Source organism: Eutrigla gurnardus (genome assembly GCF_963514095.1).
Source record: "Eutrigla gurnardus genome assembly, chromosome: 6".
In the NCBI taxonomy this organism is placed as follows: domain Eukaryota; kingdom Metazoa; phylum Chordata; class Actinopteri; order Perciformes; family Triglidae; genus Eutrigla; species Eutrigla gurnardus.
This window is the reverse complement of record NC_139920.1, coordinates 21371487-21504362: the sequence shown is the minus strand read 5'-3', so window position 1 is coordinate 21504362 and position 132876 is coordinate 21371487. Positions and strand designations below refer to the sequence as shown.

Below are 132876 nucleotides of genomic sequence, written 5' to 3'. Positions count from 1 at the left end.
AATCTACTTGATAGATGTAAATTAATATACGTATATAGTGTTGAGGGTTAATCTCTTTGATTATGGATCACTTTGTTCTGACCCCAGTTTGCCAGGAGGAAGTGTGCCGCTCGGTCTTCAACTTAATGTTGTACTCCGTAATATTTCCCCCCATTGAAGTGGATGTTTGTTTGTCAGATTTAAGGAAGGCCGAGATGTGTCTTCACTGAGTCGTAGGAACAAAACATGACTCTCACAGTGTCAAAGCTTAAAGTTGTACTCCGTAACATTTTCATCTATTTAGTTGTCTTAGTTAATATCTATCAAAGAGTGACTTAAACAATGGTGATTTATCACATGACCCACTAATGAAAGTACTTGCTGCTTTGATCAGAAATAGGATCTCCGTGTCTGTGGCGACATTCCCGCGCAAAATTCAAAATGATTGAGTTTTTTTACGTCAGTCAGCAGTGGTTGGTCTGCGCAGTTGGAGTTACTCACGGAAACATGCTGCGTGTACTTGTAATCGGAAATCGGAAACTTCCAACTGCTGTGCATTGACCTTTTATGCTAAAAAAATGTCACTTCACTTTTGGTGTGAACGCACCTTTTTAAACGGAAAAAGCACCAAAACCATAACTTTTGTAAACCGAAATAACGATTTCTGCATTGCAGTTGTCTGCCGTCCTGCAACACCCTTCTCACAATAGACAGACATGTTCAAGACGAGATCTCCTGCAATCACCATGGAGAAACAACTCTATCCAAAAAACGCAAAACAGACTTGGAGTTGGCCCACGAAGGCAGACACATGAAAACACTCACAGAGCAATTTAACAGCAATCAGTCTGAGTCTTAGCGCTACAAATACAGATCAGAGAGAGGAGGAGGAGGAAGAAGATGAGGAATAGGCATGACATTGCTTGTGATGGTGCCAGACCCTAAATAAATCATCTAACATCCCTTACAATACTCTTGTTTTTGTTTGTCATTTTACTGTAAAATGTTCTTGTTTCCGTGAGTTAATAGTGACATATTGTGTTGATTTCTGCCCTTTGTGTTCATAGAAATGTGAGTCGATGTACCGGAACAATCTTTCCCAGAATCTTTTTTGTTTAAAGTGTAACTAAATTGTTTGTGTGTGCAGCATTTTTGAAAAAAGGATTGTTTTGGTTTTGATTTGAGTTTAATTTTGACAGGGAAGTGAGATGTTTGTCTCCGAGTGGTATTGTGTGTTATTTGGCTCGTGTGCAGTTTTGACACAATTCAATTCAATTGTGTAAGCAATTGCAAACCTGGTAAGAGAACAAATGTGAGGCAATCTGCAGGAAGTACGGGGAAACTGTCCAAAGTTATGTACGCAGCAAACATTTTGGCTGTATATGACAAGTTGTAGTTGAATGTGGATAAATCATAAGCTCTGCTAACTACAGTAGCTTGCTAACACATAGCTTACATTAGCACGCTACCAGCTAACATGTCCCACCATCGTTTAGGTTAGCTACTGCAACTCAGGTAGACAGTATAATCCTTTGCCATGCTGATATTTTACATTTTCAGCTAGGTACTTTTTAATTCTTAACAAATGAGGCGTTTTAAACAGTAAGGTTTCAGAAAAGATGAGAAGAAGTGAGAATACGACTTGTTTAATGAGATTTACGTGAGTCGTGTGAGAGTTTGTAAACAGATGTTTTGCTGCTGAATTCAAGGAAAAACGGGAATTTGCATTTTGTGGGTGAAGTGTTCCTTTAAATAATCTTTCCCAAAAGTGGAGAACCACTGGTGGGTTGCAGGAGATGTTTTTTTTTATTTTACATTTATAACTGCAGTTCACCTTTGAGGCACATGAGGGAGCCTGAATGTTTATTGTTCTGATAATTATAATAATCTGAAAGTCTAGGTTTGTTTAACTGCTTTTAACTCTAAATCTAATTTAAGTATTTAACACGTGTATATGTTTTCAAACACATGCATAGAAATAAATTGGGATTTATCAAACATTGAAACTTCAAAGATAATATAAGGTGGTGCAGAAATGTGAGTGAAAATGGTCGGAAACGCTCTTCTGACGAGTTGTAGATCGGACCGATTGTGGATTGGGTCACAATGGTTTGTTTTAAAAAACGGCAAAAAAGGGAAATGGCTTTAAAAAGGTGCTGGTCAGTCTGGCGGCGCATGACAACACAACATATTTTGTCTGCAATCAAGGGCAACAAACCCCAGTTAATTATAGTGCACGTGAAGAAAACAACTGAGGAGTTGTTTCCGGGTGGGGGGGTTTCTTGTGACTGTGGTTTGTTTGAGGAAAGTTAAAACACTTTTATTTTTAGCACTGACAGTGTGTTGTTTTCTGAATTCACATCCATATACATGTGTGTTTACTACATGTTATGACAAAATTTCAATAAGCTCAGACCTGCACACAGAAAAAGCAAGACACCAGTGTTTAGAATTTCAAATGTTGGTGGTTAGTGTGTAGCCTAATAGCTTTAAAAAAAGTGTCCAAGCAATCGGCAAAAACCCTAAACTCACTAGAGAAATGTGGCAGTGTTATTGTTTAGGGATAACTGGGCAACAGTGCCCTCTGCTGTACCAGACATGTAATTGCACCTCCGTTTTTCAGTAGGTCAGGCAATGAAATCAGCAGACATCTGCCACATGGCAAGACGTGTAATTCTAAAAAGAGTTGTAAGATGAGTTCCTCATGTCACAAATTGACATCTGAAACAAATCCAAGGCCACGCGGCAGGAACATTAATTTCCTCAAGAACGGACGGACAAGCTGAAGGCTTATACCAGAATAAGGGAAATACCTTCACAGACAGACACGACAACACAAACAATTAACCAACCAACCAACTAACTGACCAACCAACCACCCAACCGGTCAACCAATCACTCAACCAACCGACCACTCAACTCACCAACCAACCAACTGTGGAAGAAAAACTCTTCAGGTCCAATTCTGTGGCTGGTTCAGATGAGGTTTAATCACTGACAGTGGAAAAAGGAAGTCACAGCGTTGCCATAAAATCCTTTCTGACCAACGTGGGCTAGCCAGAGTTTTATACAGAGTTTACAGAGAACAAGGAGGAAGGTGTGATGAGTAGATTTGCATTGATTCAATACACGTCTCTTCCAAGAGGAAGAGGTTTCTCTACACAATGTCACAACAGGGGCCATTCATCAGGCCTTGATCAATCAATGTGAGATAAGGATGTTTCGGAGACGGTCCAGGAAGGGGAATCTTAATAACAAAAGTTAACCACAATCAAATATGAGCAGCAGGACATTTGATGAGTATAAGAGAAAGGAATATCAGTATGAGATAAAAATAAGAAATGTAAGGTAACGCATTTTCTTCTACACAACTGACCAACCAACCAACCAACCGACCAACCAACCAACCACAGTGGTATATAGGCCTATATAAACACAATACAATACAAAGTACTCACAATGTACAGCTCCACCCGAAATATCAACACATGATCTCACACATTTATGAGGGCATGAGGACCATTTGACTTTTTATTTTAATCTGAGGCTATACCTTCCACCACTAAGTGGTAGTAACGCTCCAACATCAGCTCCCCCTTAAAAACTCCTGCCAAAGTCAGAGACCAAAAAGAGGAAGAAGAGCTGCAGGCAGGATGTCACTTGTCACTCGATGGCGCGCCCTTAAACTTCACACCTTGCCATCCCGATGCTATGTGACATTTGGTATGTGAACAGAAATGAAGACGAGGGTCTTGTAGGGATTGTTGTCTACGCCAACGTCAACCTCGCTCTTTCTTTTCCTGTGTAGTCACATCAGAAAAGATTATCAAAGACAGGTTAATGAACACGGATACGTGCAGGCGGCGTTGCCGTGGAGGTGATAGATTGGCTTGTTAAGCTGTCAAGATGTCAATCCGCATGTCACTCGAGAGAAAACATTTGGAACCCTTAACCGGGTTCTGTCATTTAGACTGTCAGTTCTCCAATAACAAGCCCCCCCAAAAAAGTGAAGAAAAAACTGCATGCTTGCATTTCTGCATATTTAACACCCCAACCCCTCTCATAGACACACACACACAATGATTTGATAGATATGCTTGTTTCACTGACAGGCCCGAAGCAGCCTTATCTCATATACCTGTCATCCCCCTGAGCTATTAAAGGCTGCTTATATAAGCCCGTCGCTCACTCGTCTGACAGTCGAGATTGACTCCTGTGATACACAACAACAATTTAGCAGGGAAAAAAAATCAACCACTGTGGCATTTGGGTGTTCAGAGAGTAGACTCAAAATGAACGTGAAATCGAAAAACAGAAGCCGAGATGACTGCAATTAAAACACGATAAATAACGTTAATGCGATGGAAAAGGAAAATTGGGATGCGTCATTGCAGTTGCCTGAGGCCTGGGGGGGGGGGGGGGGGGGGGACTTTTTTATTCTTCTCGTTTTGTGTGGGTAGTGTCTGGAAGGGAAGTTGAGGTCTGGCAGCAGCCATATGCGATATGGAGTTCTGTTGAAGCCACGGGGCATACACTGTCAGTCCGACCTGGCAGTCGCCTGCAGCTGCTAACTGGATTGCAGGGAACTTCTTCCTCTAACAAAGACACACACACACACACACACACACACACACACACACACACACACACACACACACACAGAAAAAGCTTCCATGATATGTGTGTGATTGTGTGCAGCCTAGCAGTACATCTGTTTTGATGCAGTTGTTCATACATGTTCGGGTGCAGAGAGATTTTTGTTTTAGTAAGGTTATCTGCTGCAGCGTGTGTTGATTAATGACTGTGCTTGGGTTTTTTGACATGTTTTAATCTTCAAAAAGTGAATTGCCCTTTGGAAACATAAAACAACGTTGTGCATTGGTTTTGATGTGGGGTAATACATCGTTTGATTAATTGGAGAGAACCACTGTTAGCCTGCAAAAAGAAAACAACCCATATTTGTTCAGATATTCATTCGGGGTGGTAATTTATCTGAATTATGTCGATATCCCCACCAACCTGTCAGACAGTAGGACTAGTCATTCACTGAAACTGACATTTATTTATTGCTTTAGGTAACTATTCCTCGTATTCCAACTGTTTTACTTTACATTTAGCAGATGCTTTTGTCCAAAGCGGCTTACATAAGTGCATTGTTATTCCAACTGTTTATCCATTACTTTAACTATACCAACTGTTTATCCATTACTTTAACTAACTATACCAGTTGTTTATCCATTACTTTAACTGTTCCAACTGTTTATCCATTAATTTAACTAACTATTCCAACTGTTTATCCATTACTTTAACTAACAATTCCAACTGTATATGCATTACTTTAACTATACCAACTGTTTATCCATTACTTTAATGCTACCAACTGTTTATCCATTACTTTAACTGTTCCAACTGTTTATCCATTACTTTAGCTAACTATAACAGCTGTTTATTCATTACTTTAGCTAACTATTCCAACTGTTTATCCAGTACTTTAACTAACTATTCCAACTGTATAACCATTACTTTAACTTACTATACCAACTGTTTATCCAGTACTTTAACTAACTATTCCAACTGTATAACCATTACTTTAACTTACTATACCAACTGTTTATTCATTACTTTAGCTAACTATTCCAACTGTTTATCCATTACTTTAGCTAACTATTCCAACTGTTTATCCGTTACTTTAACTATTCCAACTGTTTATCCAGTACTTTAACTAACTATTCCAACTGTATATCCATTACTTTAGCTAACTATTCCAACTGTTTATCCGTTACTTTAGCTAACTATTCCAACTGTTTATCCATTATTTTAACTAACGATTCCAACTGTTTATCCATTGTTTTTAGCCAACTATACCAACTGTTACTCCTTTATTTTGCTGTCTATTACATTTTTTCTTGATGCTTTGACCTGCTTAAAGAAACTGGCATCCACTCGGTTTTCATCATCGCTGTCTCAGCACAGCACAAGACACCTCTTGCAAATGTGTTAACCCTTTCTCATTGGATTGACACATTTTCCCCACCCTTTTGCAGAACTGTTAACACGGATGTCATTCAAGCAGTCCAAACTCCATTGTTTTTGCTATGGTAACCAAACAGAAACCATCTGTTCCTAACTATTAGGAACTACCTACATCAGTATGAAATCACTGAAGCACCTGTGTGACACTCCTTCACACAAATCTTCAATTAGCAATCAGTCTGCAGGCCTTAAAAGGTGCAGCATCTGTGTTGTTCTTTGCTAACATGGATGGAAGAGGTCTAAGGCAGGTGAGAGTGAGAGTAAGAGGTAGAGGGGTCCGAGGAAGAGGAGTCTGAGTGCGAGGTGGAGGTATAGTTGGAAGGGCTCAGGTTTCAGATGAAATTCGGGCAACTGTTATTGATCACGTTATCAATCATGGCCTTTCACTTAGAGAGGCTGGACAAAGAGTCCAACCTGTGCTAAACAGAAACACTATCACATCCATTGTCAGAATTTTTCGACAGGAAAACAGGTAATGTTGCTGTACAGAATATACAGAAATATCTTCAGTGATATACTTTATGTAATTGTTTCCTCACTCCCATTACATGTATTCTTTATAGAATCCAAAGGCTACCATTCTCTGGTGGTAGAGGGAGAATTTTTAGTGCTGAGCAGGAGGCAGCCGTTGTGAACATGGTTGTGGCAAACAATGCCATAAGGCTGCGTGAAATCAGGGCAGCAGTGATCGCAGATCAGGGCATGTTTAGGAACATCAACAACGTGAGCGTGACAACCATTGACCGCATCCTAAGAAGGAACCACATGGCCATGAAGCAGTTCTATACAGTTCCATTTCAAAGGAACTCTGATGTTGTGAAGGAGGCTAGATGCCAATATGTGGAGTAAGGAAACATTACTACAGTATACTGTAATGCCTCGTCATATCATGCAGTTAAAGTCAACTGGAGTCACTTTTCATTGTTATTTTGCCTTTTTTTTACTTAGAGAATAATGGAGCTTGAAGCTGAGGGGGCACATCATGTCTTCATTTATGTTGATGAAGCCGGCATTCTGTAAAGTGAGGAGACGTGTAAGGAACCTCATTGGGAACAGGGCCAGTATCACAGTTCCAGGACAGAGGGGCGCCAACATAACCATGTGTGCTGCCATCTCCAATGATGGTGTCCTATGTCATATCCCCACTATTGGCCCATACAACACTGAGCGGCTCATAACATTCCTAAATGCACTTCATGAAAGGCTGATCCCACCTGAGGAGAGAGGGCTGTTGAGGCCTGGCATGCCACTCTTCATCATTATCTGGGATATTGTGGCGTTTCACCACTCTCGCCTTGTCAATGAGTGGTTTGCAGTACATCCTCGAATGATGATGCAGTTCCTTCCGGCATATTCCCCATTTTTTAATCCCATAGAGGAGTTCTTCAGTACTTGGAGGTGGAAGGTTTATGATCACCGTCCCTATGAGCATGCCCTTGCTGAATGCAATGACTGCTGCTGCCCAAGAAATAGGTGCAGAGGAATGCCAAGGTTGGATAAGGCATGCAAGGAGATTTTTCCCTCGGTGCATTGCAAGAGAGGATATTGAATGTGATGTGGATGAGGCCATGTGGCCCCATCGTCAACACAGAAGAGACTGAGAATCAATAGTGTATAAATAGAGTATAAATAGATTTTATTTTTATTTTCTTAAATCTTATACTCATATTTTATTTTGGTTTACATGTATTTCGTGTAATATTTACAGTATTTCAGTTTTCAGCCACAGTTTGAAAAAAAGAATCAATAAAATTAGCATCAAAGCATTTCTGATTCTGGATCCAATTCTTTGCAAGAAGGCAAATTTGACAACAAACGGCACTGGCATGAAAGCTACGTACAGTAATAGGCTACAATGACAAGCAATGGTGCACTGATTCGCACTGAGTGCTGTATTTTGTATTTTGTTGTCCACTGTGTAATGGTTGATTGGAAGAGCTCATACACTTGTTTGCAAGTTGTGTTGTTTGAAGGCAAAATTTGCTTTTGTTGCATATGTTTTGGCACGGTTAGAGCCTTTTGCAAACAAAATGTGTAATTTCGACCATGAGTGCCACTGTTTCGGCCTGTGTGTTAACTGTTTTAAAAATGTGGAGTTTGAGTTGACTGCTGTATCAAAACAATCAAGAAAAACTGTAACGCTCTATGACTAACTCTTTTTACTTTTTTTTTTTTTTTTTTACACATTCTAGGCACATGGTGTTCAGGTATTTCAGCCATCTGGGTTTTGTTTTTTAACTACAAACAACTGCAGAAGTCGCCTACCCTGTGGTGTACATATGCTGCTGGTTGGGAGTAATTAGTGAGGCAAGTCAAGGCAACTTTATGTGTACAGCATCTCTCTACACCAAGGCAATTCAAAGTGCTTCACGGAACAATGCAATTATAACAGTCAAGGTAAAACAATTTACAATTAAAGTGCAATAGAAATACACACAAGATTTAAAATAAACAGTGCAACAGTGAAAATACATCAAAATAGCAACAAAATATGAACAGATAAATAGCACAGTAAAATGTAGATCTCTTGAAACCTTTGGTTTACTGTATCAACAGTAAAAACTCTTAAGTGAATGCTGTATCCTGCATGTCCACAGGATGTGACGGAAGGATATTAGTAATCTTAAAATACTGATCTCAGATTCACCAACGGGGGGTTAACTGCGTAGTGCATGCAATGCATCCTATCATCACTAACATCAGATAAAGGAATCAGTGTTCCATCTTGCTCTCTGGAGCGTGAGGTGTGCAGTGCCGGCCACCCATCAATCAGTGCCTCGTAATCAGGTCGGTGACAGACTCAGAGGGGGGAAATTGACAATCAACAACATGCCTGGAATTCCTAACCAACCTAACCATTGCTCTCCAAGGAACATTTCTCATGACAGATTTAAGGTGTGTAATAAAAGAAAAAAACAAGCCTGATAGTCATTTTCCACATCTGCCAAGACACAGTTGAGTTGAAGTCATAATTTAGCCCACAGCTGACAGACATCCAAACCCACTAATCATTAGAAAGTCAAACAAATAATAAATAATGCGGTGTGGTTCAGAGGCATGTCATAAACCCAGATTTCTGTAGTGTAAACTCATGTGCTACCTCTGCACGAAGCACACATTAATTAATATCAGTGATGGTTTACACAACACAGTGGGATTGCTCCACTCCACATGACATCCCCGCAGTTTAGTTTTATGTTGTTATTGTGAAAAACGCAACACAACAATAGCAATTGGAATAGATCAAGATACTGTACCTCTTTTGTTGGGGGAAGGGGGAAAGAGGAAATGGATTGAGACAGTAAACAGAACAGGGAATTCTACCAGGCATAAAATCATAAATATTAAAATGCCGGAATTTATATTGTATCAGATGAACAGCAAAGATTAAATGTGTAATAAATAACATTACGTGACCTTTCAGGGATATATGGGAACAACGTAGTGATCATAAATCTAACAGAGTGAGATTAAAGTTGTTGTTTTTACAGGGTGTTTGCTTTTTTAGGAATGAAAAACATGGATGTGAGGAAATAGTTTTATCAAACCAGATGACTTGAAATTATTACATTTCAAAGATAATAATGGTAAAACGCTTGTTGATACACCACAATGAAAGCAAACATTAGTCAGTGGATTATTCTAATGAATTTCATGGCCCTCAGATTTCCCCACGGTACATCAACAGCAGCTTGTTTGCCAAAGTTAAGCGTGTCTTGAGAGGACGTTAATAAAATGACGCGACTGCAGCCAGACATTGTTAATGCAATGCAGCTATCTGCAGCTGCTATCAGGCCATGAACTGAATAATTCCTTCGCAACTGCCCTGTATATATTCACAACAACTGATTGCACAATTACCCATTATGTATTGAGTGAGGCAGGATGTGCTGCCTCACTGTTATTGTGTCTCATAGTCCTACAAGGGGCTGAAATCTGCAGAGCCTGATAAGAGGACCGGCTGGTCTGTCCATTCACAAATTTCTCATGAGGTCACTTAGCTGCTGGATATTAAAAGCCAGCAGGGTGCCTGCTGGAGTGCTGCAACCCTCAGGATGTTTTTCCTCTCTCAGTTGTGATAACACTGCTGGTTCCTTCCTTCGAAAAAAGGAATGTCCAGTTACAGTGACACACACAGCATATCAAGGAAAAAGACAGGTATCTATTTCGCTGTGGTGTCTTTGGTGAATAATTCATTCATTCAAGTGTTGTTGTGCCGGTCGAGCACAGCTGTGCAGGAAGGACACCCTCTCAGGTTATCACTGCTCTCACCGGACACTTGCGTCATTCCTCAGCTACACTGCAGATGTGTGTTTTCTGTTCTCGGATGGAACAGCAGCAGCAGTGAAACAAACAGGTTTTAAAATGTTAAAAACATGAAATTAACCTTTACTGTCTTCCTGCCTATCCTGTGTTCAGGAGCATTTAAATGTAACAACAACCATTTTAAACAGGCCTTCAGGGTTGCAGAAAGAGATCTGTTATTCGGCTTAATTGGTACATTAATGTGGTGAGCCATTAATGGCTGTGATTAACGGTGAGGACACGGTGGACATGGAAGCATCACAAAGTTTTCCACAGAGTTTATTTTCTGCAATGATCCAAAATTTGGAAATTTGTGTGTGATGCTAAGTGGAACTAAAACTGTGTGAGGAAGAGGAATCTTGATAAACGAATTGAGAACACTTAAATATCAGATCAAGGGTATTTCAATAAGCAAATGGTGAGAGAGTGCTCTTGGGGCATGATGACATGGGGGTGAGGGAGGAATTCATTAGGAGTCCTGATATAGGTCCCTTACAGCAGACATGTTTTAATGATGTCCATCCATCCATCCATTGTCTACCGCTTATCCTGTATTTAGGGTCACGGGGGGGCTGGAGCCGATCCCAGCTATCATTGGGCGAAGGCAGGGTACACCCTGGACAGGACGCCAGTCTATCACAGGGCCGACATGTAGAGACAGACTGTTTTAATGATGTCTCTGCTCTATTCAAGAGCCTTGGGCCGACTGAGCCTTATGAGGTGTAAATCCTGTCCTGGATTATTATTACTTATTAACGGTGCAACACGCATGAGATGATCTATGAAGTGGCGTTGCAGCTCAACGGGGAGAGAGGATGTAGTTCAGGTGACACACAGCTGGCATGCCATTAGCACGCTAGCCAAACAGTCAGCTGAATGTGTTTTACTGCAGGCTATGATCAGTTCATTTTCACTCCCCTCACCTGCTCCAACGCAGACATCACACAACCGACTGCACCCCATGCCATCACCTCCCCTGCCTCCAGCCAGACTCCCCACCTGCCCCGATGGTCTGTGAAGGGGATGTGTCGGCTCTTTCAGAGACAGGAAAATCAGGAAAGTGTCAGGTCCGGATGGCCGTTCTCAAAATCTGCAGCTGGGCCTCCCACCAATCCTCACGTGGATCTACAAAGATCAATGGAGCTGTGTTAAGTGCCCTCCTGCTTCAAGTGCTCCCCCATCATCCCGGTCACCCAAGAAACCCTCCATAACCTGTCGCCCGTCAGTGGTCATATCACTCAAGTCCTTCGAAAGACTGGTGTTGACCCACCTGAAGGACATCACAGGCTGGACCCCTTGCAGTTTGCCTACCGAGCAAACAGGTTCAGTGGTTTATTCAGACAACATGGGGCTACACTACATCCTGGATGTATGCAAGGATCCCGTTTGTGGACATCAGCCCCGAACTCCTCATCTTCAAACTCACCCAGCTCACTGTGCCCAGCTCCACCTTTCAGTGGATCACAAACCTCCTCACTGAGAGGAGGCGCCAGGTGAGGATGGGAAAAAAATCACACCCAGACAGTCAGCACTGGTGCCCCTCAGGGATGTGTGCTCTCTCCACTGCTCTTCTCCCTCTACACAACGGATTGCTGTGGACCCACAACCCCTGGATCGGGAGCTGGAATCGGGTACCAAACAGGACAGGAACAGACTACAACGGACAGTCAGGTCAGCATTAAAGATCGTAGGTGCAGACCTGCCCACCATCCAGGACCTGTAGACCTTCGGAGTCAGGAAACGGGCAGGAAAAGGCACCCCTCACACCCTGGACATCACCTGTTCACAACATCTCCCCTCTGGTAGGCGCTACAGAACCCTGTGCACCAAAACCATCAGACACAGGAGGAACATTGTCTTCAGTTAATATCCATAGTGTATCTAGGGCTGGGCAATAATTCAATCTCGATTCGGGATCGTGATAAAATTTTGATCGATTTCGATAATATGCTTGGGACATATTATTCGATATCACATGAAAAAGTAAGCGCAACAACAACAGTATCAGAGTCTGCCGGCTGCCGTATGCACGGTAACGTAACACGCCCACTTCCCAGCGTGGCTACAGTTGCAACCAGAGGGAGACTGAGAGAGAGGGAAAGAAGTTGGAAAAAGGAGAAAAAATGAGCGAAACTGAAGTCGAGGACAGCGAAAATAATGCGGAACGTGAAAGCGACATCACTACATCACCCGAGACCGAAGACATTGTTGAAGAAAAAGGTAACACAACGTCAATTGTGTGGACGTGGTTTGGATACGGCAAAAGCGACCAGTAGCAGGCGAAGCCGGTCTGCAAAATATGCCGGCGGTTGGTACAAGCCAGGACGGGAACACAACAAATCTTTTCCATCACCTGAGACGGCACCACCCCTGTAATTACACTGAGAGTGTGACTCTGCGGGCTCAAGCTGGCACGACACCACACACACAGCCAAGCAAGACCACTACGTCTCCCGGTAGCATCGTTAGCATCGCTAGCCGGAGCGGCTCTGCTAAAGAACAAACCATCCAGTCGTGCATTTCCAGCCATTGCCCCGTATGAAAAACAATCAAAGCGGAGCAAAAATATAACGAGCTGTATTACTTATTGCCTCGCTAAAGATAATAATAGATAATAATACTAGCTTCTACTGTAGAAGCTTGTATTATTGTGTAAAGGGAGATGACTCATGTTTGCAATTACAAATGATGTTCACAACCTTTAATTTTTGCATTTTTCAATACCTCCAAAAAATCTCTGGGAGGTAACCCAGTATAATAGTATTATAGTGGTTTAGTTTTTACATTTATTTTGTCTTTGTCACTTGAATGTGTCAGAGGGTGTGACCCACATGTTTACTTAGTTTGGTTTGTGCTGCCTCTACAAATATTTGAGATTATTATTATTGAATATTTAATTTTTTATGTTATTAAACTTTATTATAAAGTTTCAGTGAATCTCTTGTTTCTTCAAGCTTCAGGATGTCCCTCACACTGGCAGCATCTGCAAAAACTACATATTGTGATAAGAATCGAGATCGATCAATATGGAAAAACATATCGTGATAACATTTTTTTCCATATCGCCCAGCCCTAAGTGTATCCATAGCAACCTGTCAACCTGACTGCTAACTAGCCTGATGATGAAAGCACCATATCGTGACTCCGACTGCTCTCCCCTGTGATGCTGCTCATCATTGACTGCTTTCTGGTCTACATGTTAGGATAGAACCATCTAAACGTAAAATGAACCCAAGATCCTGGTCCGCTCCAGATTTCTGCCTAAAAGTCTGTGAAAAATGTCCTGAAATAATGTTTGTTGTTATGACACCATAAATAAAATTTAATTGAGTATTTATTCCAGCACCCTTTTCTACTCTACACCATTGTCCTATTGTCAGACTGTTTACACTGTAATTGTACTGTGCTTGTATACAGTATACACACTTATATGTATATCTGTACATAATAGTCAAATGTTTATCGTTGTTCATTTTGTTATCCTTGTTTTAGCTGTATATCTATTTCTGCAACAAAGTTCTCAACCAAAAAAAAACAAAAAAAAAACGGTGTGCCTCTCCAATGCTTTAATAAGCTCTAAATAAATGTAGCCTATTAAATGCATAATAATCATTACTTAGCCCTCTGAGACCCACATAGAGAACTTTCCGTTTTGTCATACTTTTGTGTTTTGCCCTATAAAATTGTCATTTTTTAGAGTATCATCAAGTTATACACATCCCCAGAATCAGCACAACCTCAGCTAACTATGTGCATCACTCAATAAATACTTATATACACTATAATAGGGGATTTAAAAATAAATAAAAAACGCACCTTAAATTTTTACACATTTTATTAAAAAAGCACTGCAAACCATTATAAGGAAAGAAAAGCTCAACATAGAAAGTTGCACACACTTGTTTGGATTATGCTAGAAGTTATTTGAAGCTTCTAGCTGCTTTTGTCTATGAAATATGGATATTCTTTTGGGTAGTGTCTATGGGCGTTTTTTTTGGCCAGGTATGATCCTTTCCTCTCCGTGCCCTAAATATGTGTGTATATAGTGTACTTCTTCTGTGCCATTTATGTATTTAACTTTCTCTATCACTACAGTAACTGTTTGACCATCCTTTTCTCTGCTCTGAACTCCTCCGTGTCTCCCGCTTGGGCAAACACAACAACTCACGGCCAAGCGTAAATCAGGCTTTCCGATTGGCTGTAAAAGCCACTACGGGAGCCAATAGGAGTGTCCGAGACATAAACGTAACTCTATACGTCACTAGCAAGATGGCGCATGAGAAGTGATCGATATACATAAACAAAACGGAGAAATGCGCCACGGAGACGAGGAGACATCTAGTCACATATTTTACTACTTTACGCATTTGTTTTGTTGTCAGAAATAAATTGCTCACATGGGCAAACAGGGTACCGTTGTTTAGCCCCGTTGCAAGTTGCTAGCGCAAACCATTACGGAGTTATGACGCTCTAAGACAACATGATATTGTGTAGCGTATACTCTACAATGGGTCTCAGAGGGTTAAAGGGAAACGTTTTTTGGTTGTAAACGCAGAAGTCTTGCACGTTTGGGCCAATTGTCCACATGGATCGTCTTGAAACCAGGTCCCAGGGTGAAAAAGAAAAAAACTGCTCCTCTGCCACTACGCTGAGCTAAAAAGAATTACGGACAGCCTGTATACAGTGCGCAAGCTTTATGCGCATGCTCCGTCTCTTCTTCTCCATTTTTGGTGTATTTTTGTCGCAGAAACAGCTCCACATATAGTTCTGGAATATGTACTACAGTGTGGTTTACATTAGGTGTGTTTGGACGCAGACTTTCTTGAAACAACACCAAGGAAAAACAGGGAAAAACGATTGTTTTGTTCGGTGTGAACATGGTCTAAGCTGTATTCCTCTAACACTAAGGCTTACCTAAGTAAAGAAATATTCTGTGTGGCATTTAAGAAAATACTCTTATTTGCTTTCTGGCAGAGACTCGGTTAGAATGTGAAAATGTTATTCACATCATGTTTTACTGACGGTCAGAGGAAGCGTGAATCTACATTGCTATCTGAATGATTTGGACGTAAGGCGACGAGAGAGAAAATGTGTGCGTATGGATGTTTATTTAGCTGTAAACAGGTCAGGTTGAAAGGGGGAAGGAAGACTGATATCCTTACTCTCAAAATAATGAATGCAGAAACAGGATGTTTGGTGTGTACTACACAAGGTGAAGAGATAACAGTATTGTGTCCAGCGTGGTCAGTGGGAAAAGACTTTCATCCTCTCGAGTCATTCAGGTCAAGTCTTGAAATGTGTAAAAAAAAAAAAATATGTAAAAAAAAAAATGGAAGGTTTTCTGAAATGTTTAGGAATTTGTTACACAATCAAGTGCATTTGTCATGAAGAAAGATAGAAAGCCAAGAGAATAAATTGTAATTTCTTATAGTGTTCAATTCTGATTCATCTCCTTTGACAAGAATCACTAAATCAGTTATTTCCTTTCCAGAAAAGTACATGTATTTGATCAGAAATGACTCTTCAATATTGATTTTTTTTAATAAAACTTGTGAATTAAGTAGTCATTTTGTGTTTGTTTCCAAAAATCTAAATTCACTAAATTAAAACAAAGTCAAGGAAATTCAAGTAAACAGAGGAGCTTACAAGACTTCCAAACCTCCTGTGGAATTTCAGGCAGCTTAAAGCGAATCCCTTGAATAACAAAATACTTTCCTCAGGGCATTCTAATAACACCACATAGGAACAAAAAACATTCGCTGATGAGACCCAAAATCCAGGTGACACAATCTCCACCAAACAAAAACAGTATTATGGTGCACTGCAGAAATTCCAACGTGAACCAGCAGATAAAAGAGTCGTTCTCTCACAGCTGTCAGTCATTTCCTCAGTCTGAAACTGGGACTGAGCTTTCCCGAACAGTTGAAGTTGGCCCCAAATCCCCCCTTCAATGATTGGAATGCCAATCCTCGACATAGACAACAAGTTTAAGACAATATCCTGTGGTGATAATGTTTATTAAATATAGGCTTCTTCGGAGGAACCACCAGTTACCAAAAGAGCGTCTTCACTGACTAACGACTGACTTGGTTAAATGTACAAATGTACTTTTAGTTTCGAACAGGACACTAACAGCAGTCTCCTGCACTGAGCTGCTTTACTTGGCTTCTCCTCCTTCCTCCCCACCCTACGTTCTCTGCCAATATACAAACCAAAGAATCTCTGTCTGCATGTCCTTCACATATCTCAAGAACCAAACTTTGATGGAACAAGCGATAGCACTCTGCGTCAGGACTTCAGGGCCGAGCGTCTGATCTGCAGTGGGCCTTTACAGACTGCAGCTCACTTTTGCTGCTGGATGTTGTTACAACCTAACTCTTCCTCACTTCTTCGAGTCAAGGAATGATAAGTGGTCCGCTTCCAACAGCACTTTTTGAGGTCCGAACCCACTCCTAACGGCATGTTCTCCAAATGCCCCCCCCCCATGAATAGGCATCCCAACAACGCTGAGCCAAGCAATCGTCCTGTCAGAAAGGTTCATGCCCCCCACCGCACTGGTGTATTTCATAGAAGACACCTCCAGTCCAGCATAAAAGACACAATTTTTCTTAGCAGACATGCATGTACTGATGGAGAAAGAAAATCCTCAGAATGACTGCATGTATTTCAGCAGAAACCAGTCCCCCCTCCCCCAAAATAAAAAAAATATGGTTAACTTGCTCACCTCAACTGTGTTAGTGGTGAAGTAAAGAGTAAAGAGGGGTTGAATATATATAAGGTGTGTGTGTGTGTGTATATATATATATATATATATATATATATATATATATATATATATATATATATATATATATATATATTAGGGCCGGGACTTTAACGCGTTAATTAAGATTAATTAATTACACAAACATTAACGCGTTAAAGAAATTGCCGCATTTTAATCGCATTTATTTTTGCACCGCGGAACATTTCTCACTGGATGAGTTTCAGGCGGACCAATTATACTGGAGCACCAACAATATATATATATATTAGTCCCGGCCCTAATATATATATATATATATATATATATATATATATATATATATATATATATATATAAAATCACTTATCTCACAGCATTGGAACAAGACAAACAGCCTCAGGCCTCGTTTTAAATGTCTTCATCTGCTTCGGCTACAAGCACCTCAGTGAAGACGAGGTGCTTGTGCGTGTGTCTGGTACATCCCACACCAGACAGGTAATTGCAGTCCTCACAATGACGTATCCTCAGTGATAAAAAAAAAGCAACTGTGTTGCACATGAGGGTGCCGACAATTTTTGTGCATTACAGAGAAAAACAAAACTATTACAGTCTTACTTTTTTATGACTTTTTATAGGCACCTTTCAGAGCCCTCAAGGACCCCCGTAGAGTGAAAAAAACAACCAAAAAAATAAAAAAGAAACAATTACTTAGAATAGACCGTTAACATTTGGACAGTTACAATTAGACCGTGCAATTTAAATCATAGAGAAAGTCAGTCTTAAAGAGATGGCTTTTGAGTGTGGATTTGAATGGTGGGAGTTAAGTGATATATCTGATCTAGTTGGCCTGGTTCAAAGGCCCTACAGCCATTTGCAATGAACTTTGGTCCAGATACCCAAGGTATATGAGCAAAATGTCTCAACCAATGTTGGCTGACTACAGGGTAGAATAGAAGAGTCTGTAGTTAGTATATCAAGCATCCAGCAGCAAAAATGAGCTGCAGTCAATGAGCCGCAGGTTCTAAAGGCCCGCTGTGGACAACAACTTTGTTGCTTATTTAAAGTTATTAAATCTGTGTTGAAATTGTATCAACTTTGACACGGCAACAGTGTGAATTAGTTTGGACGTGCAGACGTGTAATTATATAGTTAGATATAAATTAAATAAATGAGTTTCACTGCCTTTCAATTATCATAATTTCTGAATTATGCCTTGGGGTTATGAGCAGGAAGCTGCTCATGTGTATCATTTAAGCTCCCAGGTTTCCTCTCTCATTTACACCATATGTGCCGAGGTTGTTGTGGGACTATGAGCAACAGCTTGCTTGAACACAATCCAATGAACTCATCTGCCACTGGAACATATGGCAACATAAATGTATTATGTACATATGACACATGTTTATGGACCTATATTTAGTAGGCTAATCCGTCCAGAGATTTTAGATTTTGCTTTAGTCCCTAAATACCTTCCAGACACCCAGCATAAAGGAAACACATAAACACAGTTAAACTAATATAAAGTCAGACAACTGAATACTAATTCTTGAGGTGTAAAAAAAAAAAAAGTTTGGTCATATCGTCTTAAAACCGAGAGAGAGAAGAAAGAAAATGCACTTCTATGTTCTTACCTATAGCACTTTGATCATAGCACTGTTGTGCTTGCTGCACAGCTACTACTTTACTCAGATGAGAACCTAACACTTGTTTCTATTTTTTCACTCTTACTTTATCAGCGATGATAAGCGACAAGCGTCTGCTAAACGCCCTAAATGTAAATGTAGTCAACTTTCATAGTTGTTTGCAGTTCATTTTCAGTTTCAAGCTGCACAGTACAAATCCAGTTCATCAAGGATTCGTTTAAGGGATAGGGGAAGTCTTTATGACTGTATCATAACTGTAAGATTAAAATGAAAGGGATGTGACATTTATAACAACACAAAATGCATATTCCCTTTTTGTAATATGGACAGATATCCAACTCTCTGGTACAGAGAACATTAAAGTGTATGAAATATATCACCAGTAAGTGCAGCATGATACCGTACATAATGTCTCCCAAGTCACGATCAGACACGACAGTGGAGCGAACAATAGCTGAGATGGAATGAATGGCATGTTTGGCAGAGTCAACGCCGCTAAATGTCGAAGGCCTATTCACCGGCTTCAAGGCACCTGGAGATTAAAATGAACTCAATACCTTGCTTTTGTCATCCTTGCCAGCGCTAGTTAAATATTTGATGAGCAGACAGGTGATATCCTCGTGCCCAACGGAATGTTCCGGTACACAGAAAAAGGGCTCCGAGAAACACTTCCCAGGGAGGAGCTGGACCTAATGAGCAAAAGCAGAAAGAGAAGAGAGTTGATGAAATACTAAAGCCAGAGAGGGTGATTTATCGTACGTCAGCAACCATTATTATCCAAAGTGAACTCTGGAGAAATAACATTGTTATTTATGAAATATTGTCAATAAATCAAATGGGATGACAATAAGCCTACTCCTCTGACACTTTGGGCCTGAGAACCGTCAAAACAAATAAGCAGTACAATATATTGTATTGTATAACAGTGTGTTAGAAGTTATAACCCACATCTACATATATGGGCCAATCTAAAAACGGTTGCTATGGGGCCCTGATGGCATCAAGTCTGAGGTGAACAGGGACAGATTAATGATTGACTGAGGTAGACACACTGACGTAGCACTCACACATTCCTCCAAGCACTTTACATCCCTTAGAAGACTGATTAAACTTTCACATACAGTGTAATAGGCCTACGTCTTTCACATCTTTTAATATTTAAAATAAGATAGCATATTTCGGTGATGCACATTCATATTCCACTATAACGCCAGAAATTATAATATACTCAATTTGATACAGGTCATGGAAATATGCACGGCTGCATGTAAACCGGAATATTCATTTTCATTAGTCAGCCTATTGATTGATGCATCTAATATAGTCTACATATAAATGTTGTTCACATTTCAATGACCATAATGCAACTGCGAGAATGTCACAAGCCTTCTCTATATTTATAGAAGGTTCACAACTATCACAGAAAGCTTTATAGTGATTCATATCTCAACATACACACCTGGTTTATACACAGCCAAAATCACCATTACATTCATCATTGTACATAAACACATTACTACGGAAGCGTATTGTATTCACTTGAGTAATTTTTTTGGGGGGTTTGTTTTTTGGAGTAATTATTCCTGTTTTTCTGAGTAATTTATTTCTGTGGTCTGTTTTTCTGAGTAATTTTTTTTTGGTCTGTTTTTCTGAGTAATTTTTTTTTGTTTGGTTGTTTTTCTGACTAATTATTTTTCCTGATTTTCTGAGTAATTCTTTTTCTGTTTTTCGTGGTAATTTTTTTTCTGTTTTTCGGAGTAATTTTTTTTCTGAATTATCGCGATACTTCGAACTCCCGCGAGAACCTCCAACCTGCAAGTGACTCCCATGGACCTGTAGTGACTCCTGCATACACATGCGACGCAAAGTCCTCAGGTGCCTGCGTAAAGTGGATACACTTATGGTAATACCATCTATATGACTCAAAGACAGGACTATCTCCCAGTGTCTTAATCCCAGATCAAAGTAGAACTTGATCAAACTAAACAAGTCGGTCATGTTGGCCTCCATTATCGAGCTTTCACAAAGGAATGAATGCGTCTATTGTTTCAAATGCTGTCTAAACTCAGAAAAAAAATTATTCAGAAAATCAGAAATAAATTACTCTGAAAAACAGAAAAACAGACAAAAAAAATTTACTCCGAAAAACAGACCAAAAAAATTACTCCGAAAAACAGACCAAAAAATTAATTACTCAGAAAAACAGACCAAAAAATTAATTACTCAGAAAAACAGACCAAAGAAATAAATTACTCCGAAAAACAGACCAAAGAAATAAATTACTCAGAAAAACAGAAATAATTACTCCAAAAAACAAACCAAAAAAAAATTACTCAAGTGAATGCAATACGCTTCCGTACATTACCAATGTATTGATTTTATACTGAACTAAAAACTGTCTCTAAATCCACCCTTTCTCTTCACAATCGCCATAAAGTAAATAACAACAAAAGGCCTCACAGCTGATGTCAAGTCTAAACTAAAAGGCTGACGTAGCTAGCTAGCCAGCTACAGGCTAACCCTAGCGAGCTAACATCGCAAGCTAGGCTACCAATTAGCATGCTAAAAAAAGAGTAGTTATTCGCACAACTTAACTTAAGAACTTTAAAAAACACATTCCTCACGAATCATACTTGCCTGATAGTTGTTCAAATTATTCGTGAATCATTTTCAAACAGTTTAACGAGACGTATTTTAACTGTTTACCAACCCGAGAACCGCGACCGGAAGTCACTCGCGTTAGCGTCGTCACAGTCAAGTCCAATGCTAGCGTAGAGCTCCATCTACAGGTCGAACCACGCAATGGCATCCGCAGAAACGACTCAAATAACGTGGGATTTGTAAATAAATTAAATAACAACTTAAAATAAATTAGGCTAAATTAGTAGCAGGAGCGATGACGTACGCGCTGCTGGGGGGATGAAACCAACGGTCCCCTTTGACATCATCATCAAGTATTACGTTAAATATATCATACTGGAAGCAATTTGATACACCAGAACATTCTACCAGAACTTCAGAAGATTCATCATTGGCCATATTTATAAAAACATATTTAATTAAATTAAATTTATAATGCATTTATATATTATAACGGCAAAATGTCACGTTCATAAATGTAAATTCAGCAGAAAAAAAAGCCTAATTTTGTACTTTTTTTCCATGAGGTTGAAGATACATTTTATTTCAATAACAAAAAGGCTTTAAACGCTTTCAATTTATGGTCCTCTCTAAATATCCTTACATAATATAGGCTACCCCTGGCAATGTTGATGTTATCTGTATCCGTGCTGTATACTTTTGTATGATATTTTGTATGCTATGTGCTATGCAATAAAGAATTGTACTAAAAAAAAAAGACAACCGAAGTGGCTCGGCCATCCTGATGAGTTAACACAATTTACACTTAAAACAGTGCAATGTGTTGTTTCACTTCAACCAATGAAACCGAAGGAGACGATGTCTGTTCTCTTTGCACGCCGTGAGAAAACACTGTTACTGTTAAATGTTACAAATCATCCATCCATCCATCTATCCATCCATCAGTTGTCTACCGCTTATCCTGTAAACAAAGTATAAAAAAAGTTGTCCACAAGTTTGCTCAGTGTTTTCTATTTATTTATTATTATTTTTATAGTTACAACAGAGTCATGGCAGCCATCTGCTGGAGTCCTGAGCCCCCCTGCGTCCGAGTGACCCAACACCCAGCACCGGGAACAGAAGGCTCCCTCTCACCACATGAGGAAGTGCAGTGTACCTTAGATAAACTGATGCCACTCAACACCCACCTACACGCACCCACACCCTCACACATACACACCCTCACACATACACACACACACACATACACACACACACAGAGAGTCATGTTTTCATGACTTTTGGGGACATTACATTTACTGACATTCATTAACCCTAACCTCGAGCTCTGAAAAGTGTTTGAGCACGTGTTTCCTGCATCTTGAGCAAACATGGGAAGTGGTGGTGGTGACCCAAAAGAAACCCCCCCCCCCTCACCATATGCGGCACCCAACGTCGCCTTCCGACCCCGGCTACACATCGGTTAACTGTAAAAAGTGCACATGGGTAAAAAAAATTCACAGAGGACAAAGGCTGCATTCAGATTCAGAGCGGTCGGAGGGAATGTGTTCTGGTACACCAATCAACACGCGGCGCTATCTTCCGCTACATCGTAGCTCCCTTAGCTGCTGAGGAAAGACATTGAAGGAAGGTGATTCAACGGAGGCCCTGAAAGTGATTTTGATGGAAAAAAATTAAATAAATAAAAAAGATGTGTTTGTTTTATGTTCTTGAAATCTATATAAACGCTTACGATCTTCACCAGTTTCCTGTATCAAGTGCTTGTGCTTTTAAATATGCTGCCCCCCCCTGCTTGGTACAATCCTCCAAAAAGACTTACAATTGTCAGAATTGATTTCATTACTAAAGGACCTCGAATGTGGAAGTATTTCATTTTTGTAATTCACATTTTTATTGATTTTATTGATTCCAGGGACAAAAACACAGAACAAAACAGAAAATAAGTAAATAAATAAAATAATTTAATATTAAATAAATGTGGTAGGACATGGCATATGAGAGATAATAAATAAATAAATACAAATATTTCACTCATTGAAGGATCTCAGTCCAGATTCAGACCAGGGTCCTCCCCCACCTTTACATTTGTCCAAAAAACAGTCCCAGGAAGTAGTCCCATCCTTAGAATGTGGAAGTATTTGGAAATTATCCCTGCATATAATTCCTTGACTATGAAATCCCCCAAAACTGTCTTTTTAATTGTGTGATGATAGTGCGTTTTGTTTTGTACGAAAACCTTAAAGTATTTGTTTGTTTAATGCTGCTCCTCTTGTCCAGAGGTCTCCTTTGAAAAAAAGAGATTTGAAATCTTAATGAGACTTTTACCTGTTTAAATATGGTTTAATTTAAAAAAATGAAACAATCCTAAAGCAGAAAGAGTAATAATGCTCCTTCGAGGTTGTGAACCAGCCTCTCTGTCTCTTCTGCACCTTCAGCTTGAAAACAAACAGGAGGTGTTTCGCATGAAACTGCCAGATTTACCACAAACTGTGTTGGGAGGAGTGTGACATGCTTATCAAATTTACAACCACAGTGAGGGACCGCAGGGGGGGGGAGGGGGGGTTGAGCAATGGCAGCCAGCACATATTGACCTTGTTGCACACAAAACAACGCATGTTTTTCTCACTTTTATTCTCTCATGTTTTAAAATCACAAACATCGAGCCTCGGGTTGCACATTTTCCAGAAAGAATTGTCTAGAGATAAACGACTCTAGTATAAAATTAATAATGATCTATTATGCTCGCTCCAATAAGACCATTTCCATTCTAGGATACCACATGGAATATCAGAGATCAGCTATTGGCCCTGGAGGAAAACCGAAGCACTAAAAACAACAATGCGATCCACTGTTTGAATTGTATCTGGCTTTAAAGAGCCGACAGGTTAATCAGGGTTCACATATAAGTGTTGCATGAGGATGAAAGGAGCGACTGAAAATGCTTGTTCGTTGAGATGTTTGTCATATTTCGCTAAATATGAACTTGGTATGGGGTGGCCGCTGGCGCAGTGGTTAGGGCAGCCGCCCCATGTACAGAAGCTTAATGTCCTCGATGCGGTGTTCCTGGGTGCGACTCCCGCCTTGGGCGTGTTTTCTTTTTCTTGGGATTGGAAGTTGAATGTTCTTCTTTCTCTGCCTGTTGATCCTCCATTGTGAGTCAGCAGTAATGAAATGTACCTGGTCAAACACTTTAGACTAAAGGGAGTCTGACTCAGCAGTTGGAAGTTACCAATTTCAGATTACAATGAAAAGCAGCTAACTTCGATGAGTAGCTCCACCTGGGCTGTAGCTCCACCTGGGCCAAAACTCATTTTGAATTTTGCGCGAGAATGTCGCCACAGATCCTATTTCTGGGCAAAGCAGCAAGTACTTTCATTAGTGGGTCATGTGATCAATCACCATTGTTTTAGTTCACTCGTTGGTAGATAGTAACTTAAAAGACAAATAAATAGATGAAAATGTTACGGAGTACAACTTAAAGCTCTGACACTGCGACTGTTTTTCTCTACGACTTTGTGAAGACGCATCTCGGCCTTTCTCCCTTTAAAACTTCCTTAAATCTGACAAACAAACATCCACTTCAATGGTGGGATTTCCTGCTTTGTCTCTTATCAGTTAGATCCTGAAACAATGGACTCTGCCCACGCAAATTGGTCATCCTCGGCCCCCCCCCCCTCCGTCATGACCAGATGTCGCTTTCTGGGCCGGAGCCAAGGAGAGGTTTAAGGGGAGAGCAGGAAGAGTGACTATAACACAAACATCAGATAGCTCGTCATCCATTACTGTACTTCAACCTCCATTTCACAGCAAAGGATGATCTGAATTAGTTGTGACAACCGCCTCAGGGGGGGATTGACACACACACACACACACACCCACACACATGGTTGGTACTGTAATGGAAAAACATGAAAGTCTGTTTTTAACCCTTTTGAATCCCAACCCTGGTCTCTATTGTGCACCTTTATGCTGGAGCCTGGTCCACGTTTGAGGGACGACCAAGAAGAAGTTAAATACCTGAACTCCACCACCAGCCAGTAAGAACTGAACAAGCCTCTTGGGTGAGAAGAGAAATGTCTTTAAACTCTCATCTCTCAACATATGTTATCCTGGTGGGAGGGCAATTTGACACCAGCAGTTTAAACCTTCAGAAAATGATTATAATTAAAAGTGTAAACCAGGTTTATGCTTCAGGTGCTTCATGTTGCTTTGTTGACAACCTAAATAAGCCATTATATGAAACATAACCCCCTCCCTCCCCTTTATACATCCAGAATACATGTTATGTGACTATCAATACTACTAATACTGCAATACTATTAATACATATTATCATGTTAATTTAAATGTACTGTTTACCTATTATATTCAATTCAATTCAGTTTTATTTATAGTGTCATATCACAACAGAAGTCATCTCTTAACACAAATTGAGCAGGACTAGAATACGCTCAAAATTTCAATACAATTTCAAAGTCCCAACATCACCCAGGGGAAAGCATTACAGTGATATTATATAAGGAAAAGTCATTGAATATCAAGCAAATGAAAAATTATGTTAACCCTCTTGGTTAGAGACATTAAACATTAAATTTGGTCCAATTGACACCCGAAGATAACAGGAGGGTTAAAAACCTAAAGTGAGTCCACCTAGATTAATTTATATTCTTATTTATCTGATTTAATGTATTTTATCACCTTTTCTTCCTCTGTGTCTCCTTTAATCTTATTCTCATTGTGCAGCACTTTGTTACTTTATTAAGAAATGTGCTAGGCCTACATAAAGTTTATTGTGTATTAATTTATTATATGGTTTGTATGATTTCTGCTTTATTAAGTGATACATAGATAAAGTTTATTAATATATATTATTTTATTATACGCTTTGTATCTTAATTATTTAATGCTCAGAAATTATGACTGATCATATAATAAAAATATAATAATAAAAACTACCACGGTAACCAGCCAGCAGTGACTCATATATTTCCATTTTAAGGGAAATGTCTTACATTGCTCAGAGTTCAGACCACTTACCATCGCCATTGTATTGAGCATGTGCTACCATGTGATGACCCGTCCATAAACTAGTCTGTTCTTAGCCGAAGGCAGATGTTTAAATAGATTTCCGGGAAAAATGTTCACCGGCCATTTGACTTTGTCCCTCATTCTCCAGGAGTTTCTATCGGTGGAGAATGAGTCAAGTGTTGTCCAGGGTTAACAAGGAATCAATGGATAAAACACATCAGGGAAGATAACGTTAGATTTGTGAGCGTAGCTAAGTTACTAGCTATCTAGCGAGTGTCGGTGACGGAGATTTTGTGAGACGAGGGATGTAGTTTACTGAGCGGTTTCACATTAAACTTAATTATTCTTAACTTAATGACAAACTAACGACATATCGGAAAAAAATACGACAGAAGATAACGTTACATTTGTGATGGAATGAAGCTAAGCTAGCTAGCGAGTGTTGGTGACGAGCGATGTAGTTCACTGAGCTGTTTCACACTAAACTAAATGACATGACGATAAACATTGGAAAAAATATGAGGGGAGATAACTTTACATTTGTGATGGAACGTAGCTAAGGTAGCTAGCTAGCAAGTTTTGTTGACATACATTGTGTGAGACGAGAGATGTAGTTCGCTGACCAGTTTCACACTACTAAATGACACGATGACAAACTTATGACATATTGGTAAAAAACGCAGACTTTGTTGACTAGCGTACATATTCTTTTCCGATATGTCGTAACGTTGTCATCTCTCGTCTCACAAAACGTACCAACCTGGCCGTTAGCTTAGCTTGCTAGCTAGCTAACATAGCTGTCCAGTCACAAATGTAACGTAAGAATGCCAAAAAGAAAGTGAAAGAAGGAGTGAGATCTGTTGTTAGCATGAGTAATGTTACTTTCTTGAAGTGAAAAAATTATCTAATAGAATATATAAACATGCTTGTGGTCCACCGGAAAGGCTTGTGTTGCGTGTTGGACGTACCCCAAAAAAAGTTTCATTGTTAATTCAATATACACAATTTTTATTTACATTGACACGTGTATTAGCAACACATCAAATTTACACGGTAACACTAAAGCCTCAGGTTTTAATAAATATGTAGCAAAAAATGCAGGAGAAACTGTTAGAGGGGGAGCAATGAAATGAAAAATAATCTCTATTATTCTGCAACATGTCCTTCCTTGTGAATATCGATGATCAGATCCGACCATTCAGGGACAGAGAGAGAGTGAGAGAGAGTGAGAGAGACAGAGAGAGAGAGAGAGAGAGAGAGAGAGAGAGAGAGAGAGAGAGAGAGAGAGAGAGAGAGAGTTTTTGTTGAGGCAGTTGACAAGTGAACTGGCATTATTAACTGGTTGAAATGACTAATCAGCCAAAAAATTCATTTTTTTAAATGAATTAAATCATTAGCCAGAGTGAGTTAAGTTACCATGGTGACGGAGACACAAGCAGCTTTTCTTTTCTTTTTTTTGGTTTTCCAGTTGAACCTACGGTTGGAAATCTGTGCACACATAAGAAAAATACAGCATAATAAAACTCTGCATCAATGTACCACATCTTCATTGAGATAAACATCTTCAAAAAGCATCAACTTCTTTACAATATACGCACATTTATATTTACAAAAAAAAAAAGACAGAGCAATAAGACTGGGTTGTTGTTGTGTTTTTTTTATCGTAGCCTAAACGACTTGATTAATCTTTTTTTTATTAGTAGTGGCACCTCTTGACAGTAATTCTTCTGATTCTGCAATCGCACACACAGACACACACACACAATCACACACACACGAGGTTCATACACGCAAACAGGACACTTTTTTTTCCTGGTGCTCTTTACAGCCACGTCCACCGGGGGGGGGGGGGGGGTAATGGTCCGAGCCGATCCAGACTACTGGCTGAGAGGTGCTGAAAATCCCACGTGTGATGGAGGAAACAGCTGGATACAAAGAAGAGAAGGACTTCTGGGAGACACCGGCATCTGCTCGGAGAACAATGAAGACTTCGACAAGCCAAATAAGCAAAAAAAAAAAAAACGGCTCGGTCAACCGGGACCCTCGAGCTGGTTTCGAACGCTAACGTCTCTTCAAACTAAACTTCACAGGAAGTTAGGGGAAACGCCACGGTGACGACTTCAGTGCTTAAGTTAGTTGTAAGGACGCGGACGGCAATGTGCTGGGTTAAAGTCTTGTGTTTGTTCGCCCGCTGTGATCTCGCTCTTTATTAGGAGCTGCACAATATTAGAACAAAACGGACACACTGTGGAAATCTTTTAAATGAAATGCACCAATTTGATGCACTTTGAGAACGAAATTAAGAGGCTCGATCTACAAAGATATGTTGTGCTCTTAGTAATAAATGTATTCATAACCTCTCTGGTTGTATTGATATGAAACTAAAAGTGCCTTCCAGCCCTTCACTCCACGTCAGTCGCTCTAATAATTGCTGTGGCTGTGTTTCCATTGGCATCGGACGAAAGGCTAAGAACACCGACCGACCAATCACGTCTGTATTTTTGAAAAAAGTTGTTGCAAAACACAACAGCTACTTGTCACCTCACGGGAACCTTTTGCATTAACACCAGAACTAGAGGCAAAACACACACAGGGTTTCCCATCTCCTTTGTGAAGGGGAATATAAGGTGAAAAGAAAAGAAAAGAAAACACACATCTCAGAAATGGCAGTACCTGTCTGATGCTTGTAAACAAAGACCATCCACTGGATGCGGTGGGAGAGCGAAACCATATAAACCTGAACATTTATTTACACCTTTACAATAAGAACTCTCCCGCAGTACAGCTGTCAAAAAAAGTTAAACTATACATCTGCTTATGTAACAGAGCTAAAGACCGAGACTTCCTCGGGGCACCTTCTTCCCGTCTCATCGTATGGCGATGACTAATATCATCACCTACAGATGTACCGTGTCTACACCATATCTACACTGTATCTCTGAAGACAACCGAGTGTGTGTGTGTGTGTGTGTGTGTGTGTGTGTGTGTGTGTGTGTGTGTGTGTGTGTGTGTGTGTGTGTGTAAGCCCAGGCTCATCCATGTAATGTGTTTACAGATCCGGTTAGTTGCTCTCTAGGTGGCGACCTCCAACATAAATAGAGCAAAGAAATGTATTTCCTAATCGACTTGAAGCACTTATGGACTCTGAAGCATGACCAACCATGCCGTCTAATAGCTTATACACCAGTTTTCTCTCCCACACATCTATATTCATCTTCTATATATTGGCCCCCGAAAAAAAAGGTATCTCCTTCATATCAAACAGATCTGAACAGTTGGAAATAATACTGACAATAAAAGTGTAAAAAAAATAAAAAGAAAATAAAAGCTGCATTGTGGTAATGTATGTAACGACGTGAAGTTCAAGTGCCTCGAGTGCTTTTTTTCCCTCCGAACAAACGGCCAAACCGGAAAATAAAAATGTTGAAAAAAAGGACAACAAAATCACAAGACATAAAAAGAAAAGAAAGAAAAAAAATCTCTGATTGGACAGAGAGAAAACAAAACAACCTTTATGAAATGTGTAGGAAAAAAATGAAAATGCGACTGAAAATGTCATTATGAAGTGAAGAGTAGCGGTTGATGTCCCTTCGCTCTTCCCCCGGTGCCTTTGTAGTTCTATTGCTGTGAGCAGGGGGAGCATTAGTCCAACTGTCTTCCCTCTAATCACTAGGCAACAGTAGTGACAATGACGACGACAGCAGCCAGTCGTTCTTTTGTTGTTTTCCCAGTAATGGACAGCAATTAACCGTTCGTCTTGCGACGCGCCGCTGGAACCGGTGAAGCGGCAGACGGGCGGGCGAAGTGGTTGGGTGTTTTTTTTTTGTGGCGGGAAACATCACAGGCACTTTATGAGGCAGACAGACAGGTTTGGGTGGGTCCTCACACCCGTTGGGCTCTGAGGGTTGTCCCCTCAAGGAAGACCTCGTGCTGGACCAGTAAGGGCTGGGTCGGACTCAGGGAGCTGCTGTTACCGGCCGAGTTTGGGCGGTGGAGCGCAGGACTGGGCTCCTCCCTGGCTCTGGGTGTCGCAGGTAGCCTGGAGCTAAAGTTCAGGTAAATCTGAAGAAGGAAGAAAGAAAGAGAGAGAGAGAGAGAGAGAGAGAGAGAGAGAGAGAGAGAGAGAGAGAGAGAGAGGGAGAGAGAGAGAGAGAGAGAGAGAGAGAGAGAGAGAGAAAGAGAGAGAGAGAGGGGGGCAAGAGGGAGAGTCACTTCATATTCTTTTGGTTCTGAAAATTCAGATATTTTTAGACTGGGGGAAAATTAAGTTTAGTCCCTTTGTGAGTTAGGTATCATATATCTCCTTTAATTATGGAGGCAGAGCCTTGAGGAAGTTAGCTTAGCTTAGCATAAAGACTGGAGCCAGGAGGCAGATAGTTTAGCTTAGCATAAAGACTGGATTCAGGAGGCAGAAAACAGAGCTTAGCATAAAGACTGGAGCCAGGAGACAGATAGCTTAGCATAGCATAAAGACTGGAGCCAGGAGGCAGATAGCTTAGCATAGCATAAAGACTGGGGCCAGGAGTAAGATATCTTAGCATAGCATAAAGACTGGAGCCAGTTAGCTTAGTTTAGCATAAAGACAGGAGGCAGTTTAGCTTGGTTTAGCATACAGACTGGAGCCAGTTAGCTTGGTTTAGCATACAGACTGGAGCCAGTTAGCTTGGTTTAGCATACAGACTGGAGCCAGATAGCTTAGTTCAGAGACTGGAGCCAGGAGTCAGAAAGCTTAGTTCAACATAATTACTGGAGTCAGTTAGCTTAGCATAAAGACTGCCAGCAGAGAGAAACGAGTAGGCTGTCTCTGTCCAAAGAAAAACAGGACCTTTCCGATGAACCAACATTGGACCTTACTTTGTAATGAATATGTACGGTAGTCGATAGACAAATAGAGACAAATCATGTTTTGATCCTGTTTGAATTGTTCCATGAATATATTTGTCCCTTGCTGTTGACTACCTTAAGGGGGGGTGCTGTTGCGTTTTGGGCCAATGCATCCTGATGCCTACTGATGTGTCCAGAGATTAACCCGACACTGACATGAGGAACCATTGGCGTGAGAGAGGACGATCCTGAGGAACAACGGCGGCCCACAAACGTAGCGCGATTAAATCCGACGAGCTGTGAGTTCAAGCACATCTGCTGCTCATGCTGCAAGAGGCCCCTGACCTCAAACTGAATTATGTGTGAACAGAGGAGGAGGTGATTTTTAAAAACAGCTTTCCCACGAGAAGAGCGTGTCGGGGCCTAGCGGTGGAAATGTATTCAATCCAATCCAACTTCATTTTAAATCCATGAAGGCAAGGGGGAGTAGAAACAGACACACAAACACACACTCAGACCAACAAGCAAAGGTCTATATTAAATTAAAGTCATGATAATATAGCAAAAAGAGAAATGAATAAGGAAAATATGCATTGATGCATTTTACAAGAGTGTTTCATGTTTTTCATGTGGCAAGCTCGAGATATTTATAAAAAGTCAAAGACAAGCTTCAAGCTTTAATGTGAAATAAGCCTGATGTTTCCATTTAGCATTCAGGGCAATACCATTGCTCAATATTTATTGAAAACAATTTTTTGTGGAAGCTCAGCTTTCACAAGTTCAGGACCTTGACCTCTTAACCCTGCTGTCCCCCCTTCCAAAACTGTGAAAGTAAACAAAACCAAAAGAACCTACGTGCTTGGTGGCGTCCGACAGCTGCTGTTCGATCCTCTCCACGACCTTCCTGAAGGGGGGTCTGTTGAAGGGGTCTGGGTCCCAGCAGGACCTCATAATCTGATACCTGCACAGCGGCATAGAAACACACAAACACTTATAATTTGTGTCTCTCTCTCTGCTCTATTCCTTTTTTACATTTTTTTTTCTGTGTGTGTATAATGTGTTCTCGGTTCCATCAGAGAGGTTTTAGTTCTGCTTGTGAAAAGCCAAAATGCAGCAGGATGTTCAAATCTCCCACATTGCATTCTTTTATAGTCTCGCCTACCTCCGTCTACCGCCACCTCTCTCTCTCTCTCCTCTGATCTTTTTACACACTCACATTTCACTGGGCGCAAACTCTGGCGCATCCATCCTGTATCCTTCTTTTATCAGTTTGTAGAACTTGGCATCCACGGGCATGCCAGGATACGGGCTGTTTCCTACATGCAGGGGGAGATTCAGTTAGATTGTGCACACAAAAAAAACGCTCCAGGCAGAAAAAACACACAACACAATGGTTTAATAGATGGATGGATGGATGGATGGGGGGAGGGGGGCTTTACCTAGTGAGAAGATCTCCCAGAGCAAGATGCCGTAGGACCACACGTCACTCTCGAACGTATACACACACTCGAAGATGCTCTCCGGAGACATCCATTTCACCGGCAGACGAGCCTGAAAACAAAGAGCAGATATGTGAGCAGACGGAGTTTGTTATCTTTATTTTCTTTACTGCTGTTGGGGGGGGGCAAGACACACATTTGTGACTGAATGAACAGACTGCACCAATTGCCAGGTATGCACTCAACAGTCATCGCCTGAGGGTCTGAAATTACATATAAACACAGAGACACACCGCCCATATCGGACAGCTACAGGGGGGAAGCATATTTCAGCCGCGGTCACACGTCAGCCATACTAGCTGCTTGTCCCTGGAGCCATAGCAATGCTAACACATATAAAGTGATTTAATGCTGGTGTCTGCAGGGCTAACGATGAAGATTATATATTTAATTTGTAGCCAACAAACAGATTAAACGGAGGGAAATGTGTGGGAATGTGTTCCCGCGAGGTTGTTCACAGAAAAAATAATAAAATGGGTTTTATGACGTGATAGCTGCATGTATAAAACAAAACCTGCTTTTTCGTGAATTGATTGCAAAGTTTGTGCGTAAATATTTACTAAACAAGCATATACAATTAAAATCCTCCAAATTTTCTGAGATCAAAATGGGATTTTTACAGACGGACAAACCGGGAGAAAATGAATGTTCAAAACCTTTTTGTGAGGGACAAACTCTCGCGAGATCGGACAACTAACGTTGGTGAAAGTCCGAGCTAACTAATTTACATAATGCAAAATATGTGAGTTTGCTGTGAAAATATCTAACATGTAAATAAATTACTCAAATATAACTCAATCTGGTTTATCCAACACTTCCAAGTGAGGTGGAGAGGTGGACTAACGTTAGCTTTGTAGGCTAACGTTAGCTTTGTAGGCTACATATGTGACAGTTACACCCTGTTCTCAGTTGTATGTAAATATTTAGAGACAACTTGTCTCTAGTTTAGAACCATTTTGTGTGTTTTAATTTAGCGTTGTGTAAATCTTCACTTTGTTAACACTCAAGTTACAACTAGGTTACGTTTGAACTCACAAATAGCTTGAGTTAGGTTAGCCAAACATTCACGAGAGCATGTGTTGAAACGTGTGAAACTAGTAGATGTCACCAGGAGAACTTCCCCGGGTGATTACTGACATTGAGACAATATTTTTTTTGTATTGGAAGTTTTCTGAAATTTTGTTGTAATGTTCAAATATGCAAATGAGGCAATATCTAGAATGTTGTATAAATGAGGCTATGCTACAAGAACAAACGCCTTTGTAGTAGCCTTCAGAATATAGACAGAAAAACTTGGGGATATTTTAGGAGAAATCTTTTTTTAGATCTGTTTTCTTTCCACTAAATCTGAAATAAGACTTTGCCTGTAGTGTCTTGTTTATCAGCCATAAAGCTAAAAACAGCTTGTGAATTGGAACATCCCCTCGAGGAAGACGGTTTGCTTCCACAGTAACTCTGAGAAGTACATACATGACGGAGGAAGCAGGGCCCCGCCAACATATTTATTAATCGCTTCACAAACTTACTTTGACTCTTTGAAAACCACGGGAGCCCAAGTTTTGATTTAAGACCAGAACGGCATGTTGGAGGACTTTTTCACGATGTTCACAACGGGACGCTTCCTCAACCTAGAACTTCACCAAGCATCACATCTTGAGCACAGACTTACGTTGCCCTTGACTACGTAGTTGGAGTCCGTGTTGATGTCCCGGGCCAGGCCGAAATCACAGATCTTTGCTACTCTTCCTTGAGTCAGGAGGATATTTCTGGCAGCCAGGTCTCTGTGGATACACTGGAAAAAAACAAACACTACCTTTAATATCTAAATGATATGTGTCGTATACGTGACCGATCAATAATATCACATTAGACATGGATGAGGTTCTACTTCTAATGCAGTTTGGTGCCGGATTTCCACACTCAAGTCTGTAACACACAACCACCGACACCGATACGTGAGCTTTACTGGACACGGTGTCTTTCCGGCTAATAAATCTTTCAACAGCGCACTCCAAACATGCGATCCAGGCAAAATGAATATTTTTAACACATTTCCAATAAAAGGTTTGAATGTTTGTATCGTCTAAGCTGTAATATATAAGTTTTATATAGTGCTTTTCCAGGTGCTCAAAGACGCTTTACAAAAAAACAACTAAACGAAAACAAAAAAGAACAGAACAAAGCAAGCAAGCAGCAGAAAAACAAAACAACAGTAAAAAAACAAACAAGTTGAAACAAGTTTAAAGATTAAAAATCAAGAGAGAAAAGGTGTGTTTTGAGGGCTGTTTTGAATGATTGAAGAATGTTGACATTGTAGATATGGGTGGGAAGGGCATTCCAGAGGGAGGGGGCAGCTGCGCCAAAGGCTCTGTCGCCCGGGACCCTCTCGCTGTGAGGCGAAAGTGCTACCCACTACACCACCGTTCAGCCCCGTGAAAATGCGATATCATTATTAATATTTTTCAGAAGTAGGTACATTTTTGCAACCTGATTTCGCAGAAGTACATAAAATGACCACGCTCTCTTAACATCCCATTACGTTTTAGTGGCTTGAGATTTCGCGGAAACAATTTATCGCTTGGCTTAGGCAATGAATTGGAAAGATGTTAAGGTTGGGCTCAAAATAAGTATGTAAACTAAGCGAGATACAAAAGAACATCACAAACATTGTGTGTCCACAGCCATTAAGGACCCTAATTGACCCTGCGTTGGCGTTGTTTCTGTAATTTCAGGCACTTTTCACGTACTCACATAATTACATTGTATTAGTGATGATAAAGTATCTTGCTCACATTTTTGGCGGCTAAGAACTCCATGCCTTTAGCCACTTGGTGCGAGAAGCTGAGAAGGTCTTCGGTGTCCAGCGACAGACCGTCCTCGTCAAACATCTCGCTCTCGGTGTCGTCGGAGCCACCTGAGAGGACAAAAAAAGTCGTTCACTTCAACCGCTCTTCCTCACTATTCCGTGTATTTGTAGTGTGAGATGCTCTGTGAGCGGGCCGTCATGCTTACCTTTGCGTAGTGAGCGCCTCTTCTCGGAGGACGAGCCGAACGGCAGGTTGGCGTTGGCGGCGGCAATGGCAGAAGGCTTCATGGTCATGTAGCCGTTCAAGCTGTTGCTGTGAAAAGGAAAAAGGAGCAGTCTGGTCTCAGCCGAGTACACAGCCACACATGGGCGTCCAAATACCCTCCGCCTACGCACGTTCTGGGTAGTAAACACTCTCTTACAATATACACCACACATTATACAATAATATAAAAGAGCCTGACCCCGCTGCGTCTCTGTGTGGCGTGACGTTGTGGTAGTAGCAGTCGTCCTCCAGCTTATAGCACATGAAGGATTCCCTCTTCCTGCGGAGAAAGTTGAGCAGGTCTCCGAAGCAGCAGTACTCCGTGATCACAAGCGTCGGTCCTGCGGGAGACAAGAAAAAAAGACACATGATGATCTTTTTACAGGAAAAAAAAAAACACTTCAGTGACACCAAGAAACAACAAAAGGAGTGATAAAACAGGATGACATGGCTGTCACACCTCCAACAGTGCAGGCTCCCAGCAGGTTGACGATGTTCATGTGGTTTCCCAAGTAACTGAGGACTTTCAGCTCCGACATCAGTGCCTCTTTCTCTGTGGCGTGAGCGCTCGCTGTGGGTTGGAGGACAAAACATTTTTTTAAAAATCATATAATAATCAGAATCAAAAGGAATAGTCAGCTCACGTTCAACTATGATTACACGCTGTGATCCGGTACTTGTGGTTGCTTCTGTCGCCAGCGGCTCATTAAAATAAAAAGCTGGCCTATAAAATATGTTGATTTGTTGTTGCCAATAAAAAAAAAAATATATATATATATATATATATATATATATATATATATATATATATATATATATATATATATAATGCTGACACACTATTTCGTCATAAAAACAACATTTGGTAGGAATTGGTGCCTGAAATGGGGCAAAAATATAAAAAAAAAATGGCACCAGTCTCCTAATGACATGTGTCTATATATCCCACTTTAAATGTATTTTTGAATTTCATTACATTTATAAGGCCGACCTTTATTTTCCAAACATACATTTTATTTGGTTAATATAAAAAATTAAAAATGCTTTAAAATTATATCTGTAGGCGTACAGTCTAGGGGGCCTAGGACACAACACGAAAAGGCCCCATCTTCCCCAAGTCCCAAGTGACCACAAACAATGATTTAGTTGAATACTGAGAAAAATTATTTATTTACAAAAATAGTTGAAGTGACAAAAATAGATAACGATATATATAAGCTGAGCTATAGGATTCCGGGTGGACTAACGCCAAAATAACAAACCAAAGGTTCCTGTCTAGGAAATAATAAACCTTACCTAACCAAACTTAAGAAAACAAAAATGACACAAGACTTACCTCCCTAACTAAATAAACAGGAGAGAACACTGTTAACAAAACTGGCATTCCACCCTCACTGCTCAAAAGAAACCAAACTACTCAAAAGGACTACAGAGCTGAACTGAAGTGTGGCCTGTTAGGAGAGGAGGAGAATAAGGAATGCTTGACCTCCGCCATCTTAGCTCTTTATATACCAGGTGGTTTGTGAGTGCAGCCAATCAAGAGCCAGGGCCTGGAACCACTCCACCAATCATGGCACGGGTATGATACACACCTATTTGCTGTGTTTAGATGAGATATTCAGGGGCGCGCATCTAAACTACGCATTTAAGGCACCGGTAGGATATCCAGATATGCCGAGCACGAATCTTTCTCATCTTGGCTCGAGGATGCTAGGCGATCTTCCAGGTTCACAGTTTTATAAATCTTACATAGAGTCAAGTCAAGTTACTGGCATCTCTGCAACAAACAGCTCCAATTATACGTTTCTAAAACTTGAAGTTCCTGCACTCAGGTTCCCTTCTCTGACAGCCATTAGCCAAAACTAACAGACATACATACATTCTTTCTTTCTTTGTTTCTTTCTTTCTTTCAATATTTTTCTTTCTTTTATCTCGGGTGTCCTTTCCCTTATCTTGCGTTTTGAAATGCTAATGTGGTGGGAACCACCTCCTGAGCCAATCAAAGGTCTTGAATAGCCGCTTCATTTGCATGTGTGTTGACTTACTTTTGAGCATTTTCACAGCCACCGTCATGAGCGAGTCTCCCTCTGAGAGTCCGTACGCCGTCGCTTCCACCACCTTCCCGAATGCACCAGATCCCAGTGTCTTCCCTAAAAAAAAAAAAAGTATATATATATATATATATATATTTTAAATCAAGAAGACAAGACACAAAACTGTTATTCCCACAATCCTGTTTCTCCTCCCCTCCCACTTAAAACTGGCCGCATGCCAGTCTCTCTCTAGTCTAGGACAACACCGGTTTGAGCCCCCGGGGCTGTGTACGTAGGCACCAGGACACGCAGGATCCTGTTTGAGGAGGTTTCTTAAAAACAACACCCAGAATGTGTCAACAATATCATGTTTGCAGTGAGGGAGTGGGGCTTCATCATTAATGAGCCGAGAAACTGGTTACTGACCACACGTGGTTCAGACCTTCACACACACACACACACACACACACACACACACACACACACACACACACACACACACACATGCACACACACACACACACACACACACACACACACACACACACAAAACACCAGTGGTTGTCAATGAAGTAGCCCGAGGTCTGGCAGCGCTGATGTCATGCCGACTGCCACTGTTAGGCTTTGTTAGCGAGGCTATTACTGACACAAGCCCTCATTTATCTGCACATCACTCAGCTCCGGCGATGATTTACACCCGGGACGTAAAAACGTTGCTGTCCAAGAAATGACAGATAAATGGCAGAGCAAACAGATGGGTGGGAGCGGGGTGCTGGAGGAGATCGCTTTGATAAAAAAAAGAATAATAAAGGCGCTCACCAAAACGCAAGTTGTTTCGCGGGAACTCCCACTGGTGATCGTACGGGAGCTGGGCGGGGTCGATGTACACGTAGTTGTTCCCGTGGATGCCCTCGATGACTTTCCACTGGATCTGGTATTTGGGTTTCTGACACACACACACACACACACACACACACACACACACACACACACACACACACACACACACAATACACAATTAACTTCATGAATCTGTAGGCGTTCCAACATGCTGCAGTAGTTTTTGCTCGGCATCTCTGAGTATGATTGAAGAGGGTGTGACAACGCTGCAGATGCGTCGTACCTGCATGTACTTGTAGAAGAGCATGATGAGGACGAGACAGAGGATCCCCGCTGCTGACACGGAGCTGATCAGCAGAGGGGTGAACAGATCGTGGTGAACGGTTTTCTCTGCAACGAGACAACGGGGAGAACGTCAGCAACGAGATAGGAAGTCAAATATCACAGTGTTTCGATGCAGAGATACTCTAAGGTTGCAAAACTATTTACACAGTGAGATATGTTTTATTAGTATTAAATAGTTGTGGATACGATAGAAATAAAATAGGAGTAGAACGGAAGTTTGGTGAGGTTTTACAGTAACGGCCAGCAGTGTAGAGTAGTAACGCTACAAGACTAAATTAGTCAAATTTAACTTAATGCTTTCCATACACTCCGTAGGAAACATCATTATTGTTGGCCGATGAGTGACAACTTTGTTTGGCTCAATTTATGTGACATTAAGGCACATTAATGCAACGGTGCACTTGGTAGCAGCTGGCTAGTTAGCTAGCGAGCAGCTAGGTAGTTAGCTAGGTAGCTAGCTTGCCATTCTCTAATGCTACACTTGTTACAGAAAATGAGTCGGGCAGCGAGCTGGTAAACAACGGCAGGACTACCACACTTCCTGCCCTTCTGGAGAAAGTCAAGCTACCCAGCTAACTAGCCTACAGTTAACTAGCTACACAGCTAACTAGCTACACAGCTTACTAGCTGCCTAGCTAACTAGCCAGACTCAATCTGTCTCCATGAAGCTGCAACACTGTGTTAAAATCTAAGACCATATCTAGTATCATAATCCGATATCTATATAATATCCAATATTGCCCAGCTGATGTGGTAACAGAGCCGATCGGTGACTCTTTCAATGGTTAGCCATGTTTACTCTCCAAATGACATTGTGGAGGGGCATTAAGGTAAGCCTGAGGAGGCTAAGTCACAGTGAAGCTCACTTTGGTCAAATCACAGGGAACTAATCCAATTATATATGTAAACATACAGCTTTTCTTCCCCTGTATTTGCAAATTCTGCACTTTAAAAAAAAAAACATCTCTGAACTGTGCTTGAAATCCGTTTGGATGGTAACGGTATTTTTTACTGCATCTGTTTTGCTTTTCTTTTTCTTTTACAGCTGTGGTCTGCGAGTAATTATACGTAGTCAGTGTTCTGTTCCTTTGTGTGCGGCTGTTTGTGATGCCTTATTGTTTTGCTCCTCTGTACAGAGGGGTGTGATAAGCTCTTTAGAGATAAGAAGCTTTCTCGCCACTTCAAATCTGAGAATGCAGAGTCTGCAGGAACTAATCCCCTGTAAACCTGTCAGTGGTTTCTAAAGCCCGGTGTGACACCTCCAAAGCCTCCCACAGCCCCAGAATGGCCCGGCACCGCCAGGACTCATACTGGGTTCCACACTCTGAGTGCCTCCGCCTGGTCTGCCTAGCTCTGTGAAGCCCAAAAAAAATTTTTTTTTTTAAATCCTGGAGACACTCCCAAAAGCTTGTGGGGGCCCGGCCAAAAAACACACACTCCCCATCCCTCTTAATGCTTGCCCACATACCCGCTGGAGCCAGTTAACCCCCCAACCCACCTCACCCCACCCACCCCGTGTCCTGCAAAAACCCAGGTCTCCAGGACTTCACCGCACACTCACTTCCCTGCGCCTCACGCCACTTTGAGGTATGTTGCACAAGCAGATGGGGAAGCTGTTAGAACCGAACGGATTTGGAGTCATAAAGTAAACAATGGGCTAAACGCTAATTCCTATCTGTAAGTGACAACATCTTATCGCGGCCAATCATGTCGCCTCCCTCGCTCGTGTTTACCGAACAGATTACACGACGACCAAACCTCTAGTTGGGGTTTAATCCTCGTCAAAATCATGCGGGTAGTAAATATTTTGAGTTGGGGATTAAGTATTTTTTTTAAGGTTTTCAACAGACTCCAGTCGATGAAACATACTCGTGTCCTCTGACTCTACTTTAATTCTAATCTGAAGGTGAAGATGTTCGGAGGATTACATCGAACCAGCAACAGAACAGGAGACTGACGGACGACCCCCCCCCCCCCCGGACACCATGTGGACCCGGACTCACCGCGGATTGAGAACAGCGTGTAGGCCTGCTCGCCCTCCGCCGTTGCCACACATTCCAGCGTGCTGAAGCGGCCCAGGCTCACGTTCACCCGGCTCTCCACCTCTGTCTTCCCGAACATGGGGCTGAAGAGCGTGACGGTGATGATGTTGTGCTCCTCTTGGGTGGCATTCACCTGTTGGGAGCACCTGGAGGCAGGAGATTACACACATTGTTGACACAGGGATCACCGAGGTATTCGTCAGTTGTCCCGCTCTGCTCGGCATCTTGACCCCCCGAAAATCTATGCAAAACGCACATTCCTGATTTCCTGAGTCACGGAAAAAAACGCTATCAAACCGAAAGTTAACGTTCTGCTCTGCCCCTGAGGTTTTTTTTTATCTCATTGTTTCCCGTTTTATTTGGATATAATTGCCTCTCCTGATGTTTCGTTTCTGCCCTTGTTTATGATCCACACCTGCCTCAATTACTCACCCACTCCTGGTTGTGCCCTCAGCCAACTCCTTGTTTTCCCTATTCTCATGACAGATTGTCTTTGTTATGCCCACAGACTGTATACAAGAGTCCCTTCCATTGGTTTGTGTGCTGCCGTTTTGACGTCTTGTTTTTCATTTAGGCAGTCGCCATCTTGGATGATTGCAGAAGTGACACAAGAGGGCTGAGCTAAGTACAACCGAATGCTGAAGAAAACATTACTGTCATGAATTGACTCCTAGGTAGCACTGAAAAGTGAAGCCACGCCTGAAGTGCCTTAAACCTGCATCCTCTCTGCTGGCCATCAGGGGGTGACTCCTCTCTGATTGTATAGAAGTCTATGAGAAAACAAGCCTACTTTTCTCTTAAATTTATTATCTCAGTAAACATTGTAAACATGAGTTTATGGTCTCAGGCTCTAGTTTCAAGTATTCTTCAATCGAGCATGATGTTCATTTTTGTACGTTATGATCCATTTAGAGTCCAACAGACCAGAAAGAAGGGGATGTTTTAGTGGGCGGGGCTTACCTGCTGATTGACAGGTTGCTACCACGCTACTAATGCTACTAAGATGACTTTAACACTGTCAAATACCGATGCCTGGTCAGTGACCCTGAGCTCTTTGAATGACTCTTGCATCAGTTTTGGACGACGTGTCAGTTTCCACACTTTTCCTTGATTCTTGGACTTTGCCTTGTCCTCTGGTTTTTAGATTTTAGATTACTGGATGTTCCTTGTTTGTTTGCTCTATTTGCATTGACCCCTCTTTGTTTGACTGCCTGGCCTTTTTGATCAACATGTGTTCTGAGTCTCTATTCAACTCCGAAACGTCACATTTAGACAAAATGCAGAACCACGAGTCCATGAAAAGTGCGGAGAGTGCTCATGAAATATAGAAGTTGTGTTAAAAATTACCCAGGGTTCCTTAAAAGCAGCCGTTATCTCACGCTCATTCTCTTTCTGTACATATAGCGTGCCTGTATGTAATAAGCATTAAGTGGATTTGATTATAATTATAGAATTAGTGGATGAAGTTTGGATAATCACTTATGATTCACTGCCTGTGCTGCTTGGGATTGGTTGTTGCTACGGCAACCGGTGGCTCCTCCTTCAACACACTCTATGTTTGACACGGGATGAGTCCATGTCCAGTTGTATCCGGGAAGACGACCCCCCGGGCCCCTCTACCAATCACAAGTCAATTCTCTCCAATCCCATGTCACATGGGGGTCATCTTTATCACCGTCAGCCAATCACAAGTTAGAACCCGGCACATCCCACAATCCCACATTCCACCACCATCATTCCGGACTCTATCCAATGAGTCTTTACTGTGACCTTTAGGACCCTTGAGGGGAGAGTTTTTTTTTTATTTAAAACTGCAAATAAAGTGCAGATCTGACATTACTCCTACTATTTTAATAACATTGATTCTAAATATTTTTAAAAAATTGGTTTTGTTTTAGCAGCTGGTATACAAGGCTCCAGGTCTACGGACCCACCCAAAATTAAAATGAAATTAAAGACCCCCGCAGTCAGTTTACTTTGTAATAATCCTATATAGTGACTATTTATTTAAATGTTTTGGGAAACAAAAGACTGTACAAAAAACAATCAAGCAAAAAGACATTAATAGTTTGAATTGTGTGATTATTTAATTATGGATTATAAACTGCTATGTATTATAAATTAAAACAGGACCTAATCCCTCTATATATCTATCTCACTAGCTAGCTACGAAGCTATCCAGCCATGTCATTGTCTCCAACTTGATATAGAGATTTTCATAAAATCTTGATTAGCATCTTGCACAAAGCAAGCAACATTATGCTAGCAAGACTCTAAGTCAATAACAACCGACCATATTAATTTCTCATTTTAAAATTGTTTCATAAACCTCAAAATCGTCACTTTGTCTGTCGATTTTGACTGTCGCCATCTTGGATTTTTGGCAACCAGTGAAGGAAGTGATCATATTTGGACTGTGGAGGAGCGACGGGTGGATCTGATGAACACAAGCGGCAGAGCAGCACCCCGAGCGGCACCCTTACTGAATCTGGATCCATCTGGATTCTGGTGTGAAACTGCTAACAAAGTTAGCTTCTATAATTCAAGGTTCAACTTTACAGCTGAAGTTTTAGTCATCTTAGTAGCTAACTAGCATTGGTAGCGCGAAAGTGACCTGTCAATCAGCAGGTAAGTCCTGCCCCCTAAAGCATACCCTGCTTTCTGGTCTGTTGGACTCTAAATGGACCATAACTGACTTAAAACTAATCTTAGGACCTAACTGTATTGGTAGCGACGGTAGCGATGCTGTGGTTTGCGACCAATCACAAGGTAGCCCCGCCCCGAAACCATAACCTGCTTTATTCCAATTCCCCCACTACAAAACCAGTGAGAGAGGCACAAACAAAAAGGGCTTTTTAAACGTCTCACCTGGCGTAGGGCTGCTCACAGTAGTACCAGGTGATCTGCGGCGCCGGGAAACCCTCGGCCACGCAGCGTACCTGTCCGTCCACTGGACCCTCATGGGACACGATCTCAGGTTTACCTAACAAACACGACTTAATGTCAGAACATTTCAGGTTCAGGACAAATGTTTTTATTATTATTATTCAATTGCATTGAAACTTAATGATGTGAATGGTGTGTGTGTGTGTGTGTGTGTGTGTGTGGGGTGGTGAGCTGAGGTCGAGTGCAAAAAAGCTAATTTCACACACAAAGAGAAATCAATGAAAACCTTTTCCCCAATGTCAACTCCTGAAGATTAATGCAATGTGCAGTGATGTAATTCATAACGTGGCTCAAGGGAACAAAAAACCTTTAAAAAGGAAATCTAGGAAACAAACTTACTGATCACAAAGATGGTGAATGTGTGGTTCACTGAGGCGTCGCCATTGGAGGCCTGGAAGGTGTAAACTCCACCCTCCGATATTTTCAGCCGCACCAGCCTCAGCTCGCTGCTGTACCTGAACACAACACAGAGCAATCACATGTTCAGCATTAAAGAGCAAACATGTTGTTGTTTTTTTAAAAGCATAAAAAAAAACAATCAACACGGCTCTGAGAAAGAACAAACAGATATTTACATTTTAGATTATAACCAGTTTTTTGTTTGTCTTCTCGTTGTTTATACACAGCTGTTCACTGACATGCAAATCACTAACAGGAGAAAAAAACATGTTTCCAATTATTCTGGAGGGGAAATATAAACTAATTGAGTGCATTCCCTCATGCATTTTGCTGGAGGGGAGTAGTGTCGCATCCAATGGAGGCTTAAAGGTCACGTCCCTGTTCTCCACACACACACCAACCATGAATTGTTTTGCAATAAACACAACAACAAAAAACAACGCATCAAGTCGGACATGCCGATAATGATATGATGTAATATTTCTGCATGCAGCACAGAGATATATCACACTTTGCTTTTTTGTTTCTGCGAAAGCCATTTATATCCCCACTGTTCCCGTTTCACCAGAGAGCATTTTTAGAATTCCAGCTGTGTTTCTCGGTGCAGCTGTTAACACCGGCTTACAAAAAAAAAAAAAAAAAAGCTGCTAAATTCCTCCGAGCGGCGATAATGAAAAGTGGCGTCTACATGGCACCTGTACTCGTGGTTGAGTGTGGTGATGACGTGGTCCGTGGTGTTCCTGAGCTCGCGGCCCATGAAGCTCCAGGAGAAGGCGCGAGGCTTCGGGTAGGCCTCCATGTCGATGTTCAGCGGCAGACTCTCCCCCGAACGCACGTGGATGGTCTCGTTGATCGCCGGCGTTAAGTTGATGAATCCTTTCTCTGGCAGAAAAAATAAGGAAATGAGATGGCCGTTGCCAAGGATTTTGCAGAAGTGAACTCTTTGTCTATATGCACAGTGGTCAAAATCATCTTAGTGGTGTCACAGAGTGACTCCACATACGTACCGTCTATATTGGACTTTCAGGAAATGTGCTCATTCTCAAAGTAAGATGAGAAGATATCACTCTCTATATTATACTCTGTTGTCTATAAAATTGGAATATTTAGTTTTCAGATACAATCCTCAGTTTATTCCTATTTAAATGCATCAGTCATCACCGTTGACCAGGTGCAATGATTACATTATGTGCCCCAGTTACCAAGGTGAAATTAAATCATGCATAACATTTGTTTGGCGCTATAAAAGACAAGGCGTTTGCAAATGATTCCAACTTTATGGGCGACCCTGTATATTATAAGGTCAGAGCATAAAGTAACAGGGGGGAATCAGCTACCATTGCTCTCTCCAAAGGTAACTACAAGCAACTAGCAGCACCCGTAACGCTAATTAACACAATTTCGTATCGGGTTAGGCTACGAGATGCCTGGCGACCGGCCTAGCAGATGCAATAGTAGACAGCCCTGACCATCCCCTGAACCAATTTTTCATACTTCTCCCATCAAGCCGCAGATATAGTGGACTGTAAATAAGCCCATTTAAAAATAAGTTTTATTCCCTCTGCCATCACAGCCTTAAACAAATCCATGCAGACCTGGTATTTCACTGTCTATGTCATGTCTATGTTTATATGCTTTATTGTGGTATGTGTGGGAGAGGGGTTGTTATGTGTTACTTGTTATTGTTTTATTGTTACTGTTATGCTGCCCTGTAAACTCTGATTGATGTGTGAAAACAGTTATCCACATGGGGACATTGAAGAACCTAACCTAACCTAAAAAAAACCCCATCTAGTTAAAGGCTAATAATCGTCCAAAAATGAATGTGAACCTTCATAGTTTTATGTCAGAAACTGACACTGGGACTCATTGCTAGAAATGACCCCAAAACCTCTGCTATTTATGGCCATTTTTCCCCTCCTCATACAAATGCTAGAGCTCCAGGTCTGGTAAAATCCATTTTTGATCAGTTGGTTGACCCCCCCCCCCACCTCTCCACAGGCTAGTCAGCTGTTTTGCCTGAAGCTGTTTTGCTGAGTGACACTACCCCCCCCCCCCCCCACACACACACACACACACACACACACTACTAAGACTATTTATTTCCAGTTCAAGTCAATAGTGTGTCTTTTGTACATATGAACTAAATGAGATATAGCGCATTAACTAGTGTTAGTACCTTTGTACAGAGCCAGCCCACCCTCTGCTCCCAGTCTTTAATGTAAGTTAAGCTAAACTAGGCTAATGCTGACGTTAGCTTCATATTTACCTTCCTGGATTTAAATATATTCAAATGTTTCCTTTACATAAATAATAACATATCTTTCCCAATGTAAGACAATGGAGAATTTAAAATGAAGTCTTGTTGGGCCCGACGCATGACAGCTAATTAGTGCATTTCCTGAAGCTGAAGTTTCAAAATGCTGGAAGCATCAAGATTACATCTCAAATGTTACCGACTGCAAGTTTAGAAAAAAAAAAGAAAATAAATCAAATCTGTGTCCTCACCATAAACGTCGAGCCACACAGACTGCGAGGTGACCCCCTTCTCGTTCTCGGCTTCACACTGGTACCGCCCGACGTCCTCGGGTCCGACCGCCGCGATGTGCAAGGTGGCGCTGCGCACGTGGGTGAAGTGCTCCGTCAGGATACGCGAAGCACTGTCAACCTTTGCTGGTTGCTGTGGATACCAGACGGCACCCTGTCAACGCCCAGAGATCTCTAGAGATTAACCCCGTCTGCATGTCTATCCTTGCCAAGCACACAGACACTGATGCAGACACACACACACACAACCGCCTGCATGCGAGCACACACACACAGCCAACATCCTGAAACTTAAACAGCATGAACTTTGACCCCTTTCACTCTCGTTCAGGAGAAGAAACAACCACTGGTATCAGGTACACGGGGGAAAACATTTTTAAAATAACACATGAAACACATTTTAGTGGACGAGAACGCCACTTTTCTCATCGTCACATTGTTTTGTTTGCTAGCTTTGCGACCTTCACGTCTGAGAGCTTAATTGGGTCCAATTTTCATGCTAATAATCAATGCAGCTGGTCGATTTAATTTGGTGTCATGACATTTCCTAAAGGCCCGTAAAAGTTTGAGAGACTAAAACAAAATTCCCTGGGGGGACATCTGATAGTTCGTGGTTGATTCTTCATTTTTCTTGTTTCCAACAACAGCACGGCACAAAGCAGAGAGAGAAAAAAAGGCGGAGAGGTCTCACCGAGCCAGGCGGCGTCACCCACTTCAGCTGGATCTCTCCGTTGACGTTGGTGGTGTTGCAGGTGAGGGAGAGACTCTCCCCCCGGGTGAGGATCACCCTTTTGGTCGCCTGCATCTCGATCACGGGCGGAGCAACGGGGACTGAAGGGGAATCAACAACCAAACAGGTCTTCAAGCTGTGCTTTTTATTGCAAACCGTGTCTCCGACAACATTTAAACGGCGCTCTCGTTTCGGTTTCCCAGAGAATTTTTCTCACATCGTAAATTGAAACAAAACATTGTAAAAAAAAATAAAAACATCATGATTTGGGTTAAAATTTGGAACAAGATAAAACAAAACGCCTTTGTTAAATTTAGGGAACCAAAACTAATTGGTTGGAATTTGTTAAAAAACATCATGATTTGGTTTTCAATGACAATAATGAAATCGAAACAAGACCAACTGGTTAGATTTACTAAGAAAACATTGTGGTTTGAGTTAAAATGATTACGAAATTGAAACAAGACCCCAAAAATGCTTTAACATACACTTCATTCGGTCAAGCCAATTAAACTAAATTGGTCCACCTTAAAATGATCAAATTTACACAAAATGGTATAAAAATGACTTTGTTAGGTTGAGGCAATACAACTATTTGGGCAACCAAAGTACTTTGTTTCCACAGGACATGCACAGCAGTTTCCTGGGTGAGAGTCCTGTGTATTTTTTCTCAAACACCAACCCAAGTTCCTCCCTATGCAGCTTTCTGTGAACTCACTCAGTACTCCATCGTAATCCATGACAAAAATATGTTTAAATTGCAAAATTCACAATACATTTTTGTTGTACAGCAACAGTAAATTTCGAGCATTTCCACCACTTTACCTGGTTTCGCCGTCAGATCGTAGTCATGTGACCTGACGCTGCGTCCCCGGAGTCTTCCCGTGCACACGTAGCAACCCTCGTAGGCCTTCTGCGTGTTGTGGATGGTGATGCCTTGCTCCAGGCTGGCGGTGTACTGGAGACGAGAGGCCAGAGCCCTGCCGGAGCACGTTTCCAGGCGCAGGTTGTCCAGACTGGGATCGGTTGCCAGGCAGGGGATGGAAGCGGCGTCTCCCACTCGAGTGAGAATGTTGAACACCATTGATTTTCTGAAGGGATTGTCAGGATCTGCCAAAGAACGGAGGCGTCAGAGCTCGAAAACACTTGAGGTTGTGAAGATTTCAGTATGTGATCATGTGCCATGATATAATAATGCAACACTAGCATACAAAATGTTCCCACTACTGTTTTAGTATTTTTGACTTCTTGCCATTTGATTAGTAGGAATTATGTGCTTTTTTTCCATGACTGTGTTAAATAGAGCAGATGATGATGTGCATTTTTAGTGGTATGATCCGCCAAAATCCAGTATCTGTATGTAAAACAATATCAGAAAACAATTCTATCTCACAAGCCGAGTTTCCGTCCAAATGTAGTGCAAATTTGAACTTAATTTTCCACGGAAATCTGTTACCGTGACTTTTGCAAGAAACCCGGAGCTACCACCTGTTGTTAGCATGATCTGAACAGCAATATAATAAATGGGGAGATCCGCATTGAACACTGAGCGATAATGAGGGACTGCCTATCCATTAAAGTCTACGTCATGCCCACATTGCCTACCCGTGTATGTGCGCGTGCATCTTTACATATATAAAGATTTCATACAGAATATGTTTTATTGCTCTAAAGTATTAATTCCTTTGTAAGATGCTATTGAAAAAAAATCTAATGTAACATTAACTTGATATTGGTATTAAAAATATTTTAATACATAATTCATGCTTTGTTATTAATTAGGATGTTAGTGGTTGATGGTATTAATCTGAAAGGTAAAACCATCTCATTTTACTCAATGGCCTTTGTGCCCTGTCATGTGGCCTTGGTGCCCCTAAAAAAAGGAAAGTGAAGGCCAAATGGCCTTGCCTATAAAATGACAAAATTCCAACCCTGGATAGCACTACCTATTATGGTCTTGAACGGGACTCGATTCACTCCAGACTCAGTCCCGGCTTCCCCTGGACCTGGTCTTGGACTCAGTGTTGCCAGATTGGGCTGGTTTCCGACTATTAATTCATCTGGGTTCGGCAGGTGAAATTCCGTCTGCTTTCGTCAACTTTTGTTTGGTTTCCGAAAAATATATTGTGAAAATGTCCAAATAAGCTGTCATTTTTTGTCACAAAAATTCAATAAGCGCCATTGCGTCCTCTCGCTGATGTCATCGACCCAGTTAACTTGAGACACGTTTGACTGACGTGCGCTGTGTTCAGGCCCGCTCCCTTAGACGTCATCGTCTCATACAGAAATAAGGCGGTTTGTGTACTCGGCCGTGTGACTGCCCTCCCTGTGGGTTGTGATATTTATCCAACACATTATCTCTGGTTGTGTGATGCAGATGCGAAGCTTTGCGTGCCGGTGACGTATATTTCTATTGTGCATGTGATGGAGTTTCCGGGGTTTCTGGCAAATTTCTGGGCGCTGTTGTTTTTATTGAATTGGGCAGATCTGAGGTTGTGATTTGGGAGGTGGAAAACTGGCAATCTGATCTGGCAACGCTGCTATGACTCGGGCTCAACAGCCGTGACGGATACTGAAGGAGCAAATGTGTTTGTTTGTTGTATTCCATTTAAAAACAGGATGGAAGGAAAACCATGCCTACTAATAACAGTCTCCCTGCTTTTTGTGCTACAGCAGAGTGAACTAACACAAACGGATTGTTTCCTGCTGCTCGACTGTGAAGCAGCCACATGAAATTCGATGCACCTGTCGCCACGCTGACGACCGACCGCAGTCATTCATCAAATCAATTTTTTTTTGCAAATTACAACAATGTGCGTTTGTTTAGCAGCAACAGACACACCAGAACTCCGAAAAGATCGTAATGATTACACCTTTCAAACCAGCTTTCATTAGAATGACCGGGCACAAACACCTCTCGTGTGCCAAATCCATGACTCAGCATGCAGAGCTCAAACTGCCTGGTCGTATTCATCACACAAATCTTTTTTCATGATGCTCCTTTTTTTTAGCCTTCTGGTCCAAAAAAGTAGTTCCCGACAGCAGATGTGCAGCTGTGCGATGAGTGTATGATGTCGGGCCTGCGGTGATGGCGGCACGCCAAGGAGATGTGGAGTCACATTAAGGTGGAAATACAGTGAAACTCGATAATCAGCTCCAGCATCCTGCTGTACCTGTCATAGCACCTGTCTACACACACACACACACACACACACACACACACACACACACACACACACACACTCTCTCTACCTTTCACGTAGACGTAGATGGAGGTCTGCTCCTTGGTGCCGTCCTCCAGGCAGATGTAGCGGCCCATGTGGACCGGCTGAGCCCGCGGGATATGCAGCGTGGACATGCCGGCGACCCGCTTCTCCCCGCGCACCTTCGGCCGGTCCTCCCGCTGCCACTGCATGTCCTTGTCGCCCTGGCAACGCAGCTCAAACGGTGCATTGAGCGGGACGACGAGGTGGGAGCCGACGGGGGTGATGGTGGGCTTGGCGTTGCCTGCAAAGGGGATGGAGAGACATGAACGAACGCCGTGTCAAAAGGAACAAGATTATTAATATTTACGCAAAAAAAAAACACACAACTCGGATTAGATCTTTCACCTGGGTAACTGGGACACATAATGTAATCATTACACCTGGTCAAAGTGATGACTGATGCAGTTAAATAGGAATAAACAGAGGATTGGGTCTGAAAACAAAATATTCCAACTTTATGGGGCAACAATGTATAAATGTGTTTGTAAATATATCACTTATTCACTTGGACATCGGAGAGGAAACTGGATTAATTGACTCAAATAAAGATTAAACGTGATAACTGCATGTTCCTATTCTGTTGTTATTGATAACTGCTTTTTTTTGTGATCAACTTTTTTTTTTATTGAAGTTATTGATAACTGCTAATAAATAAAACAACTTGAGCGTGGCGGAGAGAGAAGGAGAGACCGTACAAGGCCTTTCTCACCACTGTGGCGTCCAGATGTGTGCACACCTGCGACTCCACGAGATCAGAATGAATTCCCGATCCAAAAGTAAACGGCTTCCTTCACGCTTCAGAACCGGGCATCCGCCCCTGGCTCTCACCTCCAAAGCTTTTATTTGGGAACCAGTTCTACGTTCCCAGCAGTGTTACGGCCCCTCGCTAAGAGACGACACAAACAGTCCAAAACTTGCAGGATTTCACAATTGAAAGCAAAAAATAAATAAAAAATAGAGCTTGAATAATCTTGTGACCCCCTTCAGATTTATCTCACGACCTCTGGGAAGATTCCCAAGTCGGAACCGCCGAGTCTGCGTCAGGAAAGATTGTAAAAAAGAAGAAACACAAGCGTTCTTATTTTATTTAAAAATCTCTATTAACTATTAAATCCAGCTGTGGTCACGGTGTTTGTGACTTCAGCTTTAGATTGTTTAAAAAAATCAGAACTCAGGAAGCCGATGAGTCACTTTTGTGTCTCTGAAAATCACACTTCATCTGGGACGAATGTGGCAGCTTCCTCTGGGGCCAAACGTGAATCTATGGACCAGAGGGGCCAGTGGTCCAGGGGCCGCAGGTGCTTATAGTGTAGCTGGGCCCCTCCTGAGATCACGGGGTGCTTACAATGTAAGGGCCCAAAGTCCCCTTGGTGTTTCAATCATAAAATGTGTTTTAGGGCCCCTAGAACCCTCTGTGTTTAAAACGTTAGCTCACCACTGGGGCTCCGCAAGACTCATTGATATTTAATCTGACCACTCGAGCCCCCAAACCCCTCATGGAATAAATTATAATCTGGCCACTCGGGCCCCCCGAACCCCTCATGGAATAAATTATAATCTGACCGACCACTCGGGCCCCCCAAACCCCTCATGGAATAAATTATAATCTGACCACTCAGGCCCCCCCAAACCCCTCATGGAATAAATTATAATCTGACCGACCACTCGGGCCCCCCAAACCCCTCATGGTATAAATTATAATCTGACGTAATTGACCCCCAACAACCTGAAACACTCTCTGATAATAAATAGCAGTTGATTAAAATCAACCTTCTGGTTCCTTCTGGGGTTCCGTCCTAATAAACATCGTCATCCTCGTTAGTTATTAGGCTTCATACGATAGTGTGACACGTGACCTCTCATCCCTCCTCTGACACAACAAAGACCCGGATCTCATTTCTGAGACCACCAAGTCTTCCTCTATGGACCGGCGCGTGGAGGTCTCTCCTGGAACGTGGAGAGGGCGTGGCGCCGGCGCACGAACACACACACACACACACACACACACACACACACACGCACTCACACACGTTGGTGGAATCACAGGACAGTAAACAACAGTGTGTCACCGTGCGCTAAACGGGTCTGTTTGGAGACTGTTACTTCTAATAGCCTCACGTGCGTCAACGCAGCAGCGCGAGCGTATAAAGAGATGGGAGCAAACAGGACGTTTGAGCTTTTATCCGTTTAATCGTGCATCGTGCGTACGGATTAAACGCAGGGTGACATGGTGAATTAGCACCGCGTAAACGGGCTTAAGGCAAACTTCGTGGTGTTGCATCGCGTCACATGACGGGCAAAGCCCCCCCGCGCGAGGATGTGGCATCAGCGGCCTCCCACGAGCGCATCGTAGCCTGTTGGGAGGATATATGCGCTCAGTTTGGAACGGGCGCATTAAAAATATAAAACAGACGCACACCGAGGAGGAAGCAACCAACAGCAAGGACCCCAAACTCACACACGCTCTGCGTGAATAAACGAGCCAAATCCCACAATTTCCTCACATGCTTAATTAATTAAAAAGTCGCATATGAGCCATTTTAACAAGGCTTACAATTATAAACCGATAAATAGAAACCAGAGCTGAGACTGTGTTTGTGCATAAACATAGAAATTAGGTGCCATGGCACCGGGAGTTGGCACCTAATTTCTATTAGACCTGCAGGTCGTAAATGTATAAATGTGTTTCCCAAATAACAACAAAAGCAGTCATAAACTGGCCTCTTAAAGTCACTATATGTATCCAACGAGTGACAAATTACATAAGCATGCAAACCAGTTCTGGGTGTACCAGCTGCTAGTTTGCATGCTTCCGAGGAATCCTGACTACATATATTTCCATAACGACGGTTAGGGGCTGCGAGGCAAACCGCAAGAACCTGCAGCCAAAAAAAAAAAAGTCTTCACCTCCAGTGTTTGACTACTTTTTTTCTCTCTCTGAATAAAAACAAAACATGAATTATTAAAAGTCAGCGCGCGGGCATCCAGATCATCCAAAGTATCCGCTTTCCTCATCGGGTTTCACAGTTTTATCACAATCTCTCTCTCCCTTTCCCTCTCTCTCGCTCTCTCTCTTTAGATCTAGGAATAAAAGAACCACAACAAAAAGCGAGTGGAGCAAATGCACCGTGATGTGTGGATAATCTTAGCCGAGCTTCACACACAAGAAGCCCGCACACAGGAGCTCGCACGTTGCCTCCCCAAGAAGCAACAAGTACAGATGCGCACAAAAAAAAGAACAAAAACTAGCGCATCAAGTGCAAAACACTCACCTGGATGGAAGGTTAACTGTAAAAACACAGACAGCAGTATCCAGTGGCATTCCATAGTTATTATTCCATGGGTCTAGCTGCGGAGGTGAGCCAGTGCCTCTCTCTCTCTCTCTCTCTCTGTCTCTCTCTCTCTCTCTGTCTCTCTGTCTCTCTCGGTTAAGGTGTCCCCCCCCCTCCCTCGCTCCCTCCCGTGCTGCAGCTACACTCGTCGGAGGAGTAGTTGTTGGGGAAGTTGACTGCGGTCGAGGCGCACTTCTCCGGCCGTTAAAAAGGGGCGCAGATGCTCAGCGACAACAGCGCAGCGGCAGCCGTCGCCCGCCTGCAAACATGCTCGTTCTCCCGGAGCGCGCCAGAGGGGACGATGCGAGGCCGAGCAGGTATATGTGAGGCGGCGGCGGCGTCGACAACATGTTTATAGGAGCCAGTGGTGGAGCCTGTTGATCGCACTGCGCGCAGAGAGAGAGAGAGAGAGAGAGAGAGAGAGGAAGAGAGAGGGGGGGTGGAACCTGGAGAGAGAGCGAGAGACCCGCATCCAGATGGTCCAGCATCCACCACTTTCTCACAGCCCCCCCCCCTTCATCTCTATAAGTCCACGCATGTCACCTCCGAGGATTTTTATTATTCTATACCCCCCCCCCAGAGTATCACATAAGGACCCTTTGTCTATTGCCTCATGATACCACGCATGATATTTCTTCTTCTGTTTTTGCAACACTAGTGGAATGCGCTCACACACTTCCAGAGTTGGCCTACTTTCACCCAACACCATGCCAGGGTGAGTGCTGGTCCCTGCACAATGTTGACAACAATCACTTTGTCCAGTTACTTTTTTTCTTTTCTTCTCCTTTAAATTGTAAACAGTCGTTTAGAATCCGAACCACAACAAGATCACCATGAGTTCATCCCTTTAATTGCCCGTCATAGACCTCTTCATCTGTCCTCGTACGCATTTTAGAGGAAATGATGATCTTCAGAGCTGTGCATTACATAAGTCGTTTCATTAATGCATCACATTTTGCACATTTGAAGGATATTTTAAGCAACTGGCACAATTAAAAGGTGAAATGGAACTGAGTTTTGCACCCTCAATAAAGTTGGCCCGATTAAAAGAAAGAATGAACAAATACACAAACAGAGACATCCTGGATTCGATTCTTTACTGTGGATGGAGCTGCAATAACACCTACATTTCCCATGATGCACCTCAAACTCATCTTTTTAATCTCCTGCTTCTGAAAAGAGAAGCCAAAGCTGAAGTGCCTTAAAGTTGCCTTCTCTCTCTATTGGCCATTGGGGGCAACTCCTCTGGTTGCAAAAAAAAATAAAAAATATCGTATAGAAGTCTATGATACACCGCTAATTTAAACATTTTAAAGTTTGTGGTCTCAATTTTTCCAGCAGAGTTTATTTTCTGCTGGAAACCTGTCAAAGTGATCGCGATAAGTGATGGTTTGTTTTTCTTTATTTCTCACGCAGATTACCATCAAATCGACACTTGTGTCTATATCATTCAGTGAATACAGCGTTCGTATTCACTGAATATAACAGACTGTTTCAAATGCTTTGGTACACTACTGTGCAAATTAACCGTGTAATTCACATTCATTACGCTATAATACAGTTATGTACTGTATATGAATATAGCTATTTATATATAGCTATATTAGCTATATATAGCTAATTATAAGGTGACTGTAGCCTGCAGCAGTATTGTTCTGCTATAAATACAGTAATGCAAATCTATACATTGTCTTTTGGTTAAACTCTTTACAATGTGGCTTTTGTGACCCTGAACTCAGCCGTGTCCACATTTGACACTCCGAGGCCTGATGGGATACGTGTTTAGCTGTTAAACAGGAGGATAAACACATTAAAGTTACTCACAATAAAAGTCCCAGTTGTTTTTGTTATTTAAAGGCTTTTATCTTGAAGCAGCCAGCCAGCCCAATGTCACGGCAGTGAAACCATCACGAAATGTAATCTTTTTGGGTTTAGCATAAAGGGACAGGTTGACACATGCACTGAGAAGAGTTAAGTCCACCGTGTGTGCATACTAACTTCCCAGGTAATCCGTACTGTGCCCAAGCACGTTTGACCCCCCTAGCGCACCTTTACTCGAAGAGCTAACCAGCTATTTTGGCTAACCAGCTCTTTGTCAGTTTCATTCGTATTTTTAACCACACAGCAAAGGTTAGCTTGAGGCAATTAGGTTTCGGAAAAAAACATCCTGGTTGGACTTTAAATGACTGCATGCAACTCGGTTTAGGCAGCAAAAACTCTAAGCAAGGTTTTAACGTAAACCGGCACGAAAGCGGCATTACACAACGCCGTGGTAAACGCTGTGTTGATCACCGGCCTCGTTGAAAGTCCCCGTGTTGTTGGATCCATCTGCCTCCCTGAGAAGTCTTTCTCAATATTTCATCCTACGTCACCAGCTCTGGCCGTTGCATAGTCACATGGAAACGTTTAATTTGTGTGTCTGCCACAAAAAAGGATCCTAAATTGACTTTCCGTTGTTATTGTTTTCATGCTCAGCGACACAAACGGATAATGTGTCCCCGTACACGACACCAAGAGATGGCGTTTTGGTAACCATTTCATGACATGCTGTGAGATTGTGCATTAACTTAACAGGACTCAGACAGGAGGTCTCAGCTGGACTCCAGACCCCGTTTTCCTCCTCTCTCCCACCCCCCTTCCTGTCTCTGTGTATGGGGGGGGGGGAGCTGATGAAGACCTACTTGTAATAAATTGTCTGGATTGAACCCACATGCTGACTACACCTCAATGAGTTCCAAACTCGAGCCAGTTCACCTTGGCATGTGGTCTGCCTCAAGGGTGTAGGTTTGGTCTCAACATTAGTAGGGAAACAACCAACACCCCCCCCCCCCCCCCCCCAAAAAAACCCCCCAAAACAACAAAAACATGAGCTTTTAATGCAGTTAACCAAATGGTTTACCAAAACCAAACTACGGATCCTGTAAATGTTTGGGGGCCTATTTTAAAATTTGAGTGACTGACAGTAAGTGGCGTAGCCTCCTCCCTTTTCGGACCCCAATGCGAGCAAGATCTGATCCTGGAGAATACAGACAGTTAAGGTTTCTGAGAGACAAGCATCATTCTTTTAACAGAACCTGTGCAGTCACCATAGGCAACTACTTTTTCTCTACCACTCAATTAGCCTATGGTGTACCGCAGGGTTCAATTTTAGGTCCAATTTTATTTTCTATTCATATGGTTCCACACGGCCAAACTGGTAGCAGATTTTGAAAACGAACATATTCATAAGACACAGTATCAGCAAAGTGACAGCAAAGTCAAATAGAGGTAAACATATTTTTCCATATGTTGTCACGTATGAAAGTCACCAATTAGCTCGCTAAAATTAACTAAAATCGTCAACTCTACTGTTACTAACTCGACTACTCCCGGGATTACTCCCGAGTCTGGCTATACTTTCTGGTCCAGCAGAGTCCACTGAGGTCCCAACCGATGCAGACTACTAACTGGCCTGATGCTGGAAACACCATATTGCTCCACCTGCCCACTGTGCGGTTGCTCAACAACTACTTGGTCTTGGGCAACATGGTTGGGATGGATCCATCTTGGGGTGGCTGCGCCTGCTGCCATGGACTACTATACTTTTGCTTCTGTTAATACTACCACAACTTAATACTACTACTACTAGTACTACTACCAACACCAAATACAGTTGGAACCCAAGGGCCTGGTCTGCACGAGAATTCTGCCTAAAAGCCTATTAAGGCAGTTTTTTTTCTTGCCCATTGTTGCTGTAACACTTGCCTCTGGGTGATGTTGGAACTTTGAAAAATTATTAACTCTGAAAGTCATGAGCATATTCTAGTCCTGCTCAATGTGTTAAGTGTCCTGAGATGCCTTTTGTTGTGATATGACACTATAAATAAAATGTAATTGAATTGAAAAGTTCGCTCGGCCACACACATCCCATTTATTCTCTACCGGAATTGGGATGTTTTGTTTCTGTTCATGTTTGTATATGATTTGCATCATTCAACACTACCTTTTCTGTTGGTACACTAAAGCAATCTCCCAATCTTTCCATTTTCTGACAAATATGGCCGCCGCATGCAAATTACTTTTTGTCTTCGGGTGCGGCTCCAAAACAAACCAAAAAAAACCCAAACACTCTGCGTGGATACGTAATGTGATCCTCGGCCCACTTGTCGTGCAAATGACAACAAACAATTCTGCAGTGACATTTTTAACCTGAGGCCAAGAATGTCGCGACTACTAACTAATTTAAACAAACATCACGAAATTTGAGACACGCTAAGGAAATAGTTGATCACATGACACGTGGATGGATGCATGCAGCATCTGGTGTGGCATTTGGGTAATTTTTATCCAGACTCTTGTTTTTGTAGCTAAACCTGGTCTTTAAAAACACAATAGCTACTGTATAGTGTGTATAGGTGTTTAGTCATGCATGCTATAAGTACTTGAACCACTTGACGCTGCTGGTGCCGTATTAATATATTTATTTAATATATTTATTTAGCACAAGACTCCATCTTACAAGGTTCCCCAGTTTGAAATAACAAGCTCCTGTTTTTGTGTGTCGAGCTCTTTTGGACGAACATGCTTGTCAAAGTACAAACTCAAGCCTGAACAGATTCTATCTGTCTTTTAACATCTCCCATAATCCCTTCTGATAATGTGAGCGCCGCTAGACGACTCCTGAAGGCTCTAATGGTTTACGCACATTGAAACCAGATCTCTAATTTAACTTCCTCAAAGCATTAACTCCTGTAAAACAACCCATCAATTATCACACATTGATTTTTCCATTTACATAAATGTCTTTTTTATTGAATGGGAAAATTGAATCCTATAACTCGCAAGTTGGTTGTGATATAAATAAATCAGTAAAAAAAAACAAAAGCTCTTATTCACATCTTCCCTCTTGAGCCAGCGCTGCGTCTCTGCAAAAATACGATTGTCTCTACAAAGATACGAGGCGTACAAAAGAGAGTTTTTATTGTCTGTCCAAAAATGATTTAGTGGAAAAGAGTTGAGATATCCTGCTAAATAATGTTTGTTCAAGTCTGTAACCATGTATAGTGGTTCGCTGTCACTTTTGCTTTGTTACAACAATTAATCCAGCTAGGGGGGACATTTAAGTAGCCCCTCCTTGGACCACACACACATCTTACGTGACTGCATGTGGCATGGTTGATGAAATCTAAAATCCACAGGCCAATAAAAATAATGAAATATGAACACCTGGAAAGCTTCCTGCTTATCCAGGATCAGATTTTCGCCAGAATGACTTACAATACATGGCTGTCACACGCCAGTGAGTCTGGGAGTGCCAGAGATATGGGGGCCGATTCATGGAAGAGGAAACTTGTGGGGGATTCAGCAACATTTCGACTACAGAGAAACATCCCCTGAGAAGAAAATGGATGTAAAAAATAAATGCTTGTACTTATAATCCCACTGGGACCTTATTGTAGCGCTTTATTCTTAGCGTGAAACCGCTCAGTGAGCTACGTCTCTCGTCTCACACAACGTACCTCGCCAACACAGCTGTTAGCTTGGCTTGCCCACTAACTTAGCTACGTTCCATCAAAAATGCAACGTAAACTTAACGTCCGTGGATTATCCGGCAAGCATGAACTGTTTTACATTTTGTCAAATTGTTCAAGTGTTGTACACATCAGCTAAGATAACGTTAGCTAAGTTAGCTAGCCAACTAGCTAGCAAGACGAGCCATCGGTCATGTTGGTGACGTACGATGTGTGAGACCCGAGATGTAGTTCACTGAGTGGTTTCACACTCAACTAAATGATACGACTTTCTTGATGTGCAATATCTTTAATATTCATTATTTTATTCCTTAGTTCTGATGTCAACTACACCTAGAGTTTTAACAGTGGCAGAATCTGTCCACAGGCAGACATGTAAACACCTAACGAAGCAGTCAAAACCTCCTCTGTGGTCGGTGCTGCTTTGGCAGGCGTCTCCGAAACCACATGGTGCCCACAGTAACTCACAAACAGACCCACAAGGTGGAAACAATAGCAGCCTCATGCCGCCACAGCAGGTAAATATGAAAATCTTGTTCTTACTGTGTGTATATGAATTTGGTCTTTCTGCCAAAGTGGTTAAATATAATAAGTGGCATTTTGTTGTATGTTTTGTATCTGTAGACCTAATTAGCTCTTAGGTATTAAGTCCCACTTCACAATCATGTCAGCCATGCATCTTGTCTAAGCATGTTTCCAACTTTTTTTCATATGCGGCCTGTAATCAGGCTTTAGTCTAATTTTCCTTCTTTTCAATCGCCGTTATGATGGAAGTAAGGATGTTTCTCCTGCAATGTTGCAATGTGATACTCAAAGTTTAGTTCTTGATCACCTACTCAACCTTTAAGAACAACGCAAATTTATAATTTTCAATTTCACAGCATGAGAGATGCTTTTCAAATCACATAGCCTGCTGCTGGGCATCACCGTCTGCTCAAAATGAATAAAAACACATACTTTGCAATTGTTATTTTGTTCTGCTGCACTGAACTCGCACTGAACCACGACTCAAGTCTATGAGGCCATGTCCACACGTACCAAAACAATCTTTTTTTCTGCATCCAAACGAATCCATTGTAAACGACTCAGCACGCTATGGAACATATTCCAGGCTCTTAGGTGGCGCTGTTTCTGCAACAGAAATGCACTGAAAATGGAGAAGAGATGCAGCATGTGCATAAAGCTTGTCATACAAGCTGTCCGTAATCATTTTTAGCTCAGCGTAGTGGCAGAGGTACGACGGCGTATTAGGGCCACTGTCGTTAATTTAAAAAAATAGAACTGAGAGAAAAATCGCAAATTTATAAAGTAGCAGATTTGCTACTTTATTACAGAGGTCATAGAGGACACCCATAAGATGAAAATTTGGCCTATATAAATAAAACCAACAATAACCATCAACAGCCATCACCCTAGGGACCTTAATGGGACGGCGTCACATGTTGTAATGGTTTAATTAGAAAAATAAATGCGTATATTCATAGGAAGTTAGCTGGCATAAATGCCGGTTGTTTGCTAGCAACGTAATTGTCAGGCTCGAGCAGAAAGACGACTCAGGTGCAGAGGTAGGACAGTTTCAGGCAGCTCTTTATTTAAAAAAAAAAAAAACTCAGCATGGGATTCCTGGCATGGGCTGTGAATGAACAAAGAATCTGGAAACACATGGACGCACGAAATACTCGGACGCAGGACAAAGGGAGACACAGACTATTTAACACATGAGGGTAATGGGCAACAGGTGGAAACAATCAGGAATCAGGGATGACATCAGACCGGGGACACATGAGAAAGGGCAAGTGACCTGAAACGAGAGGTGAGTTACTCTTCAAAATAAAACAGGACATTTCACAAGACAAAAAACCAAGACGAGACAAACCTCACCGGCGTGACAGTAATAAAGTAGCAAATCTGCAACTTTTTTTCTCTGAATATTTGCCCCCCTCTCTCCGCTCCGGTTTTTTCTTTCTTCATACAGTAGCCCTAATACGCTGTCGTAGAAAGGAGCAGAATATCTGCTGCAGCACCATCACAAGCATTTAGGCCACCATTGTTGTTGTTGTTATGAGACGTGGCGGTGGAAGAAGTCAGGCTAGAGGGTCGAGGCATATTTGCCGTACACATGAACACGAACATGAAACAGAGGGACGTGGTTTTTTTCTTTTTCACCCTGGGACCTGGTTTCAAAAAAGTACGTTTACAGGCACCAAAAACTCCGGATCCATTTGGACAGTCGGCCCAAACGTGCAAGACTTCTTCTGCATATACACACAAAAAAAGTTTCCATGTGGACATGACCTAACTTCCTTGAAGCGTTAACTCCGTTAAGGCCGTCAATTATCACACATTGATGTCATTGATCGCTTGTGGTCAAATCCAACAATGAAAGCAAGATTTTTTAAACAGGGAAATAAAGTATGTGTCATCGAGGCCGTATGATTGTAGTCTCTTTTCATCTGCGGCTCTGTAATGACTCACCCCACGATATGGCCTGTAATCACTGTGTTTTAGTGCTGTTTAGAACTCAATTAGGGTGTTGACTGTAGGTCATTGGGCAAAAGAAAAATGCTGTTTGGTGCAATTTGCACTTGTTTGGATGCAGGCTATACTGGTGAAACAACAGGACACTTTGGTGCCCAGAGCCAAAAGTAACAACACGGACTGAGATGAAATACAAAGCAATAAAGATTTACAAATTTGGTGCATGTCGTGCTGATGGAAAACAAAATGAACTTACAGCACACACGGAGAGACCGGGGGGAAACAAGGAACCATATTGCCTATCAAGGAGTGATGGATTCTTGGCATTAATTGAAAGAACCAGATCCGAGCCAGAAACGACACTTTCAAAATGTGTTAAGTATTTGCGAATCTCCTCCATGAGGCAAACTCTAATTATGACAATTACAAAGCTGAAGAAGAACTGAGAAGCTATAAATCCCATATGGTTATTGAAAGTGAGCTTATTTAACATTTGCTAAACAGACCATTGTCCATCTTTGCCAACCATGACACCTTAAAAAGAAATAAGCAGGATTTTGAAATCAAAGCAAGAAGCAGTTGGGAGGGGGTCAGGATGGGGTCATGAGGGGGTCATGAGGGGGTGGCTCAACACAGAAATTAGTTGTTGAATTTGTTTATTGCATTCTGGTGACTTCTAAAGCATGAACATAGCAAAAGCAGCATTTTAACTCATCAGTTTTCATTCATCCTATCTAACGTTAGCTGCCACAAGCTACCAGTCATACCAGGTGATATAAGGTGGAAGTGGCCCATGAGTGTGATATTTCTTCTAACTTCTGCTTTTTTGTGGGTCATTACTAACTAACTAGGATGAGGAACTTGGTAACCCATGCATTCTTAATATGTATTTATTCAATTTATTTGACAGGGAGAGTGCACAGTAGTAACAGTAGTAATATAGTTAGGGTTAGGTTGAGATTAAAAGGGTTGGGGGTTAGGATATTCTTTATTTTATTATTAATGTGAGGGAACGTATAGGGTTTAAGGAACATATGGTTATGGGAACATAATTTAGAGGGAACATATTGTTACATAACATAAATAACATAGTGCTGGAGGGGACATAGAGGAAGGAAAATAGGGTTGAGGGAACATAGTGCTCAGGGGACATAGAGTTGAAGGAGCATATAGGGCTCAAGGAACTTAAAACAGATGTTTTCAGAAGAAATAGGGAATTTCAAACCATTTTAATATACTTTAAACAAGGCAAGTGTGTTTAGATATTTGGTCTGTTTTCATAATATAAAACATAAAACTTTTCAGGGATATCATTTTGATGTGACATTGAAGGATAAACACAGGTATGACTAATAACATAAATTATGCCCCTGTTCCATTTAGGTGGGCCAGGGCCTTGTTATTGTGCATGCTGCCTCACTGGAATGGCTGTGACACTATATAGAACGGGACCATAATTCCCCTTATAAATGACACCTGTGTTTACCCTGCAATGACATTCTAAAAGCGGATGCTGTAAAAAAGGCCATATGGCTGAAAATAACTTCTGCTCTCCTAAAACCACGTTCCCATATTACAAAACTCTCCTGGATTATGTTTGTTTTTGACGTATCACGGAGACAATTCAAATCAAAGTCCACGTAAGTTTGTGTTGAGGTGGGTCGAACGTGAGTCTGTCACCGTAAGGACCGGCATTTGTGTCCCGTGTGACAACAAAAGTATTAAAATTAGTTCAACCAAAACCATAACCTTTTTACTAAACCTCGCCATATAGTGTTGTTCCCTAAAAGTAATTAGAGGCCATTATCAGGTACAAATGCAGTTGTAGTGAGCTCCTCAATAGGCCAAACTTGGTTCCCATGAGTCAGCATGGGAACTGCTTTTTTTTTAAAGAGGCCAGAATGACAAATGAGCTTAGATCACTTAAAATAGTCTATAATATGAATTGTCAACTCTGCACTTCCTTCAATTTTCAGCACAACACATGAACCCGTTGCAATCTCTTACAACTATAATGGTTTGTTTGTTATGAGCCATAAAGCAATCAACATGATGCTAACAGACTGCAGTGAACCTCTGAGAGTCACAAGAGAGGAAGTAGCAGGTCTGACAAAGCAAAGCTTCCATAACTCCGCCTGCACAGAGGATAGGCCCGACTTTCAGTTGGTTTCCCAGAGAGGGAGGGCCGTTTAATGCTCCAGTTCGGACACATTTACGACGTATGTACGACTGGGAAATGCAACTCGAGAGAATAGACGTTTTTATGTATATTTGTGTGTGTTTTTCATTTTTCACCACCACCATGGCTTCTTTGAGTTAAGTTTGCTTGGATATGATTCATAACCATGAAGCTCTTGTAATCCCAACCATAGCCTTTAGTTTCAAATTTTGATGGGGAAACAGACAGGTGAAAACGACCGTGTGAGAATAAGCTTCAGCACGGCTCCTGTAGAATCCCCTTCAGGCCTCATTTACTTGTGCTAATATTGACTCAGCCAATGAAGGCAAAGTGTAACAACCCAGGTAAGGAAATACTGTAACTTTGACTATGTGGCTGCAAAATATCGCAATATACCGCACTCTCAATTAAGTCTGGGGGGAAATGTATTTTCTCTTGGGGTTTTAAACCATCTTAAACATAAGCATTGTTAATTATAACAACAAAAAAGCAAAACACCACAAAACTACTTAGTTAGGTTTCCGCCACTTGGCTAGGTTTAGTAACAAAAACAAAATATTCTTGCATTAATTAATCTACTGACAAAACTGAAAAGTCCGAAGTGAAAGTTAAAATTACTACATTTATCACGTTACTTAAAGGGACAGTGTGTAACATTAACATAGCTAAAATCAATATCTTTCATAAATAGGTCTTCATAAGTGTATAATTACCTCTGCCAATAATCTAATATATCCTCATAAGCAAAGAATTTTGTAGGAGGGACATGACGCCTAAATGCGATTTCATTTAGAGCCATCGTGAATGAAAAGAGATAACATCAGAGGGAGGTGCTCAGGAAGAGTGACTTTCCCTTTTTCTTCAGCCCATGGTGCACAGATCCCACGGACCGGTGCGCCCACGTCCCGCAATCTCCCTGGGGCTCTCGGAGAGCGACTTCTATGGACCTTTTCATCCGCCCATGATGCATTAATCCCGCAGATCCCGGGCACTTTAGTAACATTCACTTGTGTTTGTTGTGTGTCTAGTTGTTAGCTGATGCTATAGGCTATGACATAGTATGGAAGGCTACCAAAAATAAACCCAGTAAAAATATGGCAACATAAATCACTATCTTGCTCGAGGAGTAATTACTTATACATGCTCACAAATGTTTGTTTGAAATACCAACCCCATCCCCTGAAAGAATACTCACTGAAGTGGTATTGGATGACATGTCATAGCTTCTTGGTACATTACGTTACATGGTAACGGCTTTGCAACAAAGTGATGCACTAGAGAGCATTATTCGTTTGAATGAAAGATACAATTTAACCGCTAAATGGGAGTAATTCCTACACACTGTCTCTTTAAGCTGTGGAGGCGAATTTAAGTGAGTGAACATTGAGCCTCCCAGATGAAAGTCCTGATCTTTTCCAGCGTTTGTCCTCCAACACATCGTTATTGTTGCAAATTTAAACCCAACAAAAAACACAACAAAAATCGTAAGTAAAAATCATGGTTCAGCTTCAAATTACTACATTTATTTTACAACAAATTTTATTTAGTTAAGGCATTTTTGCACACTTTGACACGAACAGTGGTCCCCTGGGTGAAAGTCCGGTGTACATCAAAACAAAACAAATTTGAACGCAGCAAAAACGACTTGGTTTTGACCGTTTGACTTCAAATGGATATTTTTGTAATGATATTTAAACTGTCTGCAACACAATTTGTTTCCCTGGAAATGTGACGGGAGGGACCCTAATTATAGAGACACGCCTGTGTTGAGACACGACATCTTGCCTTGAAAAGAAATGTCAGGACAAACAAATTATACATATTCAAAACATGTTATCTGGCATATAGACGTAGAAAGCATTATGTCTCACTGTATATCCATCATCAGTCATCATTAAAGGGTCCGCGATAGCTCCCCATCTGTTATCGCTTATATTCAGAACTGTAGAACGAGGCCTTTTTGATCCTTAGGCCTCAATCAATGTTAAATCTGAAGCAGGTGTTGTGCAGCAACTGCTATTTGCCTTTATGTGACAGGGCAACGTGAGGCTTCCAGCATTTTTCGGGGTATTTTGCGTGAAAACGCGGAAACTCTTAGTGGAAAATAAAAAGTATATAGGTATATATAAAGTTTATATGAAGTATATATCAAGTACATGGAGTGACATCTGTTTTATAACAGATATAGGGCATGAGCAGAACAAATGTTTAAGGCTCAGCTGGGGAGGCCGATCCTCCAAACTTGTGATTCTAATGATGTAACACGCCAAACTGGCTGATCACAAAATAACATAAAAATAAATATGTATATGTATATATATATATATATATATACATACATATGACTTGAATAACTACTCTTCCTTTCACACATCCACACATGTGTGCCTGCAGCAAACCCTCATTCTCGCCAGTTTCTTTTCTTAATACAAGAGCCTGGTGTCCAGATTTTAATATGGTGTTAGGTTTTTCACTTATCTCTTCCAAAATCACAAATATTCAAGAAGTTGCAGAAAAAGAAGTTTGATCCCCACACCAAGAAATCAGATCTACAGTAATTGTCCACAGTGGTTTGCACACAGGCCTGTGGCTAACGATTGCAAGTTGTTACGTAAGGATTTCTGATTTATTCATTTCTACTCATAGAAATTGTTGAATGTTATGTACATAAATATATATACATGCTTGCTTTATACAGGTTCCTTCTTGCTGGGTGTGGGCTATTTGTTTTTTTTCTTCTTATGAATTCATAAATGCTTACACAGTTGCAATTTAGTCCTAGACATCCGGGTAATAATTGACATTACAGTCACAAATTGCAGTGTAATTATTTTGTGTAAATGTGGTAAAATATTTACTACACTGAGGAATACAAAGGAGGAAAGCAAGAGGTAATAGGTAATAAGGGCGTAACAACGTTTGTGTTTGAAAGAGACTCTGGTATAAATCAAATCGCCAGTCACGGACTACTCATTTAATAGGTTCATATCATTACCGTGGGACAAATTACAGTGGTGACATTGACATGAAATGAATTATGGAATAATTTATTTTCCTGATATACTTATGTACTTATCATTACTGAAATATAGAGTAAATTATTGTTGTTGCTGAAAAGAAATGTGTGGCTAAGCCCGGGAAGAAGGGTGTGTCTCTGTAGCTATTTAGGGGGAAAAAACGTAGGGTTTATTGGACAACATGCAGAAAAAAGAACAGTGCGCTTATCTTAAATATAACAAATGACATGTCAATTCGATTTTTTTTTCATCCCATGTACAAAAGTATTTCAGTATGATAAAATACAACACAAGTTTATTTATCGTGAAATACAAAGTTTGAAGAGCAATGTATAAAAAGTGAACGATGAAGAACAATGAAAAAAACAGCTTAGCAGAAGCCTATACTACGAAGCGAGTTCAACATACCCAGGGTATCTTTCACAGATCCAGCTTAAGTAACCCTAACAAAGGCAAGCAGCGGTCACACGAAGCTGGTTATCAACTCGTTAAGTCAACCCAGGGTTTCCCTGTCCAGCTATGAGCGCGTGCACATGAAAAAGGTGACGTTTGCAGTATTTGACCAATCACAAACATGGATCAGTCTACGGGCAGCAGAGCAGCATTTTTCACGTACCAGCCTATAGGAGCGAACCATAATCTTACAGAAATAAGTTATTATAATACAGGCAAAAAGCAACAATTTAATCTGCCAAATGCAGAAAGGACAGCTGGCAAAAACTCGCCGACTGTGTGAATTCGTAAGTCGTATTAATAGTATTAATAGTTGTATAATATGACTGCCCCATCATAAAGGCACTACTAGATCTGATTGATTCATTCCCTCCGATGAGAACCTGTATCTCTCATATAAAACACCGTCGGGGACAGACAAAAGGGTTTTTGCCGGTCTCTGTACACTCTAGTTCTCCTAAGAGACCCGATCCATGATCCACCGAGCTTCTTTTTTTTTAACCGTGCACCAAGAGAGCTGATTGGTCAGTAGGCGGTGTTAGCTCTGCAGCGTAAGTTACCATGGCGATCTACCCCAGTAAGAAGTGAACCAGCGTTGTAGGACGGAAAACCCAGAGTTAACCCTGAAGTTACCTCGCTAAGCACAAATCCTGCTTCGTAGTACAGGCCCCAGTATGGACCATTAAGATATAAACAGGTAAACAGAAGTGATCATAATAACAGAATCAGGTATTTAAGGTTACATTCACATATATTTCTATAGAGCTTATATGCTTAGGGCTGGCTCAGGCCTGTCTCGGACCAGCCCTTAGTTAAGCCGCTATAGGGCTAGCTCCTCTGTCCTCCTCTCCATCTGGATCATTCATGTCCCATTGATGCTCATGAATACATTCACTTCTTCCCAGGAGTCTTTGTGCTTTCTCGTCTCACAGCTGGACCGGGGTCGTACCACTGCTGTTAATATTACTATTAGTCATATTTCTATGATTTATGACGCTACCATTGCTGCTTTATCATTGTTATGCTCACCTACAAAGCTCTCCATGGACTCTCACCACAATACCTCAAGGATCTCCTCCACCCCTACACTCACGCTCCCTGCGGTCCTCTGACAAGGACCTGCTGGCAATACCCCGCACAAGGTTGCGAACATTTGGGACAGGGCTGTCTCTACCCATGCCCCTACAAACTGGAATAGTCTCCCAATCCACATCCGCTCTGCCTCATCCCTGCCCATGTTCAAAAAGCACCTCAAAACATTTCTTTGCGCTAAGCCCTTTGATCCCGTCCCCCCCCCCCCCCCCCACACACACACACACACACACACACTTTTTGTGAAGCGACCTTGAGTACTATGAAAGGCGCTATATAAATCCAAGTTATTATTATTATTATTATTATTATCATTATGGTATTTCCACAACTGCTGTTGTCGTTAGTGTTAATCAATTTCTACTAGTTATTTTTGTCTGCCATTACTGTTACCACTGCTATCGGTTGCTCTCGATGAGATTTCTTCCTTTATTTTTTTCCATTTAAAGGGTTATTTTGTTTTTTGTCAACGGAGGGTCACAGGACAGATCAAACGAACTGATGAATAGTCGCCCCGAGCAACGTTACGAAAGGTCCGTTAGCTTCCTGACAACGGCGATTGAAAAACACCACAGAGGTCTGAGCGATTTCACAGGCTTTTCCAGCTGTGGCTGAACTACCATCACTCCGGGGATCGCCGCCATACTCCTTCTGATGCCACTCTGTAAGTCCTCACAGTTGTCTTTTCATATATACGAACAACAAGACCATGATTCAGCAGATGTGACAGAGAACCCTTATCATCGCTGAGTTGTGTAATTGAGGGTTATTTTGAACACTGAACCATGTGAAAGGTTTTAAACTTTTTAACGTGCGGCGAGGCCAACCAGGGCTCAACTATTGCATTTTGTTTTGATCACTTCCTGTGTCTACAGTGTGGTGCACACAAATTATGTTGAAGTAGACAATTTAGCAGTCAAATTGAATGTAAATCAAATGATTGTCACATAAGGCTGACTTCCTGCTGTCACTAGGCGGCACTTTGACCATAACTAAATATGGGCAATGCCTTCAGTTGCTTCAATAACGGCGAAACAAATCATTAGCTGGAGGGTTATAGAGTGCCGAAGCGGAAGCAGGAAGTAACGGCGCCATGGGTCCTTTCGGAGCGAAAAAAATGAATGGTGTTCAATGGACGGAAAATAATTATTATCTGATCCCCCGGTCGTTATGCCTTGGATTACACAAATGTTGTTTATAGGCTTAAATTATAATTTTCCATGTCAAGAGTTTGACCGTTTATTGTGCAATTCTTCAGTTAAAATTCATTGAGAAAACACAATGATAAAGACTACATGTTGTGTCGCGTATGTGACGTCACGTCATCGCCCTTTTCCCTCCCCATCGGCGAAGTTGAGGCTCTCCACATGACCCGACTTATAGTGGTTCTCCCCCCTTTCGATACTTTTATTCTGCCCTTGGAAAAAAGCGGTGAAGTGGAGCAGAGAAACAGCCATCTCGGCGGACTTCGGACTCGGCGGGTGGTGACGTATATCATTCGCGACGAGAACAGCGAGGAGCTGTAGTTCACAAAGCGGCTCACACAAAACCTAACTTTATCAAAACTCTTCGCGCTTAATTGTCGTCTTCTTTGCGTGAAAAATTTTCTTTAAATATCACAAAGAACATATGTGAAATCCATGGCACAATTCAAACGGGACCAGAAAATAATTTGTATCTACCCATTGAATCGCATTGATATTTTTTTGCTTTTGAGGACCCATGTCCCGGAAATGGAGGGGCGGGACTTCACCACTCTATACCAACCAAATATGAAACACCGAAAAGGTTTTTCCAACAAAAAGAAAACACAAATTTTTAACAGCATTAATGAGACTAGAAAATAAAAGTGGGCCCAAGCAACTGCCTTGTGGAACTCCAATCACTGTATATTCTCGCAAGGTTCACAGGATTTCATGTGTGGGCCAAGTTTTGTGTTCGTTTTTGGGGTCAAGAGAGGGGGTCGAAAATGAATTTGGAGGCTAAAAGTGGTTTGGAGATGCTAGCCGACGTGTCACGCTCACACCCAACTACACATGAAATCAAACATGGGTGCAAAGTTTTCAGTCATCTTAAAGTCATATGTTAAAGTCATGTCATGTGTTTATAAAATGAAAATGTACGCATACAAATCATGGCTGACTTCCAAATTTCCTATAATCCATGTTCCTATAATCTCACCAGATTTCAGGGAGACGCAGTTCAAAAGGAACCCTATTGAACCCGCCAGCCCTGGCGTGCATTTTGGGTTGCCATGGAGACCTCCAGCCATGCCCCCATTCACGGCACAATCTTTGCAATGTTGGCCACTTCTGAATTGTGTTTTTTTATACTTTTTGAGCATTGTGCAGCAGAAAAATCATAATCTCTACAAAAACTATCTCAGTGCCAAGGACCCTCAATGAGGATATAACAGTCGTAGCTTTCACTTGTTGTCATAGCAATGGAAAACATACGGTCAAGCAACTTGTTTACTTCCTCAAGTGACAAGTGAAAGCTACCACTATCTTAGCTACCGCTAGCAACTCAGCCCAACTGCCTGATCAATACCCATAAGATGACAATTCGGCCGCATATAAATTAAACCAACAACATCAACAGCCATCACCCTAAGGACCTTAGCGAGGCATTGTCACACATTGTGATGTATTAATTCGAAAAATAATAAATGTGTACAATGTACATTCATGGGAAGTTAGCTAGCAATACATTCTTTTCTCTCTCTTGTCATAAAGTAGCAAATCTGCGACTTTATAAACTCGCAAATTTGCAACTTTTTTTCTCTGAATATTGCCCCCCTCTCTCAGCTCTCAGTGTTTTCTGTATTTGTTTGTGTTCTACTGTGTTGGGTTGTGTTTTTCTCTCTTTCCTACATATTTATACGTGTCTCCTGGTTGTTTTTCCGGTATTTGCAGTGTAATGGGGGAGCAGTCTCTCGAGGCCTGTGGTGAGCAAATATAACAGCAACAGTAAATGTTTTGTTCAACACAGGCATCAACTTGTTGTTTTTCTCTTCAACTACAAAGTCACAGAAATATTATATTTCACAATAAAAATGCAATTTCCGCTTTAATTAGGCGATGGGGGGGGGGTACGAGGGCACTGGTGACTTGAGTCCCGCGTGGCGCACTTTTTTCTGGTCAAATAGAAAAATTTGCCGATGTGTAAAGTTGGGATGCTGAATCATAAACGCAGCAGTGATTCCGACTCTGCTGACTGCTGCAGCGTTCAAAACAGTCTCTGCCGAATTGTGTTTGCTTCGCACCACATGAAGGGGCATACCGTGGCCACTCTTTGAAACAGTTTATTTCTGTCAGTCTGGAATAAGAAGGAGTATATTTTTCTCCCCCATGCAGCCCGAGGCTCGTGCACACTGCCAACACAGCCCACTGTCACTGATCACATGAATGGAAGGGTGTCATCCTCGGGCCACGGCCGCGAGTCAGAAAGCACATGACTACTACATTGGGGCTTGGTAGCACATGCATTCACACAGATGGGCAGTCACACACTCACACACACACACTCGCAGGACACTATAAGACACAAAAACAGCTTTTCATGCAAAAAAAAGTTTAAAAACGTAAACTTTGCACTTTGTAAACATTTTCTCATCTAGCTCAAATCTTCACAAGGCCGACTTTTCCAAAAAGCCATAAAATAAACAGATGAGGGTGTGGGGGGGAAGTAAGTGGAAAAAAAGAAATTATAGAGAAAACAATCATCACTCTGTGCAGCATTTCCAAGACGCCTGTGTGTGTTGAGGGAAGAAGGGAGGGGGAGGAGCTACGGGGGGAGAATCCGGACGCCAAGGGCGTCTATGCTTCTTCTATCCATGGAAAGCGGTGGCCGGCAATGCTCGATTTGGGTTTTTTTTCCGGGTTTGGTAGCAAGTTGCGGTCATTGTGTAACATGAGGCGGACCGGCTGCATGAATGTTTAAAGGTACGATGTGGTGGAACAGGGAACAGAATATCTGGGTGTCTGGTGTCCCCCCCCCCAACAATCACCATATAGTTCAAGACCAAGTGGTGCTTGTCAGACCTGAACCCGGCAGAGACTTGGGCCTTCTCAGTGCTGGATTATTAGCATCATGGCTGCAGTCAGTGGGCGGAGCTTAATTGCTTTGTATGGATTCCCAAAACTGTTTGTGGAACAATTTTATAAAAAATATGAATTTTTAAATGTGATAAAAGGTCTGTGTGAAAAGTGGAAAAAAAGAAATGTTCCTCCCAACAGACAAGCGTTGTATTAAGTAATATTATGCCATCACTGGTGGCTGACCTTCGTCCCCGAATAGAAACGGAACGAATCGAAGACAGAAAAAGTGTTTGTGCTTTGCAACAAATAATAAAAAAAGATTTCACTTGAAAAAAATAATGCAAATCCTGCAAGAAAACATTCACATGGTTAATTATGTTGCAATGAAAAGAAAAAAACAAAATATTCAAGTCCGCGTGAGAATACTTTTTCTTTTTTTAGATCTCACTCCGACTATCAGCCTGGAGATTACTGAAGAAAGAATGATATGGAATATTTTCTATGTGGGGTTTTGGTACATTTATATATAAAAAAACTACACAAACAAAAAGTTGGCTTGGCAACATAAAAGCATAAATATGAAAGGAAGCCTTAAAAGTGGTGTTTGAAGTTGTGTCCTGTCTCAGCCTGCAGCGCTCTCATATGATTCCTGATAGCGAACTCTATTCACAGTCATGAGTTAGCATGTTTTCCTGACTCGCAGCGAGTTCCCAACAACAAGGTCTGCGTATGTGATCCGGGGCTATAAATTAGAGATGGGGATCAGGGTCCTTTTTGGAGTGTATATATATATCTGTTTCGGTGGGTTTTTTATCTGTTTTTCCCATCAACTATGTGACACACCAGTAGATTGTTTCAGATCAATCAGGACATGATGTGTCCTGAAACGGGAGACATGCGACGGCCAAAACAGACAAATCAGTTTCTAACAGCAGATCTGTCTGAACCCTGGTCCCGCGGTCCCGGGGCCGAGGTCTCCCAGAGGAGGCCGGGGGGATGGAGACTACACGGCAACGATGGGCGTCGAGTTTCACCGTGGAGACTGATGTTACGTATCAAACAAACCAAAGAGATGGCTAACCTAATTGTCTCGCACTAACTCCCCCAGCCGAATATATGAAAATCAGATTCCCTCTCACTCTTGCAGAGTAAAACACGATGCAATCAAATTTCCTCCCTCATCTCGCTCTCAGGACTTATGATCGGTGTTCCTGTGGGAAGGTCGGGTCAACCAGAACACAATCATATGATTTGTTACATATTTACCGACTTGACCGACAGTATAGGTTACTTTTATTTATTTTTTTATTTTTGCACCACTTGGACGCATTTTGGCCCCGCGGGGCAGCGATTATTCTCAGCGCGCCAAGATGAAGCCGATAGCATGAAGTGTATCAGCAATACACCAAATCACTTTATACAGGGAACAAGAGGCGCTTTGTGCGCCGCCGGCCCCCTCGGCTACACTGTTTTCCTTTCACATTAACACATTTGTTAGGTTAGGTTGGTGGCTTGATTTGCTCCACTTTAACAGCCAGTGTGTGCGTGTGCGTGTGTGTGTGTGTGTGTGTGTGTGTGTGTATGTGTGTGAGACAGTGTCACACTTTGATCCAGGCTGAAATCGGTCCACAACCCATCAGATGGTTGACATTTGTGGTCCCCAGAGGAGCAAATTCATGAGAATAGACGAATCAGTGTTTTGAATGCAACAGGTAACGTTTCCACAAACTTTTGTCAAATATGTCTCATAGTTTTGTACTTGAGAGTCACAACAAACATGAAGCGAATCTTCGCCTTGCGTTACTCGCAGAGAGTTGGACTCGAGACTTTTCAAGATCAACAAGCAACCTTAATCAATAGGATAAAATCAATAAAAATTATGAAGGAAATAAAAAGTAATAATTAAGATTATCAACCTGACTACTATTGCCCCCCCCCCCCCGCGACCCTGAATACAGGATAAGCGGTAGACAATGGATGGATGGATGGAACCTGACTACTGTTAGGTTTTCAGTTTACTCTTAAAGGACAATAGAGAACATCACAAGGTGGGAAGGACGTTCCAGTGGTTTTTAAATTTAACATTTATCATTTTTTAAATTGTTTTAAATTTAAAATTATTAAAAAAATCTTTTTAATTATTTTTTTAATTTTCACATTTTTACATGTTTTAATTTGAAATAATGTTTTATTTTCACTAAATATCGCCGTTTCCAAAGTGATTCACAAAAACAAAACAAAAAAAGAAAAACCGAAGTAACAAAGTATTATTAAATATATTACGTACATATTAAATTCCCACCTCTGTGTTTAGACAACAAAACAACTTGGTTAGTTTTAGTAAAATCATGTTGCCTGACCTTTGTCGGCCCTCTTTGTCTCGCTGACACCAGCAAACATGGTTCTACCTCATCTCGTCCCGTTTTTGTTTATGTGTGGGAACATAAAGGTTGTCCAGCATGGACTTTAGTCAGAATGTCATGGATTTGTTTTTTATTTCAACCAATTTCTCCTGACATAAAAATAAATCTTCCTCTTGACTCATCCCTCCTCCTCCTTCGTTTTTTTACAATCTTCCAAATCTTCATTTTCATGTTTTATCACAAAGCCTTAAAAAAAATGTCCATTTCATTTTCCTCTGAACCGAAGCCAACCATTCACATCAACGTTTACTCTGGAAGACATTTCCATAAACCGTTCTGCAGTCATTTTATTACTGTGTATATATCAACCACAAAAAAAAGACATGAGACGTTCTTTTTTTGCATGAACGTCTCACATTGAGCAATGTTTTCTTATCATCTCCTCTACATCTGTAGGCCTCGAGGGGGAATTTCATCCTCTTCTTCTCCAGAACAAAGCCTCCTGCAAATCATACCTTAGTCCTGCATGTGAGCCTTCAACCGCTGCACCGCGGTGTGTTTTTTTCTGGCGTCGTCGAGGGCAGGGTCTGCCCAAGAATTTTGGGGGCTTAATTTTTAAAACCAGTCTTAAAACCCATTTTTATTCCCTGGCTTTCAACTCCACATGAGACTTTACTCCTGTTTTAGTGTTTTTTATTTTCTTATTGCCCTACTTTGTCTGTTTTATTTATTTTAGTGTTTTTAAATTGTTTTATGTCTCTGTACAGCACTTTGTTTTCAACTACGGTTGTTGTAAAGTGCTATATAAATAAAGTTGAGTTGAGTTGAGTTGAGTTAATGGCAATACCTAAATTCATTCAGATTCATAGCCTAAAAATCTCCACACACGATTGGGGGGCCCAAGCAGCCGCCTAGTTCGCTTATGCCTTGGGCCGGCCCTGGTCAAGGCATCTCCACCAAAACCATCGCCAGACCCTTTTTTTGTCGAGCTCCCCTAAAGCTTTACAAGCATGGATCTGCGGTTTCTGAGCACATATTGACCCCGCTTTGTAGCACCGGTCCGCCTTGAGGGGGTTAATCAACACTCTGAGCAAACAGCAGAAGAAGAAGAAAGCAAAGGGAAGTCTGACATGAGACAAAAATGTGTTGTTGTGGAAGCTCTGACTGTGCAGATGTGGGTCTGAACTAAAGGAGAGACAACATGGCGTTATTTCCACAACTTAGTCACACAGTTAAACAGCAGGTCAACAAGCATTGTTCGCCAAATTAAAGGTTACCCACACGAGATGCTTCTAATGAACTGCAGGTGCTTGATTGTCTGCAGGACACACACACACACACACACACACACCATCAGATATCGTAGTGGTCGTCGAAGCTTGGATCCTGCAGGTCGTTTATACTCACATCCACACCTTCCTCTTCTCCCACTAAATCTCCCTCCCTGGATTACCTAGACTCTGCCGCCCTCTTGTGGCGATGAGGAGTCACTGATCCGGCACAGCTGGGATTTTCACATGGATGACATAATGTTTTCTGACTTAATAATGAGCAGTTGGCGATGGAGGCGTTGGTCTGTCACTCTGCATCAGTGAGACGGCTCACTTTACTCTGTATGGAGTCAAAGGATGTTATATTTAATAAAAAGAATATTATAGATTTAATGGAGTTTCTGTATGTACATTTACTCTTATATTGGATTTAATTATACGTTTTGGATACTTGTGTGACTTTATACTTCTACTTGAGTACATTTTTACGGGGAAATAAAAATCCACTACGTTTATGTGGTGAGACACTATTACCATGTTACCATTTGATAATACCTCATTTGCATATTTAAACATAACATTTCAGAGGACTTGTAATACAATGTTAAATGTTTTATATTCCAGTTAAATGTTTGACCTTGTTCACCTGCAGAGCGTCGTCAGGTCGTGACTCATTAGTCGTGTTCATCTGGAGATGAAAGAGGAGAATTTGTCCGATATTTTAAAGACAACTGGGAGAAATGAATGCAGTCTTTCTTCTTTCTCGCTCTGATTATTCATCTCATGACCCTCCAGATGAGTCATGTGACGGATCCCTAGGTCCGGAACCATCGGACTAACCTGTGTATGACATTGATAAAACCAGCTCCAGTATTTACTGCAGAATAATGTCATATATATTAATACAACAATCACAGGACATTTGACTGATTCTGTACTTTTACTTAGGTGTGACTCACGTTACGGGTATAAAAAAAAGTTATTGGTAGAACCTCATCGGTGAGTTCTTGTTAGGTGGATCGTTTCTGGTTAAGACCCCTAGAGATGGTTCTGGGTGGAACCACTTCACAATAGAAGGGTATAATCCTTTATGTTGGATACCAAAAATGTTGCCTGGTGGAACCTTTGTAAAACTACTACTGTCTGATAGGGTTTCAGGTGGAAAGAATCTACCAGTTACCAAAAAGGGTTCCCCTATGGAACCAAGCTGAAAAACCCTCTTTGGTTCTGGTTAGTACCCTTAGAAGATGGAACGGTTCTGGATACGACGTATAGAGGGTTCTAGAAGGGGAATCAGGGTGGAATCTTTTAACGATGGTTCCAGGTTTAACACTTTATTTTGGGTTCCAGCTAGAACCTTTATAAAAGAGTCAACCGGGAACCAAAATGGCTTCTCCCATAGAGACATGCTAATGAACCCTAAGCGGTAGATAGCAACCTTAGATGGTGGAAAGTTTCTCTCCTCTGGAAAGGGTTCTAGAAGTTCCGATGGGGTTCTGTGCAGAATCTTTTACTCATGGTTCCAGGTTTAACCCTTTATGTTTTAGATTGAACCCTCTGAAAGGGTTCCAGCTAGAACCTTTAAAAAAGAGTCAACCAGTAAGCAAAAAGGGTTCTCCTATGCAGACAAGCTGAAGAACCCTCTATGGTTCTAGTTAGTACCTTTTTTTAAAGAGACATAAATCATTTTTCCATTCCTAATGTTGTTTCTGTTTGCTTATGTTTCACTTTAAAATCACAGCGAGAGGACGAGAGGACTTCTTTTGTTTTTTTTTTACTTTATAAATCATTTATTGAAATATAAATCATCTGAATGTACATGATGTAACATAATGAAACATGGTATTAAATCATCATACTGGGTGGGATTATCTAGAATTACAGATACTGTACCGTCAACATTCACATCCACACGGGTTTATTTACACATCCAGAACACCGTTCCCTAGTACTTCTTTCTTCTTCTTTTTTTCTACTTTTTCTTTTTCGCCAACATCCAAAAACAAAATGGAAGAAAAAGAAGGAAAGTGCAACAAATGATTGCAGATTATATATCACACTCAACAGATGGAGGCAGCAGCTGGAAGATACGATAAGATGGAAGAGTCCAACACACAAACCGATGTACGACATCAGATCAATCAATCTCTAGTCCCCAACTAGAACCTGCTCATAGAGCGCTGCTGGAATGAGTCAGCATTTTTTTTTGCACTTCTGGTTCCCTCGTCTCGGAGTCTTTGGGGTCTGGGGTTAACACGAGCTTGAGTTTTCTCAACAACCTGCACTCTTTCCTATCACCATGGGTTGCTGTGGTAACAACGTAGTAACTACGTCGCTACGCTGATGACACTGCTTTCTAACACGTAAAACATTTGCAGCAGAAAGTGAAAACGGACAATGTCAGACATCAATTTTCAGATATTTTGGAGGAGAGAGATACCACCAACTGTTACCTGTACCTCCACACCTTGAAATTTCGGTCTGGCCTGAAACTTTGCGTCTCAATTAGTCTGATTGTAATCCCATTTCGAATCACCATCAAACGGGGTTTGAATCCTGAATTAAATTCCAATTCCGAGCTTGTAGCCTGAACAAGATCTAAACGTCATCACGTCCTCCTCCAGCTTAGTGGTGTAGTTTGTTAGCTTTGTTTGAGACGTTTATCTCGTTTATCCCGCAGTAATCCAAATGGGCGTTTCCGTTAAAGGGAACCAGTGCCACGCTTACTTCCTGACTACATAAACACGTCATTGCTGCATTGCTCAAAACAGACCTCGGGACAGCAGATCACATACGTGAGACTGGAGGTCACGACCTGCTGGAGAAGCTATTGGATACAATAAACCATACCGCAACGTTTAATTGCCATGTCATTGGTGTAGTAGCTGAACTGATTACTATCCATATCATACATTAAAAACATGACAAAATATGAATATTTCGAATCCACAAATATTGTCTAAGACTATATGCTGTATTGGAGGATTAATTAGTTACATTTCCTTTTTTGCATTGGCGACTGAGGGCGCGGAAGCTTAATATGTGCTTACATAAAATACTGTTATCCCAATAATCTCTTATAAAAAACAACTCTGGAGCTATTTACAATACAATCACACTTCGTTTTGTTTCGTGTTTTCCTACGCCACCATGTGACACATGTGACCCGAAGCCTCGAGGTGAAGACGGCGAGAACATCATGTTTGGGCGAGACAAAAGCTCTATTCTCACAACCATTCAGACATCTCACAAATAACACAACGCAATGATGAAGTAAAAAAATAAATTTGAAATTACCGCACTTTTTTTTTTTATCCGCCACTGTAAAAATGGTCATATACACATAAGTCCATGTTTTTTTTTTGTGCTTTTTTCAAATCTGCGTATTGCTACCGATTGTGCCAGCATCAGGTGCTTCTCTTGCAGCAGGTGGGGTGTGAAGTGAGTGTCTTCTTACCAGCCAACGCTAGTTGCTAGTATTGGACTGGTTTTAACTTTAGTGCCTCTGTAGTGGTTAAATGTACACACACGTCACACGGATGACGTCCCGGAGTAGCCGACCAACCGCGTTGAATCCGTCCCTTCTTGCTTATATTGCTGTTTATAAGAATGCCCGATAGAATAAAGCTCTGCACATTTTAAAAGACAATCTGTTTTTTTTTTTTTAGGTCTGACACGCAGGCTCGGTGGCTCTTTGAGTCCCTGTGATGTCACGTCCATGCTCGCTTGCTCACTCCAGCCCAGTAGGGGGCAGCGTTCGGGGGGGGGGGGGCTCATCCAGACAGTGGAAGTGGTTTTTGTTCTGTCCTCCTGAACGAGGAGGAGGAAGGATGCAGGCCAGAGTCTTTGGTTTGGGAGTTTTTGTCCTCTAGTTTCCCCCGTTGCCCTCGCTAGCCCCGTTTTCCCCCCCTAGCGCTTCTGACTCTGCAGGCCGGGTGCTCGTCACAGGAAGCTGTCCTCCCCGAGGTCGCTACAGTCCAGACACATCTCGTCCAGCAGCGTGATGTCCTCCAGGGTCTCGCCCTCACGCTTGGCGTACGTGGAGGTGCTGGAGCCCGTCTCGATGGCGCTTTCCTCGGACGTCTCAGAGCTGCAGGGGGGGGAAACGACACAGGTTACAGTCCTGGAGGACACGACAAATTTGCTGCAATTTTGAGTCTTGTCTATGTGACATTATAAATAAAACATGGAGGTGTATGGAGGCTGCGTTTACCCGTGTCGATTCCTCTTCCCGTACTCGTCGTCCGATATGGGGTCCAGGTCCGGCAGGGGGATGATGTAGCCGCTGTCGGAGCTCAGCCGCTGCTCGTCGAAGCCGCTCTCCCGGTCCTTCAGCTTGCCCTGGTTCTTGTGCGTGATGCCGATGTAGGCGTCATCGCTCTCCACGCACACGCGGGTCACGGCGGGGTGGTCGCTCTTCAGGAACTCGTGGTTCACCCTCTCGTAGTGCTGCGAGAGAGAGATTGTCACACCAGCACGTTAGACTTTGACACATCCAAGCCCGAGGTGCTAAAAGCAAGAACCTCAGCCTCAACCCCCCAGCTGAGGGTGTTTAGATGTGCCATGTGTGGCTTGGGGTTTAACGAGGTAATTAAGGTTTGGGTGGTGGGGGCGAGAACTGGGGCCGCGTCATGAGTCGGTCTGAGGGATCCAGCTGCTGCGTTCTGCACTCTAATCACTAGTGAAACAGAAACACACTCCTAATGCACTCGCACAGGAAGTGGAAGAGGTTTTTTTTTTTACACCAACGGTGCATTTAAATGTTTTTTTAAAACCTGTACTTTGTGCTTCACCAACGCAACACGAAACCAAAGAGACTATCAAAAAGAGATGTAACGAAAGCGAAGGGAACGGAATGTGCGGGGTCGAGAACTTGAGGCTGTAAAATAGAAAAGCAGGTGTTACGGATCCAGTAGAGGTCTGGGGAGGACCCGGGAGGTCACACAAAAGGAGACTCACCCTCTTGTAGCTGGAAGGCAGCAGAGACGATACGGAGTCACTCAGACCCATGAAGGAAGGCCTCTTCTCCTGCTCGCTGTTCCAGCACTTCATCATCATCTCATAGCTGGGGGAAAAAAAAACATGAAAACAGTTGATGTTACCATGGAGACCTGTACGACCCATCCTGCACCTTGTAATTTCCCCGTGACTCATGTCAGCCAATGTGTATATCACAGCTTCAACGCATTCCTCGTCTGACAGGAAGTGAGGAAAAACGTACACGTCTTGAGGCGCGTGCTCCGGTTTGGACATCCTGTATCCGCTCTTGATCTTGTTGTAGAAGCTGGAGTCCACCACCATCCCTGGGTACGGCGTGCCCCCTACGCACCCAAAAACAAATCACTTTATTGCACAAGTTTTATCTTCCAACTCCCGAACTCGAGGACGTGTTTGTCTAAACGGTGCTCACCTAAGGAGAATATTTCCCAGAGCAGGATGCCGTAGGACCAGACGTCGCTCAGGGTCGTGTACATGTTGTCAAAGATGCTCTCGGGCGCCATCCACTTCACCGGCAGGAAGGTCTGCGTGGCGAGGGAGAGGGGATGCGGGTCAGTCTAACGTGTAAAGCTGATCATTAACAAAGCTGTGTTTTTTTTTTGCAAAGAAGGGATGTGCACTTACGCTCCCTTTGGAGACGTAGTTGTTGTCGTGCATGATGTCCCGCGCCAGGCCGAAGTCACAGATCTTCACGATCTTGCCCTGAGAGAGGAGGACGTTCCTGGCGGCAAGGTCCCGGTGAACGCACTGCACAGGAAGTAGAAAGGTGATCAGCAGTTGGAAGCATCATTTCAATCCATCCATTCCCAACACACACACACACACCTCTCTCTCCCCCACAGCTACCAACTGCATCTATTCCTGTCCCCGGCTCATTTTTAATACCGTTTCATATTGCTTTATAAAGCGCGGCCTTTGTGTAAACATGCCAGTTGGAGGGCCGACTGTGACCACTGGATATTTAGGGATAATAACTATGAAGCTGAATGAGTAGCTTCTGGCTGCAGCGCCTTCCTCCTTCCCGTTAATTCTAGGCCTGGAACTGTGCTGCTCCTATATTCGGGCCCTGGCCTCGCTCCTGAGTGGCTCAGCAGACTTCACAAGACCGCTTATCACACAGCTGCCTCCGGCCGTATAGGACCGAATCCACAACCAGCAGGAGGCAGAGGGAATGTGAGGCTGCAGCACCTAAACCCACGGACGGATTACTGGACTGGCCTACTGGGCAACTGACCAAAAACAGATGCAAAAGCACCAAAAGTGATTCAAAAGCACCAAAAAGAGATACAAAAGGACTAAAAAGAGACACATGTCTGCACCCAGGGTTCCACTCTCTCGTAACGGGTCGATACCTACATCCCAGCTGTATGAATGCGTAATCTGTATTATTATTGTGGTCTTGAACGTACGTTCTTTGAAGCCAGGAACTCCATGCCTTTGGCCACCTGGTAGGTGAAGCTGAGCAGGTCGGTGGTGCTGAGGCCTTCGTTCATGTCGTCTGACAGCAGCTCGTCCAGCTCCTCCTCTGCTTTTTCAGGAAACACACACACACACACACGTTCATCATGTGTTGTAAATATAGCGCTGGCTGCTGCAACCTGCCGTTTACTAATGGCAGGGAGAAACATTATTATGCGTGCGCTACAATTATCCTCTCTGTGTAATTACAGGGCCGGACCCAGGAACTAAATCCTGAACGAGGGTGGACCCCTCCACCAACGCTGACTCAGGCACGGCGCCACGGCCCGGCAGCGAGGAACCGGAGTGTGTGTGTGTGTGTGTGTACCTTTCTGTGAGGGCGGCTGGTCGTACTCGGACCTCTGGATGTCGGAGTACTTGGAGCCGTTGCTCATCTCCAGCATGGGGACGTACTGAGTGTTGTCACCCGGCTTCATGTCCATGTAGTCGGCCTTGCTCTCGAATGACAGGATCACATAACTGCAGGACAGGAAGGAAGGAAGCAAGGACACGCTGTGGGAGTGGAACTGTGGCGATAATCCATCACTTGTGTGTGTGTGTGTGTGTGTGTGTGTGTGTGTGTGTGTGTGTGTCTGTGTGTGTGTGTGGTCTTAAATATCTCCCTCCTCCTCCCTCTGGCTGGCGTTATAGAGGAAGATGTGGTTGAGTCTGGTACACGGTGGCCAGGGTTAAATCATGTTATGGTCATTTCGAGGTGCGGTCGCAGTGAGTCATCCGTCAACGCAGTGGTGGGGGGGGGGCTGTCTCACTGCCCGGACGGATAGAATTAACAGGTAACCTCCAACACAATGAAATTAGGCTGAAAGCTGAGACCACTTCAGACTGCGCTTTGATTAGACAAAGACGCCAGACGATCTCCTCAACCCGAGGAGAGAACGGCGATAGAGTTACCGATTAGAGGGAGGAGGGTCAGTGTGTGTGGGTGTGAGTGTGTGTGCAACTTTTTGGGACTGCAATAATGCTATTTTATCTACTTTTCAAGGAACTGAAAGGTTCTTTCAGCCCCTTGTTGTCTCCGTTTCCATAGCGACCCAAAGACCTGTGAAGGCCAGGCTGATTGGTCTGCTGATGATGGGCCGCTGAGGGTCGAACACGATAGAAATAGACAAGGACTCGTGTTTGTTTTTTGGTCATGTGACCAGGACAAAAGAAAAAAGCTGTTTTTATAGTGACAACACACACAGGTCAGTGGGGGTCGTAGAGTGATGTCACAGCTCAGCGGGGAGAGAGAGGATGGATGTCTGGCTAGTTAGCGCGAGGCATTAAGTTGTGAAATTGATCTGCCCGTTTCATTGAATTAAAGGTGTTGTTTCTGTCTCGCTGCGATGACATTCACTGTTGCATGTTGGAATATATGAAATCATATCTCGAGTTGTCAAACAATCAGAAAATAACCTTTTTTCTCTCGTGTCTCTATCTCTTGTCTTTTTAAAAATGAGTCAGCAAGACGACAACAAAGCCCAACTTTTAATGCCATCAGATAACGAGAAAGGTGCTTCCTTGTTTAAGAATTAGGTAGCCGAGCACGTTTGACCAATCAGTGACGGTCATCCCTATAAGCCCCGCCCTGAAGGTCCCTGAACTCCCCAAAAAGGACTTTTTATTCCCAAACACCATAAGTGTCTGAAATATAAACATGTGTGTGTGTGTGTGTGTGTGTGTGTGTGTTTTTTTGTACCTCCGGCTGCTCTCGTCTGCAGGGTTGATTCCGAAGATGTCCAGCTCCTTCTTGCTCTTCTCCGGGTTCAGGCTGAGGAAGTTCTCCCGGTTCTTGTGCAGGTAGTTGACCAGGTCTCCGTAGAAGCAGTACTCTGTGATGATGTAGATGGGGCCTGGAGGGGGGGGGGGGATTTTAAAGGTCGTGCATCGGCGTCAGTCTGCAGGCCAATCTTATCAGGGGGCTCGTAAAAAAAAAAAGAAGGCTAAAAGCACAATTCAAGCTGGCAAGCCTCCACTTTACCATAAAAAAAGCCTATTAAAACATCACCACACCCACCGGAGAGAGCCAGGGCCTGTCAGAGCTGTACATGTGTGGGTTATTGTGTCTCTTTTTGCAAACGTGGTGGGCGGCTAAATGGCAGGGGGAGCAGCACCGCCGGTTATCATACGAGTGTGTGCGAGGGCGGTGGTTTACCTGACTTGGTGCATGCTCCCAGGAGGTTCACGATGTTGAGATGCGGTCCCAGATGAGTCATGATCTTCAGTTCGGACATCAGGGCCTGCTTCTCACTGGAGCGCGCTGTGGCTGAAAGAGGGAAACACAGCAGCCGAACGTGAACACCGGAGGAATTATTTCACCTCAATTTGGCGGCATTTCAAAGAATGCTGGAATAGCAGTTCGGAGTTCCCTGTGTGCAAAAGACCACTGGATGACTTTGATACTGAAGAGAAGTCAAAAACCGTTTCATGCATGACACTAAGCTGCTGCAGTGAGATGATTATTGCAGAAAATGTGGCAAAAAACTGTTTATGACACTTCCAGGTTTTCTGATAAGAAGATAATCTTCACAAAATCGACACAGTTTTTTTTATGATTTTTGCAATCGGCAGAAGTTAAAACCACTTGTTAGCAACCTCCTTTTTCAAGCCTGACAAGAGGGTATTAACTCTTTTTAAGATTATTTTTGGGGGCTTTTTAAATTTGTTTTTATTATTTGACAGTGCAGCTGAAAGGAAAGAGGCTTTGACATTTCATAACTGGTCTTTAGCGTCGTGTTATAGTAAATCCTTATGTGTAACTCACGTTTGAGCATCTTCGCGGCGACCTTCATGACCGGCTGGGAGCGGCTGAGTCCATAAGCGGTTCCCTCGACAACCTTCCCGAAGGCTCCGGAGCCCAGGATCCGACCTGAGGACACAAACGCAGCGTAGACACCCAACGATCAACAAGAGGCCCTTTAATGACATGACAACAAACCAAACTGGAAACTCAAGTTTCAGCTAACGAAACATTGGAAAACGGTTTTCAAATTTCAAATCCCAAATCAGTGACTAATGCTCTGGATAAACTCATCCATCCGCACATCCACAATGTCAATGTCGGCTCACCGAGCACAAGTCTGTCGCGGGGGAACTCCCATCTGGAGTCGTAGGGAAGCTGCATGGGATCCACGTAGATGTACTCGTGGCCGTCGGGGCTCACGGACTCGATGACTCTCCAGCGGATCTCGTAACGCGGTTTCTGGAAGACGGGGGGGGGGGGGGGGGGCACAGTTAATGGCAACCGAGTCGACACCGTGATGTGCTGCAGACTCGTAACAAACTTCACCTCGCACTCCCAAGGAATGCCCACGAATGTTGTTGATGATTATACAAAATAAGCACGGAAATGTATAGAAACAGATTTTTCACAGTAATGATACATTTGTGGAGCTCAGTTTCAGCGGGTTTCCGTCTGCAGAAATGTATGATTTGAACCGATGAAATGATTGAAAGTGAGATGTTGTAATAGAATAGAATAGAATAGAATTACTTTATTAATCCCAGACTGGGAAATCATTTAGACAGCAGCAGTGAGTCCGCAAAAAACACTCAACAACATATCATGGAAAGTTAGCCACAACTGCTAGCAGTTAGCATCAAATTTGGGGTCTGATTCGTGAATGCGGTAAAGAAACTAGGCAATATTCATTTTTTTTATCCAAATCCATAAATTAGTGTGAGAAGGAGAAGCAGAAGGAGCGTGAGATGAACGGGTGAGGATGAATGGTGGCGACAGTACCTGCTTCCAGATGATAACCAAGACAATGAGTGAGATGATGACAATGACCAGCAGCACCAGCACGGCAGCCGCTACCGTCAGCTCTGGGTGAGGGCCTGTTCAGGAGGAGGCGCACATGTTAGACGAGCGCTCACACGGACGACCACATGTACGGGGGCGGAGCCTCAGAGAGGCCACACAGGCTGCTTTTTTTAAATTTTTGATTATTTAAAAAATGTCAACAATGTTGTTGTTCTAGAGACAAAATTAATTGTACTTTAAAAAAACAATATTTTACATATTCAGGGGTCCTACACCTTTTCCAATGTCAAATTCAAGCACTTTTCAAGCATTTTCATGCTTTTCCAGCACCTTACAGCAGTGGTAAACTACATATTTGTATCCATACAATACTCAGTATTCAGTCTACTTATTATTGCACTTGTTCATCACATTAAATGACATGTTATTGTCCTATAAACAACCAACATGATGTTTGGAGACAACTTTTTACAGAAGGACCACAAAAGAAAGGAAAACTAATTCCACTAACAGATCCACACAAATATAACAACTACCATGCAGAAATGCTGTTTTCAGTCCCTCAAATATGGAGATCTTCTTTTCTCTGTTATATCATATATATCATCACATAGAACATATATTTCAAGCACTTTCAAGCACTTTATTCTAAATCCAAGCAAACCTTGAAAACACCACACTAAAATTAAATTGTTTTCAAGGATTTCCAGCACCGGTACTTACCCTGAATATTATATTTTGTAATGAGTGGAACACTTTCTGTTCCTGTTAAGACTTCATATTTAGTGACAGCTCCATAGTGGAGATGTTTTATGGACAGTCAGGTTGTTTATCAGTTATGAGCTTCTTTCATGTACATTTTTAAGGTTTGAAAGTCCCTTAGGAAATGTAATGGCTCCACCTAGTGGTAAAAAAAACACTGTCCTTTTTCTTTCTTGAATTAAATCTTGATTTAATCATTACTATGTTTGTTAATAGCCAAGTTATTTTCCTGTACAACTGTTGTTGAAGTGATGAAGTGTGATGATTGTTTTAAACAACAATAATCATTTTGGGAGAGCTCGCCACAATGTGCTCCGTCCGCCCCTGAACATGTGTGCGTCATGACCAAAAAAAAAGAAGCTTGTGATGGGATACGTGCTGCCTAACAAATGTCGTCTGTCAGGCCTCAGAAACTATAAAATCCATATGGAGACGAAATTACTGGGACCAAAACGTTTCCTGGGAAGAAAACATGGAGGTGCGGGAGGAGGGACTGTGTGTGTGTGTGTGGGGGGGGGGGGGGGGGGGGGGGGGGCGGGGGGGTCCAGGCTCTGGTTTACAGGGTGAGGATGGGGGTGTAAAGCTCATCTGGAAAGACCAAATGGCCTAAAGATGTCTCTGAATTAGCCTTCAGCTAAAGCCACACACTCATCATCTAACAGCTGCTGCGGTGCCGTCACACTCTGAAGGAAAGCCTCAGAGGAAACTAACCAGAAGCATCAACATCAAAAGCTCTCTAACGAAGGAAACAAACGCGCTCTTACCGCTGGACACCAGCTTGACCTCCCTGCTGACGGCCGCCATCTCGTTCCTGGCGAGGCAGCGCACCGCCAGCGTGCTCTCCAGGTGACCGAACAGGACCTGGCTCTCCAGGTTGTTCTCCTCGTTGAGGTGCGAGTCCATCGTGATCTCCGTGGCGTTGGCGGGGAGCGGCGCCCAGGCGGACGAGTCGTTGGCACAACTGGACAAAGAAAAGGACTACGGTTAAAGGTCGGAGTGGCAGACGAAGGAGAAGTCTGGACGTTACACTGAAGGAGAGCGGACTTACTGTTTGATGTTCTTGCAGACGAACCACTCCACCACCGGAGTAGGCTGGCCTCTGGTGATGCAGACCACCGACTGACCGGCGGCGGAGCCGTGGTGGATGTCCATCAGGTCCACGATGACTGCAGGCACTGCAACCACCAGATCCAAGTGTGTTGAAATATATACTCAGAATGTGGATAAAAACAAGATTAAAAAAACTTAAACGCCTCTAACCTTTGACCTCTAGGAGTAACCCTACGTCTCGTCTCTGGTCTCCGTTCTCCACCCTCATGGTGTAGTTCCCGCTGTCCTCCTCCTTGGCCCGGATCAGCGTGAGGACGCTCAAATAGCTGAAACGGTAATAAAAGACGCGGTCACGGGAGGTCAGGCCCTGATGACAGGCTGCGTGTCGGCGTGGAGCCTGTCATTAGTCTACCTCGAGCGCGGAGTCTCACCTGGTCTCGCTGAGCGGCCGCAGGCTAGTGGAGATCTCCGCCGTCACGTCGCTGAGCGGCACGCCGTCCTTCAGCCAGGTGACGCGGGCGTCGGGGAAGGAGCTGATCTCGGCCCTGAACTCACGGACCTCGTCCAGCTCGGCCGACTCGAACTCTCCGAACGCCGGCCACACGGACAGGAACTCGCTCGCTGTCGGCGGGGAGAGAAAGACTGTCAGCGGAGAAGGGGGGGGGGGGGTTTAACCACAAAGAGAAGAAAGAGCAGCATTTTGTACCAAAAACTGTGAGGACGAGCTCCTTGGTCTGGCTCTCGTTGCTCATGATGTCGGTGATGGAGCAGGAGTAGATCCCGCTGTCTTTGGTGGAGGCCTGCGGGATCGTCAGGGTGTAGAGGATCTCCTGGTCCCGCTTGTTCTCGTTCACCGTCTGCACAGCGCGATTCGTCTGTCGAGGTAGGGGAAATTATTTATATATCCATCCATCGTCCTGTATTCAGGGTCGCGGGGGGGCTGGAGCCGATCCCAGCTGTCATTGGGCGAAGGTACACCCTGGACACGTTGCCAGTCCATCGCAGGGCCGACATGTAGAGACAGACAACCATTCACGCTCACATTCACACCTACGGGCAATTTAGAGTCACCAATTAACCTATTGACCTAACAGAAATCACAGAAAAAACTAAATAATAATAATAATACATTTGAAAAAAGAAAAAGAAAAGAAAAAAGAAAAGAAAAAAGAAAAAAACGTTCATACAAAGGCAAACAAACAAAACAACAACAAAAAGACAAACCATATACATTCATGTATATGGTAAAATTATAATTTTATGTTTATAATTGATTTACTTGCGATTCTGGTTAGTTTCCTTTACTGCTTTTTCTCTTATGTTGTAAAGTCAATAAAGACAGCATTCAAAATAAATAACTCAAGAAAATGATCTACCATAATAACAAGTCGCAGCCCTCTCTGAGTGTCAAACCAGCCTGCGACCGGACTTGTTGGTCCCTCACCAGTTTGCCGGGGTATTTCCAGTAGTCGTCCAGAATCTCAGACCCCCGAGCCACGCAGGTGACGGTGATGGTGTCTCCCACCAGCAGAGCCGTCCGTTTGGCCGTCAGCTCGACGTGCAGCTCGGCACCCCCTGAGAGGCAACAAGCCGAAGGGTCAAATACAGAAAAAAAGGAAAGAAAGGACAGATCTGAAAAGGTAAAAACCCGCACCGGTCCAGCCGTGGACGATGTATTCGGCGCTGTAGTGCTCCTCCCCGTTGACTAGCGCCCTGCAGGCGTACGTTCCCGCCATGAACACGCCCAGCGCGCCCCTCTTGCTGTCGTAAACGCTGGCGACGGGCTGCTGGGTGTCCACGTTGACCAGCGTCACGTTGGTGCTGGGATCGGACACGCGGCACTGGATCTCCATCTCCTCATGCTCGGACAGGACGTGGTTGCCATACGGCACCGGTGACGGCACGAAGGGCACATCTGGATCTGGAGTCGGAAAGGAAAAGAAGGTTTTGTTAATCAGGCCGGATCATAAAGTCTTTTAAAACACACACGAGGTGGAAGCCAGCGTATACCCGGTACGTAGATGTAGATTTGGCTCCTCTCGGTGTCCTCGGTGGCGTTCCGGATGTAGTAGCAGGTGTAGAAGCCGGTGTGCGCGGCGGTGGCGTTGTCCACGGTAACGGTGGTGATGAACAGGCCGCTGTTGTCCTCCTGCGCTCGCTCCTGCACGTCGAGCGGCACGTCCCAGGCTAGTTTGGCCTCGCCACGGCACGTCAAGGTGAATGGGGCATGGAGGGGCACCACCAGCTCCTCCTCCGGCGGCAGCAGCACGGGGGCGGAGGAGGGCGGGAACAGCATGGCGGTGGGGGCTGGAAGAGTATGGGGATTCTCAGCCTTCTGATTTGTTAAAACATAACCTTTCCAATCTATCCTCCACCAGATGGCGCTCTACCACCTGCAGCGTTTCTCTTACCTTTCACTTTGAGGGTGAAGGAGAAGTGGGCGGTGCGAGAGCCGCTGAGAGCTGTGATGGTGTAGTTCCCGTCGTCTTTGCCGAGAGGCTGCCGCAACGTCAGAACGTTTTGGTACCTGGGAGGAGAGGATTTTTTTTTCTCGTCATTTTCAGGAGAGTTAGATAAGAGAATTGATCCACGCCTGTACAGTAAACATGAAGCTAGCTTAGCTTAGCATAAAGACAGGAAACAGGGAGAAACTACTGGCAAAAAAATTGGAAACCTCTGCAAGCACTGAAGTGATTTATTTGGTTTGGAAAATGGAGGTCGTGTGACAGGAAGTTTACCAACCCCAGCCAGGAAATAGTTCTGAAATGCTTATCTGCCCGCAAATATTAAACAGATGTTTATATACATTACACAAAGAACTTTTAGTCTCTATTTAAGTTTTTATCAATTATTTTTGGTGCACTTAAAAGCGTTACACTTGTAATTCCTGTTCATTTTGATATTTTCTGCTGTTTTTTTTTAAAGATCTATTCATTTCCAAGGAAATTCAACAAAATTCCAACAAAAGAACAATCAATATAAAGTCAATAAGAAGTAATACTTATAGAAGAAGTTGCTGCTTTACGATTTATTGTTCAGTACGTTTAACTCTTTGTGTATATTTCTTACATTTAGTCTAACAAAGTTATGAAAAGGAAAGGCATGATCCCAGTCACTTCCACACAGTGAAAGTGACATCTTCTCATCCCAACTGAAACTGAGAAGCCTCCTCCATGAATCTACGAACACACAACAAACTCACCGGTTCCCTCCGAGGGGGCTGGTCTTGGTGTGGACGTAGTAGTTCTGCGGCATGGCTCTGCCGTCCTTCATCCAGGCCACTTTGGGGGCCGGATAGGCGTCGATGAGGATGGTGAACTCCGTCTCCTCCAAAAGGCTGACAAACTCCGTCGCCAGAATCCCGCTGTGGTCCAGCGCCACGAAGGAGTTCTCCTCTGGAGGAAACAGAAAAAAATAGCAGGTGAAGGGACGGATCCAGCGAGGAGGACCGAAATGAAGTGACGGAGAGGTGAAGCGAAAAAAAAGGCCTGACACACATCTGCTCCATCCATCCCATAAAACGCAGTAGCTGATGTCGAAAGCAGAGGTGAAGCTTTACAGTCAGATGGCAGAAAATGACTTACACACACACACACACACACTGCCGACGGCACCTCGAGCACACATGTGAAACCGCCGCAAACTGAACTTGCCGATGATCACATGACATTTGGATTAAGTGCGTGCTGTAAGCGCTTTTTCACATTATCACAGTTCTGCTGAAAATTCATTAAAAAGAAAGAAAAAGAGGGGGATTCGAGACTTACCGAAGACGGTGACTGCCACACTGCCAACTCTGACCTCGCCGCTGGTTTCCTGGGCGATGGAGCACTCATAGGCGCCGCTGTCCTGAGAGCTGGCTTGTGGGATACTGAGGGTGTAGACGACCCGGTCTGGGAAAGACTCCTTAATCTGAACCGCATCCACAGCCTATATGAAGACAACACAGGTTTGAGACCCCTAGATCTGTAATAAGATATGTGATTCTTTAGGTACGATGTATGAGTCGGTGCGTCGTGCTGCTGAGGGCTGATGGGTAAAACACTCGCTAGGCTGTAGGAGATAAATCAGGATCACAGAGCCTTTTAAAAAAGCCTGTAATTGCAACTGAGACCAAAAACCAAGAGTCAAACGTCTCCGGCGTTCCAACCCTCACCGTCTCTGGAAAACGGCTTAGAGGGAATCCCATTCAGGGAAACCGTCATATATATATATATATATATATATGTTGAGTATGTAAAATATAAACAAAAATGTGGATGCTTTCAGCGAACACTTCAAAAGCGTTAAAATGTTTAGCTTGGCCCGTCTTGTGCAGACAGCATCTGTCTTACGAGTCTGAAGGTCACCGGGGGTCAAAAGATTTACCATCTTTTTTTTTTTTCCTTCTACATCTTTGAAGTGCCAGCTCCCCCCCTCGAGCCGCTTGGTCCTGAACTTCCCGTGATGGGGTTAACGGCAGCAGGGTGCTGCTTGGCCGACGTCCTCGTAATGAAGACACAACATTTGGTCGCCGCCTTTCCCCAACACATACTTTGCAACCACTAAGGGCAGACATCGGGAGCTATATTCCACTTGCCACTGCTACAGTAGGTTTTACGTCCAAAACCATTACTCGCTAATTTAAGGCTCGGTGCTGCTGTGGGTTAGGAAATGACATGGAAATATGACAAGGGGGGTTGGAAAGGAAATAGGGCAAGAAAGGCTGAGAAGGTAAAGCTTATTATGGATGAGGAGACTAAACTAAAAAAACACACAGAAAGAGGGGGAAAAAAAGGGCTGCATCTTGCCTGTTTTTTTGGATGGAGCCACTGCTGCTGAAAGTTCGGTCCGGCGGGAGCAACGCACGTGATGTTGAAGGGCAGGCCCGCTCTCACCGTCTCCTCGCTGGCTTTTACTTTCACGTTGAAGTCCTTGATCTCCACGGGACCTAGAGGGACCAGCAGAGGGTGGATATCAGCACGGTCAAACCTCGTCGCAGGTCCAACGGGGGACGGCGGCAGCTTGATTACCATGAGCTCATTTATCACCGACACACACACACAGTCAGAGTGGAAACAGACGTGTTAAGTCATCGCGATAATGACATAATGCCATTGCTCGAGTGCAGTGAGATCATCCTGGTGGTGGACAGACAGATTCCAGCTGTGCAGCTTTTTAATCCTTCTTTTAAAAAAAAACCAGTAATAACCTGCTCATTCTGAGCTGTCCACTTCAGAGCAACATTAAAACTAAAGAAAATATGAATCTAAAATGTTGTGCCTCCTATGATAGTAGATGGTCTTGGTGACTCACCCTCAGCCTCCACGGTGTAAGTGGCGCTCGTGAACGTCCGGCCGTTCACCACGGTTTCACACTGGTACTGTCCGGGCGAGAGGCCTCCGAAGAAGCCCATCCTGTTGTCGTAGTAGGCGGGCATCTCCTCTCCGCTGGGGACGCTCCTCAGGGTGACGTGGGAGTAAGGGTCTGACACGCGGCAGGAGATGGGCACGCCGGGCGATTCCATGGGGACGAGCAGGTTCTCAGGCGGCTCGGGGACAAATGGAGCCTGGGGATCTGGGCGTGTGACAGGTGGAGGAATTAATTACTATCTTAATTTTTACTCCAGTCTTCACTATTTAACTTGATGCAATAACACACTATCCCTTGTACAAATAAGTCAAGTTGAATTTAAAACTTTAGGGGTGCTAATTCTACAGCTTTACTCAGCCTGTTATGACCATGTCATGCCAATGTAATATATTATTATTATTATTATTATTATTATTATTATTATTATTATTATTATTATCCTAATAACTGATAGTTGTGACCAGTTACCTAGTGTCACTTTAAATATCCACACAGTAAATAGGCTATAATAAAGGGATTGTAGGAATGCGTGATAAGTCCCCCGGAAATGAGTTAGCATTTTTGGCACTTCCGGTTCCCTCGTCTCAAAGTTAAAGTTTTTTTTGTTTTTTTTGTTAGATGCCTGAAATAAAGTAACTTAAGAGCTTTTAACATTATTTTCTATTATGTAAAATAGTAAATGGTAAAGTCGGTAAAAAACTCATTCGTTAATTATGAAGCTTTTACACGTCTTAAAAAAAGTCCTAACCGGGGCACTGTTGCTGGCGTATAAACGTCATCACGTCGACACTAGCTCGCCTTTGGCATCGTACGTATGTAGCCTAATCTTAGCTAGCTTCTTTTTAGTACTTTTCGCGATTGAATTTACGTCTTAAAATCGCAAAAAACGTGGTATTCGTTTGTGAAGATTATCATGTTGAACAGTTTTATAAACTTGTGTTTGCTACGGTGTTTATTGTTTCTACAACAACGTCATCACGTCGAACACTGGTCCGCCTTTAGCTTCGTATTGACGTGGTTCGTATGTAGCCTTAACGTTATCTTTTTTATTTGTACATAATGGAGGTTGAATTTACGTCTTAAATTCCCCCCAAAAAGTAGCATTCGTGTGTGAAGATTATTTTTATTTAACAGTTTTATAAACTTGTGTTTGCTACGGTGTTTATTTTTCTACAATAATCTAAATGTCGAAGCGGGAGCGGTACGATGCTAACTTCCGGTTTGGACCAACGGCGATACGACATCCGGGGAATCGGTAAATGATAATAATACTAATGATCCTACTACTAATAATAATAAAAACATATTCACCTGACACGAATACGTATATTCCCGCCTCGTTGTCCTCCGCCACGTCGCTCTCCGGGGTTTCGTAGGTGCACATGTAGTACCCGGTGTTCTCCACGGTCGCGTTGTAAATGAAGAGCGTCGCCGTGTAGTAGTCCGCGTCCACGACGGTGTTCCCCTGCAGGGGTTCCTCCCAGACCACGCTCCTCTTGCCGGTGCAGCTGATGTTGAACGAGGAGTCGGGCCGGAGGATGAACTCCTCTTCGTTGGACACGATGGTAGGTGGCGACAGTCCGGACGTAACTGAGTAAAATAGTTTTTTTTTTTTTTAAACATTATAAGAACTCTCAAAAGTGTTTAAGTAAAGAAACATGTTTCCATGTACAATGAGATTATCCGTTTACTTTCCAAAGAATACCAAACAATGCAAAAAAAAAACAAAAAAAATCGAAGCATAAAATAGATAAAAAATACAAACAAAGCAATTTTGTGGACCCCTACCTGAGACCAACACCACCAGGATGCCCCCAAAGACGGCGTACGTCCTCAGCCCATCCATGACTGGTCTGTTAAGACACAAATGCGAGTCAGTCAACAAGTGAAACTCTTTTTTCCCCTTTTTTGCACCTGATAAGATCTGAAACCACTGTCTCCACGTTTGTACATTATTAGACTCGATAAATCAATGTTTTCTTGACTTCTTCATGTGAGTTTGATGCAGCCAGAAGGTTTATAGAGGGGGGGGGGCTCTATGAGCCTCAGCTCTCCCACATCACTGCAGTACAGTCGGATTAACAATCTGGAAATGTCTCGTGAATTATCCTTTGCGGGATGAGGGTGAAGATAACGAGAGGTGTGACATTACGGTGCGTTAAAATGGAGGAGGATGGAGAGGAGAGGCAGGGGCGCTGCCCTCCAAGTGGACTTGAGAGACGGCCAGCAGAGGGCGACACAGTCCGCCTTTTTGAGGGCCACTGAACCTCCTTGGATCTCATCAGCTCCAGTTGGCCCAGTCGCCTTTTTTCTTCTCGTGGGATTGATGAAAAAATCCGCTTTTCATTGTTTTAACTCATGCATAATAAAATTGTGTTTTTTTTTCTTCTTTAACCAGCCATATTTCTTTTAAACGAAACGTCTAAGGGGACCCTTTATTAAGACGTTAAATCCAGATTCCTCAACTCATCCTGTCATTTTTATCTCGGCGATCTCCAGCGGACATCACCCTGGTCTGTCTGTCTGTCTGTCTTGCTGTCTGTCTGATTCCGGACCAGGGTGTCCATCAGGGGCCACAACGTTTTGAGAAGGGCCCACTAAAAAGACTCCAAACCATTCCTGCTTCAGCCACTCTTTGTATTCTCTCTCTCTCTCTCTCTCTCTCTCTCTCTCTCTCTCTCTCTCTCTCTCTCTCTCTCTCTCTTCCATGGACTGTGCCCCCAGACAATAACCCCCCCCCCCCCCCCTTTGCATAGTTTCCTGTGGCTCTGGCGGCCTGAAATCATCCGACCTGGGGTTTCTTTGACTCTGTAATTAGCGCACCCAAAACTCCGCACAAACGCACATAGATGCGTGGGAATCTGTTGACAATGCTTTTTTCTTCTTCTTTTTAACGTGTTTTGCGCTCACGCCTTGTCTCAAACAATTCCAATATTGGGTTTTTTTTTTTTTTTTGGGCCGCCGCGTAAATCTAACCAAAAGCCTTTTAAGTGGCAGACTGGTTGCATGTCTTCTTTTAACCCCCCTCCCCTCCCTCCCTCCATTCCAAGAGACTCAACAAATGTGGCAGATAGCAAATGCATCGCTCTGCTGGTCTGGATGCACCCAAGCAACAGCAGCTGATAAGGCTCGTCTCAACTCTCTGCCCTCCACTGATGAGCTTCACGTCAATCCCGCGTCAAAAAGTTTCCATTCCTGAGCACTACTTTTTTTTTTGGAGGGGGGGTCTAAATGTTTGAGCGGTATTCCTTTTGTCACAAAGCAGCAGGGGAGTTGCTTAATGAAGATCGTGGCTCCAAATCAGATTTTCTTCTTTTTTTGTTTGTTTGTTTGTTTGAATCCATTCAGCTCCAAAGCCTCAGATTCAATCCAGTGTCCCTTTTTTAATCCTCCACATTCCGACCAGCAGAAGAGAGAGAGAGAGGGAGAGAAAAAAAAATAACGTGCTGCATTTCCAATGTGTTTCTCATTACATGCCAGGCAGCGTCTCCACAATGGTGCCTTCAGTCTTCGAGGTGACACCTCCAGCTGCGAGGGGCCGAGACACCATCCGGCGGAGTCAGCCACATCTCCCCGGCTCGGCGTCCAGGGGTGAGACACCATATGCCCCGCGCGCGCGCGCAAGGGGTGGGGTGTAGGGGGTGATTTAGAAATCTTTAATGCACAAGAAGTTGCACGCAAAAAAAAAAAAAAAAAAAGAAATCCAATTTTTTTAAGTGAATAAAACTTTTCAATAAAGTTTTTTTTTTTCCCCAGAAGGTTAATCTCATAATTGGATAAACTCATTAAGTGCAATTAAACTCCTGTTGGAGTGCTACTTTATCCTCTCGTTGAAAAAAAAAAACGTATGGATCCCAGCAAACCTTTTGATTTACCTTTTTTTTTTTTAGTAATCCCCTCTTTTTATTCCGTGCGTGTGAGTATATCCACAGTGAATCGGGGCGCAGTACGGGTCCCCTGTGCAGCGGCGGTAATCCTCAGAGATCCTGCGCTGTGAGACCGTATGCGCGACCCTCCGTCCGCGACCGCGACCGTCCTCACTACTGCGCTCCAGCTAAGCGACCTGTAACTGATTCAATGTTACAGTCCTCCCTCCTCTCCCTCCCTCCCTCCCTCCTCCCTCCCCCTGAAAAAAAGTAATCATCTGGCTCAAAGTAAATAACTCTCAGGAAATGACACCCCCTTCTCTCCTCTCTCCTCCCTTCAAGCGCTGGACCCCTTTTCAAAGTAAGAGTCTTTTTTTTTTAATTTAGGGGGACGAGGAGAGGAATGGCATTTTTATAATCTAGATTTTTTTCGGAGTAAATTATGTTGCATCATTATTTAAAATGTCGGTTTTGCGAGTGTTTTTTTGATTTCCACTTTATTTAACTCCCCCCTCTTCTCTCTCCTGCATGCTGCAGAATGGACTCGCTTCTTGTGCGCCAGTTTCAAAGTACAGTGGCGCCCTTCGCTCATAGAGGGCGCTCTAACACCGTTATATCGCACGAGCTGCAGCGGCAACAAACACACACGCGCACACACACACACACACACACAGAGCTCTCTTTCTACTTTGACTCCTGCATTGACAGAAATGACACCACCTAATGACTAAATGTGACTCCGCTGGCGCGCACACATGCACGCGCGTCAGCTGCTCACCGCAGCCATTGTTTATTATTTATTATTTATCTGTTTACCCCGGGGCCGTCCCGGCGGGCAGCTATTGGGGGATAATGGACCGTTGTGAATCATCTCTTTCTGGGGCTCAGAAGAGGCGCATCAGACCGGTGTGGTTGTCCTCAGTGTGGAGCTGAGCCCTGGGGCCGATGATCAACCTCCCCCCTCCTCCCCCCTTCCCCGTTTTGACGCAATTACTTCCACATGTTGTCGAAAAGAACAGTGTCCTTGTTCTCCAAACAAAGGGTCTCGACTTCAGGAGCTTGTTTGAGGTTCTCCCCTTATTTCTCTCATCTTCTTTTCACACTTTAGAATCTTTCAGGTGAATTACAGCATTCGTTAAAGGGGGATGTTAACTAGATATCACCAGTTGATTACTTATATTGTACGTTTTTGTATGACAACTTTGTTACGAAATGTTAATGTTTATATATGCAAATGAGGCGTTATCTTATTTAATATGTGCTCATGCATAAGGAACCGAAATCTGAAAAATTAATCCAGGTTCAAAATTCCTCTTCTTTGTTAATTTAAATGTTTAAAAGAGAGGATTATGGATATATATTTGTAGAATGTCTGTCGACCCTCCAGAATAATGAAAGGAATACAAATGCAAAGTGTGGTGCATGTAAAAGCTGCTGAAGTGGAGATTTCTGTCTCAGAGTTTGAGAAAAACAAAGACATTTAGTGAAAACGGCCTTTATACATAGTTTAAACAAGTTAATAGGGTCAAAAAGATCTAAGAGATATCAACATGAAACTTCCCCAGTTGATCACTGACATTAAGATGATTAGTTTTCTGAAATGTTATGTTTTAAATATGTAAATTATGCATTATCTTAACTTTTGTTCAATGTAGTAAAATAAATGTTTTCTTTCCCTTAATAAGTGATGAGTTATTAAAGCAAAATAGACAAACAACTCAACATTGACTAGTGCATGAAAACAGTTTTAGTATTTTTAAATAAGGAGAAAAGGCATTTTATATTTGCTGTGAGGATTTTAAGGCTGCTGGGATTACGGCCTCCATCCAGGCTTTTTGCACATCTTCTCTGACAGGGTTTCACCAACATCACTCATCTCATTCATGGTGACCTGCCTCCAACTGTCCACCAGGGGGCTTTTAGGAAAATACCAATATTACACGTTGACATTTAATTTATCAAACAGGAATAATCATACATTCGATACATACATTAGATATTAAAGAAATTGAGCATTTATTGGATAATTTGATCCTTCGTGTGTCTAAACTATCGGCCTTAAACTCAGAGAGGAGCAACATATCTACCATCCAACATCGCCATGGCGACTCTTCAACTCTGTAAACTTATAATTCTGTGTTGTTTAAAAGTTGTATAAAAGTTGTTCGTCAGGTCAGGATGGGTTTCATTTCTGTGTCTCTCAGACTTACAAGTCTGTGATTAAGAGTTCATTCAGCATCGCAGGTCAGAGTGCACGACGACATGCAACACAGCATGGAGAAGTCTGAGCAGACCGCACCTGTCTGTCTGTCTGTCTGTCTGTCCGTCCGTCCATGTCTGTATGTCCGTCTGTCTGTCCTCGTCTGTTCATCTATCTGTCCCTCTGTCTGTCTGTACATGTCTGTCTGTGTCCCTGTCTGTCTGCCCATCCATGTCTGTCCCTCTGTCTGTATGTCCCTCTGTTTGTCCGTCCATATCTGTATGTCCGTCTGTCTGTCCTTGTCTGTTCATCTATCTGTCCCTCTCTCTGTCTGTTCATGTCTGTCTGTCTGTCTGTCTGTCCATCCATGTCTGTCCCTCTGTCTGTATGTCCCTCTGTTTGTCTGTCCATCCATATCTGTATGTCCCTCTGTCTGTCTGTATGTCCCTCTGCCTGTGTCTGTCTGTCCATCCCTGTCGGTCTGTCCCTCAGTCTGTCTGTCCATCCATGTATGTCTGTCCCTCTGTCTGTATGTTCTTCTGTCTGTCTGTCTGTCAGTCCATGTATGTATGTCCCTCTGTCTGTCCATCCCTGTCTGTCTGTCCCTCTGTCTGTATGTTCTTCTGTCTGTCTGTCCGTCCATGTCTGTCTGCCCCTCTGTATGTCCCTCTGTCTGTCTGTCTGTCTGTCCGTCCATGTCTGTCTGCCCCTCTGTATGTCTGTCTGTCTGCCCATATCTGTCTCTCCGTGTTTTTCCGTGTCTGTCTGCCCATACTGTCTGTCAGTGTCTGTCTGTCTGTGTGTCTGTGGCCTCTGGCCAGCCGTCCCTCTAGGAGCTCTCCGTTGTGCTGAAATGTGTCCGTACCAGTCTGACCAGTGTTCTCCTCCCAACCGAACCACTCTGACTCATCGATTTACTTATTTATATTTTATTTTATTTATATATTTATTGAAATAATATATGAACACGATCAATAACATGATCCCGTCTTTTTTTCAGGAGCCTTGACCTCCCTGAAGCATCATGGGGGATCGTGGGAACTCAAAGGCCACGAGGAGAACTCTCAACTAGTAACGGTGAGTTTTCATCAGCAAAAAGGGAAACGGCACGGTCTCAAATATGTTAATTTAAACAGACAAGTATTTATATATATGAAATGTGATTTAATTTATATTTATATACACTCACCGGCCACTTTATGAGGTACACCTTGTTAGTACCATGTTGGACCCCTTTATCCATCACGTAGATAGACATTCCTCAGAGGTGTTTTGTCCATAATTACATGACAGAATCACACAGTATCTATCTATCTATCTATCTATCTATCTATCTATCTATCTATCTATCCATCTATCCATCTATCCATCTATCCATCCATCCATCCATCTATCCATCTATCTATCTATCTATCTATCTATCTATCTATCTATCTATCTATCTATCTATCTATCCATCTATCCATCTATCCATCTATCCATCTATCCATCCATCCATCCATCCATCCATCCATCTATCTATCTATCTATCTATCTATCTATCTATCTATCTATCTATCTATCTATCTATCTATCTATCTATCTATCTATCTATCATCCATCCATCCATCCATCCATCCATCTATCTTCTGGTTCCTTGAGTTGTCCAGATAGTTTCTATTGGTTTGCTTCATTTATTTTTTATAATATATTATATCTATAATATATCTTGTAAACCCTGTGATAGGCCTAGTTGGCAAACATGCACAACCAGGAATCACCTAATGAGTAACATGAAGTACCTTTATAAGACTTTGACCTTTCTGCTGCTGGTTAGAATATTCCATCATAAATAACAGCAGAGAAATAAGGCAGAGAGTGATGAGTATACTAACCCCAAATCTAACAGCTGTGGCTTGATACTATGCAGCAGGCCACCATCATCGTTTGACTGTAAAACAAACAAAAAAAGACCACAGGTTTGTAAAACGTGGGAGGTTTAAAACGGCTCCCAGCAAAGTGTCGTTAATTCGACAGTTTCCACAGAAGACGGATCTTCCTCGTCTCCCCGTCCTCAGCCGGGCCGCGTTTAGGGAGGATTATATATTACACCACTGATTCACGAGTAAAGTGCACGTCTCTTCGTTTAGGGGGGGAGAAGGAAAAAAAAAAAAGACATCCCCTCTTCTCACACCAACACTTCAGCTTCTTCTCTGCCTCCATCTCTCCGCATGAAACAGCAGCTGCAACCGGCTGAAAAGCGCTCTTATTAATTGTCTTTTGTCATGCGTAATTGCCACTTTTTCAATGGTGGTCTCTCTCTCTCTCTCTCTCTCTCTCTCTCTCTCTCTCTCTCTCTCTCTCTCTCTCTCTCTCTCTGCAGTGTCTCTTTCATTGTGGACATTTACTCTGCTTTGCATTATTTTTTGTTTGATGTGATCAGAAGTTTTTTTTTTTTTTTTTTGCTCAGAGAGATGTCCACCTGGACAAACGGATCCACTCTCATAATAAGCTGCAGCCCCATTATAGAGGCCTTTACAGTCCGAGGTCACGTCCTGTGGGGCTCAAAGGGGAGGGGGGTTTCTGGAATGGGGGTGGGGGGGACAGTTTATTCTATTGTTAATCGCTTTAAATGCTGCACTGGTCTTTCACACCTGCAAGCGAACTCTAATTCGATTAATAGCAACTTCAATATATATTCATTAGGTGGCTTTCCCCCCAAATAATATATGATCACCAGCGGGACGTGAAAGGGGACCATTTATTCGCGCTCTGAATGGGTCTGCGTGGGACCAAAACTTCACCTGCTTCCCCTCTCAATTAGGAATGTATCCCAAACTCTGACAGAAACGAGTTAAATTAGGCGTCAACTAATTTCCAGTGGCCCCTCCCACCTAATCCCCCCCTCCTCAGTTTCCATTCGAATGTTGCCCCCCCCCCCCCCCTCTTTTTAATTCACCGTAGGTTGAAAGGTTCAAATAGTGCCTAATGAAACAGTGACTAAATCGTTCTCTGTCGCTCGGAGGAACCCTGTAGCTGTCCCTCAAAGCGCTGTGAGCGCGCAGCCGTCGGGGGGTCTCCGGCTAAATGCGAGTCCCAAGGCAGGACAATCTAACCTGTCAAAGCCTTTGCCCACTTCTATATATCCCCCCGTTCTGTGGGTTTTTTTTCCAGCAATGGAAGCATAATCAACCGACGTGGGACCCGAAAACGCAATTAAACTCGCTTTGGACAACGAAAATCTATTGAAAAGTGAACATTAATGGACTATTGGCTGCTCCCCGGGGGCGTTATCGGGTACCCTTTTGTGGTCCGATCTAAGGAGACGTTGCAGCTACATCTCCATAGCTCACTCCGTTCTTGTTGGGTTGGTCGCCTTGTATCGTCGCGCGTAAACAACTTCTAAACACCGCGATGACAGCTAAATAATAATAATAATAGCTGTCGATTGATGGACGGGAAGTTGGAAGTGTTATGTTGTAAAAGCTGCAGTGGAAGCTCTCGTGGTTAACGTGCACGTGTGCAGAAATCATTAGCTTTTGTGCACGAGTGGAAAGTTAGAAACTGTCCAACTGAGAAATGTTTTTTTTTTTTTTAATTCAAACTGCGTCAGAGAAATTCATCCAAATGTCTATTTTTTTTAAAGATGGAGTTATGTTTTCATCGCATTTCATTACACTGAAAGGTGTTTCACATCATGTGTCCACTCATTTACTCCAAAAGTTCTGACAGGACTATTTTATTCAGTGCACTTTTAGTGCTTCCTGTTATATTGGTAATATTTAATAAGAGTGTTTTCATATTTTTTCAAATGCAGTAAATGCCATTTATTTATATATTAATGCAAAAAAATAAATATATTTGCTTATAATCAGTGAGCACATCAGTGATCAAATCAATACACTTACAACTTCTTAGGTCAACTCGGTTTTTTTATTACAATAAATACACATATACATAGTTTACAAAGTGTTGGGTTCAGGTTCCACACGGGCCTTTTTTTTCTATTTCTAAGGGCTTTAATGCGCACGACCTGACCGACAGTGATGGGACAGCAGGCGGTATAAGTTGCAGACATGTACTGGGAGAGAATGTCGGTCATGTAACAACAAAATTCACATTTTATTTTTCTTCCTTTTTAATTCAGAAGCGGGGTGAACATGAAAGTGTCATTTCTTTAACACTGCTTCTCAGATTTCATGCAGGATTTGTTTTTTTTTGCCCAGAGTTTGCGTGAAGGAGGAAGTGCAAGGCAGCAGCAGCAGGGGGATATTATGAAGGGGAGGGGGGTCGCTTTGCTCTCAGATGGGCGACACCTCTTTCTCCTCCGACGCGGAGGCCGGAGACAGGGACTCCTCGTCCTCTGACCTCGAGTAGTCCGTGTGGCCGGTCGTGCACTTGCAACCACTGTGCGCGCTCCTCTGCGTGGCTTTGCCCTCCTTCTTGTGCTTCACCCGGCGGTTCTGAAACCAGATCTTCACCTGCTTCTCCGACAGGTTCAGATACGTGGCGATCTCGATCCTCCGGAGCCGCGACAGATACATGTTCGTGGAAAACTCCCGCTCCAGCTCCAGGAGCTGCGTGCTCGTGAACGCCGTGCGCATCCTCTTGCCGTTCTGTATGTGACTGTTGTCGGAGGCGCCTGTTGGGAGAAACACAGACACACATTTAGGCTTTTTAAGTCTAAACTCGAGCACAGATGGCACAAAACATCGCGCGTAAAAGTCGAGCGTAAATCATCGCGCGTAAAAGTCGGAGCGTTTACATTCACCGAACTGCCTAAAGGTGCAACAACAGGTTCAGTTTCAATTAAATCTTATTGTATAGTGTATCTATAGTCTCATATCACAACAAACGTTATCCCAGGACACTTTTCACATGGAGCAGGACGAGAGCGCGCTGGTGGTTTTCAGAGTAAACGGTGCCGAACAGTTTCGAGAGAAGCGAACAGGTGGCTCACCAATAGAAAGACAGTGGTATCTCCTGGGGTCTGTGACGCTGAAGGTGGGCGTGCAGACAGGTGTGTGTCCCGGGTGCGCGAGCCCAGGTGACTGCTGATGCGCTATCCTCTGACAGTACTGAGCCTCCGCGCCGGGGAAGTGGCTCTTCAGCATGGGAATGCCGCCGCGGGAGGAGTGGATGTGGGACGTGACGCACAGCGGGCACACGCAGAAAGTGCCCGTCTTCCTGGACGGGCACACCGGCGCGGTGACCGTCATCATGCTCGGCGAGTGCATGCTGATGGGGATGAGAAAGTCCTGTCCCGGGTGCTCCACCGGTCCCGGTCGCACCGCGTCCTTGATGATGAGAGAGTCGACGTAGAAAGACCTCGACATGGCTGCGCCGCTGATGAAGTGTATCTCTCCGCGAGCAAGATGATAACCGTCTCTCATCTGAACCCCTCGGGAACTCCAAAGGTGCTTATGTTTGATGGTTCAACAAAAGGGACCCCGAAGAGGGTTGGCCCTGCAGCGTCACCCACGTGCGCACCCGGCTCCAAGGGTTTATACTGTCAGCGACCCAAACCACGTGACGTCTCCCCGGGCCTCCAATCACAACCTGGAAGATGTGTCTCTTTTTATCCCCGCATTTAGAGAAAACTATGGAGCTCTAGAACAATACAACCAACATTTAAACAAATATATATTCATGTGCTGTTGTGTGAAATGTTTTCTCCAACAGACTCAAACCGAATGTCTGTTTTTAAAATTGAACAAAAACAATATTTTTTCACACATTTTTTAATTTATGGTTTGGACTTTTAGATATAAATCTGAAATTGTAGAAATTAGAAATGGCATCATCATTTAAAAAGTATTAAACGTGCATGAGAGGAACCTGTTGAAGCAGGTGCAACAGAAACAGAAATACATTTCAGTATATCGATTAAATGTGTCCATTCTTTACTGCGTAATACGTCCAAGCCATATGATGGACTCGATCCAGACCTACTTTTTTAGTGCCATTTGAGGAATTGCGCACGCGACCACCCCCCCCCCCCCCCCGCGCGCGCGGCCGTGGTCATACTTGTGAATCCGGTTGGTCCAGGGTCTCACGTCTAGCAATTAAAGAATTATGAAGCGATGGCGAGTCTGGGCCGCGGTTATTCGATGGCGATTAGGATTCAATTAGAAAGTGTTTATAATGGCCGCTCTGTGCGGGGGTAAACAGGCAGCTATTCCAGAAATGCGTTTAATCCCTCATCTTGTGACAATAATTAGCGAGTTTGATCCCCGGGGGCGGGTCACCGGCAGGTTTAGCCTCCATGCTTTCATCTGCTGTAACGCCTCGGACCTTCAGACGGAGGCTGCTGGTGCAGACTGTCCACACCGGACCGGGCTCTTCCCCGAGCGGGATAAGCCTGTTGTTGCTCCCAAACTTTCAAATACGTCACTGTTTTTTCTTTTCTTTAAATAAACACTTTAATGGTGAGAGTACATGAATTATTATGAATTCATGTGTGGAAAAAAGCAAGAATTAATTCATTAAGTACTTAAAAAAGTACACCAAAGTAGACTTAATGTAGGTTTAACAAAAGTATGTGCTTAATTTATATATACTTAGTATAGTAAAAGTGTGCCATGTTTTATCCTCTTGTAGACTCAAGTGTACTTCACTGCTCTATTTTCAGACACAAATAAGATGCACTTAAATATATTAAATATAATAATTTAAAAAAAGAAAAACCTTTTAGAAATAAACTTGCCTTAAACTTTACATGTATTTGAATAGTTTTTTACATGACGTTAACAGTTATTCCACATGGTAGTAAGTTATATTTTAAATTTTGATTAAATTGTAAATGTATTTTATATATATATATATATATATATATATATATATATATATATATATATATATATATATATACATATACTGTATATTATAAGTGTTAACAGTTATCTGAAACATGGCTTAAAATATTCTTTGAATATAAAATATTACATTTGTTAGTAATTCGTAAACAAGATGTACTGAAGTATATTTAAGTGTATCTTAATAGTAGCACTAAATATATATCACTATTCTAACCGTAAATAGCACACTTCAGTACACTAACCACATGTGCACATAGACGAATACCAAGTATATTTAAATTAAATATATATATATATATATATATTTACCTTGGCTGTCAGGAATGTACAAGAATAAATAATATCTTATTTGCAAGAACTGTACATTAATTATGCAGCAACAGTACATCTTACTCATCGTGCTTTCTGAGTAATTAATGTTCGTATCTTCTAAGTTAAAGGGACATTCTATTGGTTTCATGTACAAGGACACAAATTGTCCATTTGTGTAGCTCAGCACGACTACAATGCAGATAGAAAGTAGTAGTATACTAGTTGTAGTAGTAGTAGTATTGCGTACTGAGAGACTACTTATGGTGGGCGGCGGCGGCGGGGGGGGGGGGGGGAACAGGTCCAACAACACAGAGCATTTTCTCATTTCCTAAAGTCTGACCTTGAAGTTTTTCTTTTAAATGTAACGAGGTTTCGTTGCCTAAACCTAACTGTCATTCACAAAAGTTAAAGTGATGGTTCAGAGTAAAATGCACCCTAGATCATTTCCACCATGACATCCAGCCAAATACCCCCTCAGAAGCATTTTTAGCGATGGTCAGCATTGGTCAAGATAGGGCGATCAGCGGAATGGCTTCCTACTGGCGCGATGGTACATCTTGTATATCTCATAAATGACCCCACTAATAATGCATGGAATGTTACCGAACTTCTGCAGTAGTACACACAGGGTCTGTACTCACAAAACGAGCCGTTTGAAAGTTTGTAAGTACACCGGGAGTTTATTTAAAAGAACACTTGCCTGATAGCTTCTATCCTCTGCTGCTAACGCTACGCTGCGCAGACGCCACTTCCGTGTTTACCCAGCCGATGCTGTCACACGAGTTTCACGCGAGAGTATAAAATTTTTTCGCTGAATATTTATAAATGCTTGTATTATCAGGTCAACACATTTTTATAAATGCTTGTATTTATAAAAATCTGTTGACCTACAGGATACATGTGCAATGGTCGCCTGTGGACAATGAAGAATAACTCAGAAGTCACGATGCTTGAGGCCGTATTCAGAGTTAGCGCTTTGTTCCGAAACCTGGAGCGTTTCCCCACTAGACCAGTTCATTTTACCAGATCTGAACACGGCACTCTGTTTGAAACCCAAATCAACCGGACCAAGACCTCCTAGAGTTGGGGGTTTCACGTGGGATCGATTGTTGTTTGTTTGGGGTGAGAATGCAACCAACCCACAAACCGATAGATTGCTGCTGTATGTTGAACACAAAAAAATAATATTAACGTAAAGTCGACTACTGCACTTTCGCAACAATTGATGCGTTACGTTTACCTAGTTTACGTCCAGGATTTAGCTAGCAGTCATCATGAAGCTAGTATTGTGTATACACACTGTCGGAAATTATATTTGGGGGATTTGAACAAGATAGTAACCAGGGCGACTGCTCCGAGATAATTTCAAATGTCCCGAAAAAATTCTGACCAATCACAAAATAGTTTGCAAGCACGTGGCAAAGTTTTTGTTTGCGTTGTCCCGACTCCAGTCCGAATACAAATCGAACCGAGATCGTAGTGCAACATTTATGTAAATATTTCTCCCCAAATCGTAACAAAGCAGCTAACCACAGGTCTGAATACGCATTAACTTGGCTTTCCTGACCGTTCACGACGTAGTACGTGAAACAACTCGTGCTCCGAGTCGTGCATGAATTCATGACGAGTCGTGAACCCTAACCCTCACCGTGAAGCGATTCTATCAAAAAACCCAAAGCGTTTAACGAGGTGTGTGAGTTAAAATGCAGTCTTTCAAAAGAATTAGAAAGCGTTTAAAATCTAACCAGAGTAATGATGAAAAAAAAATCCCAACAAAAACAAACATGTCTGTCACACGGACAGTAATTGCTCTAATAAAGTGACTCCAGCGTTTGACAGGGAAGATGCAGAGTTGTTATGGTGCAGATAACAGTCTGAAACAAGAGGAGAGGGGGGGGGAGCAAACCAAGCGGAATGATGCATGGCGCGCGCCCTCAACACACCATGCAAGCTCTAATATTATTTTTCCATAATTCTGCACGATAAAATTTCATTGTCTGTTAAGTAATCCCACAAATGAGAGCCTTTATGAGGCTATAATGAGGCCTAATTGCCAGGACTAGTGGAGCCACGTGGAAGGATTTAGGAAGCGTTAAGCCGTCGGGTACTGAGCACAGGCTGTTACCTCGCCATTACTTTCATAATTCAAGGAGAAAATTAGTCCATTTAAGGGAAAAAAATCCTTTGATTCCCTTTATTCTGCTCGGGGTGACAGGGCTGCACTTTCTCTTTTCTTTTTTTTCTTCGTCTGTCGGTTAAGAAAGCCTGAGCAACAAATGGGGGTCGGTGCTGTATCACTCACTGTTTAAACGTTAGATTATTATTTTTTAAACAGGAGGGGGAGAATTTGAGAAATATGTAAAGCTCTCTTCTTCTTTTTCTTCCTCTTCTTCTTCTATTTACATTTTTCTTCTACAATGCCGTCGTCTTCTTCTTCTTCTTCTTCTTTCTTTCTTTCTCTGCAAATGTTTGTGGGACTTTATAGTGCAGCGGTTACCCTCCACCATTCACCCTCTTTTCAATTCAGCCTGATGGGCAATTAATCACCGGCCCATTCAATAACAGGAAAATTAAGTTTAAATAGGGAGGATTTAAAAAAAAAAAAACAGGTTTATTCTCTTCGTGTAAGTTTCATCTCCTCGATGGAAAAACAATATTTCAAGATTGAGCATCAGAGAGGTGGGAAAGGTGTGTGTGTGTGTGTGTGTGTGTGTGTGTGTGTGTGTGTGTGTGTGTGTGTGTGTGTGCATGTGTGTGTGTGTGCGTGTGCAGCTCCTCCCCGTAGTAAAAACACACAAACTTGTAAAAGTGCGTTGCCGAATCCCCCCCCCTCCCCTCCACCCCTCATTCACGCCGCATCCCATGCCATATTATAGCGTGAAGAAGTCCATTAACGTTTTGTTGAACAAGCGTCATTAACTTGTTTCAACGCCTTTTTACAAACCTCGTCATTGTCGTGCAGGGCCAGTCTGCGGCCCATCTTGGCCAATACAGTGGATGATTTGCCCCCTTTATCAGTTACCAGGCAACAGATCCTGAATACCGAAACTCAAAAGGAAACACTCTGGTCCTCCGTATAGATCTCAATGGCCGCTGGGGGGAAAATGAACAATGATGCCGCGGACAACATAATGCCACGCAATGACTTTTCATTAACAATTATCTGCTTGTGAATAGCAGCTGCAGTGGCCCGCTCTCCATCTCATGGGTTTTCGCAGAGAAAAGGGGAGCGGGGCGAGAGAGAGAGAGAAAAAGGAGGTTTTGAATGGCGTCCTGCTTGCAGGAGGGTTTTTTTTTCGGGGAGGCTTGCGTTTTTTTTTCGCACATGAATGTGAGATCTAATTTATATTGCGGTGAATAATTAGGTTTCTATGCAAAAATGAGTTGGAAATAATTACGTTTTAAAACACCGTGACAGAGGAGTGGGATAAACAAAGAGAAGCAGTCTCCTTTAAAGTGTCTCGCAGCAGGAAGTTTGTCAATAGGTGGAGACAAGAAGCCCCACCCCTTTCCGGTGGACCGCCACGGGAAACTTTTAGATTGGAAAAAAACATGAACGGAAGTCAAAGTCGAGAGGAAAATACTTTTTTAAACCCCATGCCATGAATTACACATATTATGTTTGTCAATTTCAATTTTGAACATCAAGAAAGTTTAATGTTAAAGTTTGTCGTAAAAAATAAATTATAAGCCGCGTCTCTCTCTCTCTCTCTCTCTCTCTCTCTCTCCGTGTGTTCGGTACCAGGATGTAACGTTACTCACGCTAACTACAGGTCTCCTTCTTTCTCTTCCTGCTAATAAAAAGAGTCGCTGGATTAAAACACATCAGCTAAAATAATGTTACATTAGTCACGGGACGTAGCTAAGTTAGCTAGCAAGACAAGATAACGTTACATTAGTGATGGAATGTAGCTAAGTTAGCTAGCAAGACAAGATAACGTTACATTAGTGATGGAATGTAGCTAAGTTAGCTAGCAAGACAAGATAACGTTACATTAGTGATGGAACGTAGTTAAGTTAGCTAGCAAGACAAGATAATGTTAGTAATGGAACGTAGCTAGTTAGGTAGCTAGCTAACTAGATAAGCTAACGGCTGAGTTGGTGACGTATGTCGTGCGACACGAGAGTAGTTCACCGAGACTTGTTTGACGAGTAAAATTTACATTTTTAAATCATGAATCGTTAAATGGACATTCTTTTGTTACATTTTGTCTGTAAAGTTAGGAGAGTGATGTTAAAGTAATGCCTGATGTGGGCGGAAAACATCGGGTATCGGATCGGTGCCAATACAGAAAATCCAGGTATCGGTATCAATATGAGCGCTTAAAACCAGAATCATGAGACGCTTTGAACACTGATTGTTGTGTTTGCAGCTCCTCTGCTCTCCGTTTGTGTTATTTGGTGAAGTCTCCATCCTATAGAAAAGCAAAGTGACAGCTTCGGCGTTGGAGGAGGGAGCTGGTGAACAAAGCCGAGGCGAGGACCCCGTTGCTGGCCTACAGAGGCGTCCCGGGCCCTGGCTCCCCTCTAATTAGGGGAGACGCTCCTCTAGTCTCACGGCGGAGCGGCTCAGACCAGACACTCCAGACTGAAGTGTGCCCCTCTGCGGCGGTCTAGGACGTCCACACTCCACGCCGCCAGCATGAGGACGCGTCTGCACTCGGCACAATTAAACCAACCTTTCGAAAAACGAGATAAACGCCGAGCGATGGTGACGCCGATCACGGTTAAGTTCCCCGGAGAAAGGTCTTTATTAGAGCTCATTGTTCCAGCCCCCCACACCCATTTGTCCCCCTGCCTCCTCTGTTGTTTCCAAAAGACTAAGCAAATGCCATTACAGAGGCAGCACAGAGAGAGCAGCCCTTATTTCAATCTTTTCTTGCTCGAGTTGTCAAATCGTCCCGAGATTACATCCTCTTTGTGATGGGAGGCCGCGGTCGGAGTGTTGCAGTGGCCGTCGGCTGCAAGGACTCGTTATTTGTGACCCTCGCTGGTCTGCAGGAGCATCAAGATGCTGTTTTGTCTTCGTTAATGATCGGCCTTTCTTTCTTTTAACCCAAATTATTTGTGTTGAGAAAGACTCATTTTACTGTATATGCCTAAAGACAATGCTCGTCTACACAGACGTCAAGAAAAAATGTTGGTGTTGTACGTGAACGTTGATTTGTTTTTTTTGTTTGTTTTGCATTCGGTCACAAGAGATGTAGAACATTGAGCAGGAGTTGTTGAAAGTTACAATGTAGGGCTGGGCGTTGTGGAGAAAATTAAATATTGGGATCTTTTATTAGCAAATACTTCTATAAATATTTCTGTTTATTTTAGTTATTTAACCAGGAAAAAGCCCTAATTGAGTGTCCTGGACCAAGGCAGCAGCATATTACAACGCAAATAAAATAAAACAATTTCAAATCACAGCATGATTATAATTAATGTAGGAATGGTGCTTTTACAAGATATTTAAAGTAAAGTTTTGATGATGTTGCTATAATAGTTTGGTAAGAAGAATCCATCAGGTTACTGTAATGCAGCTTTTAAGACCAGAAAAGACAACATGTATGCATGTATTACCATATAACGATAGATGATAACTAATCTCATATCATGATAGTGATTTAATATCGACTTTATTATGTGGTTTAATCCATTAAGGTGCGTCAGACAAACACAGGACTTTCACCCAGCCAACCGCTGTTTGTGTCCTAAGCTAACCAGTTATTTCAAAAACAATAACCAGGTGGCATTGTGTTTTCCTGCAAACCATAAATATGTCCAATGACCAAAAAAAGCAAATATGTCTTTTTCTGCATTCGGTCAGAGAAAGTGTTTTTGAAAGTTACATGATTTAATAATGAGTAGAACAAGCAAGAAAGTCCACTAAGTGTGGGTGAGAAGGGTTGTTGAATGGGTTGAACAAACACACAACTTTCACCCAGGAGACCTCTGTTTGTGTCCAGTGTGACACTAAAACCAAACGTTTGCTTAAATCTTGTTATGAACATTGTAAGGTGACGTTAAGTATGGCCACTAAGGGCAGTTATATTATTGTTGTTTAGTTGCCTAACCAAAAGTTAGCTTTGAAAAGGTTAACCACGTGTTATTGTGCATCATATTTTTGGTTCAGAAACATCAACAACATATTGTTGTTGGATATTTCCGGCGACATCGTTGACACAACTCCGACTCAAACTCTCAAATCGAAACCAGCTGTGGTTTTTTATTGATGGAGATAAACCTTCAAGCAGAACCTGAACGCCCCCCTCTGCTCCCAGAGACCCTGACTTCCCCCTGAAAACCTAAATCAGGAAACGTTTCAAAGACGTGAATGGCAGGAGTCCCTCCACCCGCCGCCGGTCACCCCGACCTCCCAACTAAAGGTGATATTGTAGCCCTTTTTCTCCCATCTTGAAAGGGGAAATCCCGGGGGATTGAGCTTGTGTGCTGGAGCGGAAGCGGGCTGGAATGTGTGTCCGGGGCCGCGTCTTTTGTCGCCGCACCGATGCCGTGAATAGACTTGGGCCGCGATCCCTCCGTCCTCTGTTTACCAGCCTGTGAAGGAGCAAACAGACCAAAAGTGTTTCATCCCCACCTTATACCTGTCAATCACACTTCCTTTTGTTTCTTCACAACTTTCACAATAACAACCTCGGCTGAATTACATCTCGCATCCACTCAGCGTGTCGCTAACGCACCCGGGAACCTTTTATTTTAGTTTTAATTAGCATCCCTTTTTTTGCCTTATTCATGCTTATTGTAGCCAGTGAGGACAGATATGAGCTTTCAGAGGGACTTTTGATTTTTATTTATTATCTATAAATGTTATTTGTGCACAGCGGCGTATAAGGGCCACTTCAGGAAGAAAAAAAAAAACGGAGCCGAGAGAGGGGGGCAATATTCAGAGATACAAATTTGTGGTTTTAAAAAGTGGCAAATTTGCTACTTTATTATGATGCTAGCATTTATGCTAACTAACTTCCCATGAATGTACGCATTTATTTTTGTAATTAATACATCAGAAGGTTATTGTTGGTTTTCATATTATGTACGTTTATTGATCGGGGGCGGTTGGGCTAAGATGCCAGCGGTAGCTTTCACTTGTCATAGATGATGGAAACAAGTTGCTTGACCGGATGTTTGCCGTTGCTATGACAACAAGTGAAAGCTACCACTAGCATCTTAGCCCAACCGCCCCGATCAATAAACACTCATAAGATGACAATTTGACCTCAGATAAATAAAACCAACAATAACCATCAACAGCCATCACCCTGAGGACCTTAACAAGGCGTTGTCACACGTCTGGATGTATTAATTAGAAAAATAAATGCAACATTCATGGGAAGTTAGCTAGCATAAATGCTGGTTGTTAGCATCTGGGCCTGGAAAGTCACCACTTTATAAACGAGCAAATTTGCGTTTTCTCAGAATATTGCCTACATCTCTGGTCTCTGTTTTTTTCCCCCTCTACAGTGGCCCTGATACGCTGTCATATTTATGTGCTCTGCTCAGATTTAAAATTGATTTGGGAAAGTGTCACGTTGAGCGGATTTTGTCATTATGTTGATTTTCACCGTCGCCCGTTAGCGTCTCCCCGGGCCGCTCGCTCGTTGCTCCAACATCCGTTTTTTTTTCTCTCCATGCTCGAGGTCAAGCGGAGGCCTCTGCGTTTCTTAATTGAGACGCCGGCTCTGTCTATTATTGTGAATACAGTGTGATTTGTTTGGAAGACGTGGCGAAAGTTTTAAAGGAAGTTAGCGGGGAAAGAGAGAGAGGGCTGTCAGAAACCATTTGAGACTGATTCTGCTCATTTGGACAATGAAGAAAGCATCGATGTGATTTTCTTTTCCTAGTCGTCATCACAGCTGTTGGCGTTTTCAGCGCTCACTGACATTCATCCCACTGTTCTGCTAAAAAAACACACAAGCCGACGTCACTGAAACACTTGTATTTAACATAAAAGCATGTGATTCTCTTTGCGAGAGGATTATCAGATTTATATAGTTGATTGGCAGCAGGCGGCCACACACACAGTCGTTTAAATTCAGAGCAAAGACAAAAGCTTCTCAAAACCCCCGGAGGAAGAAACCGTTTTGGTAACACTTTCTATGAAGGTCATGTATATATATAATGCATCATGTATAACACATTATAATGCATTTATGAGGCTTTATAAAAGTTATTATAAATGTTTATAATCATGCAAGACACCTTTATAACAAGGTGTATGAAGTGGTATAAGTGGTGGACATAAGTAGACGTATTATAAGTTCAGCCCAATGTTTGAGTCCTGGATGTTAAACAGCACATTATAACGACCTAACCTGAGTTATAAAGACAGAGAACTGCTCTAATGTGTCGGAACAGATTAAACATTTCTGAAGTTTCTGAAATGGAATCATTTCTTAGAAACATCAATAATACGCTTTGACCTTTATGTAAAGTGAAAGCAATGTACTGTATAAGTTTATTAGAAATTGTATGATTCTATAACACATTATGAGGACTTATGAGCAGTACCTGCTGCGACTTTATTAGACTTTTATAAATCCTTATAAATGCATTATAATCTGTTGTAAATGTGCTTATGATGCATTATATACATGTCCTTCATAGAAAGTGTTACCGAAACATTTGTATCAGTGTTTGATTCATATTTTGAAGAGACAGGTTTAAAAAAAAAAAATGTAACTGATTCTTCTGATCATAATTATTATTATTCACGAAATGTGATAAAATGATATCAAAGTAATGCCAACTGGTGTTTTCTCCAGCTGCAAACAGACAGATGTTCTTTCTGCGTCACAAGGTTTAATAGCAGAAAATAAACCTGATAAAATGATTTCAGCCCAGAGGGAGCTTATTACCCAACAGGCAGCTAATTGTGCAGCCGGCGGGTTCGGGGGCATCACATGAACTGGCTGGAGTGTTCGGTGGGCAGCTGCATCCGAGCGGCAGCAGCATCTCAACAGGTCTGGTTTGTTCTGTCCTTCCTTAACTCGTATGATTCGGTTCAAATGTGCAACGACTCATGTTGGAAAGTGACGTCAGTCCATCTTGAACCAATTTTCTTGACAAAAACACGCTAAATAAAAACTGTTAAGTGGAGACGCTCTGACACATCTCTTTATATCAATCTATAAATGAGGAAAAAAATGTGATTTTCTCCATGTTTTGAGTGAAAACATGTTGTTATACATGCGGCTATGAATGATATATGAACAAACTCCTCTGCAGAAACCTTCAGAGTATGGAAAGAATGAAAGTGTAGAGAGATTTCTGGCTCAAAAACTTAATTTATTGATATCAGTGTGAAACTTCCCCAGTTGATGTCTGACATTAGGACGATTATTCTTTGTAGAGCAAAGTGTTTAAATATGTGAGTGAGGTGTTATTTTTAACTTTTAACTTTTTAACTTTTGGTGAAATTTAAGTGAAATCTACACAAATAGACAAAGTAGTAAAATAATCGCCTAAATGTGTATTTTGGATGTTTTATGCACTAAAAGTTCTGTTATGGACGTATAATAACATAAAATATCTAAACTGATCACTTTTTTATTGTTTCCCCTTAATAAACTAAGTAGAATATTGAATATTATTTCATATTCCTTTCAGAGATCAAAGTGAAACACATCACATTGTTTACGTTGACCTTTGCAATTTATTCGTAATTGACGATAAATAAAAATCCAGTGGAAATAAACAAATGAATAAATTTACAAATGAAATCGAATGAATGAAAACCACATAATCATTTTTAAATGTTTAGTTTTAGACCATTTTAATTGATTTATAAATTACTTAACATACTGCAAAAATATCATACAGAAGATTAAAGTAAGTGATATGCAAAAAAAAGACTTCAATAATTATATTAGTAAATGTATACAGAAATAAATTAACAAATATATGTGAAATGTGCTTTTATAAATTCTTTCATACTTTTTAAAAATATAATTCCTCAATAATTTATGCTTTTATTTATATATACATACATTCCTTCATTTTCTATTCACTTTATTTTTTATTCCTTTTTATAACAGCCTGCATAATCGTATGCAGGCAGACCTTATAATAAACACGCACAAAAGAGGTCATTGATTGAAATTATTTAAAAGTCAGTATTTTAAAAAGGCCCTCATTTTGGCTGCACAGCCTGTTCCACATCCTTTCTACCTTTCTATGTGAAGTAATTAGCAGCTGTGTCGTTCACCTGGAGAGTCCACAATGGAAATTACACGCGGAGTGATTTCCGTCATCTTAATTTATAGCTTGGTGTTCACACCAACCGGCACTTTTGTAGTCAATGTAAAGACCAGAATACAGGCAAACTTGTTCATTCGCTTATTTGCTCATGTTGAAATATTTCAACTCGAGCAAGAAATTCCCACAACGCAGTGAAGAAATGGAGACTAAACATATCATAGCGGTCTTTGGTCTCCAAGAGGTCTATGATAGTAGCTCACATGAGTCCAGAGACCAGACCAGACTATGTGGAGAGACCAGAGACTGTCTGTGGTCCAAACAAGGTATTTATGTCTAGATGACCTTATTTGGAGTGTTGATGGAGCAGCCACAACGTTAGCATAGCCTAGCATCCATCTACCAGACTCCATTCAGAAAACAAGGGTTTTAAAAGTTGTGGTCTTGCAGACAGACCTAACAAAGCATGACTTCACACTTTTTACTGATCACCATCATTATGGAATTATTTCAGCATCCTTTTCATCTGGTTATTGATATTAAATCACAACTAAATAGTTTAATAATACAGCTCAATGAAATTCACTGAGCACCTCTGGGTGATGGGTGACGCGAATAAACACAAAAGATCTTGACTCCTCTGGAAGCATAAGGCACCATGCGTAGATTTTTATTAAATGATTCTCCAACAAAACAAAAATCTTCATCACCCATGTCATCATCAGCCATTCATTGCAGTTCTTTTTTTGTTATCGTTGAAAGTATTTTGCACACGCACCATTTGCATCCTTTTGAACGCACCTTGCAGGCGGAGGTCAGGGCCCAGAGCGCCCGATTGCACCGTCCCAGCTCTCCGCCAGCCACATAAACGCAACGTGTTTGTAAGCTGTCTGAGCTTTGTGTTTGCACATCTTTGTATGGAGTTCGGGAGGGGGGGGGGGCTGCTCAGATTTGTATGCAGACTACATCACTCAGCCACCACCACCACCCCCACCACCCCCCCGGTCCACTCTGTGTCCTCTCACCTGCCTGTTGCAGTAAATCATAGAGCCATCAAGTGAAGCGTGTTGATGCGTCTGCACGTGCAGGCGGCTTTGCTGCACCTGCCGTCGCCTGCGCGTTGTTTTCTCTGCTTCTGTGGGTGTTTACGTCTCCTCAATGCGATACTCCTCGCAGGTCTGGGGGTCGGCGATAAGAGCGGTCTGCCTAATGGTTCAGTAAATGTGTGTGTGTGTGTGTGTGTGTGTGTGTATGTGTGTGTGTGTGTGTGTGCACAGGAGTATGGAAATGGAGGTAGCTGGGTGTCAAACAGGAGGTCTGCAGATGCCGGTCCAGGCTGAGAGCTGCAAGGTCCCTCCCTTTGACAGAGTATCCATTCAGAGTCAATGAGCTGGGTCAAAGCCTGCACGTCAGGCTGCAGCTCGGCCTAGCACTGGGGCGGTCCAAGAGGTCACTCGTATTCACATGGCGCTGTCATGCAAATGAACCCACCCACGCTTAAACAACTCTTGGAATTTTTATGTCTACCTCCCTCCTCCCCTCCCCTCCCTACTCCTTTTTCCTGCTTTCCTCACTCCCTCTCTCCAAATCTCTCTCGCTCTGTATTCACAAAGTCATTGACGAGACATTCAAAGCTTTTCAAATTGGCCAGCTTCATTGTGCACGCACTGAAGTGGAGGTGGTTGGGAGGGGGGGTGGGTCTAAATATACTCCGGACTGAAAGTAGTTAGATCATGTTCTTTTCATGGTCCGATTAGAATCAAATCGATCCCCCCGCCCCTCCTGACACTCTACGTTTTGAAGAGGAGCGGCCGAACAAAGATCTCTTGGCGGCGACGGGACGGCGGAGGAGAGTGAATGACCGAAACCTGAATGCTAAACACACTCTTAAAAAGTCTCTTCTGGGGCGTGACAATGCCCGGGAGAGTAAATTTGTTTTAAGTGTGAGTGAGAGATGTTTGTGTGGAAGGAGAAAAGACATTGCTACAGTAGGAGCATCTTTTTTTTTTTATTCATACGAGACCTGATCTACATATAAATCCCAGAAACACACAGACCTCAGTGGAGGATCTTTTGGTAAAAAAGGGCTGATGAAGGAGAGAGGACTTTACACAAAAGTGCTTTATCACAAAGAAGTGTCTGTTGATGAACGAGCATTTCTGTTGAATCCATAAGACGTTTTCTTAAGGCGCGAGGTTACATACACAAGTAGAGAGGAGGGGGTCTGGAGTCTGGAGGTTCAGCCTCCAGGGAGGACGACTGCTGAACACCGTGATGTCCTTTAGGGAGGAGGACCTCTGGACGTGGTGATGTCCTCCAGGGAGGACAACTGCTGAACACCGTGATGTCCTTTAGGGAGGAGGACCTCTGGACACGGTGATGTCCTCCAGGGAGGACAACTGCTGAACACCGTGATGTCCTTTAGGGAGGAGGTCCTCTGGACACCGTGATGTCCTCCAGGGAGGACCAACGCTGGACACGGTGAGGACGACCCCTGGACACGGTGATGTCCTCTAGGGAGGACGAACGCTGGACACGGTGAGGACGACCCCTGGACACAGTGATGTCCTCTAGGGAGGAGGACCTCTGGACACGGTGATGTCCTCTAGGGAGGACGAACGCTGGACACGGTGAGGACGACCCCTGGACACGGTGATGTCCTCTAGGGAGGACGAACGCTGGACATGGTGAGGACGACCCCTGGACACAGTGATGTACTCTAGGGAGGAGGACCTCTGGACACGGTGATATCCTCTAGGGATGAGGACCTCTGGACACGGTGAGGACGAACGCTGGACACGGTGAGGACGACCCCTGGACACGCTGATGTCCTCTAGGGAGGACGAACGCTGGACATGGTGAGGACGACCCCTGGACACGCTGATGTCCTCCAGGGAGGACGAACGCTGGACATGGTGAGGACGACCCCTGGACACAGTGATGTCCTCTAGGGAGGAGGACCTCTGGACACGGTGAGGACGACCCCTGGACACACTGATGTCCTCCAGGGAGGACGAATGCTGGACATGGTGAGGACGACCCCTGGACACAGTGATGTCCTCTAGGGAGGAGGACCTCCGGACATGGTGAGGACGACCCCTGGACACGGTGATGTCCTCTAGGGAGGAGGACTGCTGGACACTTGTCCATCCTCCAGGGAGGACAACCTCTAGACACTATGACTGTCCTGCAGGGAAGAGGACCACTGAGGGAGAAGGGAGGGACGGGCGGAGGGATTTGAACTTGGTGACACTCGTCCTGCACCTGCAGCTGTGATGCAAATCCATCTGGTCGGACTTCTAGTACTGCGTTGGTGTCTGGACCAATCAGAGAGGAGCCGCTGGCAGATACGGGCCCCTAGAAGTAGCTTACAGCTCTACAAATACAACAGTTAACCTCAGACTGCTCTGGACCAATAGGAGCCTGGTAGTCCGGCCAAATCTAGTGGAACATTTTATTGAAAAATTCATTGACATTTAAAAACAGTCGAGCAAAGAGCCGAACAAGCATAAGTTGCAGGTAAATACAAAGCAAGCACCAATAAGAACAGAGGAGCACTCTGTGGGACGTCCAGGAGCATCTGATTGGTCGACCTCGGGGCTCTAACCGGAGACGTAATAGACCTGCTGGATGAGGTGTCGCCAGTCCAGTTTAAACCTGAAAAAACAGGCAACAAAAATCTTCAAGTCCATCCCGAAACGGGACGGGAAGCCGGAGGACGGAGATCGACGAAGCGTTTGCAAGTGCATGATTTTTGCATTTTCATTTTCGTGTCATTCATTAGTCACACCTCCCTGTTTACATGTTTAACCTGTAGATCAACATGTCCCCCCACCTCACCCATCATTACAGGAACAGTCTGCTCCTGCAGCACGTCGCATGAAGTTGTTTGTGTTCTGAATCCCAAGAGGAGCCAAACAACAGTAGAGGTGGAGGGATGGAGGGGTGGGACCACCCTGCAGCTGCCCCCTTCCCTCTCTCTCTCTCTCCCTCTCACCCTCTCTCTCTCTCTCTCTCCCTCTCTCATCATTCCCACCTCATCCCTTCATTCCCTCTCCTATTCATCCTGCAGCTGCAGTCTTGTGCCCCTCTCTCGCTCTCTCTCTCTTCCTCTCTCTCTCTCACCCTATCATACAAAGTTTCTCTCTCGCTCTCTCTCTCTCTCTCCATTTGTCCGTGAGACACAAAGATGGATGGAGAAGCTCCTGGAATCAGCCACACAATGGCTTGTGGCACAAGGTGAGCAGCCTCAGCTGCATACGTCCCAGTTTTGTTCGTTTTTTTTCTCTCACCCGGCTTCAGTGTGTGTGTGTGTGTGTGTGTGTGTGTGTGTGCATGTGCACGTGTGTGTGTGTGCGTGTGTGTGAAGGGGGGGTCTGAGCGGCACAGTATGGCAACAGATGCTTTTGTTCGGCCAAAAGTCTGAAAGGGGCCTTGGGTTTGGGTTGGGGTGGGGGGACTGGGGGCTTAGCGGTGTCAGAGCACCAAGTCATTTTTCTCTCCCTCTGCCTCCCTTCCTCTGTGTCTCCCTCTCCCCAGCTGTGCCGGCCGCCGCGGCCGAGCAAGAGGAAATGTGAGGGCAACGGCGTGATGGAATACGTAAGTGGGGCGCGCGGTTTTGGCCTGTTTTGTGGGCGACTTCATTAAAGGGTCGTTTATCTGGCCTGTGATCCCATTGTGCCGGGCCTTCTTTATCGGCCCCGGTGTGTCAGGGGGGGCGTAATTGGCCGATTGGCCACGGTCTGCGCATGCTGAGGTGATTTATAAAAGGCGTGAATGGAGATGACTCCTCTCCGGGGGCAGCGCTCCCCTCGCCTCCCCCTCGCTCCCCCGTACACCAGGAGACACCGCGCTGCAGAGGAACACTGGCTAAATGCTGGAGAAATGTGAAAAGGATGAAACGTCCCCAAAGCTCTTTGTGCGAGTGTGAAATCAGAGGCTGGGATAAAAGGAGCTCTGGAATCACTCTCTCCAACTTGTCATCGGTTTTCTCCACCTTTATGCTCTTTTCTGACTCCGTTGTTTTGCCTCTTTAGACTCTTTTTTTAATCCACTTCTCATTTCCTCTAGATTTCCTCCTATAAAGCGAACGTTAACCTTCCCAGTGGGGACATTTACAGTAACGCTGCTTCTAATAGTGATGACATATAAATGAGGTTTCATTCTTAGACTGAGAGACAAAAAAGGAGTTTGTTGAAGCGAAATTGAAATGAAAACGCCATCTTAAGCTTTCTTCCTTCTGCTCGTCAGCGTTAAGACACATTTGCTCATTTTGCCACGTTCACGTTCGGTGATTAACTCGCAGTGAAGTGAACTTGTGAAAGTGAAATGTGTATTTGGTCGGTTTGCAGGTGGGACGGATTCATGTGGTCCCATGGTGGGTGGAGGTTGGCTCTTAATGACCTCCTAATTAAAGCAGGCCCTCGTCTCAATGGGCTGATCATGCAGTGGGGGTCAAAGGTCATTTGAATCTGCTGGTGGCCACAGTTTCTGCTCCGGGCTAATTGCCCTCCAACGTACGAGAGGTAAACGTGGTGTGGTGATCCCAGCAGGTAAAACGCTCGCGGCATCGGTGGGACTTTATTTCTTCCATTTCCGTTATTTGGGGTTCAGCCGGAGTGAAATCAGACAGACAGGCAGACTGTCTCTCTGCTTTGTCCTGCCACAGACGTGGAGTTCATTAAGCCGGGCCGAGTGTTTGTCTAAAGGCTAGACATGACGAACTAAACCCCCGAGTGTTTGTGGACACGAAGATAAGCTCCACAAACGCACTCTGTTTACAGGCTTCACATGAAGAGTCTCATCTTTTAACCAAAGCATCATCTTTTAGAAGGTCTTTGTGCTCATTTAAGAATAGGTTTCCCCAGGGCCGGCCCAAGCCTAGGGCCCTAAGCAGATTTTGGTTTGGGGCCCCCCTCCCACCACCGGAGAATCACCTGCGCTTGACGATTATTGAAACAAATGTCACACTATAATGTTACATTCTAAATTATATTAAATGTTAGATATATCACAAATCACATGTCCTGTGACATTTATTTGAGGGGCCCCATTCAGACATCTTAACCTATTTCTTTATGATTAAGGAGCCCTATTAAATCAGAATGATCTTTCTTTTGCATACATACTTTACTGTTTATGTCACCTGTTTCATCTATTTAATATGGTGGCTTTTTTTCTTGACATTCTTCCCACCTCTGTCCCCAGGTTTCCCCAGTTCTCCCCTTGTCTCCACCACCAGTATTTACATAGCACCTTCAAAAAAATAACAATATAAAACAGCATTCACAAAGTGCATAAAAGTGACAGAAAAACCAAAGCAAAAGTGAGCCAAATGGCGAGGTTGAATTTAAGCACTGATACAATTGTCATAAATTGTTTTGAAAATGTTTTTTAAGGTGGCATTAAAAAAGTCTAACTTGCTTTAAGTTGTTGCTTTGTATCACCAAAATCCTCCTCTTTTTCTTTTTTTTTTTTCTTTTTAAACTGAAAACATGCTTGATGGAGATGTTGCCAACGTTTGTGTTTGGTTTCCAACTTCCACGGAGGAGGAGGAGGAGGAGGAGGAGGAGGAGGAGGAGGAGCCTGGCTGGGGTTTAATGTAGCTGCTCCCATGGAAGAAAAAGAAACAGTTTCTTCTGTGTTAATTTTACATTTTGTTTCTGTCTGTGCTCGCCCGCTTTGTGTGCAGTTCTTCTTCTTCTTCCCTCCCTAAATGCCACCGCCGCCCTCTCCTTCTTCTTCTCCTCCTCCTTTCTCTCCTCCTCCTCCTGTCAGGCCGGCTAGATTATGTTGCTAAGGAGATTTCTTTGCTCTTTCTGTCTTTTATTTATTTATTTTTGGCGTTTTCACCGTTTCCCATTGATTTGGTGTTAATGCGTTTTGAATGCCCCTCGGTGTGTGCTGAGCGCTGGGGGGGGAGGAGGAGGAGCACGGGGCCTCGCCGAGTGGAGGAATTTGAATCTGAAGCTGTGAGGTGGGGGTCCGTGTGGGTGAAGGCCCAAAGAGAGGCACTCAAGTGAGAACTGAAGTGGCTTGCCCCCCCCACACTTCTTCTTCTTCTTCTGTCTTCGTCGTGGCGACGTCACCCGTTGGTTTTGAAGCCTCAAGTTTGACATTTTGGCTGTTGACGTATTGGATTTTTTCCTGGATTCTGGTGTTGAAGTTGTAGAAGTTAGCTTCTATTATTCAAGGTGAACTGTACAGCTAAGTGTTAAAGTCATCTTAGTAGCTAACTGAAGCGACCTGTCAATCAGCAGTTAAGCCCCGCCCCCTAATGCATCCCCTGCTTTCTGGTCTGTTTGACTCTAAATAGACCATGATGTCCTAAATGAACATCATGCTGGATTGAAGAAGACTTGAAACTAGAGATTGAGACCATAAACTCATGTTTACAATGTTTACTGAGATAATAAATCAAGAGAGAAGTAGGACCATTTTCTCATAGACTTCTATACAATCAGACACTGGCCCCCCTGGTGGCCAAGCAGAGAGAATGCAAGTTTAGGCACTTCAGGTTTGGCTTCACTTTTCAAAACCATATGTTGACACCTGGTCATATTACACTTTCAAAAACAAAAAAACATTTGTCGATGCAGTAAGTCCATTCACTTTGGTTGAAGGGGACAAATCCTGAAAAACACCTTTTTCCAGATCAGAAAACGTGATTCAACAAGCCAATTAGATTTGGCTGCCTTTCCTATAAAACATTCAGGTTCATTTGAATATGGATTGATCATCATCGTCATCATCATCATCAGACCAAGTAAAGACAAACTGTCCCCCTTGAATCCTTCTTGAACCAGGTCTAGTGCCTCTCGGCTGCAGCATCTCTGGGCTTTATATTCCACTTCATTAGCCTATCGTAGCGAACTATTAATAATTTGTTTACTCCTCGTCGCTCCGTCTCTGTGACTTTCTCTCACTTTCACCCACAGGAGCAGCAACACATCTGTCGCTGCCCCCGTGGCTGTGTGAGAAGCAATAACGGCCTCTCGGACCGTTTCGTATACGTAACATAATGAAGGCAATCAGAGATCCGCCTCCAGCAGCGGCTGCCGTTCCAGCTCTTGACTTCTAACAGCTGTGTGCATTATTCGGGTCGCCTTACCGAAAGCAAACGCTGAGTTAGCAGAGGAAACACTTGACCCCAATCATACACCCGTATGCGTGGGAATCTCTCCGTCAGCTGAAGTCCTGACCAAGGTTTCAAACTGGAAGTTACACACTGATACGCGATAAATGACTCTCTATGGCTATTCGCAGATTTATTGCATCTTTTAACCTGTTGCTGTGGGTTGTTTTGACCACTTTACTGTTGATTCACTCTGACAGCTGCTTTCAGTGGGGAAAAAAAGTGTGATAAATCGGGGGCAACTGCCATCACCGGCCCAGCAGACGAAGCTGGCCACTAGTTGGTGAACGGTGTGTAGCAGCTGAAAAAGTGGAAACAGATAAAAAGAGCATGGAAGTTACACTTACATTTATAGTACAAATGCAGAAACCAGTCGAAAAACTGTTTGAAGGTACATTTGTATGCAGCGTTTGTCCATTACAACTCCTTTATATACTGTATATAAATATATATATTTTGCCTTGCTATCTAACATGACACTAGTTCCAGTGGGAAACAGTAGTTCGTAGAAGGGGTTGAGGATGCTAACTGAGTCTGTAACTCTGCAGCTGGTGAGAAATGAAAGGTTTTCAGACCATCAACCAGTAGCACAGGTTAAAACCACAGAAGAAGAACCCAATTATATAAACGTGTTTTGGCGTCGTCAAGGCGATGCAAAAGTGCCGTCCCGTTTGTGTTTTGTACCATTTCAAGCCCTCTCAGACCAGTCGAGTCCCCGAGGTTCCAGGATCCTTACGGGGGGACATCGGGATTTGGGCCGATATCAATTAAAGCTATTCTAACGGCAGGGCTGGGATTGACCTCTGACCGGTGACCCTAATTTAAGTAACCCTCAGCACTGTGCTAGGAGGAGACAAACACTCCCAGCTGCTGAGGCTCTCAATGGCCCTGGCCTGAAGGGGAGGAGGGCCCTTTCTGCACCAGCAGCCGGAGGAGGCTCAAGATTCTTGTAGTCCACTTGTTAGGAAGTCACTTGAGACTGTCGGGTCGGCAGATAACAATTATTCAAGTGTGCTCTCTCAGAATGTCTGACACATTCAAATGAGGAAACATGGAAATAGTGTAATATTATTTATAACAATTTATTTAAAAGTTATTTAAATAAAAGAAAATACAGGTCAAACAAACAACTAAAACAAACCAAGTTATTATAGAAATATATATTAAATAAATATAAAACAAAATTAATTAATAAACTCTTAATAAAATAGCAATAATACGTTAAAGAAGTGTTGGAAATATTGGCTAACAGTTAGTGACAATACATAAAAACAAAATCAATTTGAAAGAATTTATAAGAATCTTTTTTTAATTCTTGTATGATAATAATCAATACGAGAAAATTCAAATTTAATTTGGCCACCATTTGTATTTAATTCTAATGTAATGAAGAGTACAGTTAATTTGTTATAATTCATTTAAGTTGGTGCCCATTGAAGTGCTGATGTTCCTCCTGTGTTTATTCCCAGCGTTTGCTGGGAAACGTCTCTGTTTATTCACGGCTGCAGTAAATCCCACAGAGTGTGAACGGAGACGAGGAAAGGACAGATCACCTGACACATGATGATCGGTCTCTCATTTAAATAACCGCGCTGGTTTTCTTGGTGGGAAACCAGAGACCGGGATTACAGATTACCGTGTGGCTTCACGCACCCCCCCCCCAGTTGTGGTCTGGCCCGTTTTGTTTAGCTGGTCTCCTCTCTGATTGGATAATGACACGCTGAGCTGTGACAAGAGAGATACGGATGAACAAAGACAACATTTCACTTTCACACCATTAATTATCCCGCCGCGCTTCACGTCCGCTGACGAGCTTGTTGTCTGGACCATTACGGCTTCAACAGAATCTCACAAACACTCGCATCAGATGTTCTGTGTGGTGGAATCTCTTCTTCACCATGAAGTCACTGTGAGATGCTTGTTGGAGTTAAATTTAAAGATAAAGATAAACTATGTATATACTGTATATATATATATATATATATATATATATATATATATAATGCAGTAACCAAATCCACTGGTCTCAATCTCTAGTTTCAAGTCTTCTTCAATCCAGCATGATGTTCATTTTAGTACATTATGGTCCATTTAGAGTCCACCAGACCAGAAAGCAGGATGTTGCTTTAGGGGGCGGGGCTTACCTGCTGATTGACAGGTCACTTTTACGCTACCAATGCTAGTTAGCTGCTAAGATGACTTTAACACTTAGCTGTAAAGTTAACCTTGAATTATAGAAGCTAACTTTGTTAGCAGCTTCACACCAGAATCCAGATGGATCCAGATCCAGTAAGGTTATGGCTCTTCTCGCTTGTGTTCATCAGATCCACCCGTCGCTCCTCCACAGTCCAAATATGGTCACTTCCTTCACTGGTTGCAAAAATTACAAGACGGGCCTAAATGCAGAACTCGATGCTTCGAAGCCGTATAGACCACAAACCTACGGGTGGCGTCTCGTCCCTCAGCTGAAATCCTTCTATTTTTCTCCTGTTTGGTGAATATGACCTCCTGAAAAAAACTTTATATAGATCTGTAAATTACCACTGACTGTCCAAACTGCAAAATCCCTCTGCAATATCAACATTTCATGTGTAAAAACTCAATCGTGCAGTCTTTCTCCTCTTTACCCATTTGTTCTTTAATGTCAGTTATTTAGATTTGTTTCGGCCTCTCGTTGCACCGTCCTCTTTGCTGCTGTAACACTGTATTTATAATATTTTATAATTCTCCTCAGAGGCTAAGAATGACTCCCAGTATTCTGCTTACTGGTTTCCAGTGGCAGGACGAAGTTTTCACATTAACTTGAAGTTATGTCGGAGTCCCCGTGGGAAACACGACAAACATTCCAGCAACGCTGTCGCCACTTGTTCAGTAAACCTGTTTACAGATGAAAACTGCTATAGCCACCTGCCACACACACACACACACACACACACACAGTGCAACAGTAGCTACAGCAGCTGCGGTGGGGTGCCGTCGCCGGTCATGTCTTCATGCGTTTGATGCTTTGGTGCCGGGAGCTTTACTCCCGCGGGAGGAAAAAAAACAGCAAAACTGAGCTAATGTGTGTCTTTGTCCCCCGCGGGGGGGGAGAGCCTTTCTTCTCCCCCAAGTACAAATCGCAAGACTTTGGCCGCATTCTTTCAGGACAGAGGGAGGCAATGGCAGAGAGAAAGATCCCAATCAGACATTGATCTGAACCAAACTAATCCCCCATTGGTGCCAACGTGACCTTAAAGAATCGGCTTAGAGCAGCTCGGTTAAACTGGACACGGTTTTTCTGTTTGAGCGGCCCCCGGGAGCAGCCCACCCTAATGTTGCCACCCACGGACATTTAGCAGAAGAGAATTAAGACACATACATTCATAACACTTTTCATTACGGCGAGGACGGGCGGAGGGCGACGTGCCGCTGCCCTCACACAGCGAAGCAGCTCCGCGAGCGGGGGGATAAGCCTCCGCCGGGCCTGATGGGAGCAAATCTACCGTTTTATCTGTCGGAAGCCACAGCCACTTCTCAGTGTTGGCGGTTTGAGGTCATTGTTTTTCTTTTTTTGTATTTCCCCTAGTATGGAAATGATGTCCTGTGGCCTTCTCTCAGTTTTTCTATGTAAATATTTGTATTTTCTCACAAATGCTTCACGTTGGGTACTGTCAAAGAAATATTTCACCCACAAAATTATGATTTCTGTATAATTTATGCTGTTAACACCACACAGTTTTCAAGTGGTACCATTCTATACAAAGTCGATGCAAAAACGGGGAGTTCAAATATTTCATCTTTTCATGCCTAGATGACGTTATTTTAAGTGTTTATGGAGCAGCTACAAAGTTAGCATAGCCTAGCACCCATCAACCAGACTCCATTCAGAAAACAAGCATTTTAAAAGTGGTTAGCTAATCGTCTTGCAGACAGACCTAGCAAAGCTTGACTTCGCATTTTTTATAAAGCGCCGTCATTATGTCGTTACTTCGTCATCATCTTTGTCTCTTCATTGCAATTAAATCAAGAATTTTTTTTATTTTGGGTTCATACCGCTGTAGTAAACCAGCTGATGTGTGTCTTGCTATTCACAGTAAAAACAGCTCAGTGAAATTCACCGAGCACCTCTGGGTGATGTCATCGTGTCTACATGGAGCTTATACAACGCATTAACTGTCTTTTGACGACAAAAACAACCTCTAATGGGCATAACAACTTGCGACCCGCAATTGATATGATTTTGTCATTTCCATACAGCTTTTCTCGTGCTACACTTCAAATTGCACATAACAAAAATATGTAAATGGAGCAACACAGATATTGGTTGCTGCTTTGGTCTTAATGTGCAGCCGGAGAAGGACTTCCGAGGGAACATTTAAGTGTTTTACGGAGGTTTGTCGGGACATCCAGCTTGAGTCTGGTCACCTCCAGTCAAACCGTCAGCTGTTACATGACACGATTTTCCTAAATGACTTTCGACTTCTTCCCAGATGTAGAGCTCCGTACTGGTCCTCCAATAGGGTTTAACTTAGAAAACAAACAAAGAGCCACAAACGGCACAAAAGTTTCTTAAGACGGTTGCAGCAGCCGGCGTCCCACCAGCTTCTCTCGGCTGCAATGAACATCTTCACTTCTGCTTCTGATTAGAGAGCGTGAGCCCCAACGGCTATAATCTGTGTTGCTACCCGCCTGTCTGCCCGCCTGTCTGTCTGCCTGTCTGTCTGTGTAGGAGGTTAGTGCATGAACGGATGAGAGGGATCCTGGAGAGGGGGGGGATGACAGTTATACGCTTGTCTGAGAATAACGCACATTAAAGAGGCGAAAATAAAACAGTAAAGATTGTGGCCCGCCGACTATTTTTAAGCATCTCGGCTTTGTTAGAAAGCCCGATCCCATTGTGGAGGAGAAAAAAAACACACCAACCATATCCTGTGATTTATATGAGTGCCAATACGGCCGCGATTCCTCCACCGCCACTTCCAGGGATCAACGGCTAAACCAACAGCCAATAAGAGGCATTTGGGGTTGCTGGCAGCGGGCCAGGGCCCATAGAGAGGGGGTCCCATTATGAAGCCAGATCCTCCCATTATACGAGACCACACCACAAAGACTCACATCGCACACGAGAACCGCTCGGGAACACCGAACACGGCTCCGCTCCGCAGCGACATCACCCTCCTATGACACATTTATCTGTAATTACAGACGCCCGGGTTTATAAATAACAATGGGAATACATTTCAAAGAGTGTTTTTTTTATTTTCAGTCCTTGAATATGAATGAATTATGATCATGTGAGATGTGAGATTGTTTTGTTCCAGTCTGAAGCGAGTTCAGATGAGAAATTGTGTAAAGTCTGACTCAGTGAGGTGTTTACTGTTTAGTCTGGAGGCCTCTCTGCAGGGTGTGTGTGTGTGCTGGTGTGTGCATGCGTGTGTGTGCTTGTGTGTGCATGCGTGTGTGTGTGTGTTTTCCTGTAGGTGTCTTGATTGGATGGAGTTACTAGTCCTTTGATGATGCAGCCAGACGTTGAGAGAAACTCAGCTGAGTGATTTATGAAGGTGCTGGAACACCCACACACACACACACACACACACACTTATCTTTGTGAGGACACTCCAACAACACAATGATGGCGACTAAACTTGTGTATTGAAATAACATCACAGACATGAACGTTCCTTCCACCTTTTCGGTAATGTGTGACCCAAAAAATGAAAAATGGCAACTTAAACTTTATCAAACCACTTTATTTATGGACGTGACTGGTAGTGTAACATTTCTAAGAGTGTCCCCTTTAAACAACCCGAACCTCAGTTCAAGTTCTTAACAATCGTCCTTCACCTCTTATTTGTTACATGCAGTATCCTTTAAAAATAAAATTCCCGCTTCACAGGAAGGATTTACTTTTAGTTGAGCATGCTTTGTTAGGTCTGTCTGCAAGACCACTGCTAACTACTTTAAAAACGCTGGTTTTCTGAATGGAGTCTGGTTGATGGGTGCTAGGCTATGCTAACATTGTAGCTGCTCCATCAACACTCCAAATAAGGTCATCTAGACATAAATACGGCAAAGACCTTGTTGTTTAGACCACAGACAGTCTCTGGTTTCTCCACATAGTCTGGTCTGGTCTCTGGACTAATGTGAGCTACATTCGTAGACCTCTGGGGGACCACAGACAGTCTCTTGTTTCTCCACATAGTCTGGTCTGGTCTCTGGACTAATGTGAGCTACATTCCTAGACCTCTGGGGGACCACAGACTGCTACGATATGTCATGTCTCCATTTTTGATATGCACATTTTTCACTAGGGCTGAAATATTTAAACAAAATATAAAAATGTTTGTCTCTTTCACACCACCCTGGGCAAATTTGCATTGACATTGTATGTAATAGTGGTGTGCATACACACCTTAACCCCTAAACCTCAAAACCAAGTCCGAAACCCCAAACGGGCATTTGAAGGTCCGTTCCAAAAGTGAAGAGAGCGACCGAAATGTCCTCACTTTGCCTCAAAATCGACTCTGTCCTCACAAAGTAGGCTGCACAAGAACGCGCTTCTCACACCCTCAGAAACACACAGAAACCGTATGATGTCACAGCGGCTGTCATGGTCATACGCTTGTCTTGTCTGAGAAAGAGAGAAAGGTGGCACTCGGAGGCGGATCTCCCGGCTGATCCCGTTGGCAGGGAGGCGGTGAAGGGATATTTGGGTTCAGGTCACTCGTAGGTGAAACCCATCATGTGTTGCCCACGACGATCAACTTCATATAAATCATATCTCATCTCTGCTCACAAATATATGATGTCATTGATCAGCGTTGCTGTTTGAAAAGCAAAAGGGTCCAACATAAATAAATAAAAACCCGGATCTGATTCCTTAAAAAAAACAGTCTTTAGCGAGTCAGATCTCTCTCTCTCTCTCTCTCTCTCTCTCTCTCTCTCTCTCTCTCTCTCTCTCTCTCTCTCTCTCTCTCTCTCTCTCTCTCTCTCTCTCTCTTTCTTTGGTTCTGGATCAAAGTCCTGAGAGCAGAGCATTGTTCCCGAGAGAGAGAAACACACACACACACACACACACTCGGGGTAAATGAGGCAGTTTACAGAAAAAGAAACCCAGAGCACTCTCGACTCCTCAAGAGAGACAGATGCACTCGAGACTGTTCTGAAGACGCTCTCGATGCGTCTCGTTAAACGGAGACGAGAGCAATTACGCCGAGTAATCGTCTCCAGGATCAACAAAGTGAAGTAGAGGCACAATGAGAACGCGGATAGATTAGAGACGGGGGGATGATATGACATTCATGTTGTCGGAAGATTTAATAAACCTCGTGCTGACGCTTGTCCATGCTCTCCCAAACTGATGATGCCTCATTTGCATATTTGAACATGAC

At 42.9% G+C, this 132876-nt stretch overlaps 3 protein-coding genes across 6 annotated transcripts; all 3 read right to left on the bottom strand.

Annotated features, from left to right (window-relative positions):
- Nucleotides 1–27325: 27325 nt before the first annotated feature.
- On the bottom strand, nucleotides 27326–54546 carry kita (KIT proto-oncogene, receptor tyrosine kinase a). 2 transcript variants are annotated; one of them, XM_084010726.1, is made up of 21 exons: nucleotides 54149–54546; nucleotides 50863–51117; nucleotides 48436–48720; nucleotides 47572–47711; nucleotides 46842–47034; nucleotides 45029–45215; nucleotides 44274–44389; nucleotides 43857–43971; nucleotides 40950–41134; nucleotides 38885–38991; nucleotides 38581–38707; nucleotides 37774–37878; nucleotides 36189–36299; nucleotides 35928–36069; nucleotides 35670–35776; nucleotides 35450–35571; nucleotides 34327–34449; nucleotides 32598–32709; nucleotides 32375–32474; nucleotides 32014–32119; nucleotides 27326–30396 (listed from the first exon to the last, which is right to left on the bottom strand). In XM_084010726.1, exons 1-21 carry the CDS (start codon nucleotides 54201–54203, stop codon nucleotides 30217–30219), a joined length of 2973 nt encoding a protein of 990 aa, XP_083866852.1. In that variant the 5' UTR covers nucleotides 54204–54546; the 3' UTR covers nucleotides 27326–30216. The 2 variants fall into 2 exon arrangements, with proteins under 2 accessions (XP_083866852.1, XP_083866853.1); XM_084010727.1 differs by having other exon boundaries at nucleotides 46842–47013.
- Nucleotides 54547–78421: 23875 nt separating this feature from the next.
- On the bottom strand, nucleotides 78422–98053 carry pdgfra (platelet-derived growth factor receptor, alpha polypeptide). Of its 3 annotated transcripts, none has more exons than XM_084010724.1 (29): nucleotides 97871–98053; nucleotides 95783–95849; nucleotides 95306–95584; nucleotides 93938–94198; nucleotides 93433–93572; nucleotides 92410–92572; nucleotides 91845–92037; nucleotides 91054–91169; nucleotides 90653–90949; nucleotides 90297–90563; nucleotides 90087–90217; nucleotides 89349–89517; nucleotides 89074–89263; nucleotides 88853–88968; nucleotides 88641–88767; nucleotides 88357–88553; nucleotides 86810–86904; nucleotides 86137–86269; nucleotides 85832–85936; nucleotides 85223–85333; nucleotides 84767–84920; nucleotides 83396–83547; nucleotides 83019–83137; nucleotides 82234–82356; nucleotides 82022–82133; nucleotides 81833–81932; nucleotides 81571–81676; nucleotides 80825–81060; nucleotides 78422–80701 (listed from the first exon to the last, which is right to left on the bottom strand). In XM_084010724.1, exons 2-29 carry the CDS (start codon nucleotides 95838–95840, stop codon nucleotides 80554–80556), a joined length of 4398 nt encoding a protein of 1465 aa, XP_083866850.1. In that variant the 5' UTR covers nucleotides 95841–95849; nucleotides 97871–98053; the 3' UTR covers nucleotides 78422–80553. The 3 variants fall into 3 exon arrangements, with proteins under 3 accessions (XP_083866850.1, XP_083866851.1, XP_083866849.1); XM_084010725.1 differs by having other exon boundaries at nucleotides 83019–83134; nucleotides 97873–98053; XM_084010723.1 differs by having other exon boundaries at nucleotides 97874–98053.
- A 5909-nt stretch (nucleotides 98054–103962) lies between these two features.
- On the bottom strand, nucleotides 103963–105455 carry gsx2 (GS homeobox 2). Its single transcript, XM_084011190.1, has 2 exons — nucleotides 105000–105455; nucleotides 103963–104681 (listed from the first exon to the last, which is right to left on the bottom strand). Exons 1-2 carry the CDS (start codon nucleotides 105430–105432, stop codon nucleotides 104341–104343), a joined length of 774 nt encoding a protein of 257 aa, XP_083867316.1. The 5' UTR covers nucleotides 105433–105455; the 3' UTR covers nucleotides 103963–104340.
- Nucleotides 105456–132876: the final 27421 nt, after the last annotated feature.

Excerpts from the sequence above, each read along its gene's own strand:
- gsx2 (XM_084011190.1), bottom strand. The coding sequence starts at position 105,432 with ATGAGAGACGGTTATCATCTTGCTCGCGGAGAGATACACTTCATCAGC. Across the intron at positions 104,682-104,999 it reads ATACCACTGTCTTTCTATTG|GCGCCTCCGACAACAGTCAC; the intron begins GTGAGCCACCTG and ends TTCTCCCAACAG.
- pdgfra (XM_084010724.1), bottom strand. The coding sequence starts at position 95,840 with ATGGATGGGCTGAGGACGTACGCCGTCTTTGGGGGCATCCTGGTGGTG. Across the intron at positions 92,038-92,409 it reads TGTGGCAGTCACCGTCTTCG|AGGAGAACTCCTTCGTGGCG; the intron begins GTAAGTCTCGAA and ends TGTTTCCTCCAG. Across the intron at positions 88,554-88,640 it reads GTCTGCAAGAACATCAAACA|TTGTGCCAACGACTCGTCCG; the intron begins GTAAGTCCGCTC and ends TTCTTTGTCCAG.
- kita (XM_084010726.1), bottom strand. The coding sequence starts at position 54,203 with ATGGAATGCCACTGGATACTGCTGTCTGTGTTTTTACAGTTAACCTTC. Across the intron at positions 48,721-50,862 it reads CATCTACGTCTACGTGAAAG|ATCCTGACAATCCCTTCAGA; the intron begins GTAGAGAGAGTG and ends GTTCTTTGGCAG. Across the intron at positions 35,777-35,927 it reads CCACACAGAGACGCAGCGGG|CAACAGCTTGAACGGCTACA; the intron begins GTCAGGCTCTTT and ends TCCTTTTCACAG.